The sequence below is a fragment of the Mytilus californianus genome, unplaced genomic scaffold (assembly GCF_021869535.1).
Source record: "Mytilus californianus isolate M0D057914Y unplaced genomic scaffold, xbMytCali1.0.p SCAF_10, whole genome shotgun sequence".
NCBI classification, from domain to species: Eukaryota; Metazoa; Mollusca; class Bivalvia; order Mytilida; family Mytilidae; genus Mytilus; species Mytilus californianus.
In genome coordinates, this window is record NW_026262582.1 from 9522468 (window position 1) to 9666646 (window position 144179).

The following is a 144179-nucleotide window of genomic DNA, read 5'->3' on the forward strand; positions in this document are numbered from 1 at the left end:
TTTCTTACTGGTCAAAACCTAATTAATTTATGATTGAAGGCCAATCCTGAAATATCCCAATGGTACATGTGTGAATTATATTGAAGTTAATGGGGTACAAGTAAGAAAATCCTTATTTATTCAATTGTGACACATTCATTTTTGTCTTGAAAATGTAGTTTTAAATGAATTTAGCTCCTAGATGGGTGCCCCTATATGTCTGATTTTCACACTTGTTGTTCCTAGACCAGTTATCGTCAAAAGGGTGTGTCAGATTTCCAAAAACATCAATAGAACAAATTTTATACCCAATTAAATTTAGTGATCTCTTATGAATTTAGGTTGCAAACTTCATTGAAGGTTTATGAGAGAATGAAATACAATAGGAAAAATCTGAGACACCCTTTTGGAGGTCAAACTGTGTTATACAAGAATCTATAAAATATTTTGGGATGCTATGAATAACAAAGAAGCTATTTTCATTCAAGTGTGGACATCTCAATATAGCAACTAATTACATAATAATTAATTATGTAATAATTATGTTAAATTGACGTTTTCACCATTTAAAAGATTGATCTTTCTTCTTTCTTTTGGTACCTCATTTATAAAATTAAAGATAGATGAAAGAAATTACATCAGTTTAAAGTTGTGTGATTGGGGGTGAAAAAATCTTTGTATTGTGCTACCTTAATTATAAGATTTTTTTTTTAAATCTTGTGATCCGTTTATTTGGCAATTGCCAATGGCAGTCAGCAGGGTTTAAGAACATCAGTTGTTCGACCTGCTAGTCAAATGCGTTTTGTTAAAATATACTTTTTCACTCATTTGGTCTTTTGGAAAATGTTGTTTGTGCTGTATTTAGACCCCTCTACCAAGAAAATGGTTTTTATCCAACGCAATCATAGGTTTGAACGTTGTTTTCAATTTAGACTTGTTTATATTTGTTCGTTTGGGCTTGTATTATATTTGCCTTCGGGTTAATATGAACCGTTCATCCTATTTTGACTCTTTAAAATTCAAGATTCTATCCTAAATTGAGGTAAATTATATGGCCTTCCAAATACCGTTTCGAATCCTAACATCACTGAAGAGACATTTATTGTCGAAATCCGGATATGGTGTACAAATGTTTGCACCTCATGTTTGCGGTATACCATCTTTTCCGCAAGTTTATTGTTTTCTGTTTGGTAGTATATTAATTATAAGATATTTTTTGTTACATCTTGTGATCCGTTTATTTGGCAATCGCCAATGGCAGTCAGCAGGGTTTAAGAACATCAGTTGATCGACCTGCTAGTCAAATGCGTTTTGTTAAAAATACTTTTTCAGTCATTTGGTCTTTTGGAAAATGTTGTTTGTGCTGAATTTAGACCCCTCTACCAAGAAAATGGTTTTGCATGCACACGTATAAACATTGCGGTTTTTATCCAACGCAATCATAGGTTTGAACGTTGTTTTCAATTTAGACTTGTATATATATATATATATAAATATACCTCCAAAGCGAGAGAAACATTGAAACTCAAAATTTTCGCTTACTCAATCAATATGTGATAGTTTTAGAATCCACTTCTAATTGGATTAGTAAGAGTTGTCTTAATCCAAAAACGACTATAACAATATCAAGCCTTACTGAAAATTCCTGTAAAGACTGAAGTGACATTATAGATGTCATAAAAAGGTAACAAGTATGTAAATTGGCATTCTCATCCACTTTTAATCTGAGATACTTTGGGACAGGACATTTTTTAGCCAATTACTATGTACTATAAATTGATAGTTTACTATCCACATCGGTCAATGTTTATATGCAGATTATTTGTCATCAATTGCTAATCCAAATTACAATATGTATAACGAATTGGTGTACACATTTATTTACATATATTATTATTGATTACAAAATTCTTTTTATTTTAATGTTAGTTGACTTTCATTTGAAAGAAAAGTGTATGTCAACTATTAAAATTGAAAAAAGTACAAGACCTGTATTAATTTTTTTTTAAATATACACATCCCTTTGTCGTACGTTTTCCCGAGGAAAAAAATCGAAGATTGTAAATAAACAAGATTAACTGCAGAAGAAGAGAACGTTTGAAATGATGCTTAATAAAGTATGATGCAATCCCAGTTATCAACTTTAACAGAGACAAATTCTGACTAACACTTTGAATTCGATATTTCTGAAATTGCTAGAAAAATCTCTGTCTAATAATAAGCACCCACGGAAATTAAATATCATAAAACATTAAAAAACGAAAGGAAGAAGGGACACCAATCTGATAACGACAAATCAAAGCATGCAAGATATTAAATAATAAAAGGTTCATTTGCAAAGTATATCGAAAAACAAAGTCATGGTCAAAACCATGAAAGACAACTCAAATCAATCGTATGATAGGTAAAGATACGTATATATACTGGTCTTATGACAGTGAAGTTTAGGCGGGAATCTCAATAATCACGTGATATATCAAAATCATGATTTCTTTCGTTTTTCATCATCCTAGAAATACTTGATATTGATAAAATTTATCCTGAATTGGTTAAATAGTTTAGGAATACTTAGTTAAAACTCGAGTGACGCATTTAATAAAATTAATAGGTTATCAATAACCGGTCCCGTTACGTGCGTACGTCGAGTTAGGTACGTATGTCATTTTATTGGAAATCTCTAGTAAACGACTAGCATCTTTAAGAATTAAATGTCATGTGGATACAAACAGATCAAAAAGTCTTTAAGTACATCTTACTAAAGTACATTTCAAAGTATTGAAAATAACGTAACGGTTATGTTTTGTTTAATTATGAATTGATTAATACATTTATGTGATATAAATTCATCATAGATACCAGGAATAACATTTTGTAGGCCAAATGCGGCTATATTTAAGGTCTTTTTTGTTTGATTTGGTCTGCAACATTTGTATTCGAGTTTTGATATTCAAATATTTTGGCCTCGAGCATCACTGAAGTAACATTAGTTGTCAAAATGCGCATTTGATGCATTAAAATTGGTGCCGTTTATGTTGTTGTTTTGGTTAAAAGAGACTCATCAGTAAAGCTCGAGTAAAAAAAGTTTAAAGACCAATTAATAAAGTACGAAAGTAAAGAGTCCTTAGGACACAAAATTCCAAAATAAAGCAAAAGTAATTCCTTCCTGGGGTAGAAAATTCTTCGAATTTCGAAAAATTCAAAGTTTTGTAAACAGTTAATATATGATTATGACCATATTAATGATAAATAATGTCAACACAGAAGTGCTTTAGTATCTTAACTTTGAATTGATCAAATTGATGGTGATATGGTCCTACCTGACGAATAAAGGGAAATCTTTACTAAAACATGTTTTCAAAAGAGAGGGCAGTAGAAAATCAAAAGATGAAGAACGATAGACATCGCCATAACAAACAATGAAAAATAAAAACATTCAACAAATCTCATCATAGAAGGCGAAAGATTGACCGAAACACCAAAACCAAGAGTTAACTTAACTTAGGTATGCAGTTATTGATACATTTTTGGAAATATTTTTTTAAAAATTTATTTACAGTGAAATTATTCATATTATTTTGTTTATATTCCATCTTCTTAAATTTTAAATCTCGGTATAGAGATCTTAATGCTGGCTGATCGAATTTTCTTTGAATATACCATAAACTTGGTGGCATAATTTAAATACATGTTGAAAACGCGACTGTATTTGACTTAAACTGTAAAATATATAGTACTCTCTTTCTATTTACGATGTCAATATTGAACCTTCCCGAAGGAAAGGCCTGTCCAATGAGAATCCTCGATGGACAGCATGTTTAACTTGCTAGAAAGTAAAATCACAAAAATACCGAACTCCGAGGAAAATTCAAAACGGAAAATCCCTAATCAAATGGAAAAATCAAAAGCTTAAACATATCAAACGAATGGAAAACAACTGTCATTGGTAGCATAGTTTTGACCAGTATTTCTATCGGCTGGACTTTTGAACCCAAGTATTTAACGACATATTACGTCTTTTTCTGTCAACATCTCACATTCAAAATGTACGTTTAATCACCCGTTATCTTTAACTACGTTTAGCACACATAAAAGTATGATTCAAGCAGTTTAGTTGTACAGATTGAAAACAATAGTCTAAAATTATACCGAATTTGGTTTTTCCATCTTTCCTTGGAAAGAGCTTTTGATTTTGTTCATTCGCTTCTTTTGTTTCTAAAATGAAGCTTTTTCGCAACATGTCGATAAGATATTTTGTATATGGTATAGACAGTTATGGTGCTTTTTTTTAAGCGAGCACTTTTCCCTATGTGAATTATCTCCCCGTATGTTGGTTCTTTTGTTATTGTTTTCTTCAGAAAGAGTAAAAGATATCACTGGACAAAATATGTAAAACTATCAATTGGTTGTCACTACTGAGCATTTCAATATGTGCAGCATATCATAACATTATTATAAAACAATAGACATAATAAAAATACAAACACAAAGGTCTGCATATGCACACTTTGTTTTAATCCGAGTCACAGATACGGAAAAAATATCATACATCATAAATTTGTGGTTTCAACAGTTTCGGAAAACATATCATATCTCACAGTGTGCTTGCCACAGATACGGAAAATTATAATACATCATAAATTTGTGCTTGCCGTAGATACGGAAAAATAACATACATCATAAACTTGTGCTTGCCATAGATACGGATAAATATCATGCATCATACATTTTTGCTTGTTACAGATAAAGTTACAATATCATACATCACAGTGTGCTTGCCACAGATACGGAAAAAAATATCATACATCATAAATGTGTGCTTGCCACAGACACAAAAACAATATAATAGATCATAAATTTGTGCTTCCCACAAATACTGAAAAATATCATCCATCATAAATTTGGGCTTGCTACAGGTACGGTAAAAATATCATACATCATAAATTTGTGCTTATTATCTCGGAAGTCTGAACTGAATATACATTGTATTCACTATCGTCTCCCCTTTGATTTTCCTGTCGGTATTTACACATCAGACAACACGATTTGAGAACTTTGAATAGTTTCTGTCTGAAACGTTTGTCAAAGAAGGCATATATAAATGGATTTGCAACATGGTTTAGAATGTACGATCTTTCCACTATCTTCATAACGCTTAATTCTATTGGACTAAGTTCAGGTTCATTTATTACCTTTGAAAGTAGTTCATTGATATATAGTGGCAAGTAGCTTAGAATAAAGACAATGCTGACTGCAAAAGAAATCTTTGTCATTTTATTCGACAAACCACTTGGCATTGAATTAACGTTCATTTCAGAGTTTTGTTTTGATCCGCGAACACGTCGAACGATAATTTTCCTTCCGATCCGACCATAAATTACAAACAAAATAACAGCGTAAGAAAGAAACAAACCTGTGAGAAAGAAATTGTACACCTTCCAGTAAAATGGGGAATGCTTCCAAGTTACAGCGCAAATAGTTCCTGTTATATTACTTCTAAGCTGAATTTCCTCCAGAGGTTGTAAAACTGCAATCTGAAAAGTTGCTACAGCTATTCCTATGATAAAACAACAGACGATGAAGTACTTGACATTGCTTGTGTTTATTTGTGGTTTAAACATCATGAAGAGTTGTCTGTATCTATGGAATGCAATCAACATCAATAAATGTGTGGAATACATAATTCCAAAATCAAGAACTCCCGCTAATATTTGGCAGATCCATGTTATTTTGAACGTATAATAAAATAAAATTCTACAAATGTTAAATGGTATTCCAATAAGACAGAATAAAAAATCTATGATTGCTATATTCAAAATGATTGTCCTGTAAACATTGTTCTTGTACGTCCGAAAAATGACTATGACAAAGATGTTACCCGGAATTCCAATAATTGTTAGTATAAGGAGATAGGTCAATGGCGCTAACAGTTTTATCCTTACTTCATTATTAAATTCATCCAAAGTTCTTATCGTTTCATTTTCCATCTATGCCACAATGTCTTTTTCACATTGAACTCTTTAAACCATACATATACAAATTTTCACCAAATGTTGAAAGTGCTTGTTTGAAGTTAGAAATCGGAATGCTGTACGTTTTCTGACGTTGATGTTTACAATGACAGTAATGTGATGTTTAATCATTCATATTTCATAATCTATCAGTAAGCCATTATAACACATATGTATTGACTATAGAATTGTATTCAACCTATTAGTTACCTGGAAAAGCAATAATTAAAGTAACCAATCACATTGTATGTTCATAATATAACAAAGGATGATTTTCATAATTTCGTCTCCAGTCCCTAATTGATTTAATGAACTGTCTATTGATGTAACTGGATACCAGTTGTTGTCTGCTTAACGATTCAATTAGAATTGAACAAAAATCTGTACATGTTATGAATCATGAAAACGTACCACCTTGTCATAGTTTTTCATTAGATATATAAGGTATGATAATTCATAGCTTTCGCAGTCAGGCAAGATAGTTAAAAAAAGTTAGTTATTACAAGCATAAATATTTTTTTCAAGTCAATAATATGCCATTTCAAAATTGTCATGATTAGAATTTAGGGAACAGTATTTCACCATCATAAATGGATTAAACAGATACAAAACAAGGTAACAAACTTAAACTGAGCGATTCGCATAAACTCCAAAAGGACCAAGACCAGGTGCGTTGACAGGTTAAGCGTCTCCTGCTATGCACGCATCACCCGCAATGCGAATTCACACTCAGCCATAATGTCACAATGGTAAAATTAAAGATCACACGACTATTTTGGTAAATTAAGATTGGAGAAAACGAAAACATGTCGGTAGTGAGTTGAGACACTGACACATCGTATCGGTCAACCGATTCATCATGGTGACTGTAAATCGTGTCGATTTCAATTGTTCTTCCTCATAACTCTGTTCGAGTAGTTTTTGTGTAAGGAGCACACCCCTGTAAATAAGTCCGTATTAATTGTGATATGTGATATGTAAACACAATGTGATGGGACAGAGGGAATATCAATGCTGAGAAATGGGAAGTTGATAATTGGAAAATTAAAACAGTCATGCTGTCATACATTCTATCTGTGTCAATATCAAGGAAGAGATAAATATACAAAGCAAACCTTCTAGTTATGGTAGTATCCTTCATCTCAAGATCACTTGGATATAGGAGGAACAGGCTCTCTCTAGAAAATTATCTTCAAAAGACAATAAAGTTATGTCTCTTCAGTGATGTTCGAGGACATACTATTTGAAAATGAAAAAACCTTACTTGAACGTTTTAGAGCTGATTATATCATAAAGGATTAAGAGTTGAGCGAAATTCACAGTCAAAAATTTACCTTATGACTGAACTGTGTCCAGTGTAAAATCTTGAGTTCAATCACATTCACCAAACTTACAGACAAATATTTATACAGATAAAAAATAACAAGAATAAAAGATATCTGTCATCAGTTTAGTATTCCATTATGAGAAAGGAAATTGTCCATAAGTAAGTAAAAACCTTCACCAAAGTTACCAGGCATATAATTTGGACGCCACACGCGTGTTTCGTATACAAAAGACCCATCAGTGACGCTAGAGTCAGATGGTAAAAAAGCCAAAAAAAGGTGAGAAGTTAAAGACCATTGAGGACCTAACATGGCAGATTATAACATTTCATTTAATGTCCATACTGAGATTAACAAAAGTATAAATCAAAACGTGTGGATTAAAAGTCCTGGATGTGAAATGACAATAGAGACCAATCTATGTTTAATACAATGAATTTGAGTCCCAAATGTTGAAATTCATAATCCTGAGAGAAGCAACTTTTTGATCGTTCAACGGTATAATACTTAATATAAGTTCTATCTACAGAGAATTACTGTATGTCATAAACATTTTATGTTTTGAAACATATGATAAAAAGTTAAATTAAGATCTGATTTCCCATACGGTTTGCAGGTTAAATTTAATCTTTGTTCGCTGCATTTTTAAATATTCTATCGGCATCAAAGTTAAACAAAGGAGGAGGTATGACAAAGCCTCTTCAATACGAAAATCAAAAAGTATTTTAAATCTTCCAAATAACATCCTTCAGAGGGTCATAAGACATTAGTCTGTCGGGCATCAGTACTTAAATATTTGAATTTTGTCATGTAGTTTTAGATGAAAGGATTTTTTGAATTCTTTATGAAAATTTCTGTGACTCTCCAGGTAGAAGATTGAACAACAGGCAAACAACCTATACTCGTTAAACCGAAATGTTACAGAAACGCAACTTTGAAGAGTCACCTTTCTGATTTCTGAACAACCAAGGTACCACTGGACAAATAGCTATAGCTAGAAGGTAAACTGAATGTCTGCCAGATCCACGATTAATTGATAAAGAAAAACATTTGTATTGAATTTTAAGGTCCTTAGAAACAGATCAAGTGTCATATGTTTCGTTCGCGCCGTTTGCCTCACAAAGTTTAAACGGGAGTTGTAAGTCTTAAGATTTTAAACAGATTAATTAGAATCAAATCTGCCTGTAGCAGCCATGAAATCACATGTATTATTTCCGCCATGTTTGGTTCAAATTAGTCAATTAGTTAAAGAATAAGAAGATTTCCATCGAAGTTATATGCCAGTAGTACTGTAATGTTTTCCACCCGATGATGATAATTATTAAATGGGATTTATCGTATAGAATAGAATAATTTCTAAAAACCTCTTCTAACAAAAATCTGCTAAATCGTTTCTATTTAGTGAATCAGTTAAGATTGCATAGCGATTTAGTTATTCGTGATAAATATAAAAAATAGAGATCAGATATGATTGCCAATGAGACAACTATCCACCAACGTTCAAATAAAGTGGATGTAAGCAATAATAGGCAACCGCACGGCCTTCCACAATGTGAAAAACCCATACCGTATAGTCGGCTATAAAAGGTCCCAACATGAAAAATATGAAACAATTCAATTAAGAAAACTAACGGCCTAACAATTAACGAAAAACAAATATGAAAGACATGAACCAACGGCAACCACCGAACAACAGGCTCTTGACTTGTGACAGGCAAATAAAGAATGTGGCGGGGTTAAACATGTTTGTGAGCGGTCAACCCTCCCCCTAACCTGGAACAGTGGTGTAACAGCACAACATAAGAACAAACTATTAAAATCAGTTGAAAAAGGCTTAATTCATCAGATCGATACAAAGCAGATCAACGTCAAACATAAACACAGACCGGACGTGGAAGGGTATATATCCATTCCTCATCTCTAACAACGAAAAAGATACTAAGTACAGATCTCAGAGTACTCGCAGTAACTGACAGCTAGTTCAAAGCCAATAACAACTAATAAAAAATCATGTATCTAAGACTAAAATATTAATCAGTACACATGCAACGTCCAATGAATTCAGTGTAAATACGTCAATAACAGTCAGAGAAAAACATGACCTTGTGCAATGCCAAAATAAAGGGTCGACAGATTATAGTACCGTTAAAGTGCATATGTGTATAACAAAACTATTCGTATGATTTTAATTTACTGATAACAAAATCGAATTGATACCAATAAAAACAAAATTCAAATATCTAATTACAGTGTTGAATTGGTAACCTTTTATAATAAGTTTATTTAAAGGATTGATAAGTTTAACAGGATCGTATATAAATTTGCGGACTCGGTAAACAACATTACCGTAAAATTGAGGATATACTATTCCGTCTGAAATAAGTGTTATACAGGTACAGCCAAACTTGCAAACCAAAACTGTTTATAGTTTAAAAAAGCTTTGTATTCGTGCTAAACGACGTCATTAAAACACAATTTATCAATGAAAATCAAAGCTTCAATTCAAACCTTATTAAGTATTAATCAGTTTGTTCTGTCGTACTCGTTTTCATTGTATTCATGTTCTAAATAGATTTTTATTCATTTAGATCTTCATTACTGATCATGTAGATACCGAGGATAGTACAAATTCGTTGGAACATGAAGCTGGATGCAGATATTTATTGGTATTTCCTTGATTAAATTTGAATTGGTCACGTATGGCTTCATGTTTACCGAATGCATAAATGTTCAAAAACTTAATTTTGGTATTATCAATTTTTCTTCTGCCCTCGACTATAATTTGAAAAAAATAAGGTGTTTAATACTCTTTAAATTCGTATTTGATAAGTCCTACAGCTGTTTTATTTTGAGCGCCACTTATGAATCTAAGCTAGACGAAATCAATCCTAGGTTTATTGAAAGATCTGTTTTGCAATAATTTTCCATAAATCGAAAGGGAAAGTGGTTTTGAACTATGGAGAAAATGATCAGGATGGTTCTCCTGTTCTACTATGATTCTGTCTTTGTTGTTAATGAATCCCTTAGTGACACATATATCATCATCAGTTGATAGACCTTTTTCTAAACAATTTGATTAAGAAAAAAGATTTCATGAAATTCAAAATTATGGTCTCTATATTATACACAGGATTACCTTATTCAAGTTACATCTTCTCTTGGAATATCTCCTCATTAATTGCTCAAGTAACATCACAGGTTAAAACAAGGATTAATAGTAATAAATGATTTCGCAACATTTTTGTTGTCGGCTACATCATTGTAGAACGACCAAAATAATGGCTAATTTAAAATAAGACCTATTCTGACCAAACCTTCTCTGCACACTTTGGGTACTTTTTTTTGTAACAAAACTCATTCGATCGTCTACCATTGTAGCTGCCTGTCTCAATCTATCAATGTATGTTCATCAAAACTAGTTTTAATATCAGAATGAATGCTTTGTTCAAATTCTTCTTTTAAGCTATAGATTAACTTCAGCTGTCGTACTTTACTGAGTTCAACAGAAAAAGTGCACAGACTTTTCCACTCAAACATATATATTATTACTGAATTTGTCATATACAAATAATAAAACAAAGAAAAACGTATTAAATACATCCATACGAACCGGTGTTTGCATCGGAAATCTAGTCGTGTGTTTGAAATTTTTTCTTATTATTTCAACTCAAACGTTATCGATTAAAACCCCAATCATGCTTATTCAAGATATCTTCATAATTACTTTCTGTGAAAAAAGTGTATATCTTCCTGTAGCTACATATACGCACAAACCTTCTCTAGCTTCAAACGAATCACAATAATATCCCAGTATTTAAAAAAAATAAAACGAGGGATCGCATTGTGAAGTGTAAAAGTCAAAAGCCGAACGTGAAAGTAATAATACCAAAGTGAAGGTCTTACTAGATCATGTCTGGTTTGGTTTGGTGGATATGTACGAACAATTTACAAATATTTCGTTGTATAAAGGCAAGCTTCTTTAGGTTTTCCATTTCTTATAGATTTATCGTTATGAGACTTAAACCGTTGAGAATCTGATTTTGTTAGTCATTTTCATGATGACAAGTTTGTTTGAATGGAATTTTCAATACGATTTGACATAATATACGTGGTTCTATGAAGATAGGTTCATTACCACTCATGAGTCTTATGTCTGGAGTACTAAATTATAAAATTGTTAACTTAGATTACCTTTCATTATTTTAAAGATTTCAACCTCTGTCGTTTTAGAGTAATGTGAATTTTATTGTTAATGAATAGCTTAAATCCGATACGATTTATTTTAAAATAGGTAAAAACAAATTGAACTTTGTTCTTATATGTTATAAGTTGGTTTCCGTGAGATATAAGTGTGGATAAAATTTTATCGTTATACAAAAACTTCGCTGTTTCCTTTATCTCTCATACTGTAGGAAAACAATTTTATACCAGACTCAGAAATAAAGTCTTGTTTCAGTAACAGAAGATAATTAATTTTAAACCTTTATTCAGGAATTTGGATAAAACATGTAATAGATTTCAAATGTATTTCATTCACATTGCATTTTATGATAAGCTATAGAGACTTACTTAATCGTTGAGGGAAATAAACGAATTATCTAACGACTAAAACATGTCCAAAAGGTCCAAGTTCAATTAGTTTAAAAGATATAAAGGCAAGTGTACAGATAAACATGATGTAAAACAACATATATATTATTTACCATTGAGTAAAGAAGAAATTACATGCAGTTTGAAAGATTAACGACATATATATTATAAGAATCTGTGTTTCGATTACTTAGTATTCTGATTAGCATTTTTGTGCACCGACAGAACGTGTTTAAATGATGTCTGAAACGATGGTCAAATACAGCATATATAAATGGATTGGCTACATGGTAAATGTGATACGACCGTTCTGTTATCTTTAAAGTCGCAAAGTATGAAAGCGTTAGTTCAGATTGGATAGCCCCTTTTGGTACTAGCTCATTTATAAACAGTGGCACATAGTTGATAGCGAACATAACACTGACCTAAAAACGCAATTTTCGTTATTTTATTTGAGAATGTTTCAATGGCTGAAACACCGGCTGATGTTTTCGGTCTTGCACGTTGTGCAATGATACCTTTCATGCCAATAAGGGTGTAAATTAACGAACAACTTTGATGCATAAGACAGAAACAATCCAGTAAAAAAAAGTTGTGTGCCTCTTATATGGTGGGGAATCCTTCCAAGTTTCTGCACATATTCATCCAGTTATATTGTTCGCCAGCTGAGCCTTCTATAGTTGTTGCAAAACCCAATTTGCGGAGAGGATAAAATCAATTCTAATAAGCTGTAACAAAATACAAAGTATTTTACACTTTTTTGTGGTAACTGAGATTTTAGTGGCGTAAAATTTTTGTCTAAATATGTGTAGTGAAACCATCATTAATACATGTGTAGAGAACATAATACAAAAGTCCAGAATTCCTGCAAACGTTTGGCAGGTTCAAGTTATTTTAAACGTGTAATGATATAAAATTCTTGCGATATTTAACAGTATTCCTATAACATTGACGACAAGGTATACTTATGCAACACTAAGGATTATAGTTTGTAATACATCTTTCCTGTATTATTAGAAGATAATTATCACAAAATTATTTCCAGGAATAACAATGCTGGTCAAAACGTACAGATAGAGTAGCGGAACCAGCAGTTTTTCTGCATGTCAATATCTAATTCCTCTAAGGTAAAATAATTCATTTTGATTAAATGTTTCTGTGTTGGAAATATATCAGAACTGATATATCTTTAAAAATTACCATTTGACGTTTTACAAAATCTCTGTAGATACAAGTATCTTGTTTTAGGGAGGGATTAATCGTACTTTGTAAACAAATAACTCTGATTTAAACAAAAAAAAATCTGAAAATGACATAATTAACGTTTGAAGGACGTGTTTTTCAACAAACAATCGGCATTCCCATGGAAACTAATTGTGTTCCTCTTCTTGTCGACCTCATACAGAAGCTTCTGAGGAAGAATGAAAAGAAGCTAGCATTATCCTTTAACTTTAATTTCGCTATATAGATGATGCCCTCAAACTAAATACTCTAGAGTTTGGTGACTATGTTGAACGCATCTATCCCGTCGAGCTAAAGGATAGAACAGATACAGTTATTTCTGCCTCACATCTTGACTATCATCTCGAAATTGATCATGAGGGTCGGTTGAGAACAAAACTTTTCGACAAAAGAGATGAGTTCAGCTGTCCAATTGCGAACTTTCCATTTCTATATAGCAACATTCCAGCAGGGCCTGCATATTGAATAGATATTTTCCAGTTGATACGATATTCGAGGGCTTGCATTTCCTATCATGATTTCCTTGAAAGAGGACCACGAGTTTCAAGTTGTGACTATGAAATCATTCCTTCAAAAATTTTACGGTCACCATTACGAGTTGGTTGGCCGTTATGAAATATATGTTACCCCGATGACGAAAAATATGTTCCAATCGTCGTAACCACAATTCCATCCTCCTTTTCCCCAAATTGAATCTACCGAATGAGACTTATCATCGGGTTTGTGTTTGAGCAACACGACGGGAGTTATATGTGGAGCAGGATCTGAGATCTTTACCGGATTTTGGTGGGGTTCCTGTTACTCAATCTTTAGTTTTCTACTTTGTGTTTTGTATACTGTTGTTTGTCTATTTTTTGACATGGCGTTGTCAGTTGATTTTTGATTAATGAGTTTGAATGTCCCTTTGGTATCTTTCGCCCCTCTCCACTTTATTGAACACAAGAAAGGGGTTTACCGTTTTACCGTTACGGATGACACATGTGGAGCAGGATCTACTGACCCTTCCGTAGCACCTGAGATCACCCTCAGTTTTTTTAAGTTCGTGGTGCTCAGTCTTTAGTTTTTATGTTGTGTTTTGTGTACTTTTGTGTACTGTTGTTTGTCATTTCGTCGTTTTCGTTTTTAGCCATGGCATTGTAAGTTTATTTTCGAATTATGAGTATGAATATCCAATTGGTATCTTTTGCCTCTCTTTAATTAATGATCAGCTGGAAGCTTTATTTTATGATATCCCAAAAATCAAAGCATAATCTTATCTTTAAACTTAATCAAATAAATAAACTCGTCGTTTAAATTAATCTTATAATATTAAGAAGGCTTTATAACATGAGCTTACAAAAGATCAGATCAGCTATTAAGTCTTTATTATTACATCAATAATATAACCAGATGGGCGTTCTTGGAAACTGTTGAAATGAACAAAATATTCTTGTCGAGAAATATGTAACTACTTTTAACCGCAATATTTTTGCGCCGCCTTTTTCTCGATTTTCTAACTTGATCTAAATTCATAATTTGTTTGAATTCTTAAAGTGTTGTATATTTATAAAATGTCATGGTCACCGTGCCGGTCAAACTCAGAACGTGTTTATTATTTCATGTCAAGAATGATAGAGAATACAGTTTGAGGTTAATCAGTAGGTTTCAGAAATTATGTACCGTTTTGCACATACATGTACATATTACTCCACAGTTCATTTTTAAGGGTTCTCTTCGTGGTCCATGTTTACAGTGGAAAATTAAGTTGTTGAAAATCACCTCTCTAGCAAACACCTACCAACTGAACTCTTCAATATGGTGCACGTCTATTTCTAAGTAACTATTACCTTGACCTTATCAGACGTAGTGACCTCAAAATCAATAGGGATCTCTCATTTTATGAGACCATATGTCCAAGTATGGTTATGCAATATATAGTGTTCGCATTCGGAAACACTATGACTGACGGATTATTAAGATTAATCTTATTCCATTTTAGATGCACCGACCTCAAAATCAATAGGTATCTTCTTTACTATATATCTGACGGATACCAGTGTGGTTGCAATTCGATATAAAATATAGGAGTAAGCATCCGGAAACAATTATCCTGCACATGTTTCGGACTATTTAAAGTAACTGCGACCTTCACCTTCGATGTAGAGACCTTAAATTCAACACATATTTTGTATATTGTAGATCTGTATATCAATGCATGGGATCATATATGCATGCATAATTGCAATTTCATTTAAATATTGTAATAAGCATCCAGAAACAATTTTGCTGCACAAATTTCAATCTGTTTTGTAAGTTTGACCTTGAACTTGTACATAATAGCCAAAAAAAGAATAGGGCGTTTTTATATATATATGTGACCATATAACCAAGTATGGTTGCAATGCTATATAAAGTACAACAAGTAGCATCCAAAAACGAAAATGTCCAACGGATGGATCATAAACTATATACCACCGCTATGCTACTTTTTGAAGCAGGCACTGAACCATGAAAATGAGGTCAAGGAAGATGGACATATGACAGATGAAAACTTCGTAACATAATGTATTTGCATACAAGGTATGAATCATCCAGGTCTTTTATCTTCTAAAATATATAGCTTTATACAAATAGTTTATGCTGCCGCATTGGAATCCCTGTCTCGCATTCTGAGACTTTCGACCATTGCAGGATATTTTTTTTATGGAAGCCCTGTTACATGAGCCATTACTGGTATACAAAGCCAATTGATTTCCGTCAGGTATACTTATTTGTAGATTTTGTTTTGCTATTTTATATAAATTATATCTACTAGAACACACCCGCGAAATCGCGGTCATTTAAAGCGTAGTTGAAAGTATGTAAACTGTTGTAGTAGGACGAATTTTTGTAAAAGATTTTGAGACAAGAATTTCAGGAAAGGTATCAAAAGTCATAGGTACTTGGTGACAGGACAATTTTTTAGCCCTCCCCCTTTTTTCCAAAGTCCGTTATTTTTTGTTTTCTGTTTTTCTGTATACTATAAATAAAGCGTATTTGCTATTTACTATCCATGGCGGTCACTGATATATTATATAGAGAATATATCAGTGACCGCCGTGGATAGTTAATTTGGAATTGATAGTAAATTGCAAATACGCTTTATTTATAGTATATATATATGATCATAGTATACAGAAAAACGCGAAAATAATTTTCCTGTCCCAAGTACGTATAAAAATTATGTGTAATTTTAAAACAGTCCGAAACGGATGTATTGTCTATGACTTAAAAGTCTGTCCAATGGCGGAAACAATATCCGTATGCCTTTATTTTCGTTTTCCTCCCAAAATAACCCCAACTGAATAATCATAAGTGAGGATGACAAATGCGACTATGCATGGTACCTATAGGACACAGAGGCATGATGATTAATTTGTTGTGGAAGGAAGAGAAGCGACACACAAAATGAGGTCTTCTCATTTAATAGTATAGATTCACTAGTATTTGCTCAAGGCACTAATATGTAAAAAATATTATACAAGGGAAATTACTCTTATAGTAAGTCATCTAGCTATTTCAAATATATTATCTTTTTTCTATATCTTGACCTGTACTGGCTGCAACATTTACACTTATTTGAGACATCAAGTGGTTATTGTTTTAGATGGGAGTATCTACCATTAATTGGGTTGGAATCTATACTACTAAAGGAAGAGACCGATTTCATTGAGCCGCAACTCATCCGAAACCATACAAAGTCGGAAATATTTGTGGACGTATAAATGTAGTGTTTTGTACTTCCTAAATTTGTCTTTGAAACAATCTTTTTTCCAGAGAAAACGACAATTTTTTAGAAAATATCCAAATTGGGAGACCGTTATCGATCTGTGTCTTTTACGCTTTCGCGCATTCTTAGTCGACGTACTGCCCGACAACTCGGCCCACAGCCAACTCGCACTACTCAAACACTCTCACTAATTATTACAATTTGCATCACTTTAACAAACTCGCACCACTCAAAAAAGAAATATAACAAACTTGAAGAAATGTGTTTAATCATTAGATTGTTTTCTTCTTCTCTTAATAAATTCCTCCTTTCTCGGAGCACCCGTGTCACACAGAGACAGAACTCGCACCACTTGAAAAAAAAAATACAAACTCGCACCACTGAAGAAATGTTTTAAATCATCAGAGTTCTAGATTGTCTTCTTGCGTTATTTCCTCCGTTCTTGGAGCACCCGTTACACACAGAGACAGAACTCACACCTTTCGAGAAAAAAAAGATGATACAAACTAGCACCACTGAGAAATGTTTTAATCATCGGTGTTCTAGGTTGTCTTCTTCTTCTCTGAGTTATTTCCCCCGTTCTAGGAGCAACTGTGTAACACCAAGATAGAGGCTTCTAATTGGACATTCAAACTCCTATTGAAGAACTGACGAACTAACAAGCATTCTGTGAGTATTGCCTGGCAATACATAGTCCTCTACCGGTTAAAAATTCATTGTACTGGAACAAAATGCTAACCTGATCTAAAACTTGTCATGGTGTAAACTATATAACAAATATAAGTCAATATCTTCAAGCATGACAAAAACAAATGTGGAAAATTGTTTCTAGTATTCATTAATAGATGTGGATATTGTCAACAACTGAAGTCTTACCCAAGGTCTGACACAGGCTTTCTTTCTCTAAAAGCTTCATCTTCAGTCCAGGTAACACAACTCTTGCAAATAAATGTAACTTACCCATCATGATACTGACTGTATACTTAATATCTAATTAATGGATCAGTGGCGGACCTGGGTGAGGGGGGGGGGGGGGGGGGTTGGGGGGGGGGGGGGGTTCAGGGGGTTGGAACCCCCCTTTTTTTGGACGATCAATGCATTTGAATAGAGGCATATAGTTGGAACCCCCCGCCCCCTTTAAAATGGCTGGATCTGCCCCTGTGGATTTAGGAAACACAGAAAAAATGTTGAAAATTGATGAGTCAAGCAATTGTCTATGTTCTAGATCCACTAATATCAAGAATATGAATCAACAGGAAGCAAATAGAAAATGAACTTTAGTCTTAAATGGTCGTTTTGACCTTAACATTCTCTGAAAAATCTAAAGAATAATTTATTAAGTCATGTTCATAACTACCAAGATAATGGCTCAACAGGAATCAAACTTAGAAGAGGTTTAATACTTCTTAGGATTATATATGCATACTAAATATCCAATTTGGGCGTTGCAGAAAAAAGTGGGGAAATTTACATTTTCAATCAACTCATCAAAATTTGCTGAACTAGAACAAAACCTCAAACTAATTTCCTGTGATAGGAAAATATCAAATATTTTATCAATCCATGCAGACATCAAATTAAAATGTTCTTCAATCTTCTGTTCTAGGTCCCAAAATTCGGCAAAACTTTTATCACAACTAGAACAGAACATGAATTTGATCTCCAACTTATATGACTGTATACCAATTATCTGATTCAGATAATTCATTATTTATAGAAAAAAGTGTGAAAACTAATATTTAAGTGCAAATCAATATACCTCTTTGGATTCAAGGTCAAGCAAAAACTGGGGGTTAAAGGGAAAAAAGTTTTTGTTTGTGTTCCAGGGGTAAGTACATAAATAAAAGTAAACTGAATAAGGAATCAAATGATGTATGATTTATGCTACTTGAAAATGGATCTTTTAAAATTTTGAGGTAGACACTAGCTGTTCTGTCTGAGTGAACAATTTCTTTAATTTCTAACTGTACTGCTTTCTGATGTCCCACAGACCCAAACAAGTACTTAAAAAGATGTTAAAAGTCAGAGCAATCAGGATAGCACAGATACAGTTATTTCTGCCTCATATCTTGACTAACATTTCGAAATTGACAATGAGTGTCGGCTGAGAACAAAACTTTACGACAAAAGAGATGATATCATATTGAATAGATATTTCCCGATTGATACGATATTCCAGGGCTTGCATTTCCTATCATGATTTCCTTGATAGAGGATTGCTGCTCACATGGAAGCTATTAAACCAAGTGGTGATTTTGAAATAATCCCTTCGAAAATTTACTGACACCATTAAGAGTTGGTTGGCCGTTTTGAAATATCTGTTTCCCCGATGACGACAAATATGTTCCAATCGTCCTCCTTTTCCCCCGAATTTGACCTACCGAATGAGACTTATCATCGGGTTTGTATTTACATGAGCAACACGACGGGTGCCACATGTGGAGGAGGATCTGATTTCTATCCCGGATTTTTGTGTTGTTCCTGTTGCTCAATCTTTAGTTTTTTTTACTTTGCGTTTTGTATACTGTTGTTTGTCTATTTGTCTTTTTGTTTTGCCATGGCGTTGTCAGTTGATTTTCGATTTATGAGTTTCAATGTCCCTTGGTATATTTCGCCCCTCTCTACATTATTAATATTTTTTATTGAACACAAGAAAGGTGTTTACCGTTTTACCGTTACATATGGAAAAGAATATGCTTAATATTCCGTAGCACCTAAGATCACCCCCAGTTTTTGTGAGGTTCATGTTGTTCAGTCTTTAGTTTGTTATGTTGTGTTTTGTGTACTGTTGTTTGTCTTTTCGTCGTTTTCGTTTTTTGCCATGACATTGTAAGTTTATTTTCGACATGAGTTTGAATATCCAATTGGTATCTTTCGCCTCTCTTTAATTAATGATCAGCTGGAAGCTTTATTTTATGATATCCCAAAAATCAAAGCATAACCTTATCTTTAAAATTAATCTTATAATATTAAGATGACATGAGCTTACAAAAGTTCAGATCAGATATTAAGTCTTTATTATGACAATAATAATATAAACAGATGGGTGTTCTTGGAAACTGTTGAAATGAACAAAATATTCGTGTAGAGAAATATGTAACTACTGTAAACCGCAATATTTTCGCACTGCCATTTTTGAGATTTTCGAAATCTAAATTCGTTCTGTCACAGTTTAAAATGTGCGATCAATCTCCTTGTGTCCTGTAAATATATTTATGTGCTCTACACGTAGTAATTTTTAGTTACGTTGTTTATATCGGACAGAACCGATTTGAATTTCGCGGGTAGTATATAAAGAAAAAGATCTCGTTTTTGATCAGTGGTCGCGGTTGTGCGACGTTTATTACAAAGATGTAGACATATTTACAGTAGTGCAGATTTGTTATGTAATGCAGGGATCAATTTCTCGTCTACTAATTATGATATTTGCTTTTCTTAGATATTCTGCAATGCCAGTGACTGGACATAATTTTTATTTAGTGGACATGTACAGAAGAGCAGAAGATATGTTTCTGGGTAGTAAACGATGTTTGAATTCTTAAATTGTTGTATATTCATAAACTTTCATGGTCACCGTGCCGGACAAAATCAGAAATGTGTTTATTATTTCATGTCAAGAATGATAGAGAATACAGTTTGAGGTTGATCAGTAGGTTTCAGAAATTATGTATCGTTTTGCACATACATGTGCATATTACTCCACAGTTCATTTTTAAGGGTTCTCTTCGTGGTCCATGTTTACAGTGGAAAATTAAGTTGTTCAAAGAAACCTCTCCAAAAACACCTACAAACTGAACTCTTCAAGTTGGTGCACATTGTCTGCAAGGACGCTATTGATTACATAAAACTTCACATCAGATAAATTTTCAAATCAAACTCCGTAAAACTTGACGCACTTAAATTACCGGATAATATAAATTGAACGTGCCAGAAATTCGGGTCCTTCAAATTTTACGGAGTTCGGTTTGAAAATTTATTTTATGCTCTCCGAAGGTGAAGGATCTTTTAAAATCTGGGAAACCATTTGAAAAAAAAGTAGGTCATCGACATCGCGGATTGAATGCAACTTATTTTATCATTGCTATATCTGGAAATTATTTGCACCAACAAGCACACAAAAATGTAAGAATTTGTATATATGTAAATATTTCTAGTCGTTAGTAAAGATTTCATGTCAAAGTTGGGTCTCAAAGTTGAGAGCAAAATTCTCTCTCAAAGTAAGACCGGAAAAATGGCTTCGGAGTTCTGACGTCGTAGGAAGGCTTCACAGCATGAAATTAAAATAGCCTTTCAAGACGTCATAATTTTTTTTGACTAAGTACAGGCCATTCATGTCACCGCCTGGATAGCATGCGCGTTTAGTAGGTTTCTTCGAGTGAAATAATCTGTACTATTATTTGTCTGATTGTCTTTTTATTTTTGGCCATGACGTTGTCAGTTTGTTTTCGATCCATGAGTTTGACTGTCCCTCTGGTATCTTTCGTCCCTCTTCTTTAGTAAATATGTACGGGTATGTTTGCTATGATACGCGTATACTATTGAAATATACGTGTTTATGATTTATTTAATGACTAAATACATCTGTTTCTAATGGAAGGAAATAATGACGTTTATAACAGAAAATTTTTTATTCTTATTGACAAACATTTGTTTGACCTATAGATATCACCAGAGTCATATATTATATGTCTCTGATACTCAGATATCCCTTCTACAACAAAGCTTCGTATTCAGCTTTTTTTGTTCCGTGTAAATTAATTTTTACATCAATTTAAAATGAGATAAAAAATACCAATCAAAGCATAATTTGATCTTTTTTGTTACCAATAAAATCATCCTTTAAGTTGATAAGATTCTAGGAATGAACACCTGGGGGAACTATAGTTTAATTGAATGTTTCAAAATACTTTATAATTAAAAACACGAGTATAATAGTTTCAATTAATGTCATCGAGTTAGCGGCATCTCTTATTGTAGAATATCGACAAAACTTTTCTATTAACCACGTGGATACTATTACTAAACACAACAATTGTTCTGTGGTATGTATGAATTATACGAATTATATTTGTTAACCAAATGCATTGAGTAATCGCAAGTTCGTTTCGAAAAAACAACCGCTTGATTAACAGAAACAAAAAGTATGTAAGTAGGCATTCAATTCTTAAATCGAATAAATACGGACTACAGCATCACCAAATTAATAAACGAAAGACAAAATAAAAGTCATTAAATATAACTCAGAAAACTGATGATTGCATAACACAAACGAAACAAAGTCCGGTTTGAACTCAGTTGATCCGGATGAGTAAGCTGTTCTTGTTTAAGTAGTTATTTCGTCCTTTTGTCATAACGAGTGAAAATCTTGTGTGACCTCATATGATCCGGATGGGTAAGCTGCTCCTCTTCCAGCAGTTAACCTGTCAAGTTGCTCAACAAAATCCAATTGAAGACGCTGATTCTGGAAATCGTTTAAATTTAGAAACATAAACTCCGTATGCAGTTGCTGCTTTTATTTTGATAAAGTTAATAATTCCCGGTGTTATAATGTTGTACGAACATTTGGGCAGACAAATTTGCTGTGGTAGTGCAGAAAGAAAGGTCTTTTATACGTGTGATGAAAAGGTGTGTGTAAACTTAATCAAAGCGCGAAAGCGCTGTAAAGGCAGTTAATTACAGGTTGTGTGTATTTTTAGTCCAGTTATATCATTATCTTGCATAGTACATTGTACTTATCAGAGGTGGCTTTCAGTATTTAAGATTTAGAGTTCTCTAATGATATTGAACAAGTTTTATGAATGTCATATTCTGAGCACTATATGAAGGCGATTGTTCTCACTTGTTTATGAACTAGTGCATTATGTCCAGTTTGTACCTTTTTTATCTATGTTTATAGTCAAATACTGTTTAAAATAGTTTGGCATTTTCTTTTTAGTAATAAGTAAATGTTATCAACTGTATTTTATTCAACTTTGCAAATGTGGTTTGTGACTGGTAAGTGCAATGTATGGATGATAGTTGTTTCATTGGAAATCATAACACATCTCCTTATTTATATAATGATCTATATTCAACGACCTCAGGTACAAAAAAAATGTATGTAACTAAACTATGATGGGAAACCTTTGACTTCTCTCTTTTATATAAACTTTTGATTTGGTACCATAGAACTATGTAGAATAAATGTACATTGCAACATGTCAACTCTTTCAATGACAATACTTTTTTTAGAAACTATAACTCCAAGCAAAATTATATTTCCAAGTATAAAGTAATTTATGAATGAAACAAGAGTGCACATGCTGAAATGTCTCGCCTTCTTTACTAATCATTGATATTATGTTGATAGTCCTAAATATAAAGCTTTATTACAACTGTCACATAAACTTAACAAGTAAACTAAGCATTGACCAATGAACCAAGAAAACGAGGTCAAGGTCAGATGAACCATGCTAGGCAGGCATGTACAGCTAACAATTCTTCCATACAACAAATATAGTTGACCTATTGCTTATAGTTTAAGAAAAACAGACCAAAACACAAAAACTTAAAACTGAGCAACTGACCTTGAAAATGAGGTCAAGGTAAAAAAAAAAACCTGTGTGACTGACAAATAGATCATAAAATATTTCTATATACCAAATACAGTTGAACTATTGCATATAGTATTAGAAAAAAAGACCAAAACTCAAAAACTTAACTTTGACCACTGAACCATGAAAATGAGGTCAAGGTCAGATCACACCTGCCAGTTGGACATGTACACCTTACAATCATTCCATACACCGAATATACTAGACCTATTGCTTATAGTATCTTAGATATGGACTTGACCACCAAAACTTAACCTTGTTCACTGATCCATGAAATGAGGTCGAGGTCAAGTGAAAACTGTCTGACGGGCATGAGGACCTTGCAAGATACGCACATACCAAATATAGTTATCCTATTACTTATAATAAGAGAGAATTTAACATTACAAAAAATATCAACTTTTTTTTCAAGTAGTCACTGAACCATGAAAATGAGGTCAAGGACATTGGACATGTGACTGACGGAAACTTCGTAACATGAGGCATCCATATACAAAGTATGAAGCATCCAGACCTTCCACCTTCTAAAATATAAAGCTTTTAAGAAGTTAGCCAACGCCGCCGCCGGATCACTATCCCTATGTCGAGCTTTCTGCGACAAAAGTCGCAGGCTCGACAAAAAGGAGTTCTTAATTAAGAAATAAACTGATTCGCTGAGCGCAGCTGGATACACCCGCAGAGGTCCAACCCTGAACAGTTGGGGCAGAAATGGACACAATATTCAAGCTTGATACAGGTCTGAATTTGGATTGTAATTAAATATTTGACATATTATAGTTTCTGAATAAATGTAGTCACAGAACTTGAAATCGATTATATGAATTGAATTTATATTCAATTAAAGATTTCTTGCTGTTGTGCAATACACTGTGCTGTTGCGCAATACTTAATAAATCTGTTGCCAGACTATAAACAAATAAAGTTCAATTTCTTCTCAATGTCATATTTGAAATTTATGAAAATCAATAGGGAGATTACATCAATAGCTATAAATAATTCACCAAAGTTTCATGCGAACTGCTTAAAGCATTTTTGAGTTGTTGTCCAAAAACTGGAAAATCCCCGCTTTTTTAATGAATAAAACCCCATAACTCAGAAATGTAAAATCTAAAATTTATAAAATTCTAAAGGGAGCTTACGGATTGATTATTTAGTCTTAGATGCAATATTTTTTTATCAGTTGTTAGTGGCTTTGAACTACATGTAGCTGTCAGTAAATGCGAGTACTCTCAGATCTGTACTTAGTGTCTTTTTGTTGTTTGGATGTACAACTACCCGGCCTCGTCCACTTGTATTTGTATTTATCCATCTGATGAGTTAAGCCTCTTTCAACTGATTTTTATAGTTCATTCTTATATTGTACTGTTACACCACTGTCCCAGGTTAGGGGGTGGGTTGGGATCCCGCTAACATGTTTAACCCCGCCACATTCTGTATGTACATGTATGTGCCTGTCCCAAGTCAGGAGCCTGTAATTCAGTGGTTGTCGTTTGTTTATGTGTTGCATATTTGTTATTCGTTCATTTTTTGTACATAAATTAGGCCGTTAGTTTTCTTGTTTGAATTGTTTTACATTGTCATTTCAGTGCCTTTTATAGCTCACTGTGCGGTATGTGCTTTGCTCATTGTTGAAGGCCGTACTGTGAACTATAGCTGTTAATTTCTGTGTCATTTGGTCTCTTGTGGAGAGTTGTCTCATTGGCAATCATACCACATCTTCTTTTTTATATTTACATCAACAGATATAAACAATTCACCAAAGTCAAGGTGAGACAACAAAACTTAGTTGTAAGATCTCTGAAATTTTTTACACGGTACAAGTTTTTCTAATTGTTGGAGATTGCACGGTGACAGTAACTGCTTTACCCATTTCTTATGCACTTTGGTTCGATAAACTCACTGAATATCATACCACATCTCCTTATTTTTATATGCATTACAATTTACATGTGCATGTAATTGTAAATAATATTTATATATATATATCAGAACAAACTTCATTGCGTCACTTTTATTTATGCATCCTTTGGCACAATACAAGTTCTAAAATTACACAACATAAAACAACTAAATGTTACTTCAGATGAAAGTTTTGTTTCAGTTCCATTCATAGGATTTATTAGAATTTTGTATGTTTTGCCAAGTCCAATAATTAGCTCTATGTGCACGTGTTAATTGGAGACTTTTCTTTCCCGTATAAGAGTTTTGGAACTAATTCTGTTTCTTTTTTTGAAAAAAGTGAGCAAACAAATCATGCACATTTAAACCTTTGTCTGCCATCACACTGTCACCTGGATCACATAATTGAACTATTCTACATCTTTCAACTATTTCACAGTCACTGGTACAACCAACATATGCATTAGAGACATAGTTGACTAAACCACCAGGAGTCGAACATACAAGTTTTTCAGTGTTTCTGTTTTTATATGATGAAAAGGTTGCCTGAGCTCTAGGAGCTTTAGGTTTTATCATGGGATATTCTGTGCTGTCAATAATAATCCAAGTTGTAGGAAACTTTAATTTGAAGTTGGATGGCGAAAAATACCTGACTAAACCACTAAATGGCCAAGTGTTAGCCTCAAGCCACTGTTTAGACATAAAAACAATCCATGTTTACACAATATTCTTAACACGAGTTTCAATCTAGAATCTAGACAGTTCAAAGTTGGTTGTATAATGCCTCAATTTCATCAAAGTCATAAAAAAACTGATTTTCAAATGACACCCTATCAATTTGAAAATATATGTATCTCAAACAATGTGCTGCTGGACCAAGTGTGGTCAAAACAAATAAAAATTTAGTATACAAGTTACAACTCTAAACCGGTATATAAATGCATGGCTGTGTCACATGTCTTCATTTCAAAATTATCTGCTGAAATTATAGGCATTGATGGTGTTTTGCGTAATTCCATCTGTGAAGCTCAACATTAGCTCGGCAGTTGGTGGTGGACAGTCATAAATCATGTCTGCAGTATGAATGACTTCTTCAGGAAAACCAACTTTACAATCAAAACTTTCCTCTAGATTTCTACTACAATATTCATCAAGTTAAGTTCTTTTGTTTTCACAGGAAACTGCCCTGATTTTTCTTTTTGCGCACGATTCAGTCTCTTGCTTGGTCCAGGAAAATAGGCTGGGAATGGCAGTAGACTTAAGTCTCTGTATGGTGGGTTTGCACCCTGAAAAAGGTTATAAAACATTAGTTTTTTGATAATTAAATGAACTTTCATTAGCAATGCATACTTTATACTACCTGGCAAAATATTAACTAGATTTATTCATTACAATTTGGATAAAAATATGTTAGCCTGATTCAATGTACATCAAAATGTATGTTATGTAAATCCAAAGGACAAACAATGAGAGACGTATGCAACAAACATACATTGTTTGTACCTAAATAACTATAATATAGATGAGAGCATGTCATGGTTTTGTTCCTGTTAACATTGTCATTGACATTTTTCAAGAAAGTCTATGAGGCATAGCTTATGCATTCCTGTCATTACTACATTAGCATAATTACTGCTAAAATAATTCTCAGTATGATATACCTCTTGTAAGAAATCATTATAATTGTAGCAAGCACCAAAAAATCTCAAACAGATCACATTGAATCGTAATCCAAAAAATTATGACGTCTTGAATTAACCACCCCGTTTTATTCTAAAACGATAATTGCGGTTGTAAACAGACTTTGGTTATTTCGCATGGCGATTACATATATAACTATATATTTTAAAAAGAAAATAGAGTTTTACCATGAATAGTTTCCTGCACGTAGTCTTTTTCAGTAAAATGTGCCTTGCAAACAACAGCTGATTGAGATGGACTCCACGATTTCATCGTGTTCTCGTCCAATCTGCGTATGGTACATGGCGTTGATCCAACTTTTCCTTCTTTTTAAGTCATTTGGAAATGCATGTCCTCCCTCCTCTTAAATGACATCCAGGTACACAACAACAAGTACTTGGCATCGTTAATTAAAAATGCAACTGTAATAGTTGCACAGTGCAGAAACCGGAAGTTGAAGAACAGGATCGGCTACCACGGCGCCACCTATTCAGGAACGATAATTTGCTACTTTATATAACTGCGAAATAACAATAACGTTAGACGGGTTCGCGTGCATAAACAGAAATGCGCTTTAAATTGTATAATATAATTCATGTTCAGTCGACCTTTAATTATTATATCAACGACTGAAATGATTTATAAACATCTAGATTGCAGATAACACTCGAAATTAACCCGACCTCTTTCCACACGGAATTCAAATAATTCTAGTTTGTCAATCGGTTGACTGCTTATAATGTAAAATACAAATATATCAAAAGTTTTTAAAACTAACAAAACCCAATGATCGTTTCTCTATTTCCCAATGTAAATGAAATGAAACAAAAAACATTTTATATCACAATAAGAAGAGGAGAGAATCAACATTTTCCGGATCTACTTGGAGCCTAATGACCCCCCACGTAGATAAGTTGGATATCGCGGAAAGAAAGATTAACACGGCAACTAGAAAGGCATTAAAGCACTGCCTTTAAAAACAAGGAACCAAGTAACACAATAAAGCCAACAGGGAATTTGTAGGAGTCAACATACTGTCTACGACAATAGACAAATATCTCTTTCATGCCATACAAATTCTTAAATATCTCCGTTGATGAATTTAGAAATTATTATGAAAAATATGAAACAATTCAAGTGAGAAAACTAAATTTACGGTCTAATTTATAACAAAACAAATTACAAAAAACAAATATAACAAGACATGAACCAACGACAACCACTGAACTACAGGCTCCTGACTTGGGACAGGCACATAAAGAATGTGGCGGGGTAAAACATGTTTGTGAGCGCTCACATTTTGGTTGTAAGCGTTCCCGATGAAAGTAAATTCAGAAAAAGGATTTGGCGCACTTGAATAAATTGTAACTTTCATTTTAATTCTTAATAGTATCCAGTAAAGACATATATCTGTTGTATCCTTTATTTCAATACAAAAATGAGGAGATGTGGTATGATTGCCAATGAGAACAACTATCCACAAACTTTCAAATGAAGTGGATGTAAGCAATTGCATGCAACCGTACGGCCTTTAATAATGAGAAAAACCCATATCGTATAGTCGGCTATAAAAGGCCCCGACATGAAAAATATGAAACAGTTCAATTGAGAAAATTAAACTAACGACCTAATTTATAACAAAACAATTCAAAGAATGTGGCGGGGTTAAACGTGTTTGTGAGCGCTCAACCCTACCCCTAACCTGGGACAATGGTGTAACAGCACAACATAAGAACAAACTATAAAAGTCAGTTGAAAAAGGCTTTGCTCATCAGATCGATACAAAGCGGAAAAACATCAAACAAAAACAAAGACCGGACGTGGCAGGGTATTAATCCATCCCTCATCCCTAACAACAAACAAGACTCTAAGTACAGATCTGCGAGTACTCGCAGTTACTGACAGCTAGTTCAAAACCAATAATAACTAATAATAAACTGTTGACACAGAGATACATTTCGCCTGACCGCATAAAATTCAGAAAAAGACAATCTGATGAACAGCAGCATTTCTTATTAATTCAAAGTCACTGTACCAACTAGTGGGTAGGGCCTTGAAATGGTTGACAAACTGAGAAGTACTGACAACAATGCAACTTTATGGAAAATATTGTCTACTGTACGTAGTTACTATCAAACTAACTTAATCAGAAAACTTAACATTAAAAATTGCTTATTTATTCAAAGTTGCTGGACCATGACCTAAGGGCAGGGCCTCGAAATAGTCGTCAAACTAATATGTACTGATAGTAATGCAACTTTGTATCAAATAACAAGGATCTCATTTTTAACAGAGAGGAAACAAAGTGACTACCAAAAAAAAAACAGACAACACAAGGGTTGAAATGAAGAAAGTGTCATCATTTTCATAATCATTTCACTATAACATTACCAGTGTTATTTTTCCTTTTTAGATTCACCTCTTCTTGATCATGAAATTCTCAGAAAAAAAAATTTACTCGTTCTTATGAACTTCTGACAATCAAGGTAATCAAAATCACTGATGAAAAGACAGGAAGAGTTGTATACTATGGTATTGCGTTGAACCAAAAAAACTTTATATATCACTCTTGCATTAAATCAGAAAGATAATAGAGTTTCTTTTTAAGTTGATAAAACAAGTTTGTATCCTTAAATTTGATATGCTGAGTTCCAAAGTGAATTGACAATACCTAATTCATTAATCTTTATGTGTGTGATTTACACACAAAAACGATATTGTTTTGTGTTTTATCTGCGGGGACAATAACATATTTGTCATGGAGATAGAACAAGTATACATTTATATGTTGACATTTTCAATGCTCTCAAGCATAGTATTTGATTTAGTTTTGAGAGTCTAGTCTTCCCTTAAATTAGTGAATTAGTATGACATTTAAAATCGGTTTAACATACTTTATATCAAATATTTACCAATGTCAATATTGTACCATAAAATATTGTTTTGCAAATAATAAAACTGAAAGAAAAATATGAATGTCCCCCGATATTAAAGTAGGGAATTTATCAAGATTGCCACTTTTTGTAGTAATAACTTAATAATTTGTTTCACTTTGGTCAGTTTACCTTCGAACTAACTAAAGATGATTTAGCTGCTGGATCCCAATTATTGTCACACTAAGAAATTATGTCTTTTTGGTTTGCTCACCCAATTTTGTCATTATAACGGAATTATAAACACCGGTCATTCAAGTTGGAGGTTTAGCTAGCTATAAAAAGACTCATCATAGATACCAGGATTAAAATTGTGTATGCCAGACGCCCATTTCGTCTTCAAAAGACTCAGTGACGCTCGAATAAAAGAGTTAAAAAGGCCACATAAAGTACGAAGTTAGAATATTTATTTAGTTAATGTATAAGTATGTTCATATAAAAAACAGTCTTAAGGATGTTCGCTCCTCTTGTTTTTGATTTTTTGTCAGACATTCGAAATCCTCTGGTTTTATCCATGTTTTTTCATTAAGAAATTTTGTCCACTAACCCCTACTTTTCTTTTCATAATTTTATTACATATACTTTAAAAAGCCATATTTGAAAATCTTATAAAATCCTTGTTATTTTTTCAATGTTTTTGAATGAAAAAGAGTGCCAATGTTAAATGTATGAAAAATCTAGAGAGAATCATTTCCCGCCAAATTTTCAATGGCTTATATTGAAAACAAGCACACGGACCCTTCATTTTTTCTGCCTTTTTAGTTCCTTCATTAATATACTATCAATTTATGACAGTCTTTCAAAAAGCTTGTTATTTTGAAACAGAGTAGCGAACATCCTTAACCCACCACTTTCAGGATATGACAGTTGTTTTCCATTATTTCTGTTGGTATAGTCAAACGTTTGATTACATCAGGTTTTATGAATTTCCTCTTTTAAAATTTACCTTGCAGTTCAGTATTTTTGTTCATACGTTTTGTAACGGATAAATTGATTGATTGATTTTTTGTTGCTTAACGTAAAGTGGCAAATATTTCATGCAAGTTCAGGACGAGAACAAATTATCAGTAAATACAATATGTATACCCTGGAATAGAGGCCATCCGGGATGAAGGTCGGGGAAATTTGGACTGCCACTGGAAAATAAGGGTATATATTGGATAGGGGCTGAAATTTACCCTTGCAACAAGTCACCTACGGAATCTTAAAAGAGTTGTTGCAAGGGTTCTTAATGTGCAATGAGCGTGGCAATCTCAAATACATATTTTGTATTGTACATCTGTTTATCAATGTATGGGATCATATATACATGCATAATTGCAATTTCATTCAAATATTGTAATAAGCATCCAAAAACAATTTTGCTGTACAAATGTCAATGTGTTTTGTAAGTTTCACCTTAAACTTGTACATAATAGCCTACAAAATAACAGGGAGTACAAAATGGGGCACATTACATTTGCGCGCATTTGGGGATTAAATTTTTTTACGTTTGCAAGCAGCTTTTGAATGCATTTGCGCGCATTCGTTTTTACATGTAACATAGGTAAAAATAAAGATAATTCATTATAAATATGATTATAGCTATCATGAATTTTGAACATATCTAAATTATATATTTTTCATATTGATTTCTAAAAAGATATGAAGTGATCATGAGAAATCCTGTAATAGCTTAAGACATACATGTAACTTAATTGTGAATATTTCAGAGTAAACAGTATTCTGTTTCCTTATATTACCGAAAAGTGATCGCTTTAGTAAATAATTTAAGTCAATTTGTAAAGTTGCATGAAGGCACAAACATGTAGTTTCGTTTTTCAGAAACAAGTCGGAGGAAAAATTATGAGTGTACGAAAGGTATTTTGCCAGATACCCTTTTTCCTCAAAGTCTTTGGGCATCGCTACCGTCAGCAGAATCCAAGCATACTAAACATTCTTATCTGTATATATTTCCAGGAATAAGTACTTTTGCATAATAAAAGGGACTTCTCCTGCTTTAAAATAACAGTTAAATGAATAAATAAGTATAATCTACATGTATTTACCCGAGTTTACCTGTAAAATAATGTACGGAAATGTAACCAAAAGCTGTGCACAAACGTAATGATTTTTGCGCACAAATGTAATACGCCGACAACAGGAAGCCTCAAAAAAAAAAAAAAAAAAAGAAGACCAACGGATGTGTCAAAAACTGTATACCCTTCTACTTTTTCAAGCAGTCCCTGAACAATGAAAATGAGGCCAAGGACGATGGGCATATGACAGATGGAAAATTCGTAACATAATGTATTTGCATACAAGGTATGAATCATCCAGGTCTTCTACCTTCTTTATATCTAAAATATATAGCTTTATACAAATAGTTTATGCTGCCGCCTTTGAATCCCTGTCTCGCATTCTGAGACTTTCAACCAAGGCCAGAATTTTTTTTTTGGAAGGCCTGTTCCATGAGCCATTACTGGTATACGAAGCCAATTGATTTCCGTCAGGTATACTTATTTGTAGATCTTATTTTGCGATAAAATGTAAATTATATCTATTCACTAGTATTTGCAAAGGCACTAATATGTAAAAATTATTATACAAGGGAAAGTACTCTTATAGTGAGTCGTCTAACTATTTCAACCATGTTATCTTTTTTCTATATCCTGACCTGTACTGGCTGTAACATTTACACTTATATGAGACATCAAGGGGTTATTGTTGTAGATGGGAGTAACTAGCAATAATTTTGGTTGGAATATTCGTTAATAGAAGTGGATATTGTCAACAACTGAAGTCATTACCCAAACTCTGACACAGGCTTTCTTTCTCTAAAAGCTTTTATCTCCAGTCCAGGTAACACAACTCTTGCAAATAAATGTAACTGATCATTCCATCGTTTCTATGACAGTTCGTATAATCGAAAAAATATACCACAAGACTATCAATCCTCAACTTGCTACGCCTCTCCGTAGACAAAGAGAGGACTACTGGATTCGACAATTGGGAACTGCGACACCATATGGTTGCAATGACAAAATTGATGGTATAGGTATTCTATCTAGTCCTTCCTGTAGCTCGGTGAATGTAATGAATATTTTCAACTCTACTCCTCGACGTAGACGCAGTCATGGTCATCGTCAATATACATCACCTACTTTGCATGATGTCTCTATTAATGACTTGCTGCCATTTATACAAAAGCCGTTAGGCATTCATCACATTCGCACGAAACTGTATTCATTACCCCTTTCAAAACTTCATTCTCTGTTTAATTTATGTTTGGAAACCACTGTTACAAACCCTCATTCAAACCAATACAAACTTACAGCTATCATTTCGGATATTGCAAGTTGCAGACTTTTCAAACCAGTTCGCATTGGAAAAGATGAAAAAGAGAAAAGATCTTTTCTTAAACTTTCCTTTGCCAACAAAGGTCTCGATGGCGTCAACTTAGGCAATATCATTCATCATAAATTAGTTCAGTCGAAAATACCACCTTATTTTAAAGATCAGTCTGTACCAATAATACCTATACCAAACCAATTGCAACTAAAATTTTCAATTACAAACACGTTTTGCAGGATCTCAACATTGACGACTTCAGTCTAAACCTCCTGATTGCACCTGTGCTAGTACCCAATTCACATACAATCCGGCTGGCCATGTTATTACCGGAGACCTCAACATTGTCAATAACACTTCCCTGCGAAATTTGTTATCCAAAGGTCCGAAATATCGTGAGCCTAAATCCATCGATTGGAAATACAACTTCAAAATACTGATGGATTCAGTCGAGGATTATGCCAGGCAATGGGCTAAATGCGAGAAAGAAGACGTAGATACTCTTTCCGAATGGATTAAGGCTGTGAGGTCGTTGATACAAATCCGAATTAAGAAACTAAATGGGCATATCAATACCCACGCTACGTCAATTTTTAAAGACCCAAATGTTGCAAAACACTTGTCCTACCTCCATGACAAATATGTTGTTGTCCCCGCATATAAAGCCCCAAACAACATCGTTTTTGTGTGTAAATATCATTATATAGATTGCTTGATAAATGAATTAGGTATTGACTAATTCACATGGAAACTCAACATATACCCTCACGACACTTACCAAAGAGGAAATCCTGGATAATCATAGGTCTGTTCTATGTTCCTTTGGAATTTCAACCAAAGATGAAGAACTGGATCTTCCATCACTGTATTGGATAGCTAAACTACATAAGTGTCCTTACAAACAACGGTATATTGCTGGGTCTTCCAAGTGCTCCACGAAACCTCTTTCTAAATTATTAACATCTATTTTATCAGCAATCAAAGCCGGGCTCCAAAGTTATTGTGAAACTACCTATTCTAGAGGTGGCGTGAATCAGATGTGGATACTAAAAAATTCCAAAAATCTTTTAGAGTACATACAATCTAAGACTCTCTCATCTTGCAATAGTATTAAAACATTTGACTTTTCTACACTTGACACAAGTATTCCCCATTTCAAACTAAAAGACAAATTGAAAGAGTTGGTTTTACTTTGTTTCATTAAAAAGAATGGCGAAAGTATCTTGTCTTGGGAGGGATAAATCCTACTTTGTAAAGAATCACTCTGATTCAAACAAAAAATTCTCTGAAACTGACATTATCAAGATGCTTGATTTCTTGATTGACAACATATTTGTTACGTTTGGAGGACGTGTTTTTCAACAGACTGTCGGAATTCCAATGGAAACCAATTGTGCCCCTCTTCTTGCTGACTTGTTTCTTTATTATTATGATGCTGACTTCATACAGGAACTTCTTAGGAAGAAGTTAGCAATATCCTTAAACTCTACGTTCCGCTATATAGATGATGTTCTCTCACTAAATAATACAAAATTTGGTGACTATTTTGAACGAATCTATCCCATCGAACTAGCGATAAAGGATACTACAGTTAAGTCTGCCTCATATCTTGACTTACGTCTAGAAATTGACAATGAGGGTCGGTTGAAAACAAAACTTTACTACAAAAAAGATGATTTCAGCTTCCCAATTGTGAACTTTCCATTTCTATGTAGCAACATTCCAGCAGCGCCTGCATACGGAGTATATATCTCCCAATTGATACGATATTCCGGGCTTGTGTTTCCCATCATGATTTCCTTGATAGAGGATTGCTGCTCACAAGGAAGCTATTAAACCAAGAGTTCCAAATGGTGAAGTTGAAGTCATCCCTTCGTAAATTTTACGGACGCCATCACGAGTTGGTTGACAGTTATTGAATAACCGTTTCGCAGATGATATCAGATATGTTCCTTATGTCGTAACTACAATACCCTCCCTTTTAACGAATGTGACTTACCAAATTAGACTATTTACCAGATTTGTAATGACATAAGCAACACGAGGGGTGCCACATGTGGAGCAGGATCTGCTTCCCCTTCTGGAGCACCTGAGATCACCCCAGTTTTTGGTGGGGTTCGTGTTGCTTAGTCTTTGGTTTTCTATGTTGTGTCATCTGTACTATTATTTGTCTGTTTGTCTTTTTATTTTTGGCCATGGCTTTGTCAGTTTGTTTTTCGATCTATGAGTTTGACTGTCCCTCTGGTATCTTTCGTCCCTCTTTTTTTACCCATTATGATACTGACTGTATACTTAAATATCTAATAAATTGATTCAGGAAACACAGATAATGTTGAAAACTGATAATTAAGCAATTGCCTATGTTCTTAATTCACTAATATCAAGAAAATGAATCAACAGGAAGCACAAGTAAGTGAACTTTAGTTTTAAATGGTCGTTTTGACCTTAACATCATCTGAAAAGTCTGAACAATAATTTATTAAGTCATATTCACAACTACCAAGATAATGGCTCAACAGGAATCAAACTCAGAAGCGGTTTAATACTTCTAAGGATTTTATATGCATACTAAATATCCAATTTGGGTGTTGCAGAAAAAAGTGGGGTAATTTACATTTTCAATCAACTCCTTCAAAATTTGCTGAACTAGAACAAAACCTCAAACAAATTTCCTGTGATAGAAAATACCAAATATGTTATCAATCCATTCAGACATCAAATTAAAAAGTTTTTCAACTTTCTGTTCTAGGTCCCCAAATTAGGCAAAACTTTGCACAACTAGAACAGAACATAATTTGATCTCTAACTTATATGACTGTATACCAAATATCTGATTCAAATAATTCATTATTTATAGAAAAAAAGTGTGAAAACTTATATTTAAGTGCAAATCTAAAGACCTCTTTGGATTCAAGGCCAAGCAAAAGTTGGGGGTTATAGGGAAACAAGTTTTTGTTTGTGTTCCAGGGGTAAGTACATAAATAAAAGTAAACTGAATAAGGAATCAAATGATGTATGATTTATCCAACTTGAAAATAGATCTTTTAAAATTTTACGATAGACACTAGCAGTCCTCTCTGAGTCAACAATTTCTTTAATTTCTATATGTACTGCTCTCTGATGTCCCACAAACCCCAAAGCTGTTAAAAGTAAGAGCAATCTCAGACTTTAATTCCACCTACTATCATAGCTGGGTATAAAAAAAAGACAACTAAAATGATCTTAAGCCAGTTTTAATGTTATTTTGATGTTTAATGGCTTGAATGTACACACCAATGTTACAAAATGATTGCTGACACACATTCCACATTTATACATAATGAAAAGAAAGTGAAAGTAGATGATAAACAATGTGGGTAAAAGTGAAAGAAGACATAAAATGATGTTGCTCCCTTTCAAAACAATTGTAATCACTATCATTCAATAGACTCAAAACTAACAAAATCATGTTGGATTATGCAATTTTCAAACCTTAAAAATGACAATTTCCTATACACGAATACTTGCACATTTTGCTTGCTGTTCAATGTTATATATTTAATGTTATTGATAGATTGAATATTTACAACCTTGCCATTTGCGTTTGTATGATCAGCACAAGATATGTGGATCTTTTTCAACAATATATTACAAAACAATGTAAAAATGAGATTTGTTTTTGTTAAAAATTGGAACAAGTACAATGAAAATAAAAGTTGGATGTTAGTAAAAATTTCCATTTGGAAAAAAAAAATCAATATACAAATATACAATAAATACACTCAACCTTCACTGTAACCTTCGTCATTGTGGTAACTACATATTACCATTACATAAATATAAAGTATTTCAGTGTTAAATTTCAACTGTCTTGACTCCTTTTTGAAATTAATGCCTGTTTCACCAGAAATTTTCCCAAGTTTTGCTGAATATAACACCTTCAGGTAATGTTTACTTCATATGCTTTAAAAACAAATCCTGTATTTTTCAGTATTAAATTAACAATTTTAGGGTCAATAATCTTCATCTTCATCAGAAAATGTATATTTAACAGTGTTTCTTGATCTGCCAGTTGTTGCCCTTGGTACATATTCAGTACTTATGTCCGCATCATCAAAGCCAAAGTCATCATCATCATCACTGTCTGTCTTCTTTTTCTGTTAAAATAAAAAAAAAAAAAAAATCATAATTGAATTCTGACCTGACAAAAATCATCTCCAGTGCCCTTAATGAGGGGTTTTCCTTTGTGTATGCTTTAATCATTAAGCCTTTTTCTCTCTTCTATATTTTTTGGTCAGGTTTTTCTCTATTGTTTTTTTTTTCCTTTTGCCTATTTTCTCTATTCTATAAAATACATCCAGACCCTCTTCTTCTGTTATTAAATGAGAAAATTCTGCATCCTTCATGTTTAGACTAGGTTTAACACAATTCAAACTGCTATCAAACAGTGTTACTGTGGATTCATTATTATTCGTTGGATACCAATTTTCGTGGATTTTGTGGGTACATGTGAACCATGAATCTAAATGCTCAATGAATTACACATTTACTATAAGGTTGAATGCAGACTTCGGCAAATCCACGAAATCAAATATCCACCAAAACAGCATGTTTTTCTCAATCCACGAAAAATAAATGAATTCACAGTAATAAATCAATTGAGAAATTTTAAAACTTTCATTGTTGTTAACAAAGAAAAAACTGAGCAATGTTAAAGCTAAAATCAACAGTATTCCAACGACTTCACAGCTAGTGTTTCTGATTTGATACACTTGTCACAGGGAGAAAGATAGAGTGAATATCTTTGTCCATAAGTCTCTGTTACCCTTACCTTGGCTGCTGGTTTCTTTTGAGGCAAAAACTCATCTTCAGAAGCATCTGAGTCAGAGAATGCTGCCTTTTTAGGTCTTTTTGCAACATTCTTTTTCTTGGGCTTCACATCATCATCATCATCATCATCATCCATATCTGAACTATTTTTCTTTTTTGGTGCCTTTGGCTTCCTTGGCTTTTTCTCTTTAGGAACTTTCTCTGCAAAGATACAAATCATTTATAACTGTTCAATTTTATATACATTCCATCAGTAGATTTATACTGTTGTCTTTATAATTCACTGGGTTATATATATTGATATAATTTGTGGTTTACTCAAACACCACTTAGAAGAAGGATTCAAAATAAGCGGTCCCCGCTGGCCCCTGGCCACTGAATTTCATGACGGACCAGTTGATTTATTAGGTCATCTGCCCGCCAGTCTACTTCATTTTCGGTAGTAATTTCATTAAAAGTACGTTTTTATAAGTAGAACATCCTTTTAAATATTCTTAAAACGAGGTGGAAGATACCAAAGGGACATTGAAGTTGAAATCGATATGCCTATATAAATAGTTGTGTTATAAAAGTATAAATAACTTATTTGATTTGGTTGAGATCCCGTTGGTCTAAATATAAAGTCACGTTTGCGAGAGTTCGTAATGCATGTTTTTGATTTGTCAATTTTTCAAGTCACGTTTTCATGAGTTCTCATCGCATGTTGATTGGTCCAAATAATAAGTCACATCGGCAACGAGAATTCGATTATTAAAAATGTCAGCCCATACATTAAAGTTAGAATGATCTAAAATGGAAAGATTTCTTAACAATTACGTTCCTAAGGCCAAAATAAATAACTTCAGAATTGAAAACCAAAGAGTTTATGAAAAAGAAGGTCAAAATGGGAAATATTTACTTAAGTGGGAGACTGAATTCAAATGGTTAAAAAATGCTAAAAGTGGAATGTATAGTGAAATATGTAAACAATACAAAACAACAGGGTCGTTCATTACAGGATGTTCTACCTATAATAGGCATTCCATAAAAGAGGGGCAAAAGATACCAGAGGGACATTCATAACATGCTACAAAAAATCTGGTGGTCACATTCTTAATTTTAAAAAACAATTTGCCAAGTCTAACCTATCTTCAACATCAGCATCAAAGTTCCTCAGAGATCTAAATACTATATGTGTTGGACAGTTATTCCTTAAATTTAGGAATGTATTTTGTGTTGTGTAATGTTATTGATAGAGAAGAAAAGGTCAAGGATGTTTAAATTGTCATGTCCATGTTGTACAATTACCATTCTTTATCATTATCTTACTTTTGATATTGAATTATTACAGAGTTAACACATTACTACATCTATCAATTTTATATGGCCAGTAAAAGTCTGGAAGGGCAAGTTAATTTAGAAAGGAGTTAGCCCCCTTGGCCAGTTAAAATAAAATCTTATTTCTATCCCTGAAAAAAATTAAGAGCCAATTTTTTGCCCCTGAAATCGCAAAAATACTTAAATTCACAAACCTTTTTTAAAATTATGTTATTTTGATTGATTAATGAATAGGGCTATCAAGACAGGTCGCTTAAGCCTTAGAAATGGTATTTATTTGTCTCTCTATGTCTAAATGATTGTCACTTAAGCCTTAGAAATGGTATTTATTTGTCTCTCTATGTCTAAATGATTGACCACTTTAACACTTTTGACTATTTCAATAGATCAGTTTGTATTGGTGGAGGAATCAAGAGTTCCCAGAGAGAACCACCAACCTTCAACAGCAAGACTACCAACCCCAGTCAATCGCAACTGCCAAAAGCAATTTCAAACTTACAATCTGAGTGTTGATAGGGTAGTGAACTATTTAGACCACTCTGACAACAAAGCCCCTCATAATGATTGTCATACTTGACATACCAAATTTTAAGTAACAATGGTAAATATCAAAATTTTGTAATAACAAAATGTAACATTAAGTCATGCAGAACCACACCTGGCATAGGTAAATCTTCGTCAGAATCATCAATCATGAGAGGTTTAGCTGCCTTGGATGACAGCAACTTAGTTTTTTTAACAGCTGGTTTTGTGAAAGCATCAGAGATGGATGGCTGTTTGGGATCTATGGATCAATGAAAATAAAGCAATGAAAAGAAATGATATGCAATAGATGTAGTACAAATATTTTTCATGCAGCATCATTTTTTGCCTTAATATGTATATATGAACAACAGACTTCAATAAAAATAAATGTTTCCCCTAGACTTATTCAGACAAAATAACCACCAGGGAGAGTTGATCTAGCCCCAATTGATGATGATGATGATAATAATGAACGACTGTTTAATGTCTAGTGGAAAATTAAAACTATAAGACAGGCAGGACTGCATACAATCTGCTGGATTGGACACCTGTTCAAGGGGTGTTCCAGAAAAATCATTGAAAACTGACATGTCAGCAACATTACAGAGGCTGATGCATACAAAGCAATTCAAGTTCATGGGATGTCAATTTTCATACATATTGACACCAGAAATAAATTCCAGATGTGCTCTCTGTAAATATTACAAAACTTAAGTTTTTACCACAATTTCAACCGCCAGGGATCAGTTTGGAATAAATATTATACCACATCATATTTTGTTGAAAGCCAAACACAAAATAAGACAAAATCTAGTAGATTCTTCAAATTGCTCATGTCAAGCCTACAGCTCATTTTCTATTGCATTGTAAACAAGAGTGCACATGCTGAAATGTCTTGCCTTCTTTACTAATCATTGATAATACAGATATTATGTTGATAGTCCTAAAAATAAAACTTTATTACAACTGTCAAATAAACTTAACATTAACCAAGAAAACTAAACATTGACAATGAACCATGAAAATGAGGTCAAGGTCAGATGAACCATGCCAGCCAGGCATGTACAGCTAACAATTCTACCATACAACAAATATAGTTGACCTATTGCTTATATTTTAAGAAAAACAGACCAAAACACAAAAACTTAACACTGAGCAATGAACTGTGAAAATGAGGTCAAGGTCAAATAAAACCTACGCGACTGACATATAGATAATAAAATATTTCCATACACCAAATATAGTTGACCTATTGCATATAGTATTAGAAAAAAAGACCAAAACTCAAAATCTTAACTTTGACCACTGAACCATGAAAATGAGGTCAAGGGCAAATGACACCTGCCAGCTAGACATGTACACCTTACAATCATTCCATACACCAAATATAGTAGACCTATTGCATTCATTATAAGAAAAACAGACCAAAACACAAAAACTTAACTATAACCACTGAACCATGAAAATGAGGTCAAGGTCAGATGACACATGCCAGTTGGACATGTATACCTTAGTCCTTCCATACACTGAATATACTTGACCTATTGCTTATAGTATCTGAGATATGGACTTGACCACCAAAACTTAACCATGAAATGAGGTCGAGGTCAAGTGAAAACTGTCTGACGGGCATGAGGACCTTGCAAGATACGCACATACCAAATATAGTTATCCTACTACTTATAATAAGAGAGAATTTAACATTACAAAAAATGTTAACTTTTTTTTCAAGTAGTCACTGAACCATGAAAATGAGGTCAAGGACATTGGACATGTGACTGACGGAAACTTCCTAACATGAGGCATCCATATACAAAGTATGAAGCATCCAGGTCTTCCACCTTCTAAAATATAAAGCTTTTAAGAAGTTAGCTAACGCCGCTGCCGCCGGATCACTATCCCTATGTCGAGCTTTCTGCGACAAAAGTTGCAGGCTTGACAAAAATGACACATTGCGTAATTAAATTATTTGCTCAATTTATTATCCAGACATACTGAACACAAACCTACATCTATTTGGCTCACAAGCTCTAACTTTAGACCAGAACAAGGATATTTTTGAAAAGTACAAAAATTCTGACTAAAGTGCAAGATTTTCTCACAAAAGAAAGTTTATACCATTTTTTTTTCATTTGTGGCACCTCAATCACAATAAAATGGCTTATTATATTAATCTTCATTGAAATCCGAGCAAAAGCATTTTTTGGGGCAAATTTGCTATTGTCGTACACCAGTTTTTGCTTTGGACCTATATATCAATTTTCTTTGAAATCTTCAGTTTTGGTATAAAATTTTAAAAACCTAAAGACCTATTTAGTTCTGAAGTTAACTTAAAAGAATAAAAAGAAACAAAAATTTCATGAAATATACTCAAGAAATCATTTCCCAAGTTTTTAAGAAAAGTTTACCCTTACTCTGACCCTGATGTGGACCAAATAGAAAAATGGGCCCAAAATCCAAAATCTAATTACATGTACATTATTAGATTCAGCATATTGAAATCAATCAAAGTTTACATTTGCACCCTAATTTAGACCCACTTGAAAACACGGCCCAAAATCAATATCTTTTTGGCCCCTTATTTCTATGCAGCAGAGGAGGTCATAACCCCCAAAATCAATCTCAACCTTCCTTTTGTGGTATGAAACCTTGTGGTAAAATTTCATATAGATCCATATACTTCTACTCAAGATTTTGTCTGGAAACAAAATGTCTTTGATCAATGGCGACGACGAAATCTCCACACAATTATATGGCTGAAAAATTTTGCAGTCTTTAACTTATATGCCAATTTTGGTTGCAATTCAAGCACAAATATATGTTTCACAAAATTTGTGATTTTTTTTTTTTTATCATTCCTTTTACATGTATTTACAGTGCATAAAATTTGTTGGAAATCTGTTGAGGAAATTTTGACTTTTGTACAACATAGAAATGCTGATTGATAGAGGGATAGACAGACAATAATAACTATAGAGCTCCACTGACTAATCTGGGGTCTTGAAAGAATGTACACATACATTTCTACAGGTCCATTAGGTCTAAAAAATATTTTAGAATTAAGCACATGATAAAAATGTCTATGGGTGTTGGAGTTTCTGAACATGTGCTTTTAAAGATTTTTTTCCCTTCAACAGCTCTTATCTTTACCCATCACATGATTTCTATGGAGAACTCACCTTTTTTTGCAGCAGGGGCTCTCTTCTTAGGAGGAGCTTTCGTTTTAGCAGCTGGTTTACTGACTGGATCCTTGTTCACCTGTAATTCGTTGTCGCTATCGCTGTCCAATGTTACTGGTTGAGATTCTAAAATTAAAAGTATTCACTATCAGCTCAAGACCACTTCAATCAAACAAGAGGCTCTCAAGAGCCTGAATCGCTCACCTGCATTTCAGAGAAGATTTTTAAATGTTAGCAAACTTGATGAACAAATTGTGTAAAATTGTCTTTAAAGGGCAATAACTCCTTAAGGGGTCAATTGACAATTTTGGTCATATTAACTTTTTTGTAGATCTTACTTTGCTGAACATTATTGCTGCTTACAGTTTATATATATCTATAATAATATTCAAAAAAACTGCAAAATTTTGTTAAAACTACCAATTTGGTGGCAGCAACCCAAGAATGGGTTGTTCGATTCGTCTGAAAATTTCAGAGCTGATAGATCTTGACCAACTGAACAATTTTACCACATGTCACAATAGCTCTAAAAGATTTAGTTTTTGAGATATAAGCCAAAAACTGCATTTGACCCTTATGTTCTATTTTTAGCCATGGCGACCATGTTTGTCGATGGATACAAACTTCGGATATAATTTATAAACAAGATACCCTAAGGAACATTTAGTTAAAAGTTGAGGGTAATTGGCCCAGTAGTTTCAGAGGAGAAAATTTTTAAATGTTAGCAAACTTGATGAACAAATTGTGTAAAATTGTCTTTAAAGGGCAAGAACTCCTTATGGGGTCAATTGACCATTTTGGTCATGTTGACTTATTTGTAGATCTTACTTTGCTAACATTATTGCTGTTACAGTTTATATATATCTATAATAATATTCAAGATAATAACCTAAAACTGCAAAATTTCCTTAAAATTACAAATTCAGGGGCAGCAACCCAACAACGGGTTGTCTGATTCGTCTGTAAATTTCAGGACAGATAGATCTTAACCTGATGAACATTTTAACTTATCGCCAAATTTGCTCTAAATGCTTTAGTTTCAGAGATATAAGCCAAAAACTGCATTTTACCCCTATGTTCAATTTTTAGCCATGTTGGTTGGCAGGCAGGGTCATCGGACACACTTTTTAAACAAAATACCCTAATGACGATTGTGACCAACTTTTGTTAAATTTGTCTCAGTAGTTTCAGAGGAGAAGATTTTTTGTAAAAGATTACAAAAATTTACGAAAAATTGTTAAAAATTGACTATAAAGGCAATAACTCCTTAAGGGGTCAACTGACCATTTTGGTCATGTTTTGACTTATTTGTAGATCTTACTTTGCTGAACATTATTGCTGTTTACAGTTTATCTCTATCTGTAATAATATTCAAGATAATAACCAAAAACTGCAAAATTTCCTTAAAATTACCAAATCAGGGGCAGCAACCCAACAACGGGTTGTCTGATTCATCTGAAAATTTCAGGGCAGATAGATCTTAACCTGATCAACATTTTTACCCCATGTCAGATTTTCTCTAAATGCTTTAGTTTCAGAGAATTAAGCCAAAAATTGCATTTTACCCCTATGTTCTATTTTTAGCCATGTCAGCCATGTTGGTTGGCAGGCGGGGTCACCAGACACATTTTTAAACTAGATACTCTAATGATGATTGTGGCCATGTTTGGTTAAATTTAGCCCAGTAGTTTCAGAAGATTTTTGTAAAAGTTGACGGACGACGGACTACGACGCTGGATGCCAAGTGATGAGAAAAGCTGGGCCAGATGAGCTAAAAAGTGCTTTCAACCCCCCCCCCCCCCCCCCCCCCCCTTTACATTTATATCTGAAAAAGCCCTAATTTGATTCTTATACTGAATTTCAAATGTAAAAAATGAGACAATGTACATTTTACAATTTTGTTATTGTGAACTTCTTAGATAAAACTTTGAATCAGACATGTAATAAAACTCTATTTACCTGTATCTTTCTTTGTTCCCATCATTTTATCCCAGGGATCTTCTTCATCTGATGAAATGGCAGGTTTAGGTTTAGGTTTGGAGATTTTTCTGTAAAGATAAAATCAAATCATGCTTTTTAAAAAAATATGAGAGATTGCGAAGCTTTCAGTCTGGTTACAGTATTATATTGATGATTCACCATTTGCAATTTTGTCGATGGACAAAATAAATATGGTTTTGGTCCATTCTATTATGAATTTTGATTAAATAATTTAGTGGTTACAACAAGTAAATTGTTGCCGAAAGGTATCTGAAGAAATCATCATAAAAACTTAATAGCCATAGCCATACTATGTGGTCAGTCAGGAAATCATGGACACATGATTGTTCTTGGCCTAGCCATAGCCATACTATGTGGTCGGTCAGGAAATCATGGACACATGATTGTTCCTGGCCTAGCCATAGCCATACTATGTGGTCGGTCAGGAAATCATGGACACACGACTGTTCTTGGCCTAGCCAGAGCAGTACTATGTGGTCGGTCAGGAAATCATGGACACATGATTGTTCTTGGCCTAGCCATAGCCATACTATGTGTGTCAGTCAGGAAATCATGGACACATGATTGTTCTTGGCTTAGCCATAGCCATACTATGTGTGTCGGTCAGGAAATCATGGACACATGAGTCCATAGCCATACTATGTGTGTCAGTCAGGAAATCATGGACACATGATTGTTCTTGGCTTAGCCATAGCCATACTATGTGTGTCGGTCAGGAAATCATGGACACATGATTGTTCTTGGCCTAGCCATAGCCATACTATGTGGTCGGTCAGGAGATCATGGACACATGAGTCCATAGCCATACTATGTGTGTCGGTCAGTAAACCATGAACACATGATTGTTCTTGGCCTTATCAATGTTCAAGTCCTTCAACGTATTGAAGTTTTCATTTTCAATAGCCAGTGCCTACGACAAACATTATCCACCACTCTTGAAATAACTGTCTCTAAAATTATGATTTCTGACAACAAAAAGTAAAGGTAAAATAGGAAAACAGAATCAAATGATATGACAAATCCTTGACAATTACACCATGACCTTTAAATCTTTATAACCTACTTCGGTGGTGGTTTAGCAGTGAGGTCATTATGACATTTAAATCTTTATAACCTACTTCGGTGGAGGTTTAGCAGTGAGGTCATCATGACCTTTAAATCTTAATAACCTACTTCGGTGGAGGTTTATCAGTGAAGTCATTACGACCTTTAAATCCTAATAACCTACTTCGGTGGAGGTTTAGCAGTGAAGTCATCATCATCGTCATCATCAGCACCAATATCATCGTCAGACATCTTCTCTGGCTCATATCCACCATTTTCTAAATTCGTTGGTTTAAAGTTATCATCATCGCCACTATCAGACTTTATTGCTTCATCGTCAGACTCTGATTTGAAGTGGGTCTGTGCTTTACGAGCTGAAAAAATAAAAACAGCATTAAAAACAAAATAAGAACTTTCTCTTCCTCGTCTTAAGTTAGAAAATGTAACTTTTCTATCATTGACAGTAAAATATAACAAATTGGTAGCTTTTTTTAAGGCCTATTCCATTAAAATAGATGTCCTTACAAATAATTTCAACAATACATTTATTTCCCACAAGAATTTTACCATTATCATTAAGCTTCTGCTAACAATTTATTTTTCTAGTGGCTACACCACTGTTTATGATAGTTGACACCTGTTTGTCATACATGCATGTTAACATATGATGCATATGAACTCTGACTATTAATTTCATAATTTTTGGTCTATATTTAAAAAAGTAACCCATTTAGTCTCTCTGTTAATTTTATTTTTTGAGATATTAAATACTTGAGTATTAAAGTATAAATAGTCATATTAAACAGCCTTCCAATCAAAACAAAAACAACATAAATGTGCTTTACATGTCTGTTTCATTGTACCATGTCAAAGAACAAAGACAAAACTTTCTAAATCATACCAGCAGCTCTTTTAGGCGTTCGGTTTTCAGGCTTTACAGTTTCTAAGAAGCTACCATCCATATCATCATCAGATATGTCTTCCTCCGAAACATCGGAATCATCTGACCATGGGTTTCTCTTCTTCCCTCCTTTCTTTTTCTTTGGTGATCCAGATGAGTCTAGATCTTTTGGCTTCCTTGGTGCTTTAAAAAAAAAAGAAGAAACATTTACGGCACTGCAAAGTATATCAGGAAATTTTTGTGGTTGGCTTTGTACCAGGAAATTGCCTTAATGCAAACATTTCACTATTTATTCAAAAGTACTAAACAAGGTACTAAAACAGGAATAATGAACACAGTGTTAATTTAACTAACCCTTCAATGGCCTTAACTGCAAATAAAACCAGACGCTAAAATAACATGATATACGGTTTATTGTAATTATTTATGTCGGTTAAAAGCTCATTAGAGCTTGTGTTATGTACTTGTTTGTATACTATGCCGTCTCTAAATTTAATATTTATTATTATTTATTATTATTATTGTAAACATTTATAAGTATTTTGAAACAATATTTATTAATCAGCTCAAGTTTGGTATATTCAGAATACGCCAAGAAATTGAAGATTTCTATGTATTAAATTATAAACAAGTTGAGCTGTGAACAATTGCTCAATAAGGATACCCAATCTATAAATATTCGGTAAACAAGAAGATGTCAATTACCCCCCACCCCTTTTTCAAGACAGTTGATATATTTTTACCTTTAAAATATGAGTTAAATTATCAACCCTTGTAAATGTAGGACAAATCAGTTTTCTTCTTACACATCTGCCTATGGTGTACTATGTTTATTTCAAACTCTTTGATATTTATTTTAAGTGCAATTGGAGTGTAGTTTAAAGGTGTTACAATAAATTGATTTCTGAATAAGAACAAACATTCTTCCCCTCTGGTATTATCAAAAACCCACAAAATGTAATACTTTAATCATTAATAAAAAATTCTGTAAAGCATAGGAAATGGCAATTGTTTGAAAACTGAGTTTCTTTTATTTAACTAAAAACAAAGTTTAATTCTTATATCAACAACAATTGTTACTTCTTAAGATGCTCTGTTATAATTCACCAATCAAATCTTCATTCCCTCTTGGATGGTGGATTTCTGGTCACTACCATTTCAAAATTTTTACTAACAATGAAATCTCATTTTCAAAATAAAATTTTACTTCAAAATTTCTGAATTGTACAACAGTGACCTAATTTTTCCATTTATCTATATTACAATTCATGATGTATGCACTGACAATATGTTATCTTTGAGCTGAAGTAACTTTTTCAAAAACAAAACAGATGCACAAACCATAAATCTTCTCGCACAGGTGTTGGGAAAAGGGAATAAATATATTGCAGAGGTCAGAGCATTCTATTTACCTCTTTTTTTCTTTTCCTTGGGAGCAGCTTTTTCTGCACTTGACAATTCATCCAGCACTTTATTGTCTTTGTCTTTTTTCTTCAGTCGATCAAACAAACTCATAGGTTCTGGTTCTTCTTCTTCCATCTCTTCCTTTTTAATAAATTCATCATTAAGGTTCTTCCCCTCTTTCTTTATCTGGAATTGAGACAATTTGTTTAGAAACAGCACACTCACCTTGGTACAAAAGATGCACTATGAATATCTGATCACAAATATTAATAACAAACCAATGTATTTTTCTAGCATAACATGAAGTATGTTTACACTTCAATTTCCCCAAATGTTTCATATCATTCATATCACTATTGCTTTCTATGCTAAATTCTTCAACTTCCACCATTCATAGCCATTTTGGCTTTACTTTAAATAAAGTGGCTGTCATTTTAAGAAAATTAAGCAGGACTTTTGCTGAAAAATTCATCATACCTTTAATTGAATAAGTGCACACATGTTCCTGGAAGTAAAGAAGTGCAAAAACAGGTACTTCTTATCTGAGAAACAGGCAAATTATGCCCTTCTCTTTCAATTTCATATCATTCAAAAACAAACATTTAGTAAGTGTACAGCAGTGATCTGAGGTCCTTGATCTTTCATTTCATACCAAAATTAACCAAATAATTGACATATTTTGAAAGTTACAGCTATGCATAGGAACAATCTTTTGAAACATGTACTATTTTTCTTAAATGTTCTTCCAAACTGGGTCCAATTAGTAGTTTTACATCTGATAAACAAAATACATCTAAGGGATCATAGATTTATTCTTACGAGGAAGCTCCGAGCATGCTCCGAGGATGCTCGGAGCTTTTTCAGTAGGCTCTTCTCTGCAGTTTATGTGAAAATAATTATCATGATCCATTAAGATGTCAATCAAATCTACACCACTTCTATAATAAGGAAAGTAGAGCATTATAGAGGAAGCTCAATTAACACCTGTGTAAACAACTGATCTATTCAAATACATTTTGCATGACATTTTACAAATTATAGAAAAGATAAGAAATTCTTCAACAGTACTGTGTAATGCTTGGAAAGAAATCTCAAGTCTCCACAAAAAAAGTGAAAGTCATATTACAAAAAATATACAATTATTATATTTATTAATCATTTCTTTTTTTATAATAAAAAAAATTCTCAAATCTTATAATTAGATGATATGATTTAAATATAGTTTATATTATATAATATGCTACATAAAAGTTATCAAGACACAAACAACAGTCAGGGGGCGATACTAAACAAGTTATTTTTTTTAGTTACTTAATATATATTAATAGGTATTTTTTGTTTTTTTTTAATTATTTGATATAAACTCAATAGTTATTTTAAATGTCAAAAGTGGACTAAATGTAGTTTTTAAGAATTTTGTCATCATTTCATTAAGTAAAATTAAGTATTTATCCAACTTGAGATGAGTATAGAGAGATTACTTTAAAAATAATGACAAAAATATTACTTTTATAAATTATTTTATACATCTTCGAAAAACTAAGCATACTTACAATTATTTAAGGAACATATGTAAATTTTTTTGATAAAGATTTCAAATTATAAATAACTTCGTCTTAATTAAATCACAAAGTTCCATCCATTTATATTTGTTCATATCTAAGATTTTAAAGGAAAATGTTATTTTAATAGCCCCAAGAGACCAATCTATGACCAAGAAGTGTGGCATCAGAAAGGCAATTAGTGTTTCAGGAGGATTTAAATAGTTTTATACTGCATGGGGAAAATAACCAGATGTGAAAATTTGGTAAAGCTTGTAAAACCTGTATGAATGGAGACCTATAGAAATAATATTAACAGAAGTTACTTATTCATGATATATAAGTAATATTTGAAACAACCTTGTTTTCAATGTAACTTGTATAAGTAATTCTGAAAATTACTTGTTTAAGTAATGCCCCTAACTATTAAAACAATGACATTTTTTTTTTTTTTATAAAATAGCAAAGTTAGTTTTTTATAAAAAAAATTATGGCTACTCTAAGAAAAGTTGAGGAGGTAATACCACCATTGTTTTCCCTCTAGTACGTCTCACTTTAATTGTCATTTTTTTTATAATTGTGCAGATTTGGTTTTATTTTAAATAAAGAAATACTTAGCATAATTATATAAGTGAAGTTTTATCCTGACCTGTACTTGAATGAAAATCTAATATAAAATTGTTTCCCCCTATCAGTCTTTGTTTAATTGGTATTTTTCCAAAAATATGTGCAGAATTTATCTATGTTTTAAATAAAGAAATACTTGACATGAGTAAAGTTTTTTCTTGTCCTGTACTATAGTAATAAAACAACATAATTTTTCAGTGCATATAAGAAAGAAGACATCACCAGAATTAACCAACCAAATTCTATCCCCTTTTTTTTTCTCTGTTTACAAGCTTTAGTAGTCATGTCCCCTAAAATTGCAAAAATATTTTATATAAAAAACTAACTTTGCTATTTTATAAAAAAAATACCATTGTTTAGTTAAGGGCATTACTTAAACTAGTAATTTTCAAAATAACCTATACAAGTTATATTGAAAACAAGGTTGTTTCAAATATTACTTATATATCATGAATAAGTAACTTCTGTTAATATTATTTCTATAGGTGTCCATTCATACAGGTTTTACAAGCTTTAACAAATTTTCACGTCTGGTTATTTTCCCCATGCAGTATAAAACTATTTAAATCCTCCTGAAACACTAATTGCCTTTCTGATGCCACACTTCTTGGTCATAGATTGGTCTCTTTGGGCTATTAAAATAACATTTTCCTTCAAAATCTTAGAGATGAACAAATATAAATGGATGGAACCTTGTGATTTAATTAAGACTTGAAGTTATTTACAATTTGAAATATTTATCAAAAACAATTACATATGTTCCTTAAATAATTGTAAGTATGCTTAGTTTTTCGAAGATGTATAAAATAATTTATAAAAGTAATATTTTTGTCATTATTTTTAAAGTAATCTCTCTATACTCATCTCAAGTTGGATAAATACTTAATTTCACTTAATGAAATGATATAAAAATTCTTAAAAACTACATTTAGTCCACTTTTGACATTTAAAATAACAATTGAGATTATATCAAATAATTAAAAAAAAACAAAAAATACCTATTAATATAAGTAACTAAAAAAAATAACTCGTTTAGTATCGCCCACTGACTGTTGTTTGTGTCTTGATAACTTTTATGTAGCATATTATATAATATAAACTATTTTTAAATCATATCATCTAATTATAAAATTTGAGATTTTTTTTTATTATAAAAAAAGAAATGATTATTTTAAAAATATAATAATTGTATATTTTTTGTTAAATGGCTTTCACTTTTTGTGGAGACATGAGATTTCTTTCCAAGCATTACACAGTACTGTTGAAGAATTTCTAATCTATTCTATAGTTTTGTAAAATTTCAGGCAAAATGTATTTGAATAGATTAGATGTTTACACAGGTGTTAATTGAGCTTCCTCTATAATGCTCTACTTTCCTTATTATAGAAGTGGTGTAGATTTGATTGACATCTTAATGGATCATGATAATTATTTTCACATAAACTGCAGAGAAGAGCCTACTGAAAAAGCTCTGAGCATCCTCCGAGCATGCTTGGAGCTTCCTCGTTAGAATAAATCTATGATCCCTAATTAAATATCAAAATAATAGTTTTTTACCTTGTCCCTGATCTTTTTTGCAGCAGCAGCTTGGACTTTATTACGGATGGCTGAGTCTATTTTCGGTACCACACGCCTACCCATCGGTGAAGGCATAGTCTGTAACTGCATTACTTTCCTAGGTTTCACCTTGCCTTTCACTTTCACCATTTTGTTAGAAGACATTACTTCATCTTCTCTTTCTTTCTGCTCTACTTCCTGTATTAGCAACAAGAATAGCAGATCAACAGTACTGTCAATTTTATTATGTTATTACTTTTTCTCATTTTCATCAAATTTAATCGGTACGATGCAGCTATATTTGGTCGAACATTTTTTATTCAATTTATTGTAAGTACCATCAATCATATATAGTTTCTTTCAGTCTGTAGGAACAAAACTGTTGGTAAAAACGCTGACAAACTTTTTTGTTCAGAAATTTTTGTGCATTTATTTTTGAAGTGTTGAACAGAAATTAGAAAATTCCAATGGCCATTTGCCAACCCCGTTGTATATCAATAATCCTAACGTCTTGTTTATATATTCTCATGTATAGGCTCTTGAATGTAAACTGAAAGACTAAATGATGATAACAATATAGGAATAGATGTCCATAGACATTGAAATCTTTTTTGCATTGCTGTATATTTACTTACATCTAGTGTTTTCAGGAACAATTCTAGATCATCCTCCCACAAATTCTTATCTGTTTTTAACTTTAACTTTTCTAGTTCTTCTTTCTGCAATAAAATTTCAAAATTTAAGAAATGACAATTCTTCTATACCAAAAAGAAACTACCCCAATAACAGACAATTCAAAATAAATAAAGAAATAGTCATTAATAACAGTTTATCTCCCTTCGCCCATTACCTATTAAAATCCTGAAGAAGTCTTTTTTATAGTTTAAGAATACAAAGTTTACCATAAAGAGGTTAATTGTTTCCTCTATGATAGGTTGCTTAGATATGGACCTTAATGCAAAACTTGACCAAAGCTACTCATGCCTAAAATGAATATTAAGAGGACCAATGTAAGTGTCGACCTTCGTCTATAAACATGATACTGGTGAGAAAAATTTCAATTCCTGAAAAAAAAAAGGACAATTTCATGGACATGCTGAAGGACAGATATAAACCAGTCCGCTCTTCCCTCCTTCAGAAAGGACAGATGTAAACCAGTCCCCCCCTCCCCTCCTTTAGAAAGGACAGATGTAAACCAGCCCCTCTCCCCTCCTTCAGAAAGGACAGATGTAAACCAGTCCCCTCTCCCCTCCTTCAGAAAGGACAGATGTAAACCAGTCCCCCCTCCCCTCCTTTAGAAAGGACAGATGTAAACCAGCCCCTCTCCCCTCCTTCAGAAAGGACATATGTAAACCAGCCCCCTCTCCCCTCCTTCAGAAAGGACAGATGTAAACCAGTCCCCTCTCCCCTCCTTCAGAAAGGACAGATGTAAACCAGTCCCTCTCCCCTCCTTCAGAAAGGACATATGTAAACCAGCCCCCTCTCCCCTCCTTCAGAAAGGACAGATGTTAACCAGTCCCCCCTCCCCTCCTTTAGAAAGGACAGATGTAAACCAGCCCCTCTCCCCTCCTTCAGAAAGGACAGATGTAAACCAGTCCCCCTTCCCCTCCTTTGGAAAGGACAGATGTAAACCAGTCCCCCTTCCCCTCTTTTAGAAAGGACAGATGTAAACCAGTCCCCTCTCCCCCTCCTTCAGAAAGGACAGATGTAAACCAGTCCCCTCTCCCCTCCTTCAGAAAGGACAGATGTAAAACAGTCCCCCTTCCCCTCCTTTAGAAAGGACAGATGTAAACCAGTCCCCCTTCCCCTCTTTTAGAAAGGACAGATGTAAACCAGTCCCCTCTCCCCCTCCTTCAGAAAGGACAGATGTAAACCAGTCTCCTCTCCCCTCCTTCAGAAAGGACAGATGTAAACCAGTCCCCTCTCCCCTTCTTTAGAGTGGCAGGTATAATAACTACCAAAGAATTCCAAGGCAACAGATTACTCCTTTACCTTGTTATCTCTCTGTTTTAGCAGTTCATCTTTCTTTTCTTTAGTCAGATTCCATAAAGGCATACCAAGAATGTAGTTAAAATCATGACTTGAGGTGGTTGAAACATCACTGTCTGCATCATCAATATCCTCATCTTCTGCCTACAATTTGAAATCTTTATGTTAGTCATATTTTGTGGATTCCTTATCATTCGTGGGATTCTGATTTTTGTGTCTTTCGTTGGTTAAAGCGAACCACAAATTTAAATGTTCAAGGTATTACAAATTTTCTATAGTCTTCTTTGCAGACTTTGGAAAAACAACGAAATACAATTTTTCCTCAATCAACAAAAATAACTGAAACCACATTTCCGTTATTAGTTGTGTTTAGTATATGTTTTTTAACTCTTAGATATGTTTTCTTTTTTTCAGGTCAGAAATTCGACCAAGATGAAACCAGATAATTGACAAGGTGATCCCCCAATACTATAATATAATCTTCTTCGTCAGGATTACTTGATTAAAGAGCTCTAAATAAATCTTACCTTTGATGATCTTCCTTGTAAATCTTTCCATGCTTTGAGTGGGTCTGTTCCCCATCAGGACTACTTGACTAAAGAGCTCTAAATAAATCTTACCTTTGATGACCTTCATTATGAATCTTTCCATGCTTTAACTGGGTCTGTTCCCCATCAGGACTACTTGATTAAAGAGCTCTAAATAAATCTAACCTTTGATGATCTTCCTTGTGAATCTTTCCATGCTTTAACTGGGTCTGTTCCCCATCAGGACTACTTGATTAAAGAGCTCTAAATAAATCTAACCTTTGATGATCTTCCTTGTGAATCTTTCCATGCTTTAACTGGGTCTGTTCCCCATCAGGACTACTTGACTATAGAGCTCTAAAGAAATCTTTCCTTTGATGATCTTCCTTGAGAATCTAACATGCTTTGACTGGGTCTGTTCCCTGTCAGGACTACTTGACTAAAGAGTTCTGAATAAATCTTACCTTTGATGATCTTCCTTGTGAATCTTTCCATGCTTTGACTGGGTCTGTTCCCCGTCGGGACTACTTGACTAAAAAGTTCTAAATAAATCTTACCTTTGATGATCTTCCTTGTGAATCTTTCCATGCTTTGACTGGGTCTGAATCATATCCTTTTCTTATCAATGTTTCAATCAAGGACTTCTTTGCCTTATTTTCTAAAAAAAAAAAAGTAAAAAAAAATCATTTTTCTGCTTGCAACCATAATTTGTTTACCATATACTTAAGGCTGAAATATATCCTAGGCCCAACAACCCATAAAAACTGATATGCAAGTGCCTTTAAAGAACCTCAAATAACTTTGTCTTAAACAAGTCACAGCAAATATGAATTAACAACAGTTTTTTCGAAATGGTTTTTTGTAGTGAACAGAATAAATACCTACAACAATTAAAGAACCTTAGTGAGCGTGCTCACATACCCCACGTCCTCACATTGTCATTGGAGAAATAAAATATGTGCAAGAAAAAAAAATTGTATAAGAAAAAAAAATTGAATCATAATTTCCTGTCAATATGCACATCTACATAGTATGTCCTTATTATCTACAAAGTTTCGTGAAATTATGTTGTGTGGTTTCAGAGGAGTTGCGATGACAAACTGTTGCAGAAGTACATTGAAGCAAATAAGTTCAAAGGGGCGTAACTCCTAGAAAAAAAATTGAACCGTAATTTCCTGTCGATATGCACATCTACATAGTATGTCCTTATTATCTAAAAAGGTTTCATGAAATTCTGTTGTGTGGTTTCAGAGGAGTTGCGATGACAAACTGTTGCAGTAGTACATTAAAACAAGTAAGTTCAAAGGGGCGTAACTCCTAGAAAAAAAATTGAACCGTAATTTCCTGTCGATATGCACAACTACATAGTATGTCCTTATTATCTAAAAAGGTTTCGTGAAATTCTGTTGTGTGGTTTGAGAGGAGTTGCGATGACAAGAAACAGGACTGACGGACTGACGGACGGACGGGTCAAAAACATTATACCCTCCGCAACTCGTTGCGTGGGGTATAATTATTTTGGGGGTTCAATACAGAGAATACTTTTTAAGACAAGAGAAATATATGCAGATTTTAACAACTAGACTGTACCAAATTTAACCAAAACCTCAGTTTATAAGGCCTAAAATAAACAGGTTAAAATTAAAAAGATTATTGTGGATTCATTATTATTCATGGGATACCAATTTTTTGGTGGATTTCATGGGTAAAGGTGAACGCTCAATGAAGTATATGTTTTCTATATGCTTATTTGTAGAATTTGGTAAAAACCATAAAATCAAGTATCCACGAAAATACAATGAATCCACAGTACTTTAAATCAAAAAGACATGCAAAGACTTAGAAAGTGGATCTTAATAAAAAAAACAAAAATTCTGTTAAGTTTTTTTTAGCTCTTACCCAGTTCAGTAAATTTGTAAAAAATCAAGGAAGTAAAGTTGCAGAAATCATTTTATTATCTTTTATTCCTTATCTGAGATTGAAGAAATAAAGGACTCAAACAGATTTTCGTAAAGTTTAATTGATACCCTATATAAGTTATAATTGGTATAGGAAAATTGTGGATGGTCAACACATCTACCTATACAAAGAAGGAAGGGCAAAGTCATTTTTTTTCTATGGGAAATCCTTAAGAACACAAAAACTAGAGGCTCTCAAGAGCCTGTGTCGCTCACCTGTATTTACTGATGCTTTGGAAATCATGTAAAATAAGGTTAAAATCATAATTAATAGTATTAGATATTAGACATGTTAGATATTATAATGATATCTAAGATAATAACAAAAAACTGCAAAATTTTTGTAAAATTACTAACTCAGGGTCAGCAACCCAACAACGGGTCGTCGGATTTGTCTGAAAATTTCAGGGCAGATAAATCTAAATCTGATGAACAATTTTGCCACCTGTCAGATTTGCTCTAAATGCTTTAGTTTCAGAGATATAAACCAAAAACTGCATTTTACCCCTATGTTCTATTTTTAGCCATGGCGGCCATCTTGGTTGGTTGGCGGGGTCATCGGACAATTTTTTTAAACTAGATACCCTAATAATGATTATGGCCAAGTATGGTTAAATTTGTATCAGTAGTTTCAGAGAAGAAGATTTTTGTAAAAGATTACAAAAATTTACAAAAAATTGTTAAAAATTGATTATTAAGGGCAATAACTCCTAAAGGGGTCGACTGACAATTTTGGTCATGACAACTTATTTGTAGATCTTACTTTGCTGAACATTATTACTGTTTACAGTTTATCTCTATCTATAATAATATTCAAGATAATAACCAAAAACTGCAAAATTTCCTTAAAATTACCAATTCAGGGGCAGCAACCCAACAACAGGTTGTCAGATTTGTCTGAAAATTTCAGGGCAGATAGATCTTGACCTGATAATCAGTTTTACCCTATGTCAGATTTCCTCTAAATGCTTTGGTTTTAGAGATATAAGCCAAAATCTACATTTTACCCCTATGTTCTATTTTTAGCCATGGCGGCCATCTTGGTTGGTTGGCGGGGTCACCGGACACATTTTTTAAACTAGATACCCTAATGATGATTGTGGCCAAGTTTGGTTAAATTTGGCCCAGTAGTTTCAGAGGAGAAGATTTTTGTAAAAAGCTAACGACGACGGACGACGGACGCCAAGTGATGAGAAAAGCTCAGTTGACCCTTCGGGTCAGGTGAGCTAAAAAATAGGAATTTTAAACATTTGAAAATTTTGTCTTCCATTTTTTCCAACTCTTACCAATGGTTATTGTTCCATCAATCTTTTCCAAGATAAACCTGGCAATATTGTCCAATTTTAGAGCTTCCGATTCCAGCATGCCTACCAAATAAGCTTTCCTCTTTTTATAAAATTCTAATCTCAGGTCAAAAAATTCTCTGAGGATCTCTTCTACATTATTGTATTTCTTTATACATCCAAGGTGATCAAACAAGACCTATAAAAAGAATATTATTATTCAATCAGTTAACAAAATTGCACCAAGAGATCATTCACTGTGGATTCATTTATTTTCTTGAATAACAATTTTCGTGGATTTGCCAAATTCTGTATACAAGCCTTTAGAAAATGTATTTCATTGAATATTAAAAATTTGTGGTTTCAGTTACCCATGAAATTCATGAAAATTTATATCCCAGGAATAATGATGAATCCACAGAATAATCTATCAAGCTAAACCAACCATTTATCATTGCGCTTGATTCATTTCATCATTAGGGCTATTCCAGAAAAAAATGTAGGGGGGGGGGGGGGTTGTTGGAAGGCACTTTATATGAATGATACATGGGTGATGGGTATCAGAGCAACTTTTCACACTATAATGCACTATGATTTTCAATTACAATTGTCTAGGTGGCGGGTGCTGAAACAAACTGCCTTCCAAACCCCCCCCCCCCCCCCCCCATACATTTTTTTTCTGGAATAGCCCTTAGCAGAAAACTCTTTTAATTGAACACATTATTTTTGATGTCATTTACACGCTTAGTGTGCAAATCAGATTTATACTTATTTGAACTGACAAGATCATTGGGGCTAATTGAAATTGAACAAGCAACTCTTATTCTTATGTACATTATTCAACCCTGCCTACAGAAATATGTTAATTTTATCACTAATCTTAAATCACAATATGGAAATAACTCATATTCCCGACTTGATACAGGTATTTCCTTATGTAGAAAATGGTAGATTAAACTTACCATTGATGTGACAGAAATAGTGCTTTGTAATTTGAAAAGTTTATGTAAGCCAGTCTCTTCAGCCTGAGCAAGTTTCTCCGGTGTCATTTTCACTATAAACTTCACAGTTGTATCTGTATGGTATTCTTTGTAATCCCTGAAAGTATGATGTGAATTAAAATTTTGTTATAAAGAATAAATCATCATGCATTTGCAAAAAAGGACCAATTGAAATTTTTAACATTTAAAAAAAAGTATTTTTAATGTCGTCGTCTATAAATTCTATCATCTTCAGGCAAGGTGAATACAGGTTCTGTTTTAACCCCTGATTATGAGACGTGTAGTTCTTCAAACCTACAATATAACCAGTGTTGTAGCTAGGATTTAAGGGCAGAGGTGACCAGATGAAGGGGATTATGCACCGTTTCTTGTTTGAGAAGGGACAACTTGTTCATGTTAATAGAAAAACAATTATAATAATGAATAGATAAATATGTGTTTTTGCTGGATTTCTAATACTTTTGGGTTATAAAGTTTTTTCCAGGAGTTAAAATGATTTTCTTTGCATTGAAAAGTATCTATTTTCCTTTCAGAAAACAAAAATGCATAGGGCAGAACTAAACGGCCAGAGGAGTGCTGCACCCCTCTATTTTGGGTTATTTAAGACACTAATTACCTAAGCGATCTTTAAAAAGATGTACACATATACATGTATATGATGTTCAAAGTTTAAACTTACGTAATACAAGGTGGTGTCTTCTCATTGCCATACAACATAACCTCTAAAACTTCTTCTTTGTAGTTCTGCGTCCATGTCCTAATTGGCAGCTCTGTGATTTCCACTGTCTGGTCGTCTACAATTGATATCTCACCACTGCATAAATATTTGTCGCCACTGATTTCTTCTATCGTTCCTTTGAAGTTTTTGTACCTTGGTATCTAGAAATATAAAAATATCAAATCTTAATCACTTAACATTTTAGAGGAGAGAATCTATTGGACAGGTTTGTTAGATTTATACTGTGTTTGGGGTTTCAATTCCATTGACTCCAAAGTTATTAAAATAATTTTCATTATTGCAATAGGATAGGTTTCACAAAATAAAAACGTGTTTAAAATTTTTATACCACTATTTGTATGCAGCTTCCAGAAATCGCAATAAATAATCGAACTAGTTTATCTATTTGTATAAATTGCATTAATAAAAGCAAGAAAAAATTTCTAAAATTACAGTACATGGCATGTAAATTGTCGTAGTCGAAACAAATGTGACCCTTTTCAATCTTCGATTACACTGTATACAGCGAATTGGGCTGCCAGTCATGATTTGATTAATTGAACGATTGTTGGTGTTGTAACGCCACTTTTAGTACTATTCTCTATATTGTAGGGGCAAGTTGTTATTGCTAAAGGAAGCCAGAGTGATCGAAGGGAACCACTGAACTTCAGCAGAAAAACTGGGATTCCTATAAAAAGGGTGGTCTGATTGCCCCATGTCAATTAAGGTCATGATTTGAATGAACTAACCTAAAGCTAAACATTTGCAATTAACTAAACTCTTACTTACAAATAATGTTACAGCCTACTCTACTGGAGTTCACACCCCGTTTGAGGGGGTTCCTCTTGCTCAATATTTAGTTTCTGTGATTGGGATAAATATCATAAATAATGGATTTCTCAAATAAATTAATGAAAATGTTACAGCAAAATATTCCAAATGGCTTTATTGGGACAAAATACACCATTCATGACATGCATTTCATGTAGTGAAATCTAATAATGACAAAGTGTTATAAGGTTTTACTTAGTCAGACAATAGTGATACAAAGATATTTCTTTGGCAGTCAAATCAGAAAATGAAACAAACCATTGGTATTGGGTCTTCATCGTACAGCAGTCTCTTACAGTTGGCCACAACCTCACGAACGTCGTAATTTGGTATCTTGGTGCTCCATCCTGTTCCAATTCCCTCTGCTCCATTAATCAGGACTGTGGGAACAACAGGACAATACCATACTGGTTCAATTTTCTGATTATCATCAAAATTGCTTTCTAAGAGAGCATCGTCATTTGGATGGAAGATAAGACGAGTCATTTGGCTGTAATAATAAATTTCTGAATTGAAATTCAAGTAAACAATTTTTTGAATCTTGTCTAAACATGAAAACACTTTGATCTAGTTCCGATCAGTTTTTAAATGTAAAGAAATTAATTAATGAAATGTTTTAATTTTCTAAAACATCAGTCAAGGATATAACTCTATAGGGTTATTAGAGAAAAATAACATATGCTTGTTATTGTGGACAAAAAAATCAAAGAACTGTGATAACATTTGTATGTTACATGTTTCAAAGGGACAATATACATCATTAGTTTTGTTAAAATGTATACAGGTTCTATTGATATTGCTACTGTCTTTATGTATACTTAACTATAGAAGGATATTACAGTTCATAGTTTGCCAATCATGCATATCACACCTATGTTATTACAGAACAAATATGCCTGTAATAACTAAAGGGTGTTATTATAGCTTCTCTACATCACTTCAAAGCATTTGCTCAGACATAGATCATGCTCAATTACAAATGATTTAAATTATTGTAAGAAGTAATGATCAGAGCATGTAATGAGGTTCTGCGCAAGCTTCCCAGTAATTCCCAAGTGTCTCATTTAATAAGTTACATGCCTTTAATAACTAAGCCTTGTTATTACAGCTAAGTTAATCACTTAAAAGCCTTGTCTCATTGATTTACCATGGTTAATGAAAAATGTGTTAATCTAAATTAATAGTTATCAAGGCTATGCATTTAGTTTCTGCGCAAAGTTTCAAGTATTCCCTAGAGCCCATTAAAAATAAAAATATTTATGATTTATTTTACAAATAACAAACATATGTTATTACAGATTTAGTAAATTTAAGGATTAAAGAGTAGACAATTCATAAAAGTATCTGTAATAACACATGCAAGTTATTTTCTGTAATAACCCTATAGAGATATATACCTGACTGAACATGATCACTACTTACAATCAAAGTACCAAGTGCATACTAAATGAAATAAATGGGGAATATGTCCATGGGACACAGATGATGACCCCGCTTGCATATAACATTATAAAGGGACATAACTCAAGAACAGTAAAAGTGACCCTACCTAAATTTGTACTTTGTATAAGTTTCATAAAATTTGGTAGAGGCAAACTCAAGTTAGAGAACAGAAACGACATTTGTAAAGGGGCATAACTCTAGAATGGTAAAAGTGACACCACCAAATTTCAAACTGGATCTGTGTTTTGTGGTAATAAGCATTGTGTACAAGATTCATAACATTTGGATGCGGCAAACTAAAGTTAGAGAACAGAAATGTCAGGTGATATGGAAGATCTTCTTTCTGTTGATTTGTCATGTAATGATCAAACATTTTTTGAAATATTGAAAATGAAGATTAGATCTTTGTCCATAAATTACAGCATAAATAAATCCAAGGAGGAAAAAAATTTCACCCTCAAACTTGAAAATAATATTTTACATTTAGAAACTATTATGAATCATTCTCCAAATGAGGAGGTTCAAAAATCTTTACTTGATAAAAAACTTGAACTAGAAAATTGTCGACAAAAGAAGGTTGAAGGTTTGCTGCTTAGATCCCGCTCTAACTGGCATGAGAATGGTGAAAAATGTTCAAATTATTTTTGTAAATTAGAAAACAAAAATTTTATAAAGAAAACAATAACAGAACTAATAGATGATAAAGGTCAACATATATCAGAGCAATCAAAAATTCTAACGGAACAACAAAATTTTTATAGAAATTTATACTCAAGCAAAAAATTAGATTGTGATGATTCATCATTTTTTAATCATAACATTAAGCTTACAGAAGAACAAAGAGATTTTTGTGAGGGAAATTTAACTTTTAAAGAGTGTGCTGATTCGTTAAAATTTATGACAAATGGTAAAAGTCCAGGTTCTGATGGGTACACAGTAGACTTTTATAAATTTTTTTGGAAAGATATTGGTCCTTTCATCTTTCGGTCTCTTCATTTTGGATACGAGGTTGGAAAATTTTCTGATTTTCAGTATCAAAGTGTAATTACATGCATTCCTAAGGAGGGGAAAGACAGACAGTATATAAGTAACTGGCGTCCTATTAGTCTTTTGAATACTGATATGAAAATAGCTTCTGCTGTTATAGCTAATAGACTTAAACCAGTTTTACCATTTGTCATAAGTGATACACAAAAAGGTTTCATCAAAGATAGATTTATGGGTGAGAACACACGCCTTTTATATGATTTAATGCACTATCTTGAAGAAAATAATAAGACGGATCTTTTATTACTTGTTGATTTTGAAAAGGCCTTTGATTCCTTAGAATGGTTATTTTTAAAAAATTCTTTAAAAAGTTTTAATTTTGGGCCTTCAGTTTGTAAATGGTTTGAAACTTTATACTCAGGGGCATCAAGTTGTGTTATAAATAATGGACATACTTCTAAGTTTTTTCAATTGGAAAGAGGCTGCAGACAAGGAGATCCTCTTTCACCCTATTTATTTATAATTGGTGTTGAATTACTATCTTTAAAATTAAAAGATAATCCTGAAATAAGGGGAATAACTGTAAATGATAATGAATCACTTTTAAGCCAGTATGCAGATGACACATTCCTTATGTTAGATGGAAGGGAAATATCGTTGAGGGAAACACTTTCATGTTTTGAATCTTTTTATAAAATTTCAGGTTTAAAAATAAATGCTTCAAAGACAAAAGCACTATGGGTTGGAAACAAAAAGTATTCAGATATGATTCTTTGTCCTGACTTAAAACTTCATTGGTCACATTCAAATTTTAAACTTTTGGGGATTGAATTTTCTTTAGATTTAAACTGTATCACAGAAATTAATTTTGCCAAGAAGATTAAAGAAGTCTCTGCAATCCTGAAGAGCTGGCAACATCGTAAACTAACATTATTGGGGAAAATTACAGTAGTTAAATCACTTGCTCTTTCGAAATTGGTACACTTAATGACTGCATTGCCAAACCTATCACAATCCAGGTTAACAGAGCTCACTTCATTATTTTATAATTTTATATGGAGTGGAAAACCAGACAGAATTAAGCGTAACACACTTATTGGTGATATTTCACAAGGTGGACTTAATATGGTACATCTTCATTCCTTTAATATCTATTTAAAAATTAGTTGGATAAAAAGACTGATGTCAAACCCAGTTGGTGGCTGGCAGCAGTTGCTACTTGCAGACCTTATACAGTATGGGGGTGAAAGGGTTTTACATCTACAGAAAGAAAAGCTGATTGAGATTTCTAAAAAATGTAAAAATCCTTTCTGGAAGGATGTTTTACTATGCTTTTCTATCGCAAAACCTAATACTGAGAATTCTGTCAGTGACATTTTATCATTAGATATTTTGAACTTTTCTTCTTTGGATGATTTCCCATATTATATTCAATGGAAACAAGGAGGTGTGCAGTCAGTAAGTGACCTAATTAATAAAGAAAATACGAATTTTTATAAATTTGAGCAATTTCAAGAAAGAGTAAAAATCAACAATTTTATCAAATATCATGGTCTGATTTCAAGAATCCCTCAGACTATGAAAAAATACCTTAAAGAGAACTGTTTAAAGCAAGATTTGGATAAGCCTGATAATGGTGATATTTTTTTAAAGAGAATTATAGGTAATGTGAAAGCCAAATTTGTATATAAAAATTTAGTAAATAAAGTTATTGAACTACCAACAGTCAAGTTTTCGAAATGGGAAGAACTGCTGATTATTGATACAACAGAATGGTCAGAATATTTCAGGATAACCAAAAAATCATGTAGAGATGTTTATTTAAGAACTTTTCAATACAAATTTTTGCATAGAATCATAGCAACTAATACCTTTTTATACAAAATTAAATTAAAAGACACCAAGATGTGTACTTTTTGTAAACTTGGTGAAGAAACTATTGAACACCTTTTTTTTGAATGCCCAATAACTTTTCAATTGTGGCAGTCTTTTTCAAATGCAGTAAAACTTTTTTTTGTAAACTTTGTTCTTAACAAAGAGAATGTGTTTCTTGGTTGCAAACATGAAAGTTTATTACTGAATCTGTTAGTCATAATTACAAAAAACTATATATACAAATGTAAATTAAATGAAACAAAACCAAATATGGTTGGGTTAAAGAATAGAATAAAGAAATACCAATTTCTTGAATATTATATTGCAAAGAAAAATAATAGAGTCCAAGTGTGTGAAAAATTTTGGTCTCCTTTACATGTAATATTTAATTAATTATTGTTTCATATAAGTGAGAGAATAAAATATCTACATATCATGAGCAAATATTTAGCCTTGATTTTTTTTTTGTTTTTTTTTTTTCTTTAAAATATTTTGTTTTTAAAATGTTAGTCAAGATACATCATGTACATATTGTAGCAAAACAAATGAGTGAAGAGTATTTGTATTGTATGAGAGAAAGTCAGAGAGCGAGAGAATATAATCAAATAAAATTTATATGTAACCTTAAATACTACATGTATAATTATAAAAATCAACTTGTCAGTGATATATATTGTATACTGAATTATTTTTTATATGTAACCCCTTGATACCCTTGTCAGGTGGTAGTGTAGGGGTACATGTATATTAAATCCTGACTATTGAAAAACAAATAAAAAAAAAAAAAGTTAGAGAACAGAAACAAAAAATTCAGCATTTATTTGATTTCTAAAGGGCATAACTCTAGAGTGGTAAAAGTGACGCCACCCAAATTCACACTTGATCTGTGTTTTGTTGTATTGAGCATTGTGCATAAGTTTCATAGTATTTGGTTGAGGCTAAGTTAAATTAGAGAATGGAAACCAATTTTGAGATGCACATACAAGGGTAAAACCCTTCCATTATGGCAGGGGCATAAAAACAGTTTACATGCATGCTAGCATCAGAGAAACAAGAAATGTTTCCAAACAAAAACTCCAAAAGTAACTAAAAATATACTCAATTACACATTATCTGAATACATTTTAAATTTGTAATTAATTACAGGTAATAACAATAACATTTTAAATCACTCCAGATCTGGTTTGTCATTCTAGTCATGTTGCAAATAATAGCAGATTACATTGACACTAATGGTATAGCATGCTCCTCTAAAATTTCAGAGTTGCATCAAAGTAGATAGACATGTAATTCTAAAAAAAAATGGGCAACATCTCCAACACAAAAGGATAACATTTTTTGGCCTTTTGAAGTCAATAGATAAATTTTAATTAAATTTTTTTTTTTATATTTCAAAAACCATTTGGGAGCTGGGAAGTATTTATGTCTGAAACAACCACTGAAGAACTTAAATATCCTTTAATCACCTGGACTTTCTGTACATGAGTTTATATACAGATAACATCATCATTCTATCTTCCATCCAGTATATTAGATATTAAATACCTTAATGCAGTAAAAATGTAACGGGGACTTGCTGCGTCCTTTCCACCATGTAATCTGGTACCAAACTGACCAATGGGCAACAAGAGATTCAAATTGTTGGAGCCAACAAAAGTCTGTGCCAAATTGATGATGGTGGACATGAGAGATTGCTAAAATTAAAAACAAATATTTCGTAATCAAAACTGAAACTTTTGACCAAGTTATAAAGATCTATATATCTGTGTGTGCAAGGCAAATATATACATGCACATCTATATATAATTTTTTTTTTAAAAAGTAGGTTTACAGAATTGTTCTACCATACTTCCATCTGATTTAACGTACAGTTTATGTAAATTAAACTGTGGTAGTCATCACTTGCCTGTTGAAGCCAGTAGTTTTTTTAATATTAATCGATCAGAAAGAATTTGTGACTTATAATGTTATAAAGAAGACTCAAATAAAGTTCACTACTTGTTTAATTGCAAATTTTTCAATGTTGAGAGAGGATTTCATCCAGAAGCTTTATATAAGATTAAAAATACTGTTACCTTTACTGAAATAATAAATAGTCAAAATAAATATGTTTTTTATTGGTTAGGCAAACTATTGTAATAGCTGTAGGCACTTTTTTTAGACTCCAACCACCAATAATATAAAATTTGAAGATAATGCAACCATTCACAACTTATTAATTTGAGTGCCTCCCATTCCCCAATGTTTTCTAAAACAGCCTGTATATCTTTTTAAGTAAACTATATTACCTTCCAACTACATACAATTTGCAAACATTTGTATACAGATTTGTTCATGCATCACAATGTTTAGCATGTTTCTGATTGTATCAAGTAAGGTCTTTTGTGTAATAAAGATTCAAAGTTGTTTTCAAACAGGATTGAGATTTTTGTTTAAAACTCATGTTTTAAGAGTATTCCCACAAAATAGAAAAATTAACAAAGAATGATTCCATAGTACACGGATGCCCCACTCGCACTATCATTTTCTATGTTCAGTGGACCGTGAAATTGGGGTCAAAACTCTAATTTAGCATTCAAATTAGAAAGATCATATCATAGGGAACATGTGTACTAAGTTTCAAGTTGATTGGACTTCAACTTCATCAAAAACTACTTTGACCAAAAACTTTAACCTGAAGCGGGACAGATGTACGGGCAAACAGACGCAGACCGAAAAACATAATGTCCCTAGGTGGGGCATAAAAACTACGTAAATATTCCAATTAGTACTAACTTCACCGTGATGGTAGGACGATTGTTCAGCTACTGAACCTGCCAGCTGGGCAACTTTCAATTCCTTGATAAGATTTCGTTTAAGACATGTGAAGATGACCTTTCTCTGACCTGGTTTCAGACCATCTACAAGTGAAGGAATGGAACGTTCGTTATCCATATTGCTGAAAAGGACCAGTTCTCTGTTGATGAACTCGTTGTAGGAGATATGTTTGGTTTCTTTACCATATAAGTACACCTGAAATGAAAAAAATACCATTTATTTACAGCTATCTGGCTGACGTATGATCAAGTACAACTAAAGTGTTAACATGTATTTACATATAATCTGACTGAGAATTTACAAGTACCACTAAAACAAAAACATGTTTACAGATAATCTCTCTTGAGAGTGTACAAATTCAACTGAAATGGAACAATATTTTAACTGTTAGTCTAGGTATGTTAAAGTACAACTGTACTACTACAAGTACAACTGAAATGAAAATATTTAAAAGGTAAAGCCTTACAAAAATTTCTAACTCAACAGTATAACAGTAATTCACAGTGCCCAGTCAAAGCAATATACTCATGTCAAATAAATTTCACTGCTTTGTACTAGATAGGAAGGGGCAGTCAATTTTTCAAAATGCTAACTCTGAAGGACATGTTGTAGGCAAAAGGAAGACTGTAAACCCACCTGGACTCAAAACTGTCTGCTTGGGAGCATGGGAGGTACTTTTTAAAGACCCGACCACCCCATAACATAAAATTTTCATTTATCTTATTCTTACAAAATTCAAAGGGAAATGCAACCACCCACAATTAATCAATTCCAACTAACCCAACAGTCCCTCTCACCAGGATCACTTTCGGTACAGCCCTTACTGTGGTGTAGTTAGTGGAAAAAAGCAAATACCAATTTTAAAGTATTTCAATTGGTCTTGCAGGCAGTTTAGCCCACTACTTTATGCACTTAAAGGGAAACACAAAACCATGATACCTCAAATGTGGTTGCATTGAAGTATTACCTCTGGTAGGCCCATTTCTAATCTTCGTTTTCTTTCAACCATAAAGTTTGTCAACCATTCTTTTCTTTCTTCAATTTTCTTCCTACTGAAAGCCTGAAATAGAAACAATTCCATTTACATTGATAAGCTGGAAAGTTATAATCAGTTCATCAGAATAATCAGAAAGCAAGCATCAATTGGATTTTTAATTATGGTAAGTTTTTAATCTATATGCAATTATTGTAGGAATTTAGTAACATCTTTTTCCTTAAGTAATACTTGTGCATATCATATATAGTATTGAAGAAGAACTACCCAAACATTCAGATGCATAGAGTACTGTAAATAAAAACATGTAGTATATGTACAAAACAATTTTTTTATCTCCAGCTCAGGCGTCTTTCAAAATACAACTGAAATTTTGATTGTGACATCACACACATGCACCAGATGTTTTATTGGAATTAGAACATGGCTATGTTTACATAGCAATCAAAGATTGTTATATTAGAATTACAAAGAAACATGTTGTCATACTATTAAAACTGTTACAAGACTGAGTGTCTGTCTGCATTTCGTTTTAATTTTCCAAAATTTTAATTATCATTATAGTGGAATCCCTTCTGTCTGTGCTGCTGGTGATATTGTGTATTAGGTAAAATAAAAATATATGTGTGATTCCAGTTACCCAAACCAATCCTAGTTTAAACACAACCCCCCCATAGAAATTTTTTTTCAATTCTGTAAAATCAATTTTGAAAGATCCCATTTTGTGGGATGTGATTTTCAATAATTAAATTCACAGACTTCTGTAATCAGAATTTCCATTAGAAGTATCCACTACAGCTAAAATGCAACAAATTCTTAACAGAATGCAACAAAATTAACTTCATACGTATCATGTCTGTTTATATTACAATCAAATATATAGAAAATAGCGAACTTCTCGTAGGGGCGTGTATAATATCGGAAGCGGACTCGGTGAACACACAACTTTTTTCCAGATTTTACAATCCAAAAAATTTTTTTTTTAATGACGACCTACCAATTTCATCTTTTTTGAGGATGTAACTGGAACTACACATATATTTTTATTTGGCCTTACCTGAATTTTTCAAATTCACAATGTAACATTAATAAAATTGTTCTAGTAATTGTTTAAGTCTTTTGAAGAGACAGGAAGATTAAAATTGATAAGTTTAAGGATAAATTTATAATTGCAATCCCATATTTAACCATCTAGATCTTCCATTATAAATGTTTTATTCTAAGTCAGATTTTATATAAAATGAAACAACTTTTGCCTCACATTCTTTGGTAATCTGTTTGGTTCAAACTGAACAGTATTTAGAAGTACTAAATCTTTTCTTTATTCAAAATGAACAATTTCTTAAAGGCATGCACAAAATCATAGGACAATTTGAAGAACTAGCAAAACAGGAGTTTCCCTACTTTTAGACACACATTACGCAAAATTTTGTGATGAAATAATACCGAAAGAAGATTTAATGAAATAAAAGTACACGTCATGAATTTGCTCACAAAATATTATCTGATTATTGGTTTTATGAGTTTACCAAAGCATAGCTAAAAAGATGCATGAATACATGCATTGGCTTTAATGTAAAGCACCATACATGCATTTGTGCCAATATTGACTACATGAATCAATAATTGTAGGTTGGTCATTCTACATGTGTATTCTTATGTTAATGATCATCTTGTTGTGTATTAAATCATGTCTATTACTAGAATTTGTTACAAACAAAAACAAAACTTGGTTTTGGAAGGTCAGAAACTTACCAGAAATTTTAATTTTCATGATTGGCAATAAAGTTGGGGGTAAAATATAAGGCTATAAGGTATTTTCAAACTATTTCAATTGGTCTTTGTGAAAATCAATGCTCAAATAAACAGGGGACATAACTTGTACATTGACAAGGGTTAACTACCATGTTTAGCTTACCAATGTGATAGAGGCATCATCTTCTGTACCCTGGTATTTAAATGGAATCTTATGTTTGTCCATATCAGAGAAATATTCTTTTGCTTCTTTAGCTGTGCTGGTTCCCAAACCTAGAAGTAATAAGATACTAGTTTGAAAATAGATGTAAGGACTGTTCCATTAAAAACATACAAAGTACCCAGACAAGGGACTTTGAATAAAATGGATATCCACATAGAGGTAATTTCAGAATATCACTTACATTTTCACTTTACAAAAAAGAAATTGACACCCACCCCTAGCTTATAAACCATGAATCTGAAAAACACTCATTATAATGAATAAAAAATGAACCATTAATTAATAAGATTTAAGAGGTTAAAAACCTTTGTAGTATTTGACTTTGTACGTGTGCCAATTATCTGTATCTCTTTTCCATTCCTCAAACTCTGGTAAACTGTAGAAAGATCTCTCCTCTTTCCCTTTTGTCACCTACAATATATACAAAACAGTTATTAGTTTTAGTCCTGTTTGGTTTCATTGGCTCTTCAACATTTGTATTTCAAATATTTTGGCCACTAGCATCCCTGAAGAGAGACATTGTTTTTTTAAATGCACATCTTGTGCAATAAATCTAGTACCAATAATGTTATTGTCATAGATAATATCATTGCATCAAGGTCATAGATAATACCATTGCATCAAGGTCATAGATAATATCATTGCATCAAGGTCATAGATAATATCATTGCATCAAGGTCATAGATAATACCATTGCATCAAGGTCATAGATAATACCATTGCATCAAGGTCATAGATAATATCATTGCATCAAGGTCATAGATAATATCATTGCATCAAGGTCATAGATAATATCATTGCATCAAGGTCATAGATAATATCATTGCATCAAGGTCATAGATAATATCATTGCATCTAGTAAGATAAGCTATTTTACAAGACAAGTGTTGCTGAAATGAACCCGAAGACATGCAGATGTTTAAATATTCTCTTTCTCATACTTCCGAGTCTTTAGTAGATTGGTAATCATACCACATCGTATCAGAATATAATTAGCTACACCAGATTCTTTAATCTTAAGACGAAATACATGAAGGTGGTCAGTATCCAACTTTCAATCAAACTACCTTTCACCAAACCTTTAATCTAATGAGGGACAAACAGACAGAAAGCACAATGTCCACCTACTATTGTAGCAAAGGCATAAAAATGTCAGATCTGATTTTTTTTTAACCAGGTCATGTGCAGACGACCTTCAGACTTTTACTTAAAATAATAACTAGTACAATCATACCTTGACAATTGGAGTAATAAACTCCTCCACAACATTATTCTTCAAGAGATTTGGCCAGAAATGGTGTACAAAGTTAATTAAAAGGCCTTTTATATGGGATCCATCCTGATCCTGATCTGTCATAATCATGATCTTGCCGTATCTAAGTGTCTTTAACTTGTCAGGACTATCATATTTCTCTTTGAACTGAAGTCCCATGATCTTGATTACATTGTTGATCTCAGCATTGTCCATAATCTATGAATATATATTATTTAAAAAACTGTATATATGACCTGACTAATTTTGCCCTGAATCTAGAAAATTTTATTCAATACTATCTCTAGTAACTCAAATTTATTTTATTTAAATACAATGAAATGCTACTTAAAAGATGACTTTGATATCATGCATGCAGTTTGATTTTAAGTGACTCTTTGAAATATAGATGATGATGGACGGCTGCTTAACTTCCATTGGCAAATTAAATGCATATTCAGGGCAAGAACATATTATCATGAGCTGGATTTTTAATTGGAACTTTGACAAGGTTACAGTCTGATGGAAGACATGTCACAAGACATATTATTCTGTCTTCAAGCAGTCCAGTCTTTGCTCTTACTCCTAAATATTATAATACTTAGCAGAGAAGCAGCAAATACCAACTATCAAGTCTTTCATTTGACCTGGGAGAGATCGAACCAGACTTCCTGCACTCAAGGGAAGCACACTTTGACGAGACTAACAAGCGGTTTCATAATAAGATTGATAGATTGGTGTTTGCCTTACACTGCCTCAGCAAAAAAGGCTATATCCCAGTGATTATTAATAAGAATATTAGAAGTACTTTAGTGGCATTAAATACAAGACAATAAGATATCATACCTGTTTGTGAGTAGCTTCCCTGACATTGAGCAGTTTACCCCTCAATGGAAATACGCCATACTTGTCACGCCCCACTACACCAAGACCAGCCACAGCTAAGGTCTTGGCTGAATCTCCTTCAGTCAGAATAAGAGTACAGTCTTTTGAATTTTTTGTTCCTGCATCATTAGCATCATCCAGTTTTGGGATGCCTTTTAATTTTGAATGTTTTGAACTGTGGCATTTCTTGTTTAATTGAGATTGAGCTTTGAACTTCATCCAGCTTAGAATACTTTCAACAATACCACACTTGCTAACCTATAAAATATAGAGTATTACTGTACATGAGCTCACAGTGATAACCTATAAAGTATAAATAGTATTACTGTACATGAGCTCACAGTGATAACCTATAAAGTATAGAGAGTATTACTGTACATGAGCTCACAGTGATAACCTATAAAGTATAGATAGTATTACTGTACATGAGCTCACAGTGATAACCTATAAAGTATAGAGAGTATTACTGTACATGAGCTCACAGTGATAACCTATAAAGTATAGATAGTATTACTGTACATGAGCTCACAGTGATAACCTATAAAGTATAGAGAGTATTACTGTACATGAGCTCACAGTGATAACCTATAAAGTATAGATAGTATTACTGTACATGAGCTCACAGTGATAACCTATAAAGTATAGAGAGTATTACTGTACATGAGCTCACAGTGATAACCTATAAAGTATAGATAGTATTACTGTACATGAGCTCACAGTGATAACCTATAAAGTATAGAGAGTATTACTGTACATGAGCTCACAGTGATCACAATTCTCAACTAAAAATGAAATTTTGTGTGCAACGAACACACACTACTGAAAATTCTTTCAAGATGGAGAAAATCCTCTCTACTAATTTGTTCTTATACAATCAACAAACCTTTCTTAACTATAGTTTTGTGTGTAGGCGGGAAAAGGGGGAAATAAGCAGTGGCAGACTCAGGTGGTTTTTTTTTTAACTTGTTACAGTCTGTGCTCTTTTTTCCATAACAGACAATTAACCCTCTACCCCTGGTTGTTTTAGTAGTACTGACCTGTAGGACAAGAAGTTCAGTTTAACGAAAAACCATTTTCTATTTCTACTAAGGGCTATTCCAAAAAAAATGTATGGGGGGGGTTGGAAGGCACTTAATATTAATAATACATGGGTGATGGGTATCAGAGCAACTTTTCACACTGTAATGCACTATGATTCTCAATTACAATTGTCTGGGTGGCGGGTGCTGAAACAAACTGCCTTCCAACCCCCCCATACATTGTTTTCTGGAATAGCCCTAATTACAAATGGATTTCAAATGTGAATTATTAGTTTTTCTGCTCTTTGGTCGGGTTGTTGTCTCTTTGACACATTCCCCATTTCCATTCTCAATTTTATTTCCACCCATGAATCACCTTTTGAATTAATTTTAGGTGGATTTAATTTGTACTTGTATATATTTGTACTTTCATAACTGTGTAACAAATTTCTCATTGAATAAGCACTTTGATCCAAAATTCCAAATTTGTTTTATTAGTTAAAGGTTCGAGACTTATTTGTATGCTTTACATACATGTATCACCTTTTGAATTAATATTAGGTGAAGTTGTACTTGAAGTATATACATGCACTTTCATACCTGTGTGATGAATTTTTCATTTAATAAGCACTTTGATCCAAAACTTTTGGCTTGCAATGTCATATTTTCCTTTGTTTGTGAGTCAAACGTTGGATTTTCTATTAAACAGTTTACAAATATCCACAAGTGATTTTTAACCTGAAAGACAAAAAACATCCTGTTTGGGTATTCATACAAGTTCAAATATATTCAAAAATAAAGAAAAAACAAGATGGCTATATACTTTCAAAGACATTTTTGCATTTGCCAAAATTACTACAAAATACAAAATGAAGTAACAATGAAAACTGAAATTTTTCAAACTGGGTTATATTATTTGTGTCAGTCAAAATTAAATTTAGAATTGCTTTTTATAAAGCTTACATGTCTTATTTTTTGGGTCTAATAAAATAGTGACTGAATTAAAACATGAGAACACAAGACAGTTTTACATAACTCACATATTTTACTTCATCAGCTGTCAGATCAATTCGGTTTTGCTTTTCAACATTTGGAGTGGACATATAAATGTTTTGTCATTAGTACTAATGTGTTAATCATTGATAAAAAAAGAATGTTTTCAATATTTACACAAATCAAGAAATAGACAAAATGCCCGCTAACACGAAATCTGTTTAAAAACTTGAATTTGGTATAATATTCTAAAAAGATCACATCATAACGAACATAGGTAATAAGTTTAAAATTGATGTGACCACAACTTCATTAAAGCAAACATTTTACCTGTCTTAAAACAAAACTTTAAACATGATAAGCAAACTCTGGGTCAAAACCCTAATTTGGCATACATATAATCTAAAAAATTCTATAATGAACATATGTACAAAGTTTCAAGTTGATGTGACCACAACTTCCTTGTAAATTACCTTAAACCAAAACTTTAACCTGATACAGGACAAACATATGGCAGACTCTAAACATAAATCCTGTCCTACCATTGTAGGTGGGACATACAGATTTGAGTAGATATAGATATTTTGCCTATTACGCGCTAGAAGAAGAGTAAAAAGCAACACCCTCAGATGTTGTAATGTGTAAAAGTAAACACGTAAATTGCATTTGGTTTTGAACTGTAAACTTAACCGTGTGCTCTAATACATTTATCATCTCCTATTCTCACATACCTGGAAAGGTTTAATGGCGACACCACCTTTGTTCTTTTTCTTTACAATTTCTATCAGCTTAGTAACCACATGGTCTGCTACATAATCAACGTGCCTTCCTCCCTAGAAAAATAATAGTACTGACATGTTCAATTCATATTAGATATCTAAATATATAGAACCTATTCCGGTGTCAACTATGTCATGGACCTACTTGCAAGAGATTAGAAGTATTTACACTTACTAAAAACGAATCTTTAAACCTATTGACAAAATGTGTGTAGTTACAAGAAAACAATGTGTGATTTTGCATGCTTGAGGTTTGCTTTATCCCTGATAATTGGAATCTGAAATGATTGTTATATCAATGGGAGATTTCGTGCTATATAAATTGATCAACCTATGGCTTTCATGTGGAAAGTGCCTAATCCATAAGGAATAAGACTCATTGTTTAACCATGTCTGTGACAGAAGCTCACAGGAATTGACACTGACCATGGCTTCCCTGGCAATAAAACTAGTTGTGTTTTTAGAACTGATTTTGTGTAGGAAAAGAAAGTTGAAATATTCCCTACCAGATATATTTTTACAGTTAGATAAAAGAAACATTAAAGGAGAAATTGGGAAAAAGGTAAGTAATTCAGATTTACAGCATAATTAAACAAGACCCTGTATAGATAAATTTTTCTCTAATTTTCACATTTCCCAACCGATTGTGAAAAAATTGTTCTCCTCAAAAGTGAAATATCTGTTCTTGGCAAATGATTGGTCGAAATTTAATTATGACATTAAATTTTCTTGGTTTCTTCTAAATTCCCGATTGTGACGTCATGAAAAAAGGCAACCATGCCTGATGACGTCACATATAAAGAACACAAATCTTTGAAAAGGAAGGATACAAATCATAAGAGAAACAGATTCCACCACTATAACTCGTGTATTACGATATTTCTCCACTCTCAATAGTTAAATTTTAATATTTAAAGAACTCGGCAAGCCTCACACTTTAAATATTGAAATTGAACGGTCTCAAGTGGAGAAATATCGTAATACACTTATGGCAATGGTGGAATCTATATGTACACTATAGAGAGAGAGAGAGGAGAGAAAAATGTAAAATCATTGAATATATACCAAGATTCTCTGTTTAAAATGATAAAATAATTACTTTGTTTTTTTGCACATTCTTGTACTTATAATTTGTTTATATAACCCAGGAGTTCATTGCAATGCCATATGTTTCAACGCCCACATTTCTCAACTGTAAATAATTAAGAAGGTTTTGAACCAGACACATACCTTTGTTGTGGCAATACTGTTGACAAAGCTCACTTGCTGAAAGCCTTTTTCACTCAGTGTAACTGCTATCTCCCATCTATCATTAGGAATTTCGTGGCATATTTTAAGCGGCATATTATTATCATCCACTTTGTCCTTGGTATACAAGTCCACATAGTCCTTGAAGTTCTTAACCTACAATGAATAAGACATTTGTTTGTAGCTAGAAGTTCTTAACCTACAATGAATAAGACATTTGTTTGTAGCTAGAAGTTTTTAACCTACAATAAGACATTTGTTTGTAGCTAGAAGTTCTTAACCTACAATGAATAAGACATTTGTTTGTAGCTAGAAGTTCTTAACCTACAATAAGACATTTGTTTGTAGCTAGAAGTTCTTAACCTACAATAAGACATTTGTTTGTAGCTATTTCAGCTGTGAATGTGAATTCTTTATTAATCAATGGTACCAATTTTTATGGATTTCTTGGGTATAGAGGAACCTGAATTTTAAATGCTTAATCAAGTATAAATTTTCTATAAGCTTGTATGCAAACTTTGCCAAAACCACAAATTAACACCCACGAAAATATAGGAATCCACAGTCCTGTAAATTCAGAAATTATTGCGATGTTTTTATTATTGCGAAAAATGTGACAGGGTTATAATCGCAATAATTTAAACTCGCATTTTGAAATATTTTGATATGAATTAAACAGGATTGTTCTCAATATCGCAAAAATTAGAATCGCATTTTAGTCTAAAATGACAAAATCGCAATAATAAATGCACGCAATAATTTCTGAATTTACAGTATATAAAAACATGTCAGTGATGAAACACAATTGCTCAAGTCGAACTTCGATAAAGTATATAAGCTAAAATCACCAGAATAAAGTTGTTGCACAAGAGAAATATTGATTTTAAATACATACTTAGAAAATAATATATATTTGATAAATACTGTATAAACTGGAACTTCGATAATGTATATAAGCAGTCTTCACGATAAACTTTTATATCTACAGGCCCTGTAGCAAAATTTTTGGAACATTTTTAGTTAAGATTCTGTTGGCCTGTCGAGATGACTTTTACAGGCCCAAAAGCAATTTTACAAGCCTGGGCTGCTGGGCTTGTGGTTAAGCGTGAAGACTGTATAATAAGCTAAAATCACCAGAATCAATTTGTTGCACAAGAAAAATATTGATTTTAAATTCATATTTAGAAAAAAAATATATTTTATAAAATATAAACAGTAACTTCGATAATGTATATAAGTTAAATTCACTAGATTCAAGCTGTTGCACCAGAGAAATATTGATTTAAATACAAATTTTTTTTGACTAGACTGACAAGCTGAGCCAGATTTTTAAAGTGCTAGTTTACAATGTTTCAGTCTGCAAGAAGACAAGTCACCCTTCTCTGACACATTATTCTGACTCTTGGTCAACTGATCTTTGCTCTTACCCCTAAATGCTGCCTCCTTAGCAGATAAGCAGTATGAAATACACTCTCATTGAATTACTGCTACTGAGAGAACTTTTTTTCCAACTCCTGAGGGGATACTTACAGGTAACTTTTTGCCATTTAGGAACACTTTCACTCCTTTTGAAGCTGCTGCAATATCATATGCTCTTCTTGTAAATAAATCCACTGTATCTTTATCCAACGATGTCATCTTGAATTTTTTCAGGTCAGGGTAAAAAGTAACACTTGTAAAATCTTCATTTTTAGAATCTGTAATAGTAGGTTCTTTTGTTTTCCCCATGTTGTCTATCCACGTCTAAAAATTGGGAGAAAAAGAGAAGAAAATTGATTTTAAATAGAAGGATAATTTTTAATATCAGTCTTTCATTTTCTATGAAAACTCTAATTCCAGGATTTCAGAATGTATTTTTAATGCAAGTCCTCAACACCTATTTCTGATGTGTTTGGTTTATAGGCAATTCTAAGTTAGTTACAATACTTCATCCTTTCATTAAAACTGTGCAGTGTATTGGAAACTGAATAAATTAGAAAACGTCCAATCAGCAAAAGGCCTACCTGTTTAAATGCTTTGTGGTAGTCCTTTGATGATGTTTCTACAATGAACTTTGTACTAAAGATATTACACAGCTTAGCACCATACCCATTACGACCACCTATCAAAAAAAAGATATATTGTAAGTTTTATTATGGTACTGAAAGTCTATAAAGATAACATCAAAATGTTACCATTTACAGCATCAATAAGCATATTAAAGACAGAAAGACATACTGAGGGAAAAACAGAGATAGAAAACCAGTACTCCCCTCTCTTTTTGGAGCAGGGGTGTAATAATTATTCAAAAATAGTGGTTTTTTTTGTCATATGAGTAGACTATAAATCTTATTTCCACTGGATTATTCAGTCAAATATGTAATAAGATTGATTAGTGAAAAAGGTCAGAACATTTGAAATTACAAATGTACCATCATGCATGCATGAATTACCAGATGTGTTGTGTAAATCGGGATCAGACTTCAGAGATAATACATATTCTTAATGCTGGCAATATCCCCCTCCCAAATAAAACAACAAAAATCTTATCAACCTCTTTCTTTAATGACTGATACAGGACACAGATGTATATATTTTGTGGCCTAAAGATTAAGTTAGCACAACATACAATAATTAATGTATTATAAAACTATGATGTCTTTATGTTTAAAACATACAATATATGACAAAGTTGTAAATCTGAAGGATACTATCATCATCGGTCATTTCATTTTAGAGTCATTCACCCAATAAAACCAGACTTGACCCCTTCACATGGACTAAAACTTACCTGTAACCTTTTTCTCTGTGTCGTCATAGTTACTGGAGGTAAGAAGATGACCAAAGATCATTGTAGGTACGAACATCTTTTCTGTCTTGTGTTCAACAACAGGAATACCTTTACCATTATTCCAGATTTTTATTTTATTGTTTTCTCTGAAAATAAAAGATAAAATAAAACTATTTATTTGTGGGTAATTAGAACATCTACTATGAAAATTGAAAATAACATTTTCATGACTGTTTTTTTTTTTTACACAAATCTGTTTTATGGGGAGAAAATTTGATTCTTTGATTCTAAAACTTTATCATGCAAGTTGCATTAAACTTTCTCAAGTAGTTGTTATTGATAAAAGGGTCAATATGAATATCAATAACTTAAGTACATCAGACTTCAGCTACATTCAACCTTTCCTCAACTATTTTTCAGTCATAGTAACTGTGAGTACTCTCAGATCTGTACTGAGCTCTTCAGCGCTTTTAGTAGTTTTTTGTGCTTTGTATTCATGTAATGAGTCTAGCCCTTTTCAACTAATTTTATTGGGCACACGTAAACATGTTTAACCCTGCCAGGTGCCTGTAATTCGGTGGCTGTCATTTGTAGGTGTATATCATACTTGTTTATCATTTGATGTTTTGTACATCAATAAGGCCAATAGATTTCTTATTTTGAATTGTTTTACATTTAAATTTGATATGCAGTACGGGTATTGCTCATTGTTGAAAGTCTTACAGTGACATATACAGATATAGTTGCTAACTTCTTTGTCATTTGGTTTCTGGTGGAGAGTTGTCTCATCAGAAATCATACCACATCCTTTTTTTTTATACTCATAAAAGTCCAGTTTATGTGGATGCAGTGATATAGGGAACATACAATATTGGAATAAGAGGCTGTTCTGCTCAGGAGGTAAGAGTAAACATATTGTGGATTCATTTACTTTTGTGGGTACCAATAATTGTGGAATGAAAAAAAAAGATATTTTCATGGATACAGGATTTCGTGGTTTTCACAAATTCTGCATACAAATAAATTGCTTCGCAGAGCGCAGAGGTCCAACCCTGAACAGTTGGGGCAAAAATGGACACAATACTCACGCATGATACAGGTCTGAATTTGGATTGTAATTAAATATTTGACACACAATAGGTTTCTGACACAGAATAACTGTAGCCAAAGAACTTAGAATTGGTTACATGATTTGAATTTATATTCAATTTTTTGCTTTTTTGCAATACACTATGCTGTTGCTAATTGACCCCTCCCCCCCCCCCAAAAAAAGTAAAATTTTTACCCCCCCCTTTTTTTTTTGAAAAAAAAAAAAAATTTGAAATTTTCTTTTTAATTTCTGAAATCTGAGATGAGAAAAAATGTCCCCCTATCACAATTTCTTTTTTACCCCCCCCCCCCCCCTTTCCAAAAAAAAAATTCTTTCCCTCAAGATATAGTCATAATCTCAATTCAAATTTCCAATGGAGTTTGCAACCATAACTACCCATTTAAAATTAAATACATCATAAAAGTCTTAAAATAGAAAATGACATACATAATCATGGCTAAAATTAATATTCCTTAATCAGCATTTTTAAATAGTAACTTCTAAAAATAAATTGACAGCTAATCACCTCAAGACAATACAACATTTCTTTATACATAATTTAAAGAAGTGTAAGGGAGGTAATCCAAACATAACATTGTACTTTTTTTTAATTGTCCATTAACCAGGAAACCCTTGTTTTTCCCCCTTTTTTGCCCCTAATTCCTAAATGGTTTGAGCCATAACCCCCCAAAGCCAATCCTAACCATCCCTTTCTGGTATGGAAACTTGTGGAATAATTTCAGAGAGATCCATACACCGTTCCACAAGTTAATGTCTTGAAATTAGAAAAATGCTTATTTGGGCCCCTAATTCCTAAACTGTTAGGACTAAAACCCCCAAAAACAATCCCAACCTTCCTTTTGTGGTCATAAAAACCTTGTGTTTAAATTTCATAGATTTCTATTTACATTTACTAGAGTTATTGTCCGGAAACCAAATGTCTTCGAACGACGCTGACGTGATACCAATATACAACCGCATTTTGCGGTCGTATAAAAATATTTGTATTTCATTGAACACTTTAATTCTTGGTTTCATGAATCCATATCCACGAAATTTTACCTCACAAATAATAATGAATAGACAGTACATATAATTTGGTCATTTTCTTCTTGGAATTATTACTTACGAATCAATTTCAATCTTTATACAATTCATTGTAGGATCTCTCTGTTTATTATCAGCAGCATTTACTGAAAAAAAACCAAACAAACATGATAAAACATGAATAACATTCCTGCAAAAATAATATTCAACAGGTTAAGGGAGACAATTCTTTTAAATCGATAATATGTTTGCAACTGACAGTTTCATCAAGGTTGTGCATTCATGTGAAACAGAATGAAAGTATTCTGTGTCACTAAGAAGCTTCTAATGTATTTAATAAAATGGTTGACACCAATGTGCCACTGATTTTTCAGTTTGTTGTTTGCTTTGCGTCCAGTGGCAAATAGTTCATGCAGTTTCAGGACGAGTGTTTTTTCAGAGTTTTGTTCTTTATTTCTACCTTAAAAGAAATCAGCATAGTGTTTGAATATATGTCAACAATAACATCATTGTTTTGGATTTACTTATCGGCAAAATATAGAACATGTTTAACTCCGCCCCATTCTATATGTGCCTGTCTCTCGTCAGGAGCCTGTAACTCAGTGGTTGTCGTTTGTTGCTGTATATCATATTTGTTTTTCTTGTATTGTTTTGTACATAAATCAGGCCGTTAGTTTTCTCATTTGAATGGATTTACATTTGTCTTTTCTGGGTTTTTTACAGCTTACTCTGCTGTATAGGTTTTGCTCATTGTTGAAGGCTGTACAGTGACCTATAGTTGTTTACTTCTACGTCATTTGGTCTTTGGTGGAGAGCTGTCTCATTGGCAATCATACCACATATTCTTATTCTTATATTTGTGTTAATTAGTTCAAAAGTTTATTGTGAAAATTAAGATAGGAGATGATCATATTTCCTATCCTACAATGGAGACAATGGCAAAGTTATATCTAAGTTTTTTTATATTAACTACAAAAATTTACAAGTAAAAAAGACTTGTTAAAAAAAACTAAAGCATAAGTTTTCTAGAGTACAATAAATAAGTAACAATTACAGAAAATATACCTAAAATCTCATCAAATATTTTGTAAAGTCCAGGTACAAATGTAATCTCTCTATTGACCATATGACCTTCTTCGTCATCATACACCCACATTGCCTGTAATAAATTTGATCAAAAGTTAAAATCATAAAGTGCAATAAATGAGTATGGCCACGAAGGCCTTAAATTGGCCCTAAAAATCAAACTTAATAATACTATGTGTAAAAACCTATATTTACTATCTTAAATATGTAATTTAGATAAACTCTAGGCTTCTGTTGTCTGCTATTGGTTTAAACAATGTTAACAGCTTCAAAAATATGCTATTTTTCAAGTTTTTAGCGAAATTGTGTGTTTATATGCATTTGAAAGGCAAGGATGAAATTGGTCTCCAACAAAAAAAAAGCGCAAATAGCGTTCCCAGAAGTCAAAATACGGTAAAAAAAGAAAAAATGACAGAAAAAACATGAACTCAAAAAGAGGAAATCTGCAGAAACATTTCATCACTGGAAAGGTCTTTTTCCTTCTGAAAAACATTGGCCACACCCCTGGACCAAAATAAAATTGTTATGAGATGTACATTTTACATGTATATGGATTAGAAACACATCTAAATAAAAAATGGTCTGTGCATGTGGCCAACGTCGTTTGAACCAAAAACTGTCAATTTAAGCAAAAAATTAGTCAACATTATGATTTTCTTCATTAGAGTGCACAATAATGGCGTCATGATGACATCACAAATATTCTCATCTGTCAGATTTTGCTGAATTTGTATTTGTCAGATATTTTACAAATTTTGTTATTAAATTTTTATTTTTATCACTAAAGTTAAATTTCACAGAATTTTAGGGCCAATATCGACCCTTTGTGAACATACTCCTTTGAGTGTAACCTAAATAATCACATACATCAAGATAAATAATATTTTTCTCTCTTTCTATTTTTTTGTCTTTTCATTATAAAAATTGTTTTTCTTCAAAAACCATCAATTTCATTGAAATTGTTCATGTCAGAAATTTTTGAAGCAGTTTTGTCTTCCGAAATTGTTTAAAAGTCTGTAAAACACAGGGTTCGACACTAACGCTAGTCCGCTAGCCCGAGGCTAGTAAAAATTAGGGAGGGCTAGTAAAGTTTTCATCACAGTAGTGCGACGGGCTAGTCAAAATTTTGTTTATACCTAGGAATTTTACAAAATTTTAATTGTCAACAAATCCCACTTTTTTTGCTGACCTTTGCTGTCTTTATTGTACAGTTTATTCAAGTATATTTTGATTGTCAGACATTTTTAACATGAAAGGTACTTTTTGGGTAGGGGAAAGAAACTGAAACAATGATGGTACTTAATACATTGAAATCCACGTGTGTTACAAACGCCGTGATGATTCTGATCAGAAACCTGGATCTCAAAAGTGCTTTCAGAATATCAAAATAATAACATAAATACAAAATTTACATACATTACTACTGATGCCATCACTGTTTCGGAAAATTGTACAACTTATTGGGAGGAATTTTAAGCCATTTTTTTTAGTAATTGGGAATTTTCTTTAGGGGGAAAAGCTGTATTTTGGATGTAATTTGAGGCAAACAATATCACTGACATATAATATCTGGGAACAGTTAATCTAACATACATGTCAATATATAAGTTCCTTATAATATATACTAAATTATAGGTCTCTGGTAATATATAGATTTTTAGGAATAAAATTTCGTCCTGCAAAATAAAAAAAAAAACTGACAAACAACAAGGGAAAAGAAGGAGTCCATGAAGAATTATGACAAAAAACAGCAAGGGCAAACCATTCCTCTTTTGTTGATGTATTTGTAAATCCCTTACTTACCCATCTTTATTAAAGACACTAGTAATAATGATAAGTAAAATGAGGAGGATGATGAAGTAATGATCTAAGGGGTCTTCAAATTAAGTCGAACACATTCTTAATATAGATGATTAAAATATGAAAATTTTTTGGGGTTTTTTTTTTTTTTTTATTAGCAAACCAGTGAAATTTCATGAAATAAAACATGTTCAAAACCCTCTGGAAATGCTCCAGAACACAGGATTTTGCTTCATTTGTATCAAAATTTTCTGGGGGGGCATGCCCACAAACCCTCCTAGATAGGGTCGTGCCGTTGCACGACCGTCCAAGTGCCTTCGGCACTTGGAGGGCTTGTGATTTGATAAGAGGACTAGTAGAATAATAATTTCACTAGCCCTGCAGGCTAGTACATACATTTAGTTAGTGTCAAACCCTGAAAACATTCTGCCAAACATTTTAGACTAGTTATTTCCCTTGATGAAAAAAAAGGCATCATGTTTTGTTTGTTCAAATTAAAGTTCATACTAGTGATAGAATTCAAACAAATTGGAAGGTGTTCATGTTCCTCAAGGATTGGTAAAAACATATTGTTGAAACATGAAGATCTTTTAATAGCCATGAACATGTATTTGAAAGAACTTAAAAAATAGACAACTATGAAAATAATACCCCAGCTACAAGGCAGACAAAAAGTAAAGGAGCAATGGATTTGAAAACACATCACATGAAGCGTGATTCCAAATATTAGAAAGCCCTTATTTGTAGTCGACAAAAAAAATTCATGAGACTGACGTACACCAGTATATTCCCCCATTTTGTGAGGTATAATTAAAGAGTCTCAGGCAGTTTTTTTTTAATGGCATAAGCTACTACACTTTATTTTGGAATGTTTCATTTAAAAAATCATATATATAATCAACTCACTTCACAAAAGATAGTGCACTTAACAATTGTTTCCTGGTGATTTTGGGCGATTCACACTGTATTTTATATTATTCTCTGGAACATGAAAACAATACATTCATACATACATATATATGTTATCTTGTATCCTGATGCTCTTCTCCCTAAGGAGATATACTATGATCATTAAAGTGACAAACCTGTGTTAAAGTTTCAATTGAACCAACGTATGAATCAGGTCTGAGTAATATATGCTCCAGCTGTGATTTTTTCTGGTAAATTCTTTCAACAGACAATCTTTTCTTTGATGCTTTAGAGCCTGCATCTCCACCACCAGGCAGATGAATATCATCCATGTTTTCCGATTCTACCATTTTCTTTTTATCAGCTTTAGAATTCATATTATCAAACAAAGTCTGAAACATCAAATTGGTAGGAAATAATAAGAAAAAAAAATATTACATTTGTTGTATACATTTTTTGAGGGTTTCCATTCTAAAAATTATAGGGTTGGTACATCAGGAAAAGCTTTTGACCAAATTTTATAAAATTCCACAAACGTCAAAGGTTTGAAATAGTTATCAATGTCTAAAAAATCTTTAACCACAGACTTAACCGAAAGTTTGCTAAACATGTTTAATTGTTGACAACACTGACAACAGCATCACTATGTCTCCCTTTTGTAACATAAATGTTGCAGACTTGACCAAAAAAAATGTATTTAGAAAGAATACTATGCTATTGTTCAAGATGTCTTCACTATTCTGTGGGACAAGTGCAAAAACAAGTTATTATAGAGGCCTGCGATAATATGCTACTTCCTTATTAATTGCCAGAGCTGGTTATGGTTTAAACAAGAGTCAGATTGACAGCAAACCTGATTTTCCTGCATGAAAATGATATTTGCAAATCTGGACCCCCAAACAGGATCAAGTAAAAATAAAAGAAGAATGTGTCTGAGGACGCAAATGACCCCGCTCAAGCTATGCAATTTTAAAAAGGGGCAAAACTCTATAACGGTAAGTGACACTGCCCAAATTCGAACTTTCTGCTAGTTTTGGTTCATACCATTGTGTATGAGTTTCATGAAATTTGGATGAGTAAAACTTAAGTTGGAGTGCGGAAACAAAAATGGGACAGACAGACGGATGGACAGATGGTCAAGGGTAACACTTAAATGCCCCCCTTACATTTTTTTTTGTACCTACAACCTGGGGCATAAAAATAAATGAATTTTTGTAGGGTTCAGAAATGGAAAGGCCAAAATCAATCTTAAGTCAATGATAAAAGCTAAAATCATGAAAATCGAACTTGACCTTCATTCATGTCATTTAGTCACGGGAAACGGCATATCTAAATTTGAAAAGATTCTGTCAAAGCTTTTTCAAGTAATTGCATGGACAACTCCAAGTATCACTTTTGCTACTTAAAGGTCTACAACTCGACGACGATAAAAGCTAAAATCTTGAAATTTGAACTTAACCTATATTTAGTCACAGGAAACAACATATCTAAGGCCAAAAATAAAATTCAAATTGTTTGATGTTGCCTACCAATCAAATGACACAAATCATTTCAATTTTTTTTATAAAGATTTTTTCCTGCTCTAACGTCATTTTCTTGTCTAAAACATATAACTTATGTTGTTGGCCTAACAAAAAAAAAATCCCTACCAACCTACCCAACCATTCAAGGCATGGTTAGGTAACATCAATTTGACTAACAAAGAATTTTTAAAGGGTAGCCTTAATTTGAAGTATAACTTTTTGATACTTAAATGTCTGCAACTCAACTAAGATAAAAACTAAAATCGTGAAAATCAAACTTGAGCTTCATTGAGCAACAGGAAACAATATATTATGTCTAAGCGTTTTCAAGTTATTGCACGGACAACGTTCTAAGTATCACTTTTTGCTTTTAAAGGTCTACAACTCAACAACGATAAAAGCTAAAATGATGAAAATCGAATTTAACCTTTATTTAGCCACAGGAAACAATATATCTAAATTTGAAAAGACTTTGTTAAAGAGATTTCATGTGAATACATGGACACTGGCAGCTGCCCGCCCGATTGCCAGCTGTACATCATCAAATTTTTATATAATCTTAATTTGATGTCATTTCCTTGCTCTATTTTGTCATGAAGACTGAAATATTTACTTATATAGTAATAAAATTTCTTCTTCTCACTGTTGGACTCACCATGGCTAAAAATGATGTCCTTGGACTATCTTTCAGATTCTTAAGTGAGAACCCTGGGTAACTGGTCATGCAACCTATAAAATTACCTGCAAAATCGGCATACTAGTAACCCTCTTTTTGTTTTTTATAAGAATTGAAGTATTTGGTATTTTACCTTACTTTTGTTAACCCTTTTTATGTTGAGAGAATAGTTCCCTAAACATGAAAAGAGTTCATTTTAAAATCTATTTGAGATAAACTGAGTTTCTGATTGTAAATGGTCCTTGGGCAGTACAGAAGAATCGGCCTGCTGATTAAAAATTTATGGAAAACACTGTGTACAAGGAATTATCAACAACAACCATATTGCAACATGGTGATATGTATGTACTGGCTGCTACCTCCGTTATTTGGAGCTCCCCTCGAAAGCTGCAAGGGTACAGTGGCATCCATGTACACTCCCTAACAGGATTAATGGTGATGTGTCACTAACCTATTTACAACCCATCACCAAGGACAAATCCCCCAATCCAAAACCATGGGAGTGCTAGGACACCGAGAAATCTGTTATTATGGGTGGAGGAAGCCGAATTCGAAGTACTCCGAGATAACCATGGGCCACTGACCAACGTGGCAGGAGCAGACAAACCGAAGAGATATCTGAAGATTCTAGAATTCCCCTTTCCTGTCACCTGTGGCAAGTTGATTTAGATCACGGGAAAGTGGAAATTCAAACCTTTGTTGTCTGTGGGCAAGTGAAATCAAATTACAGAAAATTCCTATTCATACAGATCAAACAATCGATGTAACCATTTGTGGTCCTTTATTTCAATCAAAGTCTCAAAGCGAGATCGTTGTTGGTGGTGTCAATCATGCAGGTGTTCTAAAGTCTAGGGGAGAAAAACGTGTGCATGTGTTTCACGATCACCGTCATAAATATGCTTGCCAGCTAAGCAAGGAAAATCCGTGATGTCAAGTATCCATCCGATCTAGACGCAAAAAACCTAATAACCTGAACACAAACGGTAAAAGATTTAATATCCAGGTCTTAAATTCATGATTTTTTGCATGTAATGTTTGACGATATTTCAAATCGAACTACATGTATAAACATGCGATAAAAGGAATAATAAATTATAAAAACATTTTTAAAATAGTATAAAATTCAGGGCAAGTGAATTTTTGATACCATCTTTCCCTTGGAAGTTGCATGCATAAAAATCCTAGAACACTGAGATTGATCTCCTGGTCAAAGTCTGGGGCCCCTTTGACCAACTGAGGCAACCAAAGTACCCACTCTAGTTTAAAGTCCAGTCTAGCCCTAGGTACCAGAGATGTGTGTGGGAGGGTGAAAAACCCCAATGGCAATGTACTGAAATTTCCAGCATCCAGAGTTTACTGTACTGTAACCATTGGTCTTAACTATAGACCACCAACCCACACAGTAGTATGTAACTTCAAATAATATTCATTAGTTTTGTAAATTCTTAGCATAAACCCCTCCCCCTTTTTTGGGGTATACAATTTGTAGTTGGGGAAATATTTCCAAAGTTTATGACTTGCATGAAAGATGAGTATCTGAAAAAAGATATTATGACATGACTTGTATAAATTTACCCTCAAAGGACTTGTAGCCATTGTAAGGCTTAAATTTCGTAGAAGCTCTCTTCGCTGAATGTGATGTAGATGTTACCTATATCCGTTTAAATCTAGTGCGCTAAAAACAGCCAATCAAAAAATATAGATCAATCACATGACCGGTCTAGAAGTTCATGACCTCTACATAAAGAAATAAACACGGACCCTTCACTTGTCATTTTGAGCTGCATTAGGAATCGTCAATACTTAATCGGAACATAAATACTTACAACCCATTCGAGGCTTGCTTGTGCCATTGTTGCCTTGTTTCAAGCACCAAAGCTGAAAAAATCTAATTAACATAAACGATCCGCAAAATCCAAGAGGTTTTCAGTCGCCCCCTATTTTTTATTCGTCACAAGACACCAATCAGCAATCCGTCCAATATGTTAGAATTGAAAATATTCTCAAAATTAAAAACCAGACGTCATATTTACTGGAATAGACTGATTTAATGTCGGAATCGTTTAATATTTTCAACGGTTTTCTGTTAAATGTCCATTGTTTGCAAAAAATGAAACAGCCAATTTGATTGGTCGCCATTCAATGCAATTTAAACTTTAACCAATCAATATCGATGTAATTTCGTCGTTTTCTGGAACACTGTTTTTATCCTCCACGTTAAAGAATCATAACACGAATGAGTTGAAAAAATTCTGATATAATGCAAAATGGCAGGATCAGCCTTAAGAAGGTTGATGGCAGAATACAAGCGTTAGTTTCATATCTGTTTTTAAAAATCTCATATGGTCTAGAAGCTGTTAAAGTGAAACGGGGCGTTTTTCTCTCCCCAACAGCCGTGTATATCTTTGACTTGCAAAAATGGGAAAATCGAAATGGGTACAAGTTCAATCAGGACTTGGTCAATTCGGCACCTATAGAAAAAGTCTAACCGGCCTCTGGTCAAATCGATACCTATTTAAAGTAATTTCGGCATTTGGTTAGTCAATTTGGCACCAAATATTTGTTTTACCTTTATGCCATAAATTATGGGGTTTTCTTTCCTTTTTTAGTTTTTATTACTTTTTAAAGGTATGGAGAGAATAGTTTTTCGTTTTTTTTTTAAATATTATTTTGGGGGCAAAACCTACGATTGCACAGGTTAATTGAAAAGATACATTTCCTATAGCGTTAAAAAAAATCAAGCAGTTATAATTCACAATAAAAAATAATCAGTTGTTAAAAACTTGTTTGCTGTTTAAGTTTTCTCAAAAATTTATTAAATAAGTATACATATTTGTTTAGGGGCCAGCTGAAGGACGCCTCCGGGTGCGGGAGTTTCTCGCTGCATTGAAGACCCATTGGTGGCCTTCGGCTGTTGTCTGCTCTATGGTTGGGTTGTTGTCTCTTTGACACATTCCCTATTTCCATTCTCAATTTTATTAAAAAAAAAAATGGTTTTAATTACAAACAATAACCTCGCGTGTTGATATAACCATTTTCATGTTTATTTTAATGATATGCATACTATACTGATGAACAGGTTGGGTAGAACCCTCAAATGAGGGATATGCTCATTTGGGGAATAGTTCCCCATTTGGCGGGTTGTACCCAACCTGATGAACTGTAGTGTTCAAAATAATAAAGAATTGAGAATGTAGCTTTTTATGTTTTATAATTATTAAAATAACTTAGTCTTAGATTAGACAAAAATGGCATTACCCAAGCTACTGTTAAATCCACATATAAGGATAAAAAAAAATCATTGAATGAATAATGCTAGCATCAGTTTTGTATGTTTACTAGCGGCAATGTATATTGGTGTGAAATGGAAGTTCCTTGATAATATACGTTCCAGTAGGAACAGATATTATGGCATTGTTCATAGCAAAGTTTCCATTGGAACTTCTGTTATGCATGACAAATATCTCAAGCGGAAATATCTTAAAAAATATGAAAAAAATGGAGTCTTCAATTTTAGTTTACTTGCAAGATATGATATAAGTTATGGGTGCTGAAATAACTACCATGGGTGCCGAATTAACCAGGTCCCGATTTGACTTGGTGCTGAATTGACTATACCGGGTGCCGACTTAACCAGGTGCCAAAGTGACTAGCAGTCAGGGGTACTACTTGCACTGTACAAGTAACTATTTTCTTGAAGAAGTAAATATTAATATACTTATATAAGTAAATTTGTAAGATAATTATACAAGTGTATTTTATTTACTTGTATAGGTAATTTATTTTATTGGCTTAGTTATGTCCCTTAGACATTCAGATTTTTTTACTTATACAAGTAAAAAAATACTATCAGGGCTTCAGAATTCCCATTTCCTTTTTCCTGGGGAAAGTAAAAAAATTGTTGGGTAAGCAAAAACGTAGGTACCAGTTTCCCGTCTTTACGTGGTACTTTCTGGTGCATTGTGTTGTTGTTTGACAAAGTCGGTTATTGGACAAAATCTAGTTTAGAAACTGGTTTCCTGAAGTAATCACTTGTTTCTTTGCGTTTACAGCGGTAGTTAGTTATTATCAGTAAACAGTAATGGAGGTCATGAAGGTCATGAAGCCTTAATTTTGCATAAATATTTTATATCCAACGATTCATCAAAGAAACGGAAATTATTAGACTTAAACAGTAATGTAATCAAACCAGCTTGTTTACAAAATAAGTTGTTTACGTTTTTTAATTGTTCATATATTAAGCTTGTTTTCAGACTTTAAAAAAAAAAAAAAAAACGGAACGTAAAAACTAATGCAGGAAAGTAAAATTGTAAGGTAACTTTCCCATGGATAAGTGCATTTTCAAAAAAAAACAAAGCCCTGACTACCTTCTTTTCTTGAATTTCTTAGGACTTCTTTGCTCTAATAGAATTTTAATTGTCTGTCCTTTGCAGATCTCTTTAATAATCATTAAAGAGAATTTCATGGAAAATGAAAATATCATTTGTCTGTTGTCTTCAGAACACTGCTCATTTACAAGCCCCCAAGGGGCAATTTTTGAAGGCCAAGTGCAATTACCTAAGATCTTTGTGCAATTAGTTTCTTTGTTGAATTAATGAGATGAAACATTGAACTCTTAATAAAAAAATATTAGCTAACCTGAGAAAAATTGTTAAAGACATGTTTTTACATCTCAAAACTTGAGAATTTTAAGGATTGTAAAAAAAAATTACTTATACAAGTAAATTTTTGAGAAAATTAGGGGAGATTATTCAAACATTATAAGAAAGAATGAACATAACAAAATTTACTTATATAAGTATATTATTATTTACTTCTTCAAGTAAATGAAGATTACTTGTACAAGTAGTACCCCTGATTGACTAGAATTAAATCGAAATTGATCTATTGGCATCATAGACGACTTTCAAATTCGTGCAATTTCCCATAATTTTCACACGTCACAATGCTCATGTTATGACGTCACAGAAAGAACCAATTGTTTGATGATGCAGTTTATGCCAATTGACCTCAGGTCAACTGTTGTAACTCATTAATAAAAAAACAACTTGAGTTTAGTGTATACAACAATCACTTTTGCTTTGTGTCATCATACAAACACCTTATCGCTACCGGACATTTTAATTTACTGGACATCACACTAATTACCATACTAAGTTAAGTTGTAAGAAAGAACAAATGATTTAATTTTTTATTTGATAATATATGGTGCATATTCTTTGATTTTGTTTATCTATTATTTTCATTATAAGAACACATCAGAGTAAATCTTTAAATTTAATGACGACTGAAATTTAACGATTCAATGAGAAAGCAATTCATGTGAATTTTTTATGTCTCGGTTTATATTTCTGTAGCTAAAATACAACTAGTTTACCTGTGTTATTTCTGTAGCTAAAATACTACTAGTTTACCTGTGTTATTTCTGTAGCTAAAATACTACTAGTTTACCTGTTTTAACAGAAAGTTTTATCTAACAAACCTTGAGGATTAAGAGAATTGGTAAACATTGTCATTTAAGGGCACTAACTTCTATTAAGAGTTGACCTTGACCAAGGATATTAGAAAGCTATGGTTACAAATGTTACACCAATCAACATGATTAACACTGTAGAGTTGATATTCTTTATTTGAGAAACTTATCAATCACCAAAATTGAAATGGTCAGCTGCAATTTTTAACTAAGTGTATTAAATGAACATGCCAGTAAAAACCTTATCTCAGATTTCAGTTTTTTACTCTTAAAATACATATTTTATTTTAATTATTATTTAAAGAACATGTTATAACATTATTTTTCATTCATTTCACTTTACGAAAGATAACAAGCAGCATACAGGAAATATAGTCCAATCTTTGGAGTGAAATCGTGATAATTTGTTGACAAATGGTCGGAGTGTAGTCTGTTTGATTCTCCAAGTCCAAAGACCATGTAAGTCGATGAATCTAACGATAATTGTTTGGCCATAACGTGAAGTTACCAATCTATGAGTTACAGTAGTCCCATCGGGTTGTCTCATGATCAGCTGAATCAAATGGAGTAATGAGAGAGTTTTTTGTTTTTTTTCAGAATTGACACTAAATCCACCTGAAGGAATTATAGCCGGACCTGTCAATGAGGAGAATTTCTTTGAATGGGAAGCTCTTATTATGTATGTATATACATGTACACTCTATAAATGTTTCATGAGATATGCAGGCACTTCTCAAAACTAGGAACAAAGTGTGTTTTCCATGTTTGCAGTCTTAATCCTGAAAAAGTTATAGACTATATCCTGTGGAAAAAATGGTCATCTTTCGATTACTTTGGGCGAAATTAAACTACTGATTATTTTTATAAATAAAAGGAGATTTAGGGTATATATCAATGAGACAGCAACTCAACAACACTGACAAAACAAAAAAACATTCAGAGGTTAACATAGGTCTCCATTAATAGACATGTGCCTAAACACTTACACTGTTTGTCAAGCAATTAAATATACTGTCAATTCAGAAATTTTTGTGAGGTTTTTATTATTGTGAAAAATGCGACTGGGTGAATATCGCAATAATAAGAACACGCATTCTGATATCTGATTCATATATCTGTATGCAATTATTCCTGAAATCGCAATAATTAGTCCCCTACCCACGAAGTCGAAGAGGACTTTAGGTTTGCACTCCGTCCATCTGTCTGTCCATCTGTCAGTTCAGCAAGTCAGTTTTCCAGACTTTTTTTCTTCGTGCTTGAAGATATTGATTTGATATTTGGTTTATTGATTTATCATGACAAGTTACAGGTCAAGTTCAATTTTCACAATTTTAGCTTTTCTCTTTGTTCAGTTAAAGCCCTTTCCCTAGAATTAAATTTTTGATGAAATACTTATTAATTAGTAGATTTCTGTTCAAAGGGAAATCACTCATTTTTTAAAAGACAAAATGACATTTTGGATTTTTTTCCTTTTCCATGTTTTCTTTAGTAAATTGTTTGAAGAATTTAGTGGTAGGTTTGTTTGTCATTCTTGAAGATATTGATTTGATACTTAGTATATAGTTTTATCATGACAAGTTACAGATCAAGTTGGAATTTTGTTCCAGTCTGATAATTTTGTGCAGAGTTATGGTCTTTGGACTTAGAAAATTCACTTAAATAATCAGTTTTCAACAGTTTTTTCATCATGCTTGAAGATTTTGACTTGATATTTTTATGTAGTTTACATCATGACAAGTTATAGATAAAGTTAGAATTTTGTTCCATTACAATGAATTTGTAACCGGTAGGGGACTATGTATTGCCATGCAATACTCAGACAATGCTTGTTAATCTCGCATTTTTGTCCATATTTTAAAAATCGCTATAATAAATGCACGCAATAATTTCTGAATTTACAGTAATCTGGACACTGTAGTGCAGACAGGTATTTTGTTATGTCTCTTTGATCACATACATGTGCATGTAAACATGTTGAAATTGACATATATATTTGACCTAAAATGACCATTTTTCAAACACATAGTTTTTGGGCAGTGTAGAAATGAGCAACAGCTTTACCCAAAAAGATATTTTATACATATTAACATATGTGTAAAACAAATCTTGTAGCAAAATAACTTTTTGGGTAAAGCTGTAACATGGTGCTCACAGCTAAATATTAAGGATGTATTCTTCTGACGTTACAGTCTCGTTGAAATCTCGTTCTGGAATTATTTCCAAAACATGTGATACAAGTGGAAAATATCAATGAATTTAAAAAATGTTATAATCAAACTTAACTCTGTGAAAAAATTGTGTATTTACAATGAGTAATTTTTGAGTAATCAATTTTTCAAATTTTATTACCAATCAAGCTAGTCTTTTTAGCCAAAATTTTGAGAAAATGGATGAAGGGTACAAGAAATGATTTTACCAGAAACATGTACATCCCATATCACTTTTTTCTTTTCAAATTTCTTAGATATGTATTTTTTCAATCGTTTATAACAAAGAAGTTGAAATGATATGCATTTTGTTCTTAAAACAGAGAAAAATCACAAATTTACCAAATTGACAGCATGGTTAATTTGACACAAAAAAGCATCAAAATAGATTAAAACTTTCTTATATTAACACCTACCTATAGTTTTTTTAAGTTAAATTTATTTAGGTTGGTCCACTTCATCTTTATTGAAAGTATGAAAAAAAGTTTAATTGTGGAACTGTGATTTTTTTCACGATAATAGCCCAAAAATAGGTAAAAATTGATGAAAAATGGGAAAATCATCAAAATTGGGTACTTTCAAAGGGCCGTAGCAAAAAAAGAAGTGCACCACCATATGATTTTTTCTTCACCAATTATTTTTTTACAGTCATATAAACCCAAAAATCAGGTTGAAGAAAAAAAGTTTAATTCTAGAAATTTTTGGCTCCTCAGAGGTGTACATCCTTAATGAAAAGATCTCAAAATGATACTATTTTGCACTAATTTCAAGAAGTTTGAAGCCCTAATGGAAATAGATTGATTGATTATTGGTTGCTTAACGTCCAGTGTAATGCAAATAGACAAGACACAATTAAAAAACATGTAACTACTGATGTCTGACAGACTTATGTCTTATGATCCTCTAAATGATGTTATTTTGTTGATTTATCATGTTTATTGTAAAAAAAATGTATCATTATTTTTTTAAATTTCAAATTCAAAGGGCCAAAAAAGTGGCCTTATCATACCTTCTCCTCTAACAGGGCAATATTAATAAAGATCTGACATCAACACCAGGGGGCCTCGGTGGCAGTCTGGTCTAAGAAGTCAAAAAATGAAAACAACAAATTATAAATTTCATGCGTATGAAGCACTTTTCTGGATTTACCTTCATCAGGAACGCTCAAAGCTGAATATTTGAAAGCCAAGGATGTATAAGACCTACACAGTTGGAGAGCTATATTACCAAAAAGGACCTAAAAAATAGCCAAATCCATCTAAGGTCAACTTTGCCTGAGGGAAACTACTGTATCACTAGCCTGTCAACACTAATTAACTAGGATTGTCAGTTTTCCTACCAAAGGTTGGTGGTTTACTCTAGGAACTCCTGCTTCCTCCACCTATGAAATCTGACCACCACGAAATAGCACATAAGTAGTGTTAAACACCATTCAATCAATCAACACCAAAATCTCCAAAACAGAAAATTAATAATGATACAAAAAAGAGCAACCACTGACAAGATAAATGATTCTTTCTTGACAGTCACATGATATCTGACTGGGTCAAACTAGTTTCTCAAAATCTCAAACCTCCCCCATCTCAATCAATAAAAAAGGCAAATAGTATATATATGAATTAGAACATCTGTTGTTCAACCTGCTAGTCAAATGCGTTTTGTTGAAATATACTTTTTCACTTTTTTGGTCTTTTGGAAAATGTTGTTTGTGCTGTATTTAGACCCCTCATCCAAGAAATTTGTTTTGCATGCACACGTATAAAAATTGCGGTTTTTATCCAACGCAATTATAGGTTTGAATATTGTTTTCAATTTAGACTTGTTTATATTTTTTCGTTTGGGCTTGTATTATATTTGCCTTCAGGTTTATATGATCCGTTCATCCTATTTCGACTCTTCAAAATTCAAGAGTCTATCCTAAATTGAGGTAAATTATATGGCCTTCCAAATACTGTTTCGATTCCTAACATCACTGAAGAGACATTAATTGGCGAAATCCGGATATGGTGTACTAATTTTTGCACCTTTTGTTTGCATGATACCATCTTTTCCACAAGTTTATTGTTTTCTGTTTGGTATTAAATTAATAAGATCCATTTTGTTACATCTGGTGATCCGTTTATTTGGCAATCGCCAATGGCAGTCAGCAGGGTTTAAGAACATCTGTTGTTCGACCTGCTAGTCAAATGCATTTTGTTAAAATATACTTTTTCCCTTTTTGGTCTTTTGAAAGTTGTTTGTGCTGTATTTAGACCCCTCTAACAAGAAATTTGTTTTGCATGCACACGTATAAAAATTGTGGTTTTTATCCAACGCAACCATAGGTTTGAAAGTTGTGTTCAATTTAGACTTGTATATATATATATATAAATCCTGGTGAGGGAAGAACAAAAATTTGCTGCCGCAAATATATATATATATATATATATATATATATATATATATATATATATATAATAAGCAAGTTTAAAAGGATACAACATCATCATCAAAAAAAAAAAAAAAATCAAATCATGAACAAATGTTAAATATTTCCGATAACTATATCCTTCATCAGTAAGATGTCAAATGGTTCTTATCTTGACATGTGGTAATCACACTGTAATAGTAATCTTGATCGTTATACAAATTATCACAAATATATTTAACAGAACATGCTATAAAAATCAATACAGGAAAAGTACTTTAAACACAATAATGAATAATTCTGGCAGTTACTGAAAGTTGTGCAATATCTAGAAAAACTTCGTACAGAATTTGTATGCAGAAAAACAAAAGAACTCTAGAAAAAGGACATTTTGATTGATTGTTCGTTAGTTAAAGTGCTGCAAACATTGTTTCAATGATTATTCGTTCTGTTTTCAAGCTTTTTCAGCTGCAATATAGAATTTTTCCATGTGTAGAAGATCAAACTTTGAATGATAGTAAAAAACAAAGGATATGGGGTATCCATCCATGACACAAAATCAGTACATGCACAGCTAAAAAAAATAGTCTTGAGATTGCATTACATCTGACAGTCATTTTGGGATTTTTCGGCCATTGGATACATGTCAGAGGTCAGTCATGTCAGTCAAATAAAAAAAAAAGGAACTAACCTACCTAGACTTTAGGCAGAAACTTTTTGTCATGAATGGATCTATTGTCAAGCAGATAAATTATTGGGTACTTATAACTTTCTTACAGGGGACCAGAAAATACGTGTTTTGAGGGAGGAGTGTTTCCCGCCAGACTAGCATTCCCACCAGATTATCCTCTGAATCCTCCTAAGATGAAGTTTACCTGTGAATTATTTCATCCAAATAGTAAGTTATTTAATACCGGTACAATGCAATCTGATTGAAATACATGTCATGTGACCAATTTCCTACAAATAACATATGTTTTGTAATATACTTCCAACAGATATGCTCGAGGACCAAAAGTTTTAAAGGCTTAGAAAAGGAATCATTTCTAAGCATAAAATCAAGTGTCGAAACAGAACAGCCAAAACAGTTTAGGTTGAACTTTGCTCGAGGTTTTTGTCGCAGAAAGCTAGACATAGGGATAGTGATCCGGCGGCGGCGGTGTTAGCTAACTTCTTAAAAGCTTTATATTTAACCAAGGTGGAAGACCTGGATGCTTCATACTTTGTATATAGATGCCTTATGTTATGACCTCATTTTCATGGTTCAGTGACTACTTGAAAAAAAAGATTTTTTGTAATGTTAATTTCTCTCTTATTATGAGTAATAGGATAACTATATTTAATATGTGCGTACCTTGCAAATGTCCTCATGCACGTCAGACAGTTTTCATCTGACCTCGACCTCATTTCATGGATCAGTGAACAACGTTAAATTTTCGTGGTCAAGTCCATATATCAGATACTATAAGCAATAGGTCTTCTATATTTGGTGTATGGAATGATTGTAAGGTGTTCATGTCCAACTGGCAGGAGTCATCTGACCTTGACCTCATTTTCATGGTTCAGTGGTTAATGTTAAGTTTTTGTGTTTTTGTCTTTTTTTCTAGTACTATATGCAATAGGTCAACTATATTTGGTGTATGGAAATATTTTACAATGTACATGTCAGTCTGGCAGGTTTTATTTGACCTTGACCTCATTTTCACGGTTCATTGCTCAGTGTTTAGTTTTTGTGTTTTGGTCTGTTTTTTATACGACTTTGTGGTTGTTAATATTGGTATGACGTTGGCGTCGTCGTTGTCCGAAGACACATTGGTTTTCGCACAATAACTTTAGTTTAAGTGAATGGATCTCTATGAAATTTTACCATAAGGTTCAATACCACAAAAGGAAGGTGGGGATTGATTTTGGGGGTTATGGTACCAACAGTTAAGGAATTAGGGGCCAAAAAGGGCCAAAAATAAGCATTTTTGTAACTTTCAGACAATAACTTGTGTGTTAGTGCATGGATCTCTCTGACATTGTACCACAAGGTTCCATATCACAAAGGGAATGCTGGGATTGAAATTGGGGGTAATTGCCTCAAAATTTTAGAAATAAGGGGCCAAAAAAGTTGAAAAAACAAGCATTTTTCTAGTTTCATGACAATAACTTGTGTGTAAGTGTATGGATCTTTCTAAAATTGTACTACAAGGTTCCATATCACAAAGGGAAAGCTGGAATTGAGTTTGGGGGTAATTGCCCAAAATGTTTAAGAATAAGGGGCTAAAAATAAGCATTTTTCTAGTTTCCAGACAATAACTTGTGTTCAAGTGTATGGATCTCTCTGAAATTGTACTGCAAGGTACCATATCACAAAGGGAAGGCTGGGATGGATTTTGGGGGTAATTGCCTCAAAATTTTAGGATTTAGGGACAAAAAAGGGGCAAAAAACAAGCATTTTTCTAGTTTCAGGACAATAACTTGTGTGTAAGTGTATGGATCTTTATGAAATTGTACTACAAGGTTCCATATCACAAAGGGAAAGCTGGGTTTGAGTTAGGGGGTAATTGCCCTAAACGTTTAGGAATTTTGGGCCAAAAAGGGGCCAAATAACAAGCATTTTTCTAGTTTCCAGACAATAACTTGTGTTCAAGTGTATGGATCTCTCTGAAATTGTACTGCAAGGTACCATACCACAAAGGGAAGGCTGGGATTGAGTTTGGTGGTGATGAATCATAAAGGGGTTCAAAAAATTTGGAGGTTTTTTTTTTCTATTTTAAGACTTTTATGATGTATTTAAATTGGAAATTATGGTTACAAACTCCATTGGAAATTTGAATTGAGATTATGACCATATCTTGAAAGAAAGAATTTTTTTTTGTGGGGGTGGGGAGGTGAAAAAAAAAATAGGGGGAAGGGGGTAAAAAAGAAGTTGTGGAGGCAATTTTTTTTTTTCATTTCAAAATTCAGAAATTAAAAAGAAAATTTCTTCAATTATTAATTCTTTTTGCAAAAAAGGGGGGGTTTAATTTTTTTTTTTTTTTTTTTTTGGGGGGGGGGGGGGGGTGTCAATATGCAACAGCATAGTATATTACACCAAAGCAAAAAAAAAGGGGGGAAAATTTTTTTTTTGGAGGGGGGGGGGCAATTTTGCAACACCATAGTGTATTGCACAAAAGCAAAAAAATTGAATATGAATTCAAATCATATAACCAATTTTGAGTTCTTTGACTACAGTTATTCGGTGTCAGAAACCTATTATGTGTCAAATATTTAATTACAATCCAAATTCAGGCCTGTATCAAGCGCGAATATTGTGTCCATTTTTTGCCCCAACTGTTCAGGGTTGGACCTCTGCGGTCGTATCCAACAAAAAAGCATTTTATCTTAAACTATAACCAATAGGTCAACTATATTTGTTGTATGGAATGATTGTAAGGTATATATGTCTGTCTGGCTGGTATCATCTGACCTTGACCTCATTTTCATGGTTTATTGGTCAATGTTAAGTTTTCATGGTTAAGTTTGTTTCTTAGATACTATAAGCAATAGGTCAACTATATTTGGTGTATTGAATGATTGTAAGGTGTACGTGTATTTCCGGTTTGGTTTATCTTACCTTGACCTCATTTTCTTGGATCATGTTAAATTTATGTGATACTTTTAGTAAAGCTTTATATTTAGGACTATCAACATAAAATCAATAGTCAGTAAAGAAGGCGAGACATTTCAGCGTGTGCACTCTTGTTTTTATTTTAGTACATTTACATGATTGTTTCGATACAATTCTACATTACAAGTCAAACCCAAAAATAACAATAGCACACAGTTTAAGAAATTTGAGTGAAACCATATCTCTCACTCAATTATTATCAACAGGAATGTACAATTCTAAAATTTATGAAAGCCAGACATGTAAAGACACATAAACAAAACATTACTCTTAAAATAAACAAATTATTTATGGTCTTTCAAAATCCAGGGACTCTGTTAAAAATCACCCTTCCTGATGTTGTCAGGGTGAATTACAGTTAGATACTTTTAATTGCTGGTGATTAACAGTGTTAGACCCCTGATTTGTGACCCTGTCACAAAAAGCAACATGTATATATTAATTTTACAGAGAGGAATTTCATAATGAATCACCCACAATCACCAGAATTCAATGTGAAAAATTACTTCAAAGAGTGATACTTTGACTTCCAGGACTGCCTGCCGAGTAATTCATCTCATTGAAACAACACTGCCGAATCGCTAGTTGGCATTGTTTATGGTTAAAACTACTGATCGTCTTTAAACCTCTTACTTTTGTTCTTGACTAATAAAAACATCAATGGGTTAGGGTTCGGGTAAGAGGGGTTTTGGTGGGGGTAAAATCCAGCGTATGACCCATAACAATTCTTTAAACATAACTATTTAAAGCCTAATCCAAACCCCAACCCTTACATAACCCTTTGTCATCTGAATCACCTTATGTTTACTGTATTTGTGGTTGTTAACTATGAAGTGATGTTCTAACTTTTGATCTATTCCACAGTATATCCTGATGGTAGAGTATGCATATCTATACTACATGCTCCTGGAGATGATCCAATGGGATATGAATCTAGTGCCGAACGATGGAGTCCTGTACAGAGTGTGGAAAAAATATTACTATCTGTCCTCAGCATGTTGGCAGGTAGGATTATTATTTATATTTTTATGTCCCTGCCGTAGGCAATGGGGGCATATGGTGTTTCACTTGACCATCCGTCCCATTTTCAATTCCACACTCTCACTTTAGTTTGTCTCATCCAAATTTTATGAAACTCATACAGAATGCTAAGAACCACAACATGCAGACAGAGTTTGAAGTTTGGCAGTGAGTCACATACCGTTTTAGAGTTGTGCCCCTTTTTAACTTGAAAAATTGCAAAGCTTAATCGGGGGCAATCCTGTCCTCAGAGTGTCATAAGAAAGGCACTTAGATGTCAGAGCAATCTCTCCCAGACTAGTCATGTTCATGTCAATCAAATATATTTTCACATTTAATGCTGTAAATGCCCTTATCAACACATCATCCCACAATATTATTGCTTGTGTAGGGATATTTATTTTCTTGGTTTTATTGTTTTGCCTGTGAGTAAAGTTGCAGAAACTTGCTGTTGATGGCAGTGTCAGCAGCATAAACAATTGTTAAAGTTTGTGATTTGGTCACACAGACATATCTCTGTATTAACAATTTATTAATTTTTATGCCCCCGTCGTCACTGGAGGGGCATTAAGTGTTACCCTTGTACGTCTGTCTGTCCGTAAGTCCCAAAATTGGTTTCTGTTCTCTAACTTTAGTTTGCCTCAACCAAATGTTATGAACTTATATTCAATGCTTACTACCACAAAACACAGATCAAGTTCGAATTTTGGTGGCATCACTTTCACCATTCACGAGTTATGCCCCTTTATAACATTCTATGCAAGCAGGGGCATCATCTGTGTCCTATGGAAACATCCTCCATTTTTTAAAAATTAATTCAGTATAAGACTGGAGGCTTGCTGTTATCTTTAAATACCTGTTAATTGATTAAAATCATATCAGAAAAACCTCTCTTCATGCCTTATATGATATATTTTATATTTTTTTCGACATTGGTTATTTTTAATATTGTGGTTCATATTCTCTTTAATATCAAAGCAGTTATACAGGGATTCTTTTTTGCACCTTCATTTGACCTTAAGCAATAAATAATGATTTTTTTTTGTTGCAGAATCTAATGCATTTTGGGTAATATTTTCAAAAGCATACACCATGATTGGTTAAAATCATCCTAAACAGTGAATTACCAACCAGAGGCATATTGTCATTTTTATTTTGGCGAACAAACTATGAAACTACCCACAATCCTTTAAAGACCTACTCTAAAAATTTCTTCACTACAAAAATACTTATTTAACAGTATAAATCTTATTTCTATTTTCAGAACCAAATGATGAAAGTGCTGCTAATGTAGATGCTGCTAAAACATGGAGAGAAAATAGGATGAAATTTGAAGAAATTGCTGCAAAAACTGTTCGCAAATCTTTAGGGATATAGTGCATTCTAAATTATAACTTAATAATGATTTTATTGATATTTATGTCTGTTTTAACTGATATATTTTTGACTGGGTTCTTAGTATTATAGGGTTTAACACTTATTTTCTGGAGGTTACTCATGTATCATGGTCATTGATGTGTATACTGGGCCCATACACTCACAAGCTGAATAGAAGTCTGAAGGACTTTTTTGTAAAGCTAATTAACACATCAATAACCTTTAGAAAAGCCTTACAATTCTCAACCAAAACAGTTGTAATTGTATTCTTTTTCTAAAAATACCAGTTAACCAAAAATGTGGATTCATTTATTTAGTGAGTACCCCTGTACCAATTTTCATGGATTGAGAAAAAATGTATTTTGCTGGGTATTTGATTTCATGATTTTACCAAAGTTTGTGTACAAAGCCTATAGAAAATTTGTACTTGGTTAAACATTTGAGGTATGTCGGATAGAAATCGATCTTATGCTAGTGCACATATACATGTACATATATAAGACTGTGCTTGATTTTCTAACATTCAAATATGAAATAAGAGATGAATTTTGGTCTGTTTGAATGATTTTTATATCAACTCAATTTTTAAACAGTTACAGACTTTGTAGGAGATTTTTTCAACCCGAAATAGGTTAACAGATAGGTGTATTGATATTTATTTACATAATGTCGATTTCTATCCGACGAAGCTTATTTAGATTGGTGGTTTACCTTTACACACAAAATCCATGAAAAGTGGTATTTCACGGTTCAATCACAAATCCACAGTAAAATCTAATGAACCAATCACATTCAATTATTTGTAGTTATGCAAATCATATGAAAATTATTTAAACATGTAATTCTGAAGAAGGAAGTGTTGTTTACAATGTGTTCAGCTGGTCAATAATTTTGTAGAAGAAAAATATCAAAACTATTGCTTTTTTATCATGAAAATGATTAAAATTAGGTATTTACAGTTCAAAAAGATGTGGTTTACTGAAGGAACATTTAAATTTTGTATCATGAATATTTATATTATGTGGTTACAATTCAAGATAATTTGGTTTGCAGATTGTGTAATGAAAAAAATGTGACGATGCATACATGTTACTATTTTGTATTTGTAACATTGGCAAACCACTGTAATTCATAAGAAAACAGCAGTTTTCAGTAATAATTAGGCAAAAATAACTTTTAATTTCAACAGTCATTAGATTGTGATAAGTTGCAATTTTTGTGAATATCTTCTGGCATGTTTCAACCTCAATACACGTGGGAGGGTCTGGATGGAGGTTTTTTTTAATTTTTGGAATCTGTGATATTTAAGGCTATTATTCTTTTATTTTAACATCCCATTATGTGATCACCTGACCTTCACCTAACAATTATCCAATGATAATGTCACAATTTCATAAAGCTGCAGTACATGCTAACTGATTTACACATTTTTCGTATCACTTATTTATATCACACTCCAATCAGTGTGAAAGGAGAAGTATCTTTAATGCATGGACTAGATAATAGGCAACAGTCATAAGAGAAAAGAAGTTAAATCATATTCATGTTCACCAATGTCTTGCTACATTAACATTCACGACATCTGTTCATACATCAGCCAATTCCATGTCTGAAGTAGGATTGAATTTTCTGCATGTAAAAATTGATTTTATTATTGAAAAAGGAAAACAAAATGCAGCCAAATCTGGTTGTAAGAGGTCACCTTTGGATGGCTTAAGATTAAATCTTTTAATTATAACATTGAATTTGAAGATGATATTTATATTCATAATGATATGTCAAAGGAAATACAGAAAGTAATGTTTGAATGGAGGTTTCCATTCAAAAGAGGTGACTGCTAAAGGACATGTTTGACTGCTGTGTTACAGTAAATCTTTTTTAAACTGAATATTTGTTTAAAAATTGTTTAACTATTTTTGAATTTGAAATAACTGAAATATGTAAATACATATGTTAAGATGCAGAGATTCAGAGTTATGATTTAGGATTTTTATGTTGATCATATCTTTATAATTTATATGTAAAGTTTGTGCAATATAAATTATTTATAAATGCTTGTTTTTGTGTTTGACGTTGCCATTAAAGTGGGAGGTTTGGCATGCCACAAAACCAGGTTCAACCCACCATTTTTTTCTTAAAATGTCCTGTACCAAGTCAGGAAAATGGCCATTGTCATTTTATAGTTTGTTTCTGTGTGTGTTACATTTTAATGTTGTGTTTTTGTTGTGTCGTTGTTCTCCTCTTATATTTAATGCGTTTCCCTCAGTTTTAGTTTGTAACCCGGATTTGTTTTTATCTCTATCGATTTATGAGTTTCAAACAGCGGTATACTACTGTTGCCTTTATTTATTCCCCATATAAGTTTGTAAAGGATTATGTTTAATTTCATTTTTTGTGCCCCAAATGAAATTAACTATTCAATGTTTAGGATGCCAACCAATCAAAATGTTCTGTTGTATGCTTTTGAAACAAGTGGAACTGTGAGCTATTGCTCACTAATGATACCTTCGCTTAAAGTATTCAGTAAACAGGATTTTGAATATCAATGAATGTCAACAATCGCATGTTATATCATGCTCACGTGAATGTTGAAACCAAATTGCCGTGTGCTGTGATATGTTGAACTTTGAAAAAAAATGTAAAAAATTCATACATGGTGATTTGGTGTAAGAATACATCAGAAGTATGTTAACAGAAAGTTGATGAGTGATGAATGTGAACATCTCTGTATCTGTATGTATAAGTCTTAATAACCAATATGGCTTTAATATAACTTGTGAAGCAGCCATCGATTCATCAACAGTTCATAAGAGCAGATTTAAAGCCTACGCTTGTTGCGCTCACAACAGTGTCAACATAGTTCCAGTCTTTTATTGTGGACACTTTAGTGAGTTTGACTGTCCCTCTGGTATCTTTCGTCCCTCTTTTAATAATGAGTTTAAATGTTGTTGTGTTTTCCACCCGGTGTGAATATCAAAATACCTAGTTTTGTTCCTCACTTTTCGACTATATTCGATGATTGAGAGTTATCAGCTCTTTAAATACTCTAGTTAAAATACAGGAAAATAAAAATAATTATTTTTTAGGCAGTTAAGCTGCCTTATGCGAGCACCCTAGATTTGTGTTCTACCCAATAAATGCTGTGATATGTGCCATTGTTATTATCTAGCTGGCTATTATGTTATTTATAACTAATTGGACATTTTTTTAATACTTTTATTTCTGGAATACAAAAAATATGACTAGAAAAACCTAAAATGATCGTCCAACTACCCAAAACTTTTGAAGTTGCACATAAGAAGTAGTGCTCAATAGAAATTCGTGTGCAGTTTATTATCCCCTGTGATTTTGGCTACGATGTCAAAGAAGAATTGTATGATAGATAAGATAAGATAAGAAAAACTTTATTTTGATTCGGCATAAGTTAAAAGACACAACACAAGCTCTAAGGAGCTTTTGACCGAATATAAAAACATATACATAACATAAAAACAGTCTAATTTGACATATAAAACAACCTGTTATACGAAGTTAAATCTCACTTACATAGGATGCAATAAAAATTTAGCAACAAATTTAAAATGAAATAAAACATGCTAGACGAGAGCAACCAAAAGCAACATAAATAATAAACATCTCAAGAATTATCTGCAAGCAGAACAGCGACATTCCAAACCATTCCAGGACTGAACAAGACTTTTAAAATGTGAAAAACTATTTTCAGTCCTGAAATGGTTTGGAAGGCTGTTCCATAAAGTAGCGGCAGCAAATTTGAAAGATTTTTTACCGTAACGGGTTGACTTTACCTGTGGAACATCCAGAATATTTACATACCTGAAAGAATACTTAGATTTTTTGACACTCACCAAATTTTGTAAGCACACAGGAGCTATATTATTTATAATCTTAGAGTTTCTAGAGCCATTGTTCTAATCCGTCTAATCTGCAAGGAGGGCACCTTAGCTTGAAGTAAGGGGTCCTCGTAGGGGCTGGTAAAATCCTCATATACAAAACGGAGTGCTCTTTCCTGCACCTTTTCTAATTTTTTGGAATTTTTCTCAGTGCAAAAATGCCATGCCAAAGGACAAAAATTAAAATTACTAAGAATAAAGGTATGAAAAATAGTAAGTTTACTAAGTCTATCCAAAACTGAGCCCAAACGTTTTAAAACATTTAGTTGCTGTGATGCCCTCCTACAGATTGAGCTGATATGAACATCAAAATTTAACTGATAGTCAATTTCAATGCCTAATAATTTTACTGTTTTTTCACATGTAAGGTTCGAGTTTTGAATATGTATAGATGGGTTTTGTTCAAAGGTCTTTTTGCCAACAGCCAAAACTTGAAACTTATCGGGATTTGCTTGCATTTTATTCACCCGGAACCACTCAATAGGTATTTTTGACTCATATTCCAAAGTTGAAATTAATAAATCAAAATCTGGAGTACAGAAAGACAAAGTATTGTCATCTGCATAGTTATATAAACTACCATTTTTAACAAAAAGAAAAATATCATTTATAAATATATTTTAAACAACAATGGCCCTAGTATAGAACCCTGTGGTACGCCTTTATGGATGTCAGCCCAACCACTCAGAACATTGTTGACTTTAATTTGTTGTTTACGATTAGATAAATAGGACTTTAAAAGAGCAACTGCATGGGGGGATACACCATATGCTGATAATTTATCTAGCAAGATATTGTGAGGCAGGCAGTCAAAAGCCTTAGAAAGATCCATTAATACCGCTGCAATGTACTGGTTTTTATCAAGAGCTTCACTCCAATCTTCTAACACTCTGAGAAGTGTGGTCTGACATCCATGTCCACGTCTAAAAGCACACAAAAAAGGATTAAATATTTTATCAAAGTATTCAGTTAGTTGAATTTCATATATTTTTTCAAAGATTTTAGAAAATATGGGTAAGACACTAACTGGTCTATAGTTTGTTTTTAATAATGGGTCACTCTTTTTATGAAGGGGGTCACTTGGGCTTCTTTAAGTTTGTCAGGGAAACAGTTATTTTCAATTGACAAATTTACAAGAGTTGTCAGCTGTGGTGCAATATAAGATTTACAATTTTTTACTATTTTTGCTGGAATACCATCGGCTCCTGTAGCCTTCTTTATGTTTATTTTATTCAAGATTTTATTGACATTTTCGTTAGATACTTTCTTAAATTCAAAGTGAGAAACATGCTTTCTGTTACTCAAAATTTCTTTTATACTTGGGTGATTTGAGGGGTCATATACCACATCTGCTCCAATTTTGTCTGCTACTGTGGAGAAAAAATTATTAAAAACATTTGAAACTTCATTTGGACTATTTACAATTTTGTCATTTTCACACAATAAGATTTTTTGTTCTCCACAGTTCCCCTTTTTTGAGAAAAATGGTTTGACTGTTTTCCAAAACTCGCATGATTTTGACCCACCAGAGCAACGTTCTAAAAAGTATACTTTTATTGATTTTCTCTTTATCTTAGTTACCAAATTTCTTTGTTTTCTAAATTTCTCCCAATTTTTGTCACTCCGGTTTTTAGTATATTGTGAATAAAGCATTTGTTTTCTAAATATGGCCCCTCTCAGTTCTTTATTCATACATGGCAGTGGTTTTCTTCTTTGACACCTAGATTTGACAGGTGCATGTTTATTTAATATATATTTTTAAAATCTTTTTCATAATCATCATAAATACTATTTAAATCTTTCTCAGTACAGTTTTCTGAAATCTTTATTTTCTGTAAATCATTTGTAAATTTGTTAATATCAAAAGTTTTGTAACTTCTATATGTTACGTCCCTGCATTTTTGTGCAGGTAAATTCCCTTTCACAACTGTAGAAATAATATTGTGACAGTCACTAACACCATTTGGACTATTTGTTGTTTTAAAACACAAATTCTTTTTACTTGTAATAATAACATCCACAAGGGATGGGTTACAACCCTTTTTAAAACATGTTGGACCTTTAACCAGTTGTGACAAGTTGAAAATATCACATATATCATGTAAAGTCAGAGATTTTGCAGCAGACAACATATCAAAATTAAGGTCACCAAAAATAATAATATTTTCATATGACACAAAACATTTATCTAGTGATTTTGTAAAATTATCAATAAAGTCATTATTTTTCATGGATGGAGGTTTGTATGCTCCCATATGAAATACTTCATCGCTGAAAATCGGTAATTACAAGTCGTTTATATTTCCCAAATGGAAAAATGCGCAGGAATATTGTTCATGTACAACAAATCTCTATGACAGAGGAAATAAAGTTATATAAGTGGGAGGTAATTTTTAACTTATCTTGCCAAATAAGGTTGTAGTTATTTTATGAATGAAACGAGGTCATGAAACAGATGCGGAAATCGACGTTGATGGGATGTTTTAAGTAATGTGGACAACTCGTCCCCGAGACATGTCGGACCGAATTCACTCAAACCGTCTAAAATATTAGACTAACATGTCTAGCGGAGCCATTAATCTTTTGTTTGTGCATTGGGGTCTATTTAGGGGTATTTGGAGGGGCATGAAGAAGGGAGGGGTTTACTTAGAACCCTATGGGATTTTATTTTTTTTAAATTTTCAAATGACTATTTCTCTAAAACAGTAAGTGATAGACACATGCAGTCATCAGTTATGAGAACAGGACAATAAAAGAAATCAATCAAAATATAGGGTGAGTCCCTGGGGGGTCATCCCAACCCTCTTTAATTTGAAAATGTACTTTTATCTTGTAAACCGTCGCGATCCCCACCCCTAAACAATATATATACTTGTATGGGACAATAAAAGAAATCAAATGAAAATAATTTGGGGGAGTCCCCGGTGTCGTCCCACCCCATCCTGTTTGAGAACTTGGAAATGGTCGAGATCCCCACCCCTAAACCATATATGCATGTATGGGACAATAAAACAAATGAAATGAAATATTGGGGGAGTCCCTGGGGTCACCCCACCCCCTCCTGTTTGAGAACTTATAAACGGTCAAGATCCCCACCCCTAAACCATATATATTCATGTATTGGACAATATAACAAATCAAATGAAATATATGGGGAGTCCCTGGGGTCACCCCAACCCCTCCTGTTTGAGAACTTGGAAATGGTTGAGATCCCCACCCCTAAACCATATACATTCATGTACGGGACAATAAAACAAATCAAATGAAATATAGGGGGAGTCCCTGGGGACAACCCCGCCCCTCCTGTTTGACAACTTGTAAACAGTCAAGATCCCTACCCCTAAACCATATATATTCATGTATGGGACAATATAACAATTAAATCAAATGAAATATATGGGGAGTTCCTCGGGTCACCCCACCCCCTCCTGTATGAGAACTTGGAAATGGTCGAGACCCCCACCCCTAAACCATAGATATTCATGTATGGGACAATAAAACAAATCAAATGAAATATAGGGGGAGTCCATGGGGACACCCACCCCCTCTTGTTTGAGAACTTGTAAACAGTCCAGACCCCCAACCCTAAACCATATATATTCATGTATGGGACAATATAACAAATCAAATGAAATATTTGGGGAGTCCCTGGGGTCACCCCACCCCCTCCTGTTTGAGAACTTGGATATGGTTGAGATCCCCACCCCTAAACCATATGTATTCATGTATGGGATAATATAACAAATCAAATGAAATATAGGGGCATCCCCATCCCCTCCTTTTTGAAAACTTGTTAACAGTTAAGATCCCTACCCCTAAACCATATATATTCATGTATGGGACAATACTAGTATAACAAATCAAATGAAATATAAGGGGAGTTACTCGGGTCACCCCACCCCCTCCGGTTTGAGAACTTGGAAATGGTCGAGATCCCCAACTTTTAAACCATAGATATTCATGTATGGGACAATAAAACAAATCAAATGAAATATAGGGGGAGTCCATGGGGACACCCCACCCCCTCTTGTTTGAGAACTTGTAAACAGTCAATATCCCCATCCCTAAACCATATATATTCGTGTATGGGACAATATAACAAATCAAATGAAATATTTGGGGAGTCCCTGGGGTCACCCCACCCCCTCCTGTTTGAGAACTTAGAAATGGTCGAGATCCCCACCCCTAAACCATATGTATTCATGTATGGGACAATATAACAAATCAAATGAAATATAGGGGGAGTACCTGGGGTCACCCCACCCCTCCTGTTTGAGAACTTGTAAACGGTGGAGATACCCACTCCTTAACCATATTTATTCCTGTTCATCATTTCAAAAAGATTTGAATGACATACAGGGTCATCTCCTAGGTATCACATATGCATATCACTTTACTAGACCAAACCAATATGAACTGGACTTTGCCCAATGTCAGGAGACCATGGGAATGACGAATTATGGGGGCTTTGTTTGGGAGACTTCGTAACGGCATCCTGTTACAATTATTTCTTGTTTATTATAAAATTTTATTGAAGCAAAAAAATGAGTCTAGGTTAATTGAATTTACTTTAATTATTTATTAAATTATTTCTGGGCTTATAATAATTTTCATTTATGGCTCATTTTAAAGAAAACATATAAATCTTTCAAGCAGTGTAAAGCTCGAGAATGTTTGACCAACTGTTTTATAATCACCTGTCATTTTATTCCAAACTTGGTATGGAGTAACATCATGCACTTTGGGGTGAAGATGGGGGTCATTTACATTGATATATGAGTTGCTTTTGAAAACCTTGATGACATATTGATTAATTTGCCTTAGTAATCAATTCATTTAATGAACATAAATGTACAATATACGAATGTTTAATAAATGTTTGTTCTTTCAAATCTTAAAAAAAAATTGAAGCAACACTGCCACAGTTTTCATAATTACGTTTGCCTTGGTTTTTGGTTAACTGCCTACAGCGCTTACAGTGCTTTGATTTTTTAATTTGCCATTTTTTGTCGAGCCTGCGACTTTTGTCGCAGAAAGCTCGACATAGGGATAGTGATCCGGCGGCGGCGGCGTTAGCTAACTTCTTAAAAGCTTTATATTTTAGAAGATGGAAGATCTGGATGGTTCATACTTTGTATATGGATGCCTCATGTTACGAAGTTTCCGTCAGTCACATGTCCAATGTCCTTGACCTCATTTTCATGGTTCAGTGACTACTTGAAAAAAAAGTTAAGATTTTTTGTAAGGTTAAATTCTCTCTTATTATAAGTAATAGGATAACTATATTTGGTATGTGCGTACCTTGCAAGGTCCTCATGCCCGTCAGACAGTTTTCACTTAACCTCGACCTCATTTCATGGATCAGTGAACAAGGTTAAGTTTTGGTGGTCAAGTCCATATCTCAGATACTATAAGCAATAGGTCTAGTATATTCGGTGTATGGAAGGACTGTAAGGTGTACATGTCCAACTGGCAGGTGTCATCTGACCTTGACCTCATTTTCATGGTTCAGTGGTTATAGTTAAGTTTTTGTGTTTTGGTCTGTTTTTCTTATACTGTATGCAATAGGTCTACTATATTTGGTGTATGGAATGATTGTAAGTTGTACATGTCTAGCTGGCAGGTGTCATCTGACCTTGACCTCATTTCATGGTTCAGTGGTCAAAGTTAGCATGGTTCATCTGACCTTGACCTCATTTTCATGGTTCATTGGTCAATATTTAGTCTACTTGGTTAATGTGAAGTTTATGTGACACTTGTACTAAAGCTTTATATTTAGGACTATCAACATAATATCAATGATTAGTAAAGAAGGCGAGACATTTCAGCGTGTGCACTCTTGTTTTATGTATCCGTCGTAGAAGAAATGGGGATCAAACTTCTTATTCTTTGGGAATTTCATATTTTCGTGTATTTGGGGACTTCAAGATCACTTGTTTATCTTATTGATTCCTTTTGTCGGTGTGTCCATGTTCCTGGACACTTGTTATTTCGAGGCCCGGTACTGGGGAATAGAATACAATGTTTTAATGATTCATTCTAAAACAGCTAACTATAATACAGTGTGATGTTTGGAGCTTGCATACTTCCCTTTTTAAACTCAACATTAGCTAATGATTGGAACCCTTCTATTCGCCAATGAAATTCAGGCTGCAAAAATGAATTTTCTTATGTTACTTTTGATTGGTCAATTATTCTTTGCTATTTCATAGATTTTTTTATGATACAAATATTAAGTTACTTGGCTTCTCACAAACAAATTCAAAAGGTTATTCAATTTTATTACGGGACAAGTAATACAGTTACAAAAAGACTCACAAGGATTCCAGGCTTATAGTTTTGTACGTGCGTTTTGTCTACAAAAGACTCATCAGTGACGCACTCGAATCAAAAGATTAATAGTGCCAAACAAATTATGAAAATGAAAAACATTGAGGACCCACAATTCAGGGGAAAAAGACATACAAATAAATATATTTCACGGAACAGGATTAATAATATAAATATGAAGCATGCCATGTTTTGTAAGCAAATTAGGCGACAATCCATTAGAAATAAATAACGATATAAGCCAAACAGATCAAATTACATATTTGAGCAAACCACACTTAAAAAATACTTTTAGCCATAATTACATTAAATAGAAATAATCAACAATTTATTTATTCATTCATTTACATTCATTGAATAATAAAGTAATTTATTTATTTGTTTATTTATTTATTGTCTGGCCTGTGACGAAAGTCGCGGAAAGCGAGACATAGGGATTGCTTTTCCGGCGATGGCTTCGGTGACGATTGTTTGAACAATTGTTAATTTTTCTGCTTAAGTTAGTTTGATAGGAACTACTTGTAATAGATCATTGATATTTAATACAAAGTTGCATTACTATCAGTACATATCAGTTTGACGACTATTTTGAGGCCTTGTCCCCTAGGTCATGGTCCAGTGACTTTGAATTAATTAGCAATTTTCAATGTTAAGTTTTCTGATTGAGTTAGTTTGATAGGAACTACTTGTGATAGGTCAATGATATTTTCTATAAAGTTGCATTACTATCAGTACATATTAATTTGACGATTATTTTAAGGCCCGGTCCCCTGGGTCATGATCCAATTAATTAGCAATTTTCAATGTTAAGTTTTCTGCTTCAGTTAGATGTGCATTTATAACTGTATAAAAATAAGGAGATTTACGAAAAACAAATATGACAAACATGAACCAACGACAACCACTGAACTACAGGCTCCTGACTTGGGACAGGCACATAAAGAATGACTCAACCCTCCCCTAACCTGGGACAGTAGTGTTACAGTAAATCATAAGAACAAACTTTTAAAAATCAGTTGCAAAAGGCTTAACTCATCAGATGGATACAAATAGAACATCTAATAGAAACACAGAGTGGACGTGGACAGGTACTTATACATCCCAAAAACAAAAAGACACTAAGTACAGATCTGAGAGTACTCGCAGTTACTGACAACTAGTTCAAAGCCAATAACTAATGAAAAAAATCATGTACATGGATCTAAGACTTTAATATCAATCAGTACACATCCAACATCCAGTGGATTTAGTTTCGACGTCATTAACAGTCAGAGAAAAACATGACCTTGTGCAATGCCAAACTATGGGTATCGACAGATTGTAGTACCGTGAAAGTACATATATGTAATATTTTGTATGGTTTTAATTTACTAATAACAAAATCAATATTTATACCAATAAAAACAATATTCAAAGATTTAATTACAGTGTTGAATAGGTAACTTTTTACAAAAAGTTTATTTAAAGGATTGATAAGTTTACAGGGATCGTTTCTAAATTTCCGGGCTCGGTTTACAACACCATTAAATTTAGGATGTGCTATTCTGTTTGAAATAAGTTTTCTATAGGTACAGCCAAACTTACAGACCAAATCTTTGTATCTAAAGAAAGAATTTAATAAAGGTTTTAAGTAATTTGTGGTAACGAAATCCCTGACATAATAATTTACTAGTAATACATAGATTACGCTCATTAAAACCCAAAACGTCACCACAGACAAGAGCATAGCGAACGAGTTTGGATATATAAACACTGAAAGACGGTGCCAAAGGAACAAGCGTCCAGAAAGGGAAAGAAAAAATCATCCCTTTTGTCGTAAATTTTTGTGTAGCGTTTCTGGTGTAATACTGAAATATCTAAATCTAGGAAAGGACAGTTATTGCTGTTGATTTATTTAAAGTAAGTTCCTTTGGGTAAATTTCAGCATTTTAGTTAGAGAATTCTTGATTATTTAACGAAAAAATATCATCAAGGTAAATGTTGTTGAATTTATCAATTAAATGGAATTTAGACGGTTCTTTACTGACTTTGATCATAAACTGTGATTCATAACAGTACAGGAACAAGTCTGCTATTAAAGGGGCACAATTGGTGCCCATAGGAATACCTACAAATTGTCGATAAATGTGTTTATTCGTAATATAGTACCCATGTTATATTTAAAGTTACACATATGATAGGAACTACTTACAATGGACAACGATATTTTCTATAAAGTTACATTATTGTCTGTACATCTCAGTTTGTCAACCATTTCTAGGCCCCCTACCCACAAGATCATGGTGCAGCGACTTTGAATTAATAAGCAATTCTGTTGTCCATCAGATTGTCTTTTTCTGAATTTAATGCCGACAGCGAGACAAACCTCTGTGTCAACAGTTTATTTTTATTTATTTATTTTCGTTTAATTCATTTTACTGTATTTTACTTTCATTTTCTGTCATACACTTTTCTATCATTATATCTACACATGTAGTTCCATTGTTATTTACGATACGATGCATGCGACAGATATTGAAAGCGATAAACATTAACAGAAATTTAAAAAAATGCATGTTCAACTCTTTTTATTATATAATCTTATTTCATAACATTTCGAAAGCAATAAATTATAGCTGTAAATTTGTGAAAATAATAACATCTAGTTATGGAACTTTTGTAACGATAATTTTCTGTAATTGCATATCAATTCGTCAATCAATTTCTGTTTTACTTGAAAAGAAGCTGTATTAAGTCGGGAATGTCAAATCCAACCACCAATACTATGTTTAAATAATAATAGTTTAGAAAGACGACAAAAAGATGCCTTCTTTATCTATATCAATGTACATTACATGCATCAACGCCTTTCGATGTTAAACGTACATGTACGTTTGTGCACAGAAATTTTCAATAAGAAAAGAAAAAATCAGTCAAGTCAACTAACGGTTACCTTATCAATATTTAAAAAAAGGCAATCAATAAAAAAATAGAGAATGAAAAAAAACCAAAGCTAAAACAAAAAGAAAACGAACCAAATACGTTTTGACAACAAACATAATGAGAAAATTTAAATAATTCCAAAAATTGTTTCCTTGATGAATAAAATTATTGCTGTAAATAAAGGCAACAGGACTAGTATACTGGTGTTCAAAAGTCATAAATCGATTGAGAGAAAACAAATTCGGGTTACAAACCAAAACCGAGGGAAACACATCAACTATAAGAGGAAAACAAAGGAACAACAGGAACACCGAAGTGTAACAAAAACAAACGCCAACCCACATAGAAACGAACTATTTGATAACAACTGCCATATTCCTGACTTGGTACAGGACATTTTAAGAAAAAATGGTGGGTTGATCCTGATTTGATGGCATGCCAAATCTCCCTCTTTATGACAATGTTAAAAAATATCGCCAAAACACTACGTGATAGAAATACAGCACAAACACACGCAAGAACATTCATAACAAAGAAACGCACAAACAAATAATATAATAGTCGACACAACATGCAAACCACAGAACAACAACGAACAGATTCCATCAACGAAAAACACCACATGATATCAAAAACAGTGACGCGCTTACGCAACTAACATGCAATCTCGAACTTTATACAATTATTTTCACAATATTCGTCCAAACAATTTTCATGACAATGTAACAGTTAACAGTCTGGTTGAAATATTTGTTTCATATGTTTTACGGAGTAACAGTAATTACTCATAGGTCTTTGGTGAACCATGATTCGACAATTGAACGGGTAAAGGATGTTTAGAAACCTAAGTCAACATCTTTCTACTTATTTCGATCTATCATTGTCTGACAGCTGTGACATTATTGAAAGCATGTGCATATTGAACTAACTTGGAAATGTTGCAAGCGCAAGCTCATCCCATATGATATTCTGTTTAGGACTATATCCATTAAAATAAGTATTAGTACAAAAACCTACATAAAAGTATCGTTCATTGTAATAAATTAAACTATATGCTGTGTTTACATTATTATTTTTTTCAGGATTATTCTAAAGTAACAAAGTCGATTGCACTATTGGCGATGATTGGTATTATATCAATTAATCGCACTGTTATCATTCTTCTAGCAAGACGAGACAAACATTCAAAAATGACAGTATTAATTCAGTACTTAGAAGTAGCAGGTATATTTAATTTAAAAGCAAAAGAGACCAAATGCAATCGGTAACAACGCTTTCTTATAATCAATGGTATAAGAAACATTGAAGACAGTGGTATTATATGTCTTTATTGACCCTTTGGTGTTACGTCCGTTTATTTTGTCTTAATGCTTCAGTAAAATCAATGGACAGCTTATCGAATGAGGGGAGTTGCTTCGCAAACATTTCTCATATTTCAAAATAATATAGAAACTTTCGCCCGTCATGCTCTAATAATGAAAGCTTTAACTGGTGTAACAATCATACTTTTAGTGCTAACATAACTTTTGAGCATATTCTTGCAATAACAATTTTGGCAAATGCCAAAAGCACCTATCTATTTTGCTAGTTGCGACAGCTGTTGAGTACCCGTCAAATGCTAAAACTGCACAACCGTGATCATCGGTAACCCAAATTTTATACATCCAGTAAAAGTTAAATACTTGTTTGTTTAACCAAGGATTTTTATAGTAAATACAAATCCTTGGTTGAACGCCTAATATTTTTTAAAAAATTATTGTTTTAATATACAATTCTGATGTGTTAAGACTTCTATTAGAAAATACACTTTTAATAACACTTTTGTTTCGGAAATTATGGTTTTTAGTGCTGTTCAACTGTTTTAATTCCCGCGCCACTGAAAAGTTTTATAAGACGAATCGCCTGTTTGATGTATCATCTTATTAACCTTCTTTGATCAGTTTTACAACTACTGGTTCCTTGCCACTGCAGATGGACGTTTCGTCCCCAAGGGCATCACCAGCACAGTAGTCAGAAGTTTTGTGTTGACATGGATTATCATTGATATTTTTTTTACCTTATAAATTTACTTTTTTTTCAAATCTACAAACATTTTGTTTTATTTAATGCAATGACTTGGGTAAAACTGTGTAGCTTTAAGATTTGAACATAAATAAATGAAATTATTTGAAAGGAATGTTAACTATTTCTGAGTCATTTAATTTAATACCTTTTGGAAATAATTCTATACATACGTACGTTTCCATATATATTGCCATAATTAAGGTGCCCGACAAGTGTAGGCGAATTTGATTTAAAATAAAATAAACCTTTATTACACATACGTTCAGAGATTATATTCAATCAAAGCTGTTAACCATGAAAGAATATATAACAGAGAATACACAATTATTGGCTTTATTGAAAAACAAATGATTGATTTGAAAGAGAAAGATTTATTTGGTTTAAGATGTGAGAAATATAAATATGTCAAATTCCATTTTCTGACAGAATACACAATGAATAATCTTTATTTGTTTCATCCGAATGACAGAACAATCAACAGTTAAGAAACAGAGTTCGAATCTTTCATCCCGGCAGAAATGTCATTTGTTTTAAACTTTTCGAACTTAATAGTCCAAGCTGCACGGAAAACGACTGATACTCCCTTCTTGTTCATATAAAAATTGTTGCCTGAATGAAAAAGATACCTTAAATTCGTCTTATTTTTCTTTTTCGCTTTCGCGATCCTTTGCTTAGGGATGTTGGTATATAACTTAGTCTGACAGAACAAAAATGAAAGGTCCGTGTCCTTTATACAAGCAATTAAAATTTGGCGTGAAATTACTCTCTCTCGAAATTTTATACTTTTAACAGTGGCAACTCTTTTTCTTTTAAAAACTTAAATAACAAGGATTTTACAAGATTTTTAAAATAGCTTTTATAATAAACTATATTTAATTATGAAAAAAAAAATAGAGGTTATTGAGCAAAAGTTATTATGGCACTACATGAATAAAACCAGAGGATTCCTGATTATTTTCTCATAAAAAGTCAAAAAGATCAGCGAAGATCCTAAATAAATATTTACTGCTTCTAATTTGTTAATCACTATTGACAAACTCCCACTGAACGAGTCGTTTTGGATTCTAAAGTCGATATCCATTTTCTGCATCAATTGATGTATTCTGAACTGTTTTGTTTTGTCGGTTTGTTAGTGTTAAATACCAGTACATCGACCTTGGCCATATCATGGATATCACAACATCTGAAGACTGACAGACTAGTGATCGTTTAAGATGAACTACTTAGCTAGAATCCTCTGCCACCGAAGTCCCTCTGATTTGTGGTAGTCTATGCTACCACCAACTATAGTTAGCACGTTCCACTTTTTTTAGGGGGCAATGATTTGCTGATACAAACAAGAATTAATTCTATAGTATAAGATGTACATGATTATATGTTTTTTTTTCAAATTGATATAATATAATTGATTTAAGCAGGGAGGCCTTAGATAAAGAAAATAACTCTTTAAAACATTAATGCGTTTGAAATAGTCAGATTCGTGGTATCTATGATGAGTTTATTTACAACCACTGGGTCGATGCCACTGGGGGAGGTTTCTTCCCGAGTGTATAACCAGCCCAGTAGTCAACACTTCTGTGTTGACATGAATTATAATTGATATGGTCATAATTATGAATTAATTTTTCGAAATACAAAGGATTTTCTATCCAAGGAATAGATTGCCTTAGCTGTATTTGGCAAAACCTTTCGGAATTTTGGGTTCTTAATGCTCTTCAACTTCGTACTTTATTTGGCCTTTTTAATACCTTTTTGATTCGAGTTTCACCATTGAGTGTTTTGTAGACGAAATGCGCGTCTTGCGTTCAAAATATTAATCCTGGTATCTATGATGAGTTTATTCATCATGTTTTTCAATCATTTAAGTGATGTGATAAAAAATTAAAAAAAGGTTTGTTACAAAGAAACTTGCATGATATTTATGAAATACATGATTTTCAGGGCTATGTTACTTATATTGGTCTATCGTCTAAGCATTTGGGAAAAGTGTACATGCTCACTGATATTTATGCTTCAGAACAACTTCAATGATTAGCATTTACCAAAGCTTTGAAATATTTAAAGAACATTTGTTCGTCGCAAGGGATATTGCATAACGATGCAGCATCACCTAAATCATATTACGAGGTGGTTTTTCAGCAATTCTAATGTTAAATGAATGTCAATTTAATCAATATATTTTCACTGATTCTTTAAATAGTAGTCTTGTGTAGGTGGTATGATCTAATAGCAGATAATACGACACGTAGGACTATCTGAAAGCAGTAGGGCAAGCAAATAATCAACTGTCAAATCTGATTTTAATTCTAATAAAACGTTGTATTTTGGCTTTGTGCACAAAGCCGTGTGTTAATTCCAATATGGCTGATGTAACAATCAAAACTGAAACGTCTGTTGTATTTTGATCTACACCGGCGATTAAAACGGACATTTCTGTTGGTGTTGTTTGCAAGGAAATTGAATAAAACCATTATAAAAGTAAGTCTACATTTGATTAAATTGCATACACGTATTAATCGTCAAACGGTTGGTTTTCTAGAACAAGTTTGCTGCATACCTAACGTGTCTTATAGGTCTGCTTCGAAGTATAAAATTTCAGAATTTTCCATTTAGGATTAAAATAATTTTTTTCATGGTATGATCTATGTTCGTTTATGCTCCTGTTAGCATAGGAAGGCATTACATTTATCATCATTTTACGCTCGGGAATAAAAATATTGAAAAATAAAATTATGTTTCCCATTGTATATATACTTTCCAATTTCCATGTATCAATATTGCAGAAAAATATGCATATGGAGTATGTACCAAAGTTGAAACATATTTCCAGGGAAAAGTTTCTTATTTTGAATTCCTTGAAATGTGATACGGAAGCTATCAGAATTTAGTTGACTGTTATGAATTACCGGTGTCACAGGTTACTACTCATTTTTTCCAACCTTGTGTATGGAAAGTACGTCCTATGCAACAATTACCTAGGTGGCCTGTTACAGGACAATACTTCTGCCATTATCCTACACAAAGAATATTCAATAGAAGATATACCCTAATTTTCAAGTAGCAGTTAAAATATCTCTTCCTTCATACCGGTCAATATACCTCACAGAACCTTCCAATTGAATTAAAAGTGCATTTTTTCTCGTTCAGTTTATGCATGAGATATACTAGTCAACAAAAGTAACGATACACAAGTTTGAACTCCAATTTATCATAAAATATAATAAATAGGAAAAACTGTTATCCAATTATCCAATGAAAAACATTCATTTGCAACGCAAATGCATATGATTAAAAGAATCTGACCAAATTGGAAAGTGAGAAAATACCGTGTTATTGAACACAGGGGTCAAATTTATTTTACGGAAAATGATGACAAAAGTCGGCACTTAATTTCGAAGATGAGAATTAAGTATTCATATATCTGCAAAGGCATTCAAAATTTTAAGCAGACCATGTTTAAGTTTAAAGTTCTAATATCGATTTTTGAATTTTTGGGTGAAAATACGATTTTTAAAACAACAAAAACTGCCAAAAAAATAAATCGCGTATTTACCTTAAATCAATGGTTTTGATAAGAAAATAACACTCTGTAAATATTAGACCAATTGGGCAATTATTTATCTTGGTACAGTGTATCCAATTTCATTATGAAAATACATTGCCTTGTATCGTTTCTTTTGTTGACTAGTATATTTAGCACAAGGCATTCAGCAAACAACTTGATAAAAAAAAGAAACAAGAAAAAACCTTGCAAACTAACACTATGACCTATAATTGCTTGATTCACTCCTACAGTGACCCATAATTGATTAAATACACGTTTAAAAGTTGTCTAATTGGCAATCATGCCACATCTCCTTATTTTTAATTTGAAAAAAAACAAAGGAAACCAAAATATCATTGACACATCATTGACTACACATACTTTCCATGAGAAGCTAAAATCATACGTGATCATTTTTAAAGCAAAGCATACGAAAAGTTTGATTTAACTCTTAGTTCTGTAATTTAGCTTGATTGTTTATTTGTGATGATACGAGTTATATCCTTCTTTTGTAGTTTTATATATTATATATGTATGGTGTATAAATCTTATTTAAAGCAAAAATGTTAACACTTGTGAATAAAAGTACCATGATATTGTATTGTTAGATAAGTATTTTCTTGCAAAATATTGGATCAACCAAACATATAAATGTCAATTAACGGATCAAATCACACTTTGCGGGTAAATCAATTATGATTAGTTGTACAGGAAATTGTAAGCGCCACGTCCAACAGTGTATAATTAAAAGCAGCATGCAGACCTAGCTGTTTTAATTAAAACATAATAAAAACTGTAATAAGGAATTGTAATTATAGATATCGTATTTTTTTTCTTTATATTAATCATAGCCTTTACCTCTCCATTGTATGTATGTAATACTTTCATCTTTAAATAAATTAGAAGTTTTACAGAATGTAAGACCAAACAGTAAACCCAAAGCAGAGTGTGTTCTATTATATGGCCCTTTTTGGACTTGTGTCCGTCCGTTTGTCAATCCCATGTCTGAATTTTTGTAAAAGTAGTTAACTTAAGACTATAATTTTGGAGTAACTGTAGAGACATTGATTGTCGAAATGAGCATTAGGTGCAAAAAAAAATACTACCGTTTATGTTATACAGCGGTTGTTGTCACATTAACTTGAAACTTACATGTAGTGCACATGTTAACATATGCCATGATGTGAAAAACTACGGTTTTTTTCACTGCTCACTGAGCATTGAAATACCAATAATATTTGAAAGCAGTACATTCACAGGTTTACGTTTTTCGTTAAGGCAGCTAACCATAAAGTTGTAGTCACATCAACTTAATTGAAATAATTGATTCCAATTTCATGGCTCACAAAACATGAAAAATGTGGAAGTGCGAGCGAAACCTGTTTTGTTATGGAGACGTATACTTGTAAAATTATAGTCTTAATAAAGATTGTAGATAAAAGTCCAAAAACCCATCTGTAAGTTAACTCTTCAATCGAAATTGAATTTATGGTGATGAACCTTTAGAAATCCAGCATTTGAAATAAGGCTTTTTTCTCCATTTTTTTGTATTTAGGTTTAAACGTCTAATGGGTTTATACATCTAAGGGCAGACGAATGACAAAAAATAGCCCAAATCCATGCTAATAAAAAATAGCTCTACTCAAAACACATAAACGGCAAATGCAATTAACAAGCGACTGTAACACTAATGACTATTTGATAAATATATGAAAACGTTAACGCCGTTGTATAGGACAATAGTTATAAATGGTCTTTTTCAAATACAGAATAAACATCTCATTCTTTTTAAGGATGTTTGCTACTCTTGCTTTTTAAAATACTGTTATACATTGATAGTTTATTAATAAATAAACTAAAAAAGCAGAAAAAGAGGAGGGGTCCGTGTGCTTGTTTTTGAGATATAAGCCATAGAAAATTTGGCGGGAAATAATTCTCTCTAGACTTTTCATACATTTAACATTGGCACCCTTTTTCTTTTAAAAAAGTATGAAAAAATAACAAGGATCTTATAGGATTTTCAAACATTGCTTTTCAAACTATATGTAATAAAATTGTGAAAAGAAAAGTAGGGGTTAGTGGGGAAAATTTTTTAATGGCACTACATTGATGAAACCAGAGGATTCCGAATATCTGCCAAAAAATAAAAAAAACAAGAGGAGCTAACATCCTTAAATAATAGGGATTATCAACGGTCATATATCCTATTTTTTAAAAACGTAAAGTGAAATCAATAACAGATGTTAACATTGAAGCATCTGAAGACGTTAGTAATATCATAATCTTTAGAAGTAAATTCAGAAGAAACCCAATGCCACGTTCCATCTAATGATGGTCGGACAGTAAATTAATTCTTGGAATCGGTCGGGTCTAACCAAAAACTTGAAAATTTTGTCGTTCTTACTGTAGTTCATAGCACAGTACATATACATATACACCAACATGTTCATCGTGATATGATTGTAATATTGGCCACTCGATGTTAAACGCATCATCATCATCATCATCATCATCATCATCGTCATCGTCGTCATCGTCGTCGTCGTCGTCGTCATCATCGTCATCATCATCATCATCATCATTTCATTTTTGTTTCATTGTGTCAATCTTTATATTTGACAGTACATTGGGGGCTCATTAAATTCAGGCGTTGCAAATGAAAAATTATTTGAATACAAAAGTACATGCATTAAATGTATTATTTGTATCTCTTTGATGCATAGCATGTCATAAAGCGTCAATAAATGTTCTTCAGACTGTAAAGTTTGACAGTGCAATCATTGAAAAAGGTTTGTTTCATCACGAGAAACAAATTGGCAATGAAGACTATGATTTTTATGTTACACTTAAGTCATATATGTTCTAATAACCTGTTCTAACATTACCTAATCAAGACCGTTTACTGACACAGCTGACCGTTTAATAACACAGCTATATATTCTACAACAATAATATATAAAAACTACACCAACGTAAAAGAAAAGATGATATTCAAATTACGATATTACCAATGAGATTTCTTCCGATATATTTCTAAGGTTCGTGATGCGCATGCGTTCAAGAGGATAAAAACGCAATTAACTATTAACTGTTTTATTGGAAGTATTCATGGTGCTATGACTTCTATAGAATATCGTCTTAAAACTTAACATGGAATACAGTCAGTTTTTTTTCTACAAATTTAATCAAGTATTGTGTTCGTTGTGAATCAGAAAATATAGCTGGAATCTAATTTCGAAGGTAAGTATGAAGTTTTTTTTTCTTCAGATATCTTTAATTGAATGAAACAAAATTTTATATTTAAAAGTTTATACTAATGGCATGAAGTCCAATTAACTCGTTATTAATACAGTTTCCCATTTGAAAGGTCAGTTAAATTTGAAAATATTGCAAAAATATCCATATGTGATATTTTTTTTAGTAAGACAAAAACCAAAAGTAACGAATTGTAAAAGTGTGAATGTTTTGGATAAAACATTCTGTTTTCAATATTAAGAAATTGTAAAACATACACTCGACGTAAAATAAACTTAGGATGCTCGTTCAATACTCATTCAGGTATTTTGTTTATAACATTTACAATAATAATGCTTGATAATCTATACATTAACTCATCATAGATACCAGGATTAAAATGTGAACGTCAGACGTGCTTTTCGTCTTCAAAAGACGCTCGGATCAATCAATAAATATATCTACAAATTTAAGGCCGTGTTCACAACGAACGTCGCGTACTATAAACCTGTTTACAATTAGCACATACTTACAACTTCTCCTCTAATCAAATTGTTAGGATTTGCCTTCTAATTCTCATAGTACATACTTTTTCCGTATACTAAGTAACTAAGCATGAATGAGCACAAGAGTAAGATTTCATTGTATCGTAATCAAGATATTAAAATAAAAATATCCTGCTACTAAATTCTTTGGATCTAAAAAATGTTTTTGACAAGTGCAAGTTTCTTTCCTTTAAATAAAGAGTAACACATATGGTTCTTTATACCTTGATTAGAGTACAACCTATCTTAAAATTGTAATAATTTTTCATCCATGCAATTACTTTGTACACAAAAAAGTGTGTACTATGAAACATTATGAAGGGAAATTAAGGCAACTAGGTGATGATTTTTTTTAACTTTCTTGGGGGAAATTGATCTATTTCGTCATGAATTGATTGATTGATTATTGGTTGCTTAATGTCCAGTAGCAAATATTTCATGCATGTCATGAATTGTAAAACCGTGATAATATCTGAAGAGAATGTACCACCTATATATATACATATATACATATTCTGATAAATCTTTTAGTTTTTACTTTGAAAAAAAAAAGAAAAACAAAAAAACAAAACCTATAATCTCTGATCTATTGGTAGTTGCTTTTTAATGCTACCCACTAGACCATCTATGGGGACAAACTATCTATATGTTTCAAATTTATTATAGTTTTAGTTTTACTGTGATATTGAAAAAATGTTTTCAAAACATGTAAAGCTTCCACTGCAATTTAATTATTGCCTGCTTTTGGTCAATTCATTTTGTCATCTTACCGTGGAGTCAAGGGCCTTTTGAAATCACATATCTTACAATGAAACTAGTGAGTAGATTTACAAATCATAAAATTCGTTAATGAGCTCCGTTTTACAAACACATTTGATACAAGTAGTCGGCCAAAATAAACTATCAATAGACCAATTAAAAGATTACTCGAGTTGTAAATATGTGCTAAATGGGATAACTATTTTACATCCCAGCTGTTCTAGATAAGATACAAAACCATTTACGCTTCATAAAATCTAGTTTAGGAACGCCACACAATTAATATAATATACTTTATATATTACTATATAGTATATATCCTTTAAGAGCCCCGGACACAGTGTTTAAATATGATAAATTAACAGAGAGTTTGTATCCAGTCGTCCTGGTGTAGGGGTATGAATCGTGGGTCTATATGCTAAAGGTCTTGAGTTCGAATCCCAGCATAGACACTGGATTTATTCTACATAAATTTTGATAGTTGGTCTTTTCCGTAAAAGTTTTCCGTAAAAGTAATTTTAAGTTTTATTGTGGATTTGTCATTCCCGCCAAAATATTACAGAACAAAGGAAAGCATGCAGAACAAAGAAACTCAAGCTAGGTTGATCTGGTAGGGACTCAGATCACCCCTGGATGAACAAAGGAGCTATGATGTAATAGTATATACGTAAATGATAGACAATACTTGGTCATGTTATTTTATAAGTTAGACAATACTTGGTCATGTTTTATGAAGATTTAAAGCCCAAGGCGTAGCCGAGGGGTTTTAATCTTCATAAAACATGACCAAGTATTGTCTGACCAATTTAGAACATATTCACACTTTCGAGTGACTTTACAAAACTATCCTTTCCCATTGTAATATTCAAAACTAAATAAGAATTCACTTTTTATAATGAAGTGAGTATATAACATAGGTAATGACCATTACAATGGATGGAATGAAATAGCACTAACAAAAAGGATAGATTGTTCAAACATTTGAGTTTTTCTTCTGCATCAGGTAAAAATTTAATACTTTAAGTATACCTTAAATTTCTTGATTTTGATTAGCACACAATGTTATATCAATCCGCTTTCTGAAAATTGAATATTTTTTTATCATTATAAAACATACTCTATAAATATTTGAATTACGACCATTCAACATCGTAGCTTACTTTTTATTGATGAGTGAACATGTATTGTGTTTTTTTTTCTCTAAAAAAATCCTTTGCTTTATATATCAGCAGTCTGACATTGTTTTCTTGATGGAAAATAATCGACTCAAATGTCTGGTATAAAAATTGTATACAAGATGATTTTATCTACATCATTGCCCCTATTTTATTTAATTTTTTGTTTGTTATATATATGTACCATTAATATAATGATTTGCAATGTTCTAAATGTTTTTTATAATTCTTTTCTTTTTCATCTTTAATCAGTAGGCTATTTTCCCAAGGAAAATGCCTCAGGGGATTGTACACTTCGTTAGTGAAGTTATTAAGAGTTCACTTTCATAATTAATCTACAATGAAAAGTCATTCATGTAAAGCATTTTATAGTGCATGAAAAGCCGTGTACTATGAAAATTAGAAGGAAAAAAACTGACTTTTCATTGGACGAGAAGGGGTGAGTATGTTCTAACGTTTCATAGACTATCCTAGACTAAGTTGCATGTAATGAACACGGGTTTCAAATTAAATTTGTTCTCATCTGTACATCGGTTTTAATTACCTTAAAATTGTTCACTCCAGTAAACAACATGTACACGTGATTTGCATGTACATAACATATAATTCAATGAAATGTTTTTTTCTTTAAACTTTTGTTAGGCGCATACCAATTCATGTTTTTTAATTTTTCAATTATATTTGTTTTTGAGGAAGGAGTGGGGTAGATAAATTGTATTAATAAAAAAATGTATTGGTTTCATTGAAAATGAAAGGCTAGGGTTTTCAACATAGAGTTTAGAAAATGTTCCTATATGTTATTGAAAAAAAAATTGGTTTCTTTTTTTCATTTATGTAAAAATAAAAATGGCTTTTCCCACGAAGATGAATGGTCGGTACTGTAAGAATATCGTTCTATGGATTAAAACAGGCTAAAACAGTGTAACAGTAGACATAAAAGGATTTTGAAAATGATTGATTGATTGATTGTCTGTAGCTTAACAATCAGTGCCAAGTATTTCATGAATATTCAAGACGAGAACAAATTCAAAATAAATACAATTGTTAGATCATGTAATAGAGGCCATCCGAGATGAAAATCGGGCAGTTTGGATTGCCATTGGAAAATGACAGTATATTGGATATGGACAGAAATTTTGCATTGCAACAGGTCATTCTCTCGACACGAGATATCGGATTAAATGATTCCACTCTGACAAGACGTGGCTGAGAACTTGTACATCTCGCACAGCCAAAGGGACGCTCCACTTTGGGAAGGATTTTACGGCCGATCGAAAGTAGAACTAAGTGACCATATTTCTATTCCCCAGACACCAAAGGGTTGATTTTGGAAATGAATAGTCTGGACTGGAACTAACTGTAAAAAATAATCTTGTCCAAGACATGATGAAAATAAATATTTTCACCTACAAAATGCAGGACTAAGATGAAATTTGAAAAAAAGGCAGGACAGGAGTTTTGAGTAAAAAAAAGGCAGGATGACAATTTATGTAAAAAAGTCAGGATGACAATTTATGTAAAAAAAGTCAGGATAAACTAATAAAAAAATAGGCAGGACCGAATAAAGTGAAAAATAAAAAGGCAGGACAGAGATTACAACTAAAAAAAAATTCAGGACAAAATTTTTATCCTAGCCTCCCTCCTATAAAAATCAAATGGTAGCTTCCTTACAGTGTATGCAAGAGATATTGAAAGCGAAAATTAAAAATTAAAAAGGAAATGTATACAGTGATTTGAATAAAACGTAAGACATGAGATTTTAGATCGTGTTGGTATGCATTTGTCTTATTACGTAACACTTCGAAACCAAGGAATAATAACTGTAAATTGTGGAAATAATTGAATTTAGTCATGGACGTTAAAAATAGTATGACGTTAACAAATACAACAGAGACTACTAATGTTGTTTTGCAATTTAAGTAAACTCTTTAAAAAGTTATTTAAGTAAAAATTAGAATATCATTTATCATTTAATCCCGGGTTGAGAATGTTTATGAATAATTCTTCTTTCTTTTTCCAGAGAAAATCATTTTGACGATTGAAAATATACAATAGGAATATTTTAAATTGTCCACTAGAACAACGATGGAAATGGTCGTTAGCCCGAATGATTGATAAAACTTCATGGTTGGTTTGCTGCCTATGGACAGTCATTCTAGTCAGCAGTTCTTTTTTTTTTGTCCCTCCAATAAAGAATTCCTCACAATTTGAACATATGAGAGAAGATATGAATTTTGAACTTTTACAAGACATGTTTTGTTTAACTGTGAAATGGTTTCCATTTTTAAAATAAATTGAATTTTCTGCTATTAAATTTGGACATGTTATACATTGTTTATCGGTACATTTTCTAACAATAGGCAAAGTTTCATTAAAGTAAAATCTTGAAGATGTTAAATATCGTTTTAGATTTTTTTATTGTCTTTTACTGTTTACAATCTTTTTTTTTTTGTAAGACTTTTTCTATCTTTTCACTTTTGTGTAAATTATTTTCAATTTGTCGCATGAAACTAAATTAATCATAATCTCTTCGATTATATGTTGTGAAAAACAGGATGATTTTATCTAAAGTGTTCGATGATTCTTCCGTTGGTTCGGATCGTCGTGATTGCGTAATGATTGGTACTTTTATCAGTGCCTTTTAAAGTCCGTAATCGATCACTTTTTCCGGATATTGCTGCTTTTTTTAATACACTTTTAATTCTTCCAATCTATTATTGCGTAACGTATCTGTGCTCGTAATGGTAATTATTCCTGAAGCTAGATTGAAAGGTATATTTAATTTTACATGTTTTGGATGGTTTGAGTAAATATTTAAATACAAATGTGTATCGATGTCTTTAAAGAAAATGTCTGTGACAATTTCATTGTCTTCCGCTTTTTAAATAATTAAAATTTAACTGTTGAGAGTGGAGAAATATCGTAGTACACGTGTTATAGTGGTGGAATCTGTTCATGCTGTTTCTCTAATGATTTTTATCCTTCCTTTTCAAAGATTTACAGACAGTTGTGTTCTTTATATGTGACGTCATCAGGCATGGTCGCCTTTTTTCATGACGTCACAATAGAAGTTTCAGAAGAAATAAAGAAAATCTAACGTCATAATTAAATTTTGACCAATCATTTGCTGAGAACAGATATTTCATTAGTGGGGAGAAATATTTTTCTCACACCGCTCAGGAAATGTGAAAATAGCACAAAAAAAAGAGAAATGATTTTCTCAGTAAGAAGAAAGAAGAATTATTCATAAACATTCAACCACCAATAAAATGTTTAAATAATAGTTTGGAGGGATTCCCTTGAAATGGACACAAATGAGGCCGTTAGTTTTCTCATTTGGAATGTTTTATATTTTGTTATGTCTGACTATAAGGTATGTTAATGCCCTTAAATAAAGGCAACAGCATTATATCGCTTTTCAATAGTAATAAATCGGTTAAGCGAAAACAAATCCGGGTCACAAACCAAAAACCGAGGGAACACATCAACACGAAAACAACGGAACAACAGAAACACTGAACTGCTACAAAAACAAATGCAAACATACATAGAAACGGACTATTAGATAACAACTGCCATATTCACATATATAATTAAAATGTCCATCTAGATTAAGTGAGTTTAAAAAGGCCGGTTTTAAAACGACCAATACTAGTACACAAATTGTTTAATAATAAGAATGCAGACCGGTTGTTTTTTGACATTATATATATAATAGAATACAAAAATGTAATTTTCTGTGAAAAACATAGATTCGTGTTTACTTGGGTAAACATGTGTGGTAAATACCTGGACACAATCTTGCCTAATGTTGGAGCCATCAACGTTGCTGGTAACTTTAATGTGGCATAGTTTTGCCAGGTTAGCGATTCAGTTGTTAAGTGTTTGTCCCTTGTATTTTCTCTGCTAGCATTGAGGTTGTCTTTTCTTGATTCAGAGGCGGATTTAGGGGGAGGGCCCAGGGGCCCGGCCCCCCCCCCCCCCCCCCTTTGTGGGAAAAATTTGGTTGATTATATAAGGAATCACTGAAGCATGACTGGAGCGGGCCCCCTCTTAGGCAGTCAGTAGGCCCCCACTTATGAAAATTTCTGGATCCGCCACTGTGATTGACGGGTGAATGAGTGATTCTCTCTTTTCCCCAGTTATTTTCAAATTTCAAAGTATCGCTTGTTGAAAAAAATATACATGGATTACTACTTAATAGTACATACTTATGATAAATTTCACAGATCATGGGAAAGTGTGGCAACAGTTCCTTCTTACTTTACAACAGTTCCAGTGACGAGCTGTGTAAAAGCGTAAGTATAATTAAGAGAAGATTATCAAATACTACTTCTACTACTACTACTACTACTACTACTACTACTAATAATAATAATAAAGATTCGAAATCACAAAATCGATTTCAAAATTATATTAACATAAAGTTTAGAGAAATAAAATAAAGATTAGATGATTAAAAACAATTTTATCTCACGATATCATTTTCTTACCGTTACGATGATGATGACGATCTACAGCTATACCCATATATTGTACAATAATTAACGCATATTGATATTGATATTATTATAATGTTAAGAATAATTCAATCAATACAGATAGAAAGAAAGAAAGAAAAAAACGTAAAATAGAAAAAACAAAAACAAAAGCATGACGAAACAAATACGTTTCAACTACAAATGCATGATTATAATACCACCAATTCGTCAATCAACCATAACATATTCAAACTTTGACTGGAATTTATTTCTTCTGCAATTTGATGGATAGATGAGTAAACTAGTGTTGAATGTCCAGAACAAATTTTTCATGCGTATCTGGACGAGAACATATTGGTATTATATGAATATGAAAATGAACTCTGCTTTCTACAAACAAGATACACTGGACCTTATTTTTTACTCACTACTTCACATGGTAACAGTTGATGGAAACGTTATTCGAACTTCCAGAGCGGACTAGTACCAGTCGTTGGTATTACTCCTAAAGGTCCTGTACTCTGCAGAGAAACAGAAATTACCTATATGCAAGACTTTGTTTTGACCTGTCTGGGGAAGCATGATTCGACAATTGAACGCGCCAATATCTGACTAGTTTATTTATATCACATTGTCACACAGCCAAGAAGACACGTGCATATCGAACTAACTGGGAAATGATGCGATATATCATATTGTATGCTAAATATCATCCTATATGATTTTCAGCTGGGGAATTCTTTCCTTAAGATTTGTATAAGTGCTAAAACACACTTTAAAATATATTTCGAATCTAAATGGAATTTTCAAATTGAATATATTTCAAATCTAAAATGGAATTTTATGCGACTGTCATACAAGTGAGAGGTTTAGCTAGCTATAAAACCAGGTTTAATCCACCATTTTCTACATATGAAAATGCCTATACCAAGTCAGGAATATGACAGTTGTTTTCCATTCGTTTGATGTGTTAGAGCTTTTGATTTTACCATTTGATAAGGGGACTTTCCGTTTTGAATTTTCCTTGGAGTTTGGTATTTTTGTTATTTTACTTTTTTCTAAATAAGTTAAACTGTATACTGTATTTACTTATTATATTATCAGGATTACTCTAAAGTAACAAAGTGGATTGCATTATTGGAGATGATTGGCATTATATCGTTGAATCTTACAGTCATCATTCTTCTAGCAAGGCGAGACAAACATTCAAGAATGACATTCTTTGTTCAACACTTAGCAGTAGCAGGTATTATTAAATAATAAAACACAAGATATCAAATGTAATCGGTACCCTCACTCTTCTTGATCGAACGGTATTAAGATACGTTAAAGACCATGGTGTAATTTGTCATAGATGGACACTTTGGTTTTAACGCCTCTTTTTGTCTCAATTTTTTAGTATGAAAATGCGCAGAGCTTATCAAATGATGTGAATGTTTCGCAAACATTCTTATACTTTAAAAGTTCTTTGAAATTTTTGCCATTTGTGCTCTCACACAAAAAACCTTTAACTGGTGTAAAAATCACACTTTTTTGGCTCAAATAACTGTTCAGCATGTTCATGCAATAAAACATTTGGCAAATACCAAGAGCATCAGTCTATTTTCTTGATACGACGGCTGTAATCGTCAACTTTTAAAAAGTACACAATTATTTACATCACGTAATTCAAACTTCATACTTACAATAGAGTTTTACCTTGTATGTCAAACGCCTAAAAGTAGGGTTCACTAACATTGTGTGAATAGGAAATTCTGATGTGTTTTGATGGAACCAAAAGCATTCAAAATTGAGAAAAAGGTATTTAAGAGGTGGTTAGAGTGAAATATATATATATTTTTATTTATATGAAATATTTTGTCATTTACTCAAAAATTAAGCAAACCCATTAGATGTAAAACCCAATACACTCGTTTATCCAACCCCGTACAAAGCTATCATAAAGTAGTAGGAAAAGTTATATCTGTGAAAGTTTCAAGAGTTTTTACGATAGACTTGTGGTAGATAATACTGCCAATAATGAAAGCATCTAGCTTGTATTAGCCATTTGTCCTTTAAAACAAGTACAGGTGTATTTTCGTATGTATGATTCTCATGTAAGAAATTATTCTAAGTCTGAGAAACGGAATGTTGGCAATACGAAAATGGTCTGCAGTAATTGTGAATGAGGTCAACAACTGTTTTTGTTTTTAATATTCCACACTTACCACCTCAAAAAATACCCTTATTTTAATTTTGAATGCATGTGGTTCCATCAAAACACGTCAGCATTTCCTATTGATACAATGAAAGTGAACCCTACTTTTAGGCGTTCGACATACTAGGTAAAACGTGTAAGCAGTTATTCTTAAGTCCTGTCGTGTATGTTATGATCGGACACCTGCTATCCTGGAAAGTTTATAGTTTTGAAAATCCCAAATTCTACCTATTCATATGAAGCCGAATTCATACAAACAATTCTTAAAGACAAAAAGAAAAAAAAACTATTTGCTGTTAATATAGTATTGATAATGTGGTGACATTCAAAATCCAACGTTTCTGTTTGTGGTTGTATTTCAGTTGTCCCAGTGACTCAATATTAGCATCCTCCCACTGCATTACAAAACAGTTATGGCTTGGACTTGGTCAACAGATTTTGTTTGACCATCAAACTGAACTGTTGTCCTTTGGCTTCGATCAATAGTTCGGTCTTCGGACGAAAAAAAAAACAGTTGTCGACCTCAAACAAAGCTTCAGATGCTCACCATCTGTCGACTTCTTAGATTTCTTGGAATCACTTTTTTCTCTTCTTAGTTGGTATATTTCAAATATATATTTATGAAAGTTGTGAAATTTGGGTAACTTGTTTATGACTCTTTGTCATATTTCATGTACAAGCATACATGTTCAATCGTTTCAGATTTGTTGCAAAACATTTTTATTTTTTTCTATTGCTGGTCTTAGTAAAGTGCTCAATTTTGCTTCATTTTGGATTGTCAAAATTTTGATTTATATTTAGACACTGTTGTCCTCCTCATTTGGTTCCTGGGGAGAATTGTATCTTTGACAATCATATCACATCTTCTTATTTTTTTATCAATTGCTTACGCATTTGTTCGAGAGTATATTAAATTAAAGCTGTTAAACATGAAGTATATCACCGAGAATGCTCTAATAAAAACAAAATGATTGATTTTTAAGAAGAGAATTTATCCGGTTTAAAATGTACAAAGTATAAATATGTCAAATTCCACTTTCTGATAAAATACAAAATGAGTGATCTTTTATGTGTTTGTTCCGAGTGATAGAACGATGAATTGTTAAGAAACTGACTTCAAATCTTTCTTCCCGACAAAAATCTGACTGGTTTAGAAATTCAAGGAGTTATATTCAAAGCGGTAAAAAATAATGAAAAAAAATGAGCAAGAGCAAATAGAAATCAATATAAATATAGGTTGCTGCGCTAAGTGCGCATGGTAAGCTCATTGTGTGCATATTAACCTTGTTGCTAGAATAAATGAAATATTTAGATTGTATCTAATAAGAAGTAATTAAATTGGCTTAGTAGTAAAAATTTGCATAAGGATATCCCTCCATGTATGAACATTGCCTTAAATATGGTTGTTAAACAGTCCCATAACTCAGGAACAACACAATTATAAAAAATAACAAAAAACCAATGAATAAACAAATGAATAAAAAAAGACAATAAATTAGATAAATAAGACTAAGGAAATACATTAAATCAAATAGATAATTATATAAATAAACAAGCCTAAATTGAAAACAACATTCAAACCTATGATTACGTTGGATAAAAACCGCAATATTTATACGTGTGCATGCAATACAATTTTTTTGGTACAGGGGTCTAAATACAGCACAAACAACATTTTCCAAATGACCAAAAAAGTGAAAAGGTATATTTTAACAAAAAGCATTTGACTAACAGGTCGAACAATGGATGTTCTTAAACCCTGATGATTAACATGGCGATAGCCAAATAAACGGATCACCAAATGTAACAAAATGAATCTTAATTATTAATTTAATACCAAACAGAAAAAAAAAACTTGCGGAAAAGATGGTATACCGCAAACATGAGGTGCAAAATTATATAAATATATATAGCTGAACGAAACTGTTCTAGAGATAGACCTGTCGGAATCAATTCTAGGGTAGAACTGTCCAAAACCGTTGTTGGTTTGAACTATCCGTCGCATAACTCTGGAATGACAAATATCAAAAGGTACCTTACTATTCAATTCCAATAGTTATGTAAAGTTTCTAAGCATACTTAAGCTACAGCACAGCATGTGACAAAAATATTTAAATCTGACAAATGAAGGCTCATAACCTTGGAACATTGTCAATATCAAAAGGGGTTTTCCTTTTATCCTTTTCAACAACAGTATAGATTTAAAAAAATAATCGAAGCATACAAGGGTAAGTGTGCGAAAATGACAAAAGTAAAAATCATGAAATTTGAAAAGGCTCTTACTTTTATCTATTCTAGCCCCGTCCTAAGATTTCAGGAAAAAGTATCTCTGGAAAGTTGAATAATTTTACAACATTTGAGAAAATGTCCAAATTTTCATGAATTAAGTCCCATAACAGTTGAATTAGAAAACTATTAACCGTCAAAAACGATAATATTGCTTCCAATATTCATAATGATGTGTTAGAATGTAATGAGAATTGGTTAAATCTATTAGAGGTATAACATGCTAGACAATTTGAATTCGATATCAGTTGTTATACTAGTACAGACAACTATCGACCAGAGACTAAATTATGTGGAAATAGGCAAATGCAGGTCACAGTATGGCCTTCAACAAAGAGCAAAACCTATAAAGTGAATATATGTTAAGCTGTAAAAGTCAAGACATGACAGCATGTGGAAAAGATTCAAACAAAAAACTAACGGCCTTATGTATGACAAAACTACAAACAAAAAACAAAGGGTAAGGGGCGTTAAGGTCCGCATTTAGCCTAAAATATGGTCAAAAATAAAATCACAAGCAAGAAAATGATATATTTGTAAAATAAACATTAAAGCACCTACTTTGTCAAAATTAAAGGGAATTACCATATTGTTTTTACATTGATTTGTCAAAAAACATCACCAAAATGACACAATTTTATAATAATCACTAGCTTTTGATGATTTCGGACAATTTTCGCATAAACTTTGCAACGGGAAATTGCCTGATCATGTGATCATGTAAGAAACAACTTTATATTTAACATGAATACTTATTCGGATGATATAAATTTCCTTTGAAAATGCTTTTTCGTTTCTCGAATTCTCAAAATGTTTTCTCTTTTTAAGATATTTGGTCAATGAAACAATATTATGACATCATTCCGACATCATTCCGACGTCACAATGCTGACAATTAAGCAGAATGGAGTTTTCAATGAAACAATGTTATAAAAAGTTAAATCACAAAAATACTGAACTCCGAGGAAAATTCAAAACGGAAAGTCCCTAATCACATGGCAAAATCAAAAGCACAAACACGTCAAACGAAATGACAACAACTGTCATATTCCTGACTTGGTACAAGCATTTTCTTATGTAGAAAATGGTGGATTGAACCTGGTTTTATAGCGCTAATCCTCTCACTTGTATGACAGTCGCATCAAATTCCATTATATTGACAACGATGCGTGAATGAAACAAACAGACATAATAGGTAAAAATGTCAAAATAGGGGTACAGCAGTCAACACCGTGTCACAATCTTAATCACAACAAAAAGAAACAAATGTTTAACAAAGAAGCACAAAAAGCATATATCACATTTAACAACCTCGTTCATTGCTTACTTATTTTTGTATTCTATTTATGTATGCCAAATCAACCCATAAAGGATCCAGGGATTTTAAGCCCTGGGACCGAATCGTAATTTTAACATTAACTCTGGCGTAGAATCGCGTGTTTGACGTCAGAATGTAAACGTCACACAGGTAGAGATATCAAATAATTTCGTCGTATAACGTATGCAAAAATTATAATAGAACAATAACACAATGGCGGGATGTTTAAAGTACAGAGGAGACACGTCATATGTATCAACGAAACATAAAAAGTCATACTGACAAAGCACTCAAGTAAAAATGACATTATTCCGACGTCACAATGCTGACAATTAAGCAGAATTGAGTAATTAATGAAACAATATTATGACATCATTCCGACGTCACAATGCTGACAATTAAGCAGAATTGAGTTATTTTTCACGCATCTTATATATTTTATCAACTCGAGGCTAATTTAGAATCCATTCACCACATATTTGTAGGCCGAAATCGAGCCATGACGCCCCATCCCTTTTACAGAAAGCAACCAATGACAACCACAAAGTGTAAGTAGGCTTTTGCAATTGCCTTTTTTTCTGTTTCAGATCTTTGTGTTGGTCTTCTGTATGTAATGCCGGAATGTATTTTTGAGAAATTCCTAGAGAGCTGGGAGAAATATTCGTGTTTAATATTTTATGGATATTTCACAAATCTAGTCATCAATGCTTCGACATTTCTTATATTAGTATTAACCGTAGATAGATTGTTTGTGATTGTTCGACCGGTATCTTCATCTAAGACAGGGAAAATGTATAGATATGGACTTATAATGACCGCCTGGGGTTTTGCTGTACTATTAGCCATACCTTACGTATTCCATATCACCTATTACTATGGCTTTAAAGACGGAATAGGTGGATATATATGTCAACATAATTTTGGAAATGGTATTTATGTAAGTAAAGTCTTAATGTCACAGTATCAGTCAAAAATGAAACTGTTTCAAAGGTTCAAAATTGCACTGATAAAAACCTAAACGGTACCCATGTTAGGGAGCTACCTTTTGATTTTAATGGGGGAGGGGGGGGGGGGGGGGGGGGGGGGGGCTAGGATGAAAAATTTTGTCCTGCATTTTTTTTTAGTTGTAATCTCTGTCCTGCCTTTTTATTTTTCACTCCATTCGGTCCTGCCTTTTTTTATTAGATTATCCTGACTTTTTTTACATACCCCCCCCCCCCATAAAAATCAAATGGTAGCTTCCTAAACGGTACCCATGTTACTGCATCAGATGCGCGTTTCAATAATTAATGTCAGTGATGCTCGAGGCCAAACTTTTTGATAATCTAAAACCAATAACTGATGATTTTTTAGGGGAGCAAACAAGAGTATAGTATATTCCAAATGATTGAAACTATATTCGGTCAGACTGGGGACATTCATGACAATGCCTCGTTAAAGGTACAGCTCACTGCACGTAAAAGACCCTCTACAACTAATCTTTTAGGGTTTCCGACTTTGGTGTATATATGGTTTAAATTGTTTTCGTCATTAAAATGTATGACATTTTTGCAACGTTTGTCGAAAAAAGAAAAAGAAAATTGAGAATGGAAAGGGGGAATGTGTCAAAGAGACAACAACCCGACCAAAGAGCAGAAAACAGCCGAAGGCCACCAATGGGTAATGCAGCGAGAAAATCCCGCACCCGGAGGCGTCCTTCAGCTGGCCCCTAAACAAATATGTATTCTAGTTCAGTGATAATGGACGTCATACTTAACTCCAAATTATACACAGGAAACTAAAATTAAAAATGAGACAAAGGCCAGAGGCTCCTGACTTGGGACAGGCGCAAAAATGCAGCGGGGTTAAACATGTTTTTTTGAGAGCTCAACCCTCCCCCTATACCTCTAGCCAATGTAGAAAAAACAAACGCACTACAGTACACACAGTAAAACTCAGTATAAGAGAAGTGCGAGTCTGATGTCAGACTGCATGTACCAAAGATCCGTTATAATACCAAATTGTGCTTACTGGCTGCAGTTATTGGTGAAGTGTTTATTGGTAATGCAATACCCGTATGCCAGTGTGATGATTAATTGTACTTACAGGCTGTTGTTATTGGTGAGGTGTTTATTAGTATTGTAATACCCGTATGTGTTATTACATTTTGTTATGTTTGGATGATACATGTAATATGGCGAAGAGAAAAATTTTCAAATTTTATTACATTGAATCAGCCTCAGCAGTTACACAGTAAGTATTATATTTAATAATAATTTAATTTTGGATGTAACACGTCTTCTGATTGGCTGAAAGTGTTTTGTCTATCAGCTCATAGACATAATTTTGTCATGTGACCGTGACGTCACCAACGTTTTTTTTTCAAAATTGCTCCTTAAAAAACGGAATTTAAAATTAAATTATAAGAAATGACTGTAATATTTTTTTTCTGTCTATTCAAAATAACTTAAAAAATGTGGTGCACACTTTTAAATAACACGCTACGCGGGTTATTCAGTGTGCACCACATTTTTTAGGTTATTTCTTCATAGACAGAAAAAATATTACAGTCATTCCTTAAGTATTACTAATGAAGTACGCACTAAACCGGGAGGGGCGGGATAAATTTTGTGATTATTCGGTTCGGTTATTTCACAAATGAAATATTATCTGATGTTATCACTATTCTCATTTTTTGAAAAGCATATGAATGTAGGAATCAACAACATGTATCTTGGAGCTGTGATTGTGTCGTTTGAAGATACAGCTTGAATATGACATCAAAGCAAAATTTGTCAGACATAGGAAGAAGCATTTTTAAATGAGCAATACTACAAATGCTCTCTCATTTGTATTCTAAGTTGTATTTTAGGATCGTGTGGTTTTTCTAAACACTTAATTATTTAACACCTGGTATGAGTAGCCTTAGACAACCATGAAACGCTTTCTGAGGGACCTCTGTTAGTACACCAGTTCCGATTTGCCAAGAAAATACAAATGGAAGATAACTTTTTAAAAACATTTTTGAGGTTAGGGTGAAGGTTGGCGCCTGTTAAAACGTTTAAACCCGATGCATTTTTATGCACCTGTCCTAAGTCAGGAACCTGTTGTTCAGTGGTTGTCGTTTGTTGGTGTGGTTCATAAGTGTTTCTCGTTTCTCAATTTTTTATATAGATTAGACCGTTGGTTTTCCTGTTTGAATTATTTTACACTAGTCATTTTGGGGCCCTTTATAGCTTTGCTGTTCGGTGCAAGCCAAGACTCCGTGTTGAAGGCCGTACTTTGACCTATAATTGTTTACTTTTTATACATTGTGACTTGGATGGAGATTTGTCTCATTGGCACTCATACTTATTACACAACATCTTATTTCTATTGAGATAACAACAAGTTAATTTTTCTTCTTCTCACTCACAATTGTGAATAAGAATTGAAATAAATGAATTTCAAAATGCATATAATATACAACACTTTTTTGTTTTTTCTCATGTATTATCTGCGCCAAATTGTCAATTAAATATGCAATGTGCTAGAGAACTGCGTAGCCCTTTGTTGCTTTTTAAATTGATATTACTAGTTAAATGACCAGAATGGTATACCACATATTCTAAAAATAAAAGAGAGATAATGTGTTTTCAGTTCTGTATCAGGATAAACTTCAGAATTTAAGAAATTTAAATTTCAACGTGTACTTTTAAATTGTTCAAACATTATGGAGTATAGTTGAACATGTTACGAAATTTTAAATGCCTAAAGATTGTTTAAAGCTCGCTTATATGAGTAAGCACATTATCATTTGTCATCAAAGATACCAGGATTAAAATTGTGTACGCCCGACGAGCGTTTCGTCGACAAAAGACTCATTAGTGACGTTCGAATAAAAAAAAGATAAAAAAAGGCAAATGTCTTTAATAGCAGTGGATGGCGCTAGAATTTTTTATATATTTAATATGACTGTATAAACTTAAGGTGTTGATTAGACTCTTCAATATTCAAACTTCAGAAGGTTTCACTAGATTTCTGAGTTTTACATTGCGAGAGTAGAAAATTCAACGGAAACTAGAAGGTAACATACATGCAAATAGACCACGATAAGGGTATCTGATATCTATGAAAAATAGCAAAATAACCCCGAATTTTATTTTTGTGCTCTCTCTCTACACCCAACCTTGCCTATAAACACAAACTGGTTACATCCATAAACATATTTATATATACAACCTTAGAAAAATAGATATTCCGAATATTTGTTTTAATTTTTTTTAGGGTCAGTAAAAATTAACCTGAAGACAATAAGAGTTAACCAAACATCAGTCATTTCACGAGCTAAAACGAAGACAATAAAACTGCTATTCGTAATAGTAATAGGTGAGTTACACTTCATTGTTAATAAAATAAAGCACTTCATTTTAAAGAATTGAATAATATAACCTATAAATGGAATATAAAAATAGTTCAAGACATAAACAACAATGCATGCGTTGTCGTTACCAAAACCACAACTCGTAATTCAAAGTAGTCGTCTGACAGATCCAAAAAGAGACCACACGTTAAAATTCATAACTGCCAACCTGATGGCTACATATGAGGTCATTGTGTTAAATGTACTTGAGAAAAAAGTAACAAACAAGAAAGTTAAAATTCCTTCGAGCGTTCCTGATGATGGTAAATCCAGAAAAGCGCTTCGGACGCATTAAAATTTATAACGTGTTGTTTTCATTTTTTTTCGACATTTTGAAAAAAAATCAAAGTATAACACTTGTAGTAGATGTTAGACAGATCTGAAAAGCATTTACACGAAACAACACATTATTCTAAACATGAAGTCGTTTATAAAAAGTGCGGCGATAATATGTGTTCGACAAACTGGTAGCCAAGGTGAATGCAGTATAGCCTCAAACTCCTAAAATGGGGCAACCATAAAAATTTCAAGATATAGAAGTAGCAATAAAACAGTGTTATTTTGGCGTTGTAAAGCAGTTCGTATAAAGAAATAAGAAGATGTGGTATGATTGCCAATGAGACAACTCTCCACTAGAGACAAAATGACAAAGTTAACAACTATAGGTCACCGTACGGCCTTCAACAATGAGCAAAACCCATACCACATAGTCAGCTATAAAAGGCCCCGAAATAACAAATGTAAAACACTTCAAACGAGAAAACTAACGGCCTGATATATGTACAAAACAATAAAGAAAAAAATATGATACACAGCAACAAACGACAACCACTGAATTACAGACTCCTGACTTGGGACAGGCACATACAGAATGTGGCGGGGTTTAACTAGTTTGCTGGCGCCAAACCTATCCATAACCTGGGACAGTTGTGTAACGGTACAATATTAGAACAAACTTTAAAATCAGTTGAAAAGGGCTTAACCCATCAGATAGACACAAAGCAGAAAAACATCTAACAAGAACACAGACAGGACGTGGCAGGGTATTTATATATTCCCACAACAAAAAAAACTAAGTGTTCAATATGTAGAAACCAAATAAAATGTCAGATAGCCTTTTATTTGTGCAATTTCTAAAACAAAGTCTTTTTACAGAAAAAGTATCTGTTTTGTAAATAAGTTG

At 32.8% G+C, this 144179-nt stretch overlaps 2 protein-coding genes and 1 long non-coding RNA gene across 5 annotated transcripts; 1 reads left to right on the top strand and 2 right to left on the bottom strand.

Annotated features, from left to right (window-relative positions):
• Positions 1-25481: 25481 nt before the first annotated feature.
• LOC127717598 (uncharacterized) lies at positions 25482-27417 on the bottom strand. Its single transcript, XR_007989257.1, has 2 exons — positions 27253-27417; positions 25482-26670 (listed from the first exon to the last, which is right to left on the bottom strand). It is a non-coding gene; the product is annotated as an uncharacterized LOC127717598 (long non-coding RNA).
• A 9129-nt stretch (positions 27418-36546) lies between these two features.
• On the bottom strand, positions 36547-89837 carry LOC127717569 (DNA topoisomerase 2-alpha-like). Of its 3 annotated transcripts, none has more exons than XM_052223257.1 (33): positions 89537-89837; positions 85688-85903; positions 82782-82875; positions 81799-81862; positions 79580-79725; positions 78813-78910; positions 78340-78552; positions 76792-76965; positions 75514-75615; positions 74390-74527; positions 72732-73028; positions 71868-72104; positions 70939-71044; positions 70574-70683; positions 68629-68721; positions 67620-67856; positions 66390-66538; positions 60798-61029; positions 59670-59869; positions 58952-59087; positions 57993-58188; positions 55306-55406; positions 54225-54365; positions 52868-52951; positions 52233-52430; positions 48516-48693; positions 47104-47286; positions 46387-46576; positions 45117-45205; positions 43158-43283; positions 40112-40237; positions 38138-38337; positions 36547-37463 (listed from the first exon to the last, which is right to left on the bottom strand). In XM_052223257.1, the coding sequence occupies exons 1-33, from the start codon at positions 89561-89563 to the stop codon at positions 37320-37322; spliced, it is 5025 nt and encodes a 1674-aa protein (XP_052079217.1). In that variant the 5' UTR covers positions 89564-89837; the 3' UTR covers positions 36547-37319. The 3 variants fall into 3 exon arrangements, with proteins under 3 accessions (XP_052079217.1, XP_052079218.1, XP_052079219.1); XM_052223258.1 differs by lacking the exon at positions 89537-89837 and adding an exon at positions 89286-89379; XM_052223259.1 differs by lacking the exon at positions 40112-40237.
• A 105-nt stretch (positions 89838-89942) lies between these two features.
• Positions 89943-103869, top strand: LOC127717594 (ubiquitin-conjugating enzyme E2 G2). Its single transcript, XM_052223303.1, has 5 exons — positions 89943-90020; positions 93781-93862; positions 98577-98695; positions 102317-102457; positions 103737-103869. The coding sequence occupies exons 1-5, from the start codon at positions 89978-89980 to the stop codon at positions 103847-103849; spliced, it is 498 nt and encodes a 165-aa protein (XP_052079263.1). The 5' UTR covers positions 89943-89977; the 3' UTR covers positions 103850-103869.
• The last annotated feature ends 40310 nt before the right edge of the window (positions 103870-144179 follow it).

What these genes read in the sequence shown, in the direction of transcription:
- LOC127717569 (XM_052223257.1), bottom strand. Translation starts at nt 89,563, where the DNA reads ATGGCACAAGCAAGCCTCGAATGGGTT. An exon ending in CACAGAGAAAAAGGTTACAG is followed by an intron (nt 78,911 to 79,579) that starts GTAAGTTTTAGT and finishes TTTTTTTGATAG; the next exon opens with GTGGTCGTAATGGGTATGGT. An exon ending in AACGCCTAAAAGAGCTGCTG is followed by an intron (nt 46,577 to 47,103) that starts GTATGATTTAGA and finishes TTATTTTTTCAG; the next exon opens with CTCGTAAAGCACAGACCCAC.
- LOC127717594 (XM_052223303.1), top strand. Translation starts at nt 89,978, where the DNA reads ATGGCAGGATCAGCCTTAAGAAGGTTGATGGCAGAATACAAGC. An exon ending in GTTGATGGCAGAATACAAGC is followed by an intron (nt 90,021 to 93,780) that starts GTTAGTTTCATA and finishes GTTTTTTTTCAG; the next exon opens with AATTGACACTAAATCCACCT. An exon ending in GAATGGGAAGCTCTTATTAT is followed by an intron (nt 93,863 to 98,576) that starts GTATGTATATAC and finishes ACTTTCTTACAG; the next exon opens with GGGACCAGAAAATACGTGTT.